The sequence below is a fragment of the Rosa chinensis genome, chromosome 2, assembly GCF_002994745.2.
Source record: "Rosa chinensis cultivar Old Blush chromosome 2, RchiOBHm-V2, whole genome shotgun sequence".
NCBI lineage: Eukaryota > Viridiplantae > Streptophyta > Magnoliopsida > Rosales > Rosaceae > Rosa > Rosa chinensis.
The window spans coordinates 29,878,701-30,016,625 of NC_037089.1; the positions used below are offsets into that span (position 1 = coordinate 29,878,701).

The 137,925-nt window shown below is 38.7% G+C and overlaps 5 protein-coding genes, 2 long non-coding RNA genes, 1 other non-coding gene and 1 pseudogene across 12 annotated transcripts; 3 read left to right on the forward strand and 6 right to left on the reverse strand.

The window, feature by feature from the left end:
- Nucleotides 1-4,400: 4,400 nt before the first annotated feature.
- On the reverse strand, nt 4,401-8,294 carry LOC112184085 (annotated as a pseudogene).
- A 103-nt stretch (nt 8,295-8,397) lies between these two features.
- Nucleotides 8,398-9,715, reverse strand: LOC121048913. The gene is made up of 4 exons (XR_005805621.1): nt 9,581-9,715; nt 9,258-9,378; nt 8,862-8,919; nt 8,398-8,462 (listed from the first exon to the last, which is right to left on the reverse strand). It is a non-coding gene; the product is annotated as an uncharacterized LOC121048913 (long non-coding RNA).
- A 2,713-nt stretch (nt 9,716-12,428) lies between these two features.
- Nucleotides 12,429-19,042, forward strand: LOC121051219 (S-adenosylmethionine carrier 1, chloroplastic/mitochondrial-like). The gene is made up of 6 exons (XM_040513357.1): nt 12,429-12,452; nt 12,745-12,835; nt 13,343-13,438; nt 14,355-14,406; nt 17,944-18,064; nt 18,865-19,042. The coding sequence occupies exons 2-6, from the start codon at nt 12,800-12,802 to the stop codon at nt 19,040-19,042; spliced, it is 483 nt and encodes a 160-aa protein (XP_040369291.1). The 5' UTR covers nt 12,429-12,452; nt 12,745-12,799.
- Nucleotides 19,043-26,749: 7,707 nt separating this feature from the next.
- Nucleotides 26,750-30,311, reverse strand: LOC112184087 (putative disease resistance protein RGA3). 3 transcript variants are annotated; one of them, XM_040513718.1, is made up of 2 exons: nt 27,477-30,311; nt 26,750-27,061 (listed from the first exon to the last, which is right to left on the reverse strand). In XM_040513718.1, exon 1 carries the CDS (start codon nt 30,183-30,185, stop codon nt 27,573-27,575), a length of 2,613 nt encoding a protein of 870 aa, XP_040369652.1. In that variant the 5' UTR covers nt 30,186-30,311; the 3' UTR covers nt 26,750-27,061; nt 27,477-27,572. The 3 variants fall into 3 exon arrangements, with proteins under 3 accessions (XP_040369652.1, XP_024178143.1, XP_040369653.1); XM_024322375.2 differs by having other exon boundaries at nt 26,750-27,064; XM_040513719.1 differs by having other exon boundaries at nt 26,750-27,073.
- A 34,100-nt stretch (nt 30,312-64,411) lies between these two features.
- On the forward strand, nt 64,412-74,055 carry LOC112184088. Its single transcript, XM_040513716.1, is given in 3 exon segments — nt 64,412-64,960; nt 65,582-69,804; nt 69,807-74,055. Coding segments are annotated over 2 exon segments (5,412 nt in total). The 5' UTR covers nt 64,412-64,960; nt 65,582-65,810; the 3' UTR covers nt 71,225-74,055.
- Nucleotides 66,365-66,472, reverse strand: LOC112191156. The gene has a single exon (XR_002932872.1). It is a non-coding gene; the product is annotated as a small nucleolar RNA R71 (small nucleolar RNA).
- Nucleotides 74,056-87,103: 13,048 nt separating the features above from the next.
- Nucleotides 87,104-99,581, forward strand: LOC121051220 (2-alkenal reductase (NADP(+)-dependent)-like). The gene is made up of 5 exons (XM_040513358.1): nt 87,104-87,302; nt 87,651-87,817; nt 97,607-97,658; nt 98,794-98,855; nt 99,429-99,581. The coding sequence occupies exons 1-5, from the start codon at nt 87,119-87,121 to the stop codon at nt 99,579-99,581; spliced, it is 618 nt and encodes a 205-aa protein (XP_040369292.1). The 5' UTR covers nt 87,104-87,118.
- A 187-nt stretch (nt 99,582-99,768) lies between these two features.
- LOC112183293 (disease resistance protein TAO1-like) lies at nt 99,769-102,689 on the reverse strand. 3 transcript variants are annotated; one of them, XR_005807151.1, is made up of 3 exons: nt 100,423-102,689; nt 100,219-100,294; nt 99,769-100,005 (listed from the first exon to the last, which is right to left on the reverse strand). XR_005807151.1 is itself a non-coding variant. In XM_040515295.1 (2 exons), the coding sequence occupies exon 1, from the start codon at nt 101,508-101,510 to the stop codon at nt 100,446-100,448; it is 1,065 nt and encodes a 354-aa protein (XP_040371229.1). In that variant the 5' UTR covers nt 101,511-102,689; the 3' UTR covers nt 99,769-100,294; nt 100,423-100,445. The 3 variants fall into 3 exon arrangements, 1 of the variants encoding a protein (XP_040371229.1); XR_005807150.1 differs by having other exon boundaries at nt 99,769-100,108; XM_040515295.1 differs by having other exon boundaries at nt 99,769-100,294.
- A 22,410-nt stretch (nt 102,690-125,099) lies between these two features.
- LOC112186008 lies at nt 125,100-128,920 on the reverse strand. Its single transcript, XR_005805673.1, has 8 exons — nt 128,660-128,920; nt 128,378-128,472; nt 128,159-128,275; nt 127,782-127,833; nt 126,208-127,550; nt 126,010-126,084; nt 125,366-125,458; nt 125,100-125,287 (listed from the first exon to the last, which is right to left on the reverse strand). It is a non-coding gene; the product is annotated as an uncharacterized LOC112186008 (long non-coding RNA).
- Nucleotides 128,921-137,925: the final 9,005 nt, after the last annotated feature.

Consider the following 137,925-nt stretch of genomic DNA (forward strand, 5'->3'; position numbering starts at 1 on the left):
CCGGATAGAAAAGATTGGTCTCAACGTTTGAATGATGATCTATGGGATTATAGGACAGCCTATAAAACTCCAATTGGCATGTCACCATATCGCTTAGTTTTTGGGAAGGCTTGTCATCTTCCGGTGGAGTTGGAGCATCGAGCTTATTGGGCAATCAAGCACTACAATTTTGACATGAATGCAGCCGGTGAACAGAGAGCATTGCAGCTGAATGAGATGGAGGAAATTCGTAATGAGTCTTATGAGAATGCAAAAATTTACAAGGAGCGTACCAAAAGATTTCATGATAAAATCATTCGTCAAAAGACATTAGAACCAAACCAAAAGGTGCTGCTATATAACTCTCGACTAAGAATCTTTCTAGGGAAGTTGAAATCTCGATGGATGGGTCCTTTTCTGGTCACAAAGGTGTTTCCCCATGGAGCAATTGAAATTAAGAACTTGAGGAACAATTCCATCTTCAAAGTGAATGGTCAACGTCTCAAACCTTACTTGGAGACATCTTTTGACACCAATGAGCAGCACGTTTCCTTCACTGATCCTCCAAATTAATGAGCTTAAACTTGGTCTGGCTGAAGACATAAAACTTAGCGCTTGTTGGGAGGCAACCCAATGATTCTTGGAAGAAGATGAGTGTGTGTTCATCGAGAATGAGGCTTCTAATCGTGCTCACGTCTCCTACCTTCATACCAGGGACGTTTCCTAACTCTTTTCTTCTATTTTAGTCGTTGTTTTTCATTCGTTAGTTGTTTTGGTCATGTTCTGTCCCCTTACTTTTATTAATGTACTGCTATTTTATATTCTGGGATTGCAGTATGCACTTCAATCCTGGTATTGCTTTGCTCTTCACATTGCGGACAATGCTCAATTTAAGTTTGGGGGTGGGGTTTCGTATTTTTTATTTTATTTTAGGTCTGTGTTCGGTGTTTTGTTTTACCTTATGTTAAAAAAATAAAGAAAAAAAAACAGATAATAATAATATAAAATTGTGTTTTTCATTGGGTTTTTAGTTTTTTCTTTGTTAGTCTAAGTCTTAGGGTTCTTCCAAACACTATGATGACATGAACTTCTTACGGATCAATATTATGGTCACAAGATGATAGCAAGCATGTATTGATTCATGATTTTAAGTAATTGTTAATAGATTTTTATGAATATCATGCTTAACTTTTCTTGCATTGATGGTTAGATTGGTGCTATGATTGAAATTTGATTGATGCATGCTAGGATGAGTTAAACTTGATTTTAACCCTGCGAGAATTTGAGCTTATATGTGCTTTTCTTTTCTGAGTGAATTAGAATAGATCATCCTATTTTCTTGACGTGGATTTTGCATGATCTCATCTTTTATTCATCTTGGTTGAGACTCGGAGTCGACTTGCATATTATATAAGGACAAATGCTAGAACTTACCCCAAAGCCTCTTGAAGCGTATGGTTGAATTGCATGATGGATGGGAAAGGATAAAGGCACTAGGATCAACCACCATAGCCAAATAAAGCATGTGTCCCTTTATGCACACAAGTTGTGCAACCCCCTAGATAAACCCCCTTGAGCCTACATTAAGCTTTTTCTTTTGTCAACCACAAATTCCTTACCCTTTAACCTAGTATAGTTATATCTTTACCCTATTCTAAGGAGTTAGTGGAGCACAAATTCTTAGAGATTCATTATAGTTCAAGGTATTTTTGTAAGCAAGTATGGGGGAGTGTTATTGTAAATGTCGATCCAAGGAAGGAAAAATATATATATTGATGGCTATCGGAAAAAAAAAAAAAAAAGCCCGAAAAAAAAAAATCAAAAGTGCGAAAAAATAGAAGAATTTCCTTGGATTTGATAAGTTGTTTTATTGTATTGTGGTGATTAGAATGAAACAAAGGCCCAAAAAGATGACATTCAGCCTTAAGAAAAAATGTCTTGCTTCATGTGTTTCGAGTTTTATTGCCTTGAAGAAATTCATTGAAGTTCTTATCTCTCTACATTATCATCATAGTGCTCTACTAAATTCCTTAGGATTTTTGTGATTTCTCGATCCTTTCTTTCTTGAAACTTACACCCATGGCCCCATTACAACCCCAAATAAAGACCTTTTTTATCTTTGAAGTTGTGCATTCGATTTGTGGAGACTTGTGCAGAGGGGTGAGCATATGGTGTCATTGGCCTTTCATCCGAGTTTTGGCATTCCAATCATGAGATCATAATTGAAAAAAAAATTCAGAAAAGGGTTTTCTTTCTTGTTGTCATATGTGAGCTATTTGTTTGCCTTTATACATCATTCCTCTCACATATAACTTGAGTGAAAATAGAAGCTTATGTCATAGTCAGAAAATCATGAGTGAAAAGAAATTGAGTGCATCCTTTTGAGAAATTGAGTTGACACTTGTTCGACACATGAGGAGGTTGGGTTTCTTTTGTTGCATTGGTTTGATTGTCCTTACACTAAATTTTGAGCATGATGGTCATCAAAATAGATTAGCTTTTAAGTGAAGTTGTGAATTTGATATTGTGATTGCGTGAATCTTGACTGACCATACTTGTGGGCAATATAAGCTCTCTGAAATGTTTGGAAGACATTAGGTCCATACTTTGAGTCATTTATTTTTCTTTTCTTGTTTTTGCTCGAGGACTAGCAAAATCTAAGTTTGGGGATATTTGATAGGTTCATAATTTCATACATTTTTACACCCTTAAATGTAGGATTCTAGGCTTAGTTCTTATCATTTTTGAGTCATTTACTTTGTGTTTGTGTTTTGTAGGTTAAATTGGAGAAAAGAAAGATTTGGAGCTTAAAGTCAGACGTAGGATTGAAAGGGTGTTGGCTATCTTGAGCGTCCAGAATTGTCTCTACTGTGCGCCAACTTCACGGTTTAAATTGTACCTTCTCACAAGGAATTAGCAAGTTAGCCTTACACCATTGGAAAGATATGGATGTTAGCTTTCTGAGGAATTTTACAAAAGTGGATTCGCATTCTTGTGGAGCAAATTATGATGATTTAAGTGAACCTAGTTTAGGAAGGCGGATTCTGACGGATTTTGCATATCTTTTCTGAATCTGACTTGTGAGGCCCAAGTCCTTTGTTCTTAGCACTTGAATGGAACAAGGCTGAACATGTCTGACATATTTGGAGTAATTTCTTGCATTGACTTTAATAACCCTGCATTTCTTTGGAGAGAAGAAATCTATTCCAAGTTGGACTAGAAGACAGAAGAAGCTCAAGTCAAGTAGGAATTGGGAGGGACATACAAGAGAGAAAACCTAGAATGTGGGGAGACACAAGAGGCAGCAGATTCCGCAGAGAACAAGGAGAAGAGAAGCTCTCATCATCGCTGGACCTAAGTTCCTCAATTCTTCCATTGTTTGTTTCATGTTTTACTAGATTTTAGTCATGTTTTTCATAGTTATGGATTGCTAAACTTCTAAGCTAGGGCTGAGATGAAGCCCCTAGTATGACTATTCTATTTGTTTAGTTGGTTTGCTATTGAATTTCTGATTTCTATGTTAAACTCTTAATCACCATTTCAATAGAACTTTTATTCAAAATCTTTGCTCGGGATCAATAAGACCTAGGTTTTGTTTATGAGTTATTTGGTTGGAGAACATGATGCTTGATCAATGAGTAGATGTTTTCTAGGGTGCCAAAAGATAATTCAATCTTGTGATTAAAGAGTTGTGAATTAAGAATACAAGTGCTTGATCATAGTCGATATTCTTGTTTGCATGATTTCCTAGTTCTTTTGTGCTTGATGGAGTTGAACATGTTTGCTTGAACCTGATCATTAAGTGGAGTAAATTATAGTTTGGCTATGTGAGTTCTATACAGGATCAATAAGTTGGAATTCATAGGTTAGAAGAACTTTGGCATATGTGTGGGATCAATAAGGCTTATGTACAGAAATCTTTAGCATGATATCTAGGGAATTCAATTGTTAACAACTAGAGAATCGGATAGAAGTATTAGGTGGTGGATTCAATGTTTTAGCATCTTCATAATCTGTTCTTAAACTCTAAAGAATCTCATTGCTCATTCTTGTTTTCAGTTTTAGTTTTTCTTTCTTTAATTTTTTGTTTAAAACTCAATCACATCTTAAAATCCAGTTTGTTTCACTTAAGTATAGCACACTTGTCATAACAAAATTGTCTCAATCAGTCCTTGAGGGAATGACCTCGTGCTTACACATCTACAATTGATTCGTGCACTTACGAGTACTAAATTAAAATTGACAACAAGTTTTTGGTACTCATAACTAAAAGCCCTACAATACACTAACAAATTCCCCTGAAACTGTGAATCTCAAGACAAAAAATAACAGCAAAAACAAGCTGCAGTAGCTTGCATCTCAGCTTGTCAAATGGGTTTTAAAAGGAACATAAAGAAAGATTGAGCCACAAGTTATACATTTCATCTATAACTCACTCCTTCACCAGTTATAACCTCACCAATACAGTAAGCTCCATTTCCATCTTTAAGTATTCTGTGGGATGTCTCCTTACTCACAACAAGAACCATCCCAATACCCATATTAAAAGTTCTTCTCATTTCAGCATCTTCTACTCTTCCAGCCTAGTGTTAGCGTTACATAAATAAAATGAGAAAACACATAAGATACTTAAATGCCAGAGAAAAGCTCAGAAATCATAAGACGAGATTAGATGAAATTCTCATTACCTCCTGGATCCATTTGAAAACAGCTGACACTTCCCATGAATCTTTATAGATGACAGCTCCTAGGCCTTTTGGAAATACTCTAGGTATATTGTCGGTGAGACCACCTCCTGTGATGTGGGCTACCCCCTTCACACCTCCCTTGCTAATTATGTCAAGCACCTGTTTCAGCAAGCAAAAGCAAAAAGCAGAAAGCATTTTCAGCAGCTAGTTAAACTCAAAACAAGAAAATGAGCACAAATGCAAAAAATTATAAAGCAGGGTTTCATGTTGACCTGCTTAACATATATCACTATGACCCAAGGTAACAGAGCTACCCAGTAGTTGGTCTGTCAGAGACAACCCACTATGAGCTAGAACCCTATAAAGATGTACCGGTGCAATGTCATGAGTTAGAACCACAGGGTCAGATAAGAAAAAAAAACACAGTTCAAGTTAATTGCATATGCGAAACAGGGAAGAGCTTTGTTTTTTCTTTCAACAACACCAACCTTCTTACAAGAGAAAAACCATTGGAATGAACCCCACTGGCTGGTAGGCCAATCAGAACATCTCGAGCCAAAATGATTTTCCCATCAATCACTAATTCCTTCTTCACAATTCCAAGCACAAAACCACTGAGGTCATACTCACCCTCTGCATAGAAACCCGGCATCTCGGCAGTCTCAAAATATATGCAATTCACTGAGTGCTACATATCAAAAATATGAATAACATGTGTTGTAACGTCCCGTATCTCAATTACCCGTTTACTAGTCATTTGGACGGTAAACGACTTTTATTTTCACTTTTACTATCGTTTCAGTACGTTTAGTGGCCCTAAAAGTCGACCTTTTGTTCGGGTCAAAATTTGAGAAAATTTCCTTCATGAAAGTTGTAGAGGACGTTAAACCGAGCGAGTGCATATGTGGTGCGTAAAAATCGGAGTTCGTATGCGAAAGTTATGAGCGAAATAAGGAAGTTACTGTTCATGGTAAATTTATATATATATTGAAATTTTACTGTGGTAGGTTTCCAAAACCGGAAACCCACCCTTTCTCTCTCTTTCCCCCGATCTCTCCCTCTTTCCCTTTCGGCCTCTATCTTCCTCCTCTCAATTCCCGGCCGTCCGGCCATCACCCGGCAGAAAGCCGGCCACCACAGGGTCGCCTCCTCCCCCTGGTCACGCTGGTGCCCTTAGTTTTCGACGATTTGGCCGAAAAAGCTCGGATCGAAGCAAGGTTTGCTCTGGTTGCAGTTTTGGGGTTTCGCCGATTTCCGGCCATTCCGGCCACCTCCGGCCACCAGGTTAGCATCGAAGGTTCGGTTTTTGGTGGTGATCATTTCCCCTAAGGTAGTTCAATCCAATTTGCAGTGTAGATATCGAATTGACAATTTTCCATTTTTAGGGTTCTTGAAGTTTCGGGCTTTTCTTCACCGGCTTGATTCGACCACTTCGAGGTAAAATTGGGTTGTGTTGTAGTTGAGTGAATCGATCAGTGTGTTGAGTAGGTGCTACTGTCAAATTTGGTGGCCATCTGAGGTGGTGGCCGTCGGCGCGTGGGCCCCACGCGCCGTCACTGTGGGTTGCGCGTGGAGGCGCGTAGGGGTGCTTTTTAATTTCAATTTTTAGCTTATTAAATTCTATAATTGTTGTAGAGGTTAATTATGTGATTTTGGTTAATTTTGGGAGAAGTTTGACATGGATTATGAATTTCCGAAGTTTGGTAAGGATTGGTGAAGTTTGGTAAGGATTGGTGAAGTTTGATTGGGTGTGGAAGAGGATTGGAGAAGTTGAGGTTATGGGTTTTGAGATTAATTATTAATTATCGTAAATAGTTATCAAATTGTTGTTTACGGATTATAATTGTGTACAGGACGTGTTACCGACCTATCACTCGATGAGGATCCTTACGCTTGGATACCACGTTAGCCGTATATCGTGAGTGGACTTTTGTTTTAAATAATGATGCATGCATTTATTTAATTGGTTCCGAGGTTATAATTTATTTATCGTATTACTTTCCCGAACGTATAGTTATTTTCAAAAATGGTTTTGGATATTGATTATTTGAAAATTTTATGGCGTGCGGGGTCACGTCATTGGATTATGCTTTCCTTACCTTATTTATTTATTTCCGATATGATTTCCGGATTTATACTATTTATATTATATTTATATTCAGTAATTGAGATTTTTATGAAATTTGATGAAGTTAATCTTTATACTTATTTATATCCTATTTATTTTGAAGATGAGATTATCTTGGCGTGTGGGACACGTCTTTGGAAATTCATTTACGAGAGTTGGGGAAGTTTTATGGATTTACTTGGTTTTCGGATTTCCTTTGCCATACCTTGGGTGACTTATCATTGCTAGCATTGATTTCCGCCTTTGTGGCGCGGTGATGGGATCACCGTAGCCCTTCCGCCTTTGTGGCGCAGGTTACTGTCTCCGTGACAGTAATTCTGTAGCCCGGTATCCTATCGCTACACTTAGTGGCGTAAGGGTATATTACAGGAGTTATGGGAGTATTTTAGCCTGGGAGGCTATCACCCGAGCCTGGGAGGCTCACTCGTATGGCTATCGCTTTCCCCTACTCACTTTACTACTTTAGCTAGCGGGGCTAGCTCGAATTTCGTTTATCCAGCGGGGCTGGTATTATTTTCCTTGAGTATCGGAGTTCCAACTTTTTCTTTTAAATCATATGTGACTAGCGGGGCTAGTCGGTTTTTATGAGTGGAACTCCTCTTGTTTTATTTTCGTAAATCCTTGCATGCATCAGGAATTTCTAAAGGAAATAAATGTGGGAAAGTATAAAATCCATTTGGTTTATATTTGTTTATTTTTGTCCACTCACGCTAACGTTTTTCTTGTACTTTCCCCTGGGCCCTTCGGTTTCAAATGCCCAGTTCGCAGTGTAGCTGTTCGGCTTTAGGAGTTGAGGCTTAGCACCACCGCTGTCATCTATCCCTCGTAGGTTACTTGCTAACCTACTTTGTGTATCGTTATTTCTTTTGGTTCTAGATTGCTCTGATAACCTTGAGTATTTTGTACTAATATCGTAACCTATGACTTGGTTGTAATTTGAGTTATTTGGATAATTTGATACTCTAAATTGTGGAGTTGTACGGTTTAGGGAGCAGGGTGGCTCCAGAAGTTTTGGGAGGGTTGTTTAGAAGTGAAATTGAAATTCTACAGGTTTTGGGTTACCCATTTTTAAGGGAGGTTATGCCGAAATTTTTGGTAAACCTTCTTTAAAGGTGGGTCCCGCAGGGCCACTTCGGGTTCCAGGGTGGAATCTGGGGCGGACCTTGTCATGTGTCTACAGAACACAAGGAAAACAAACAATATACAAACAAATTAACATAAGAATACATGCTTTAAAAATGGATTCCCCAGCCAACAAGACCAGTGAAATTGCAAAACCAAGTCATTTCGAATACCTCTCCACCTAAAAAAGCACAGTCAGATTGTTGGCATCCATCCACAATTCCCTTGATAACCTAAAACAAAGAAAGGGAATCTAAATAAGCTGCAGTCAGTTGGTAGTATGTCTTTACAAAATTTTAGAAGCTGAGGTACACAGTGACCTCTACCTTTTCAGCCAAATAAACATCAAGGCAGCTTGTAAGAAAGTAATCAAGGAAAAAATAATGGCTTGGCTCCAAAAATAATGATATATTAGATGCATGTTGTTCTTCAAGACCTCTGATATGATTGAGTACTTTTAAGTAATTCTGTGAATGTTTTAGTAATTCTGTGAATGTTTTAAGACTGCAACTTGACTCATCCTTCCTTCCCTTATATGGTGTGACCTACAAAGATCAAAATGTATCTGAGATTTCAATCTACCAAAAGCAGATGTTGGGTAAATTAGCTTCTGAGTCTATGTCAGTTCATAAAAGAAATCTTTTGTCATGCATTACAATTTTCTTCCTTTCTTAGTGATCCTTACAACATGTAAATATCATCAAAGTGATGTTCTTTAAAAAAAAAAAAGCATTTCAATTGTACTAAGATGGCATTATGTATTAATCTAAGTTTTTTTTTTTTTTTTTTGCCTTTATAATGGAACTTGAATTCAGAATACTTTCCCATGTTTTGTTAAAATGCACGAATACATATACAGAACTCAAATCAACTATTGTAGTTGTTCCCACTAAGGTCACTTAAACATTAAATAGAAATCGATAATCTAAACAACAAAAACATACCATCTTGATTCACTCAAAAGTTGATTGACAAAACAGTAAGAAATATTGGAGAGAGCATCTGCAAAACAAAAAAACTTGTCAATATAAAAAAATTAAGATCAATAATCAACAAACAATAGTAATCAAAATTTAAGAGATAAACTGAATCATAGCAAACGTGAAATTCAGCAACACCCAATAAATAGAAGTAAATAAACATGAGTAATCGGATATAGTATATGGTATTTGAAATAAGTAAAAGCTAGGAATTTCTTAAAACAACCTTAATAAGTTAGAAATTGTAACTAAAATATACTGGGTTAGAATTCACATCTGACTACCTGGATTGATTCTTCAACAGGAAAAAACACTAAAATGATGATGGGATATGATCAACTTTCACTGTAAAAATTGCACCTTTTGTCTATCCAAGAATCCAAGGCAATTATCAAAGAACTTGTACTTCTCTGTTCCCTCCCTCCAGTCATGTTCTCTGTCAGCTATATAGAAGTGAAACATTCCATATTCTGTAGGATACCTGTACATGTATCAAAAAAGTTTACCAAAATCCCGATGAACACAGTCTTAACTACAAAAGACAATAATCTACAGAAAACAGCAGAGGAAACAGAGATCCAAATCATTTGTTTTATCAAGTTATTAATCTATATCCAACCAAACTAATGAAATCCAAATCAGAAAACTACTTTGACTGACTAAAATGCACTTGTGAAAATTACATATATTTAGCTCAGTTCTTAGCTGGAACATAAAACACGGTCTCAGCAAGCACACCACATTCTCCACCTGAATCCATTCCATCATAACAGGACCCTGAATCAGGCCAATCACGTTCATGATTACATATAAAGCAATCAAAGTAAAGATTTTACTGACTAAGATTATAAAGCACTACTTCATATGTAAATTACAAATTGAAAGAAACATGTAATGGACATTTACAGAAACCTGCCAACTAAATGAAATAGTTGATGAAATTAATAATATATGAAGTGCCCAAAGGGATATGTATCAAATATCACTCCAAAATTACATGCACTCATATCAGGAACACATAACTTATATATCATTTAACCACAGGCTAAAGGCATAAGGGATTACTGAGGTCCAATCACAAAATTCACACTGTTAATTACAGCAACTATTCAAATAAAATATTCTTTGACTTTGGGAGCAAGCTTAGATAGCAGACAACTCGATCAAGAGGAACAAAGATCATGTAACAAGTCAATGAAATAAGGACTGTTATAGAAATAAAACTGACGATGAGTGAGTTAGAATTCAGAAAACAATAGAGATTCCAGAATTTAACACAACTGAAACAGATCAAGGAGAACTATTCGATGTACATACCTCAGTCAATTTGTTTTGATACTGTGCCTCTCTTTTTCTCTCTGTGCTTTCTGTAATTTCCGTTGTTAATCGTGGGCAGTTTCGGAAGTTCAAAAATTTGACCACTGATGAACAGTAAAATCCTCCTCGCTTTATATGTAGAGCTGTAGAGCAGGTCTCAGGTTCGATCTGATTGACATCACCACAGCACGGACATCTTTATTACATGATAGCCAAAAAAGCATGCACCAATTAATTCTGCAATACTATGACCACACTGCTTTTTTAATATAGACCCAAATTCTCTGCACCGCAATTTCCAATTCTAAAGCCAGATGACAACAATATCTTTTGACGTTCGTACTTGATGCCAAGGAAATTACTTAGACCGCAATATCCTTCATGGGAACAAAGCGATTACAGCTGATATCAATTTCCTTAACGCATAATTTGAAGACATCAATCTCAAGCACATTTTTAGAGAAGTTGATTTTGCAGCAGACTCAGTTAGCAAATCTGAGATACAAGATTTCCTCAAGCTACTTGTGGATACGAAATTAGTCTCATTTTGGTGTTTAATGTTATCTTATTTGATAAGTTAAACGGCGGATGCCGTATTACAAATTGAAATTACGGTGCCGCATGTGCACTATTGTTGAAGATACATATGCATTGAATGCTAGGTTGGAGTTCACTATGCATCATTGTTATTAATCTTATTCCTTGAGTTGATAATTGTGAGAAGGATGCTCAGTTCTAAAGATCTGAATTTATGTAAAGTATGGAGCATCCTTCATATCTTCAAAAGACCTCGAGTTATAACATATTAAATGGACAAAACTATTTGCTCTCCCACTTTATTCATGATTTAGCTTCTCTGGTGAATTTTGCAGAGGGTGTTATAGCAGGAGGTACAGCTGGTGTTGTTGTTGAAACAGCCTTATATCCCATTGATACTATAAAGACAAGATTGCAGGCAGGTTAACTATACAATTAAATTGAACTTAACTTAGGTGTTTATTCCTCTGTCTTTTCAATCTCTCTCTCTCTCTCTCTGTGTTTTTTTTTAGACAGAAAAAGCTACAATAGCTCAGGAAATCAGTAAACTAGATTAATGAGGTTTCTTTCCCTAGGTTTCGTGAAGATCTTTTAGTTCATTCAGTTTAGTATTCTCTTTTAGGCCCATGGTTTGCTCTCATGTGGTATGGGGGTGATGCAGAACTTTCGAAGAGCAGTTTGATCGTGCAAAAGGAGGAAAACGAAAGTTACTAGTAGCTACGCCATAGCTTGGTGTCCGATTGGAGCTTGCCATAACTTTCCGGAAAGGGAATCGCGCCAGGAACAAAACTCGTAGCTACGACGTGTGGGCTTTTTCGGGGTCGTTTAGGGCCTCAAAATTGCAATTTACTGTTTTTTTTAGAATTTTCGGTTTCCTAGTTTTTTTTTTGTTTTTTTTTTATTTTTACCCATGGGCTTTAGGGTTTCATTGTTAGTCACCCTAGCGTTTCTTTTCTCATATATAAGCAACCTTAAACGGCTGCAGAACTATCTTTTATCATAATGAGATTATTCTCTTTTATCTCTGGTGGACTCAAGAACTTTTGTTTTAGGTTTATTGCTTGTAAACCTAGGTGATCTTTTCCCTGACGTACTTGTTAACCTAGGTGATCTTTTCCGACTACGTCAGGGGGCTTCAAAATCCTCCACATTACCTAGCTAGCTATTTGCTAGAGTTTCCTGCCACCTAAAGATTGTAGGGTTTGACAATAGGCCCCATTTTGGAGCCTGGGTCAGTGAAGCAGGTTTGCAGGATTTCTGGGTATCAAAGAAGGATAAAAGTATTTATTTGATTCTCACATGTTTGATTTTCCTAGTTTTTTTATTTTTATTTTTTAAAATTAGCCTACATTGTTCTGCTTACACTGCTACATTGAACTATATATGCTGTTGTCCAGTTTGGGGTGACTTTTTTAGGTTTCTAGTTGCAATGATATTCATGTCTTGTTGTCAATCTTGGTTTTGCAATTCATTCTTTCTGTGACAGATTAGTCATTTCAAATTTAAATATGGGCGAGAAATCTAGTTGACAGGAGATAACTTTTATGTGCTCTCTGCTCTATCTCTCACTCTCCCTCCCTCTCTGTGTGTATATGTGTCTCTGTGTGTGTGTGTGTTTATATAGATATATATAATATTGTATCTATGTATATATTGGGTGTATTTGTGTTTGTAATGCACATATCCTTGCTTTCATGCATGGTCTGTGTGAGCTTGCGTGGGCTTGCTATCCATGCTTGATGTGCTTTCCAACCTTTTTAAAGGATGTTGATTTTTTTTTTTTTTGGTCGAATAAAGGATGTTGATTTTGGGTTTGTGATTTCAACTGTTTTTTGCTGGGATGTTGCTTTCATTTGGGTATAGTTATATGAGTTCATTTGTCATTCCGGTTACCCTATCAATTATACTTTTCGTTAGTAATTTGAATATGTTTACCGTGTAAAAGAATTTAATTTATGTTTGAAATGTTTGATAATTATTTGTTTATGTACAGGGCTTCTGCAATTTTTGTTGGAGTTTATGAACCTACAAAGCAGAAATTGTTAAAGATGTTTCCTGAAAATCTAAGCGCTTTAGCTCATTTTGTAAGCGAATCTTGTCTCTTCCATTCTTTATGTTTTATGTATTCTTGATAAGAACACGATGATTGAGTGGTCTGAGAAGTTTACTGAGCTTGTTGTTTTAAGTTTGAAGGTCTTTGACAGCACAGAGAGTGTTGCTGTCAGCGTCAAGATGACCATTGAAACCTCAAAAACATTTTGATGCATGGTTCCTGGGATCGGTTTTCTTCTATATTTTACATTATTTGAAGTACTGGTTTATCATCTACCTTAATTAAAACATTCTGTTTTCCTGTCTTCAATGGAAATCCCTTATGTGGTTGTTTGATTCTTAAGCTGAAAATTTGGCAATGTAAACTTCTTTTCTGAATCAAACTTTTTTTTTTTTCAAACTTTATGTAGACTGTGGGAGCTTGTGAAGGCATTGCTGCTTCACTCATTCGTGTTCCAACGGAGATAGAGTAGTTTATAGTACTCACTCCATGCCTAAATTTTCCTGACCTGAGCTTCTTTCTCTTCAATACTTTGTAGGTTGTAAGGCAAAGGATGCAAACGGGGCAATTCACATCCTTCTCTGCTGCTGTTCGCTTTATTGCTGCTAAGGAGGGCTTCAAAGGACTCTATGCGGTAGGTGTTTCCACTGTGGATAATCATACTAGTTCATACTTTGTTTTCCCTCTTTCCTATATATAAAAGAAACAAATTACTTCTATCTCTGTTGTGTTTCTTAAGTTTGTCAATATATTAACTTTCTTTATCCTTTTTGAGATGGTAGGGATATGGATCATTTTTATTGCGAGATTTGCCATTTGATGCAATTCAATTTTGTCTATATGAGCAGCTTCGGATAGATTATAAAGTGGCGATAAGCTCCTCTTTTTTGCCTATTATATGCTTGCAGATTATAGTATATAATTGGCAAGGTCCCATTTTTTTCATGTGCACGCCCCCGCACGTGTGGCGAATTTTCAAGCCATACACGTGGACAACTTTGGGTGACTTGGAGCCTGTGTGGCCGTTAGGCATGCACACATGGGTAACTTGCTCTGATACCATAATAAAGTAATCTGAGGTTCACATCCAAAACCAATTGGTAATAGATGGAGTGGCTCAAATCCTTATAAACCCACTAGCAAGGTCTCATTTTTCCCATGTGGGATGTATACACTCTCAACAGTAAAGTTATGATGCCTAGTAATGGTTGGATTTATAGCCTTGATGCACGAACTGGTTACTATGGTGTTAATGCTTTTGTAGCACCATTGTGCTTAACCATGTTCGTAATGGATGATATCTAGGATCTGTTTCCACGTGTGATAAATAAGACAAGTTCCTTTTGGTTGAATCCTTATCCAAAGAGATAGGATATGTAGGTCGGAGCTCACTTTCTCTTCTGATTTGTATTCCACTCAGATCTTATAAGAAAAATCTGTATCCAAAAAGTATTCCCTGCAGTTATTTTCATGATGTTGCTTTCTTTACATGTGTTATACCACGTCTCTTGATATCTATAATTAGCTTTCTGATTTTCTCTTTTTATCAGGCAAAGAGAGAGCTCAACGATCCTGAGAATGCTATAATTGGAGCTTTTGCAGGTACTTAGCTTTCGACTTTACCAATTGTGTGGCCGTTAGACATGCACACGTGGATAACCTGCTTTGATACCATGATAAAGTAATCTGGGGTTCACATCCAAAACCAATTGGCAATGGATGGAGTGGCCCAAACCCTTATAAACTCATAGGCAAGGTCTCATTTTTCCCATGTGGGATGTATATATTCTCAACACCGTTTCATAGGAAATCAGCGATCATATTATTCTATTTTAAGTGTTGTCAACTCTATCTTTTTTGGGGATGGTTGTGGGATCTTCTTTAACGTGCATAATGCTAATCTAGTGCATACCTTTGGTTCCTCTTGTCTGAGTGCAACTCTTAAGGAGTGTGAACTTTGGCTTCAGAGAAAAAGTTTTCACACTAGTCCATAGCTTATTACCTACAAATGGGGAACACAATAATGTTTCCAAACAATATCAGGATATTATGACATATCTATTAAGTATGAACCATGCATGCCTACCAAGTGTGCTGCGCACTAGGATTCAGTCAGTAAAATATTTATAGATCAGATACTGATGTTAATAATAGCTGGTATTATCCTTAGCAAATGAGAAACTCTCAGAGCCCACAACTTCACATATATGGAGATCTTCATGGCACATCGATGCAATACCCAAAGGTCCATGTCACGAATGGAGAATCTTGTAATAGCTTATATACATAGACCGACTTAATACAACTCTATCGACCTGGAACTCACCCAAATTCAGAGGCCCATATAGACTAAATTAGGGTGCTATTAGGGGTCGTCAACGGGCTGGGCCGGGCCCATTCATAGCGGGCTTGGGCCGGGCCGGGCTTTATTAAAAATCAAAGGATCCAAGCCCGTCTATATAAAGCGGGCTTTTTCGGGCCGGGCCGGGCTTGGCCTTGAGGGCTTTTTTGGGCCGGGCCTTGCGGGCTTTATTTATAAATAAATATTTAAAGACACAAGTATTTTTTTTTTTATTCAAGCTTTGGAAATTCAATGGATAATGATCAAATACAACCAAAGATAACAATCTATATAACTATATTGTACCAAAAAAATCTATATTTATATATAGATACTAATTTGTTGATAAATAAATTTTTAAAGACACTAATTTTTTATAAATCTATATTTATACATCATACACTCCAAAGAGCTACATATAGCAATTCAAAGAAAATGAGAAACCGACCGTTGGATGAGTTTATTACAATAAATTATGAGTGTGGTAAAAAATTTAGCCAATTTAACCATATTTTTGAATCCGATCGGATTGGTCAACCGTAGTCACTTATATGTTTTATTGGTTGACCGATGGCGTGGCAACCGCGAAACGTGCTTATTTTTTCACATCACGTTTGTATATATTCCATCGATGGATGTGCGTGGACATAAGATAAAAAAAAATTAATTTTAATTACAAACACATTGGACTATACCAATTTTATTCCTAAAGTTATATGACCTATACATTGCATTTAAATTGTTTAGATTCATTCTAAATCAACCATGAAGTGGAAAATGAATTCGGAGAAACCAACCGCTTGATGGAGAGATTGTAATGTTTTATGGTGGTTGTAGAAAATCCAGCCAATTTGGTTCACGTTTCGAATTCGATTAACTAGGTCAAACGTAGTTACTCTTATAAACCTATATTTATATATTATACACTCCAAAGAGCAACCCCTATCAATTCAAAGAAAATGGAAAAACCGACCGTTGGATGAGTTTATTACAATAAATTATGAGTGTGGTAAAAAATTTAGCCAATTTCACCATATTTTCGAATCCGATCGGATTGGTCAACCGATATGTAGAATATATATATATATATATATATATATGCACATATTTTCTATAGAAGTATAATAGTATAAGAACTTCCACACACACACACACACACACACACACACACATATATATATATATAAACACACACACACACACACACACACATATATATATATATATATATAAACACACACACACATATATGATATATTGATATATATATATATATATATATATATATACATATCTATATATACAGATCCTATCCAGAGCGGAGCTCCGCTTTGAAAATTAACGTGTGAAGTTTGAGTTTTGGGTCACTTTTCGGTCGCACATCCACATCTCGACCGTTCAGTTTTTAGGTACTAGTGTATAGATCATCTCTGTAAATTTTCAGCCAAAATGATGATTGTTAAGGCATTGTTAACTGCCTTAAAGCTAGTACGGTTCATGTTGACAGATTCAGTTCGTCTATTTGTTTAAGCGAATTAGATACCTTAACAATCATCAACTTGGCTGAAAATTTGCAGAGATGATCTATACACTAGTACCTAAAAATTGAACAGTCGAGATGTGGATATGTTACCGAAAAGTGACCAAAAACTCAAACTTCACAAGTTAATTTCAAAGCGGAGCTCCGCTCTGGATAGGATCTGTCTATATATATATATATATATCTATATATATATATATCTCTCTCTCTCTCTCTATATATATATATATATATATATAAACACACACACACACACAGATATATATATATATATATCTCTATATATATATCTATATATATATATAAACACACACACACACATGATATATTGATATATATATATATATATATCTATATATATATCTATATGACTATATATATATATATATATATATATATATATATTTATAAACACACACACACATATAGATATATCTATATATATAACACACACACACACACACACACACATATATATATATATATAATATTTTGCGGGCTTTTACGGGTCGGGCCTAACGGGCTTTTACGGGCCGGGCCTAGCGGGCTTTTAGAGGGCCGGGCCGGGTTTTTGCGGGCCTCCATCGGCCCACCAAGGTGGGCTTTTGCCGGTTTTTTGACTGGCCGGGCCGGGCCTGCGGGCCTCCATCGGCCCACTTGATCCGTGGGCTTTTTGATGAGGCCTAGGTGCTAAGGTCTCCCTAGTTGAAATTCTTCCGTCCTCATTGGGGCCTTAAAACTCAAGTCTTCCATGAGTACTCCTCAGCCTACATGTGGTGATATTGGGATGACTACTAGTATTTGAGTATTTGTCACAACATGGGACATTCTAAAATGAGTTTTTACTAATTCAGCTCCTTATATTGACTTGTGTAGCTCCAGAATGACCTGGCAGATATACAGTATTCTCTGTACGATTGAATAATTCCTACATAAATTGTAATAGAGTACTAAAGTGGTATCATACTGTCTCTGTGCACTTAACGTTGGCAACATAGGATAATCAGACAACAATAGTGTGTTGTGTTTCTTATGTATTGTGAGATAAATATGATAAGTTCTGGTGAAAAAAATTACTTTATGTCTTTGATTCTGAGTTTTCATTGGGTTAGTTTGGTTGGGACGAGTTCCTGTCTGTCTGATTGTCTTCATAGAAAAGTCCTGCTCATTGTCTTTTACTACGATTAAAGTTAACTTAATTATCCATGTGTTTCACCTAAAGCAATTATCTGATACATTTAATATGAAACTCTTCTAGGTGCATTAACTGGAGTTATAACCACTCCCCTTAATGTGATTAAAACTAGACTAATGGTACAGGTAAGGCCATCTGCTATTCCGCATGATACTTGTCTCCCCTTGATAACTAACTACGCCATGTGCCTCCAACAACTCCTTTTTCTTTCCTTTCCTTTTTATTTTATTTTTTTTATTTTTTTTGTTTTACAAAAATGGATCTGCCAACCAGACTATTGTGAGGGAAGAAGGACCTCCTGCTCTTTTGAAGGTATGCATCGACTCTTTATATCCCTTTAATATAAAAATATAAAATATGATTGCCATGTATCTTATTGCAGCTCAAAAGTTAAAGAATTATGCAAAATGTTGTGCTCTTAATATTGAATTTGTTTTTTCTTCAATTCTTGTAAGTTATGTTTCTTTTTTCTTTTTTTTGAATAGTAAGTTATGTTTTTTAGGGGAAGTGAAATTGATTGTTTAGTTTTGTGCCTTGTTCATCAAGAATCTTGTAGTTACTGTGACTCGACCTCACTAATATGTTGACTTGACTTACATTTGACTATAACATCAATATGGTGACTGGGAAGTAAAAATGTGTACTCAGATGACCCAGCTTCATGTAATGCATTGTTGGGAGAGAAATATAAGCTCTTTGCTGGCCAGAAAGAGGGGAACTGTATTGGCAAGATGTGATATGAGAGCATATGTGGGTAGTGTGGATGGAACGAGTAAATATATCTTTGAGGGAGCTAGGTGTGAGGAGGTGGGTTCATTTGGGATAGGGTTCTGAGATTGGTATTCACTTTGAACATCTGTCAGAGTTTAGAAAGTTGTTTTCAGGCATTTATATTAGGGGAATGAAATTCACTCTTTATAACTTCATATTTTTAAAATAACCCTCTTAGAGTAAGTGCACTGGTTTCACCTTGACTGGTCATAGTCAAGAAAAAGCTGATGTGGTGACCGGCCATGGGAGAAACACATTTGCAGCGGAGGATTCTTGCCCGGGCAAACATCACCCCTTCATGACTACAGCCAAAGAAATAGTCAATTCCATGACCATTTCCATGACCGATCAAGCCCACATGCCACACAAGCCCAGCCCTTCACGTGGCTGACGTGAGCACGCTGTCAGCAACCATCAACGCGCCTTGGCTTGGAAGTGGAGGACACCATGACGACGCGTGGCGCCGCAACGTGATCGAAGCTGAGTCCAGTCGCTTGTCGCGTAGCGACAGAGAGAGGGGGCCGGCATGCCACGTGGAATCCAACCGTTGGTCCTATATGAAATCTGATCCCAACGGTCATGAAATCTCAGCCCTTTATTTCAATTAAATGGGAAATCCTACGGCTGAGGATTAACATGTATATATATATATATATATGTTTGAATTCTGATCCCAACGGTCATGAAATCTCAGCCCTTCATTTCAATTAAATGGGCAATCCTACGGCTTACAATTAACATGTATATATATGTTTGTAACGTTAATAAATGGTAACTAAAAAAATTTAAAAAAATTCTAAACATTTCTCTATAAATACCTACCATTTATTTTACAACTCACACCAAAAAATTTATCTTTCATAGTAACCCAATTTTGTGCTTCCTCCTCTTCATATAGCTCTCATCTTCCAAATTTATTTATATCCAATATGGTTGAAGAAAGGGGAAACACAGGTCCAATGGCCGGACAAGAGGGAGATCAAACTGAAGATGATAATATCCAAGACAAAAGGAGATGGACGGATGAGGAAGATGTTCAATTGTGCAAGTCTTGGAAAATTGTTGGGCAAGATCCGGCTGTGGGCACAAATCAGAAAAATAACGACTTATGGATGCGTGTGAGGCGACACTTTGTCGCAAATTGGCCCCAGAGCCGATCAGCTTCCTCTTTGCAAGGAAGGTGGAAAATTTTGAAGGTTGAACTCTATGAGTGGCATTGTGCATTAAGGCAAGCGAAAAATTGGTACAAGAGTAGTTCGAATGCGGTTGATGAGGTATGTATTTTTTGATAAATCATTTAATTTGTTGATACATTAAATTAAAATATTACATGATAAATAATGTAGTTGATAAATAATGATGTAATTACAACGATGTTTATATTTGTACTAATTGATTTTTATTGTAAAACGGGATAGATACTTTTTTATTAAAATTATGACCTTTATATTTGTTGATAAATCTTATTGATACATTATAGTAAAATATGTCTTGATAAATAATGTAGTAATTATAATATCGTTTTAATTGTAGTAATTGTTTTTGTTATAATTAAAATATGTCTTCATTAAAATTATGACCTTTATATTTGTTGATAAATCTTATTGATACATTATAGTAAAATATGTCTTGATAAATAATGTAGTAATTATAATATCGTTTTAATTGTAGTAATTGTTTTTCGTTATAATTAAAATATGTCTTCATTAAAATTATGACTTTTATAATAGATGACCATTCATAATAGGGTTTATATTTGTAGTAATTGTAATTTTCCGCCACCTTTTTTTTTATTGTTTTTTTATTTATTTCGTAGCGAGATGAAGCACATAAATTGTGGCATGCCGGGATGAAGAGAAAAAAGAAGGCAAAAAAAACACAATTTTCAGAGTTTTGCTGGTTACGCTGTTGTGGAGGGCTTTGCACAATTTAAAGACATTCCTAGTCATACATCTGGAGGAACATCAAATGAAGGAAATCAACATACGCCTACACAACCAATTCCTGGAAATTCTCCCATCAACTTGGACATGGATGTAGATGAGGTAATTGCAGGTGAAACTGCAAATCCCAATGTGAGGCCTTAAGGAAGGAAGGCTGCCAAAGAAGCAATACGGAAAGGAAAGAAGGCAGCGAAAGATCAAAGTCCTTTTGTCAAGCACTCTCGAGAGTATAGCGAACAACCAAATAGAGGCAACCGCGGGCAAGAAAAAACTCGATGACGAATTTGCTCGAAGTCTCCAAGAGGAAGAGAAAAGAGCATATATCCTCTTACAAATCGAAATGCGAAAAGAGCAACTCCTATTTCAAGAAAGGCAAGATCGAATTAAAGAGAGGGAAGAGCGTATTATGGAGATTGATACAAGTAAAATGACGCCAAATAAAAAGCGTTATTGGTCAAGAAAACTAAAGAAGATAGCGGAGAAAGAAGATCTTGACGAGCAGCCGCCACCTTCTATGGGTGGATACTATCCGCAACCAAATTTTGGTGGTGCATTCCCACAACCAAATTTTGGTGGTGCATACCCACAACCTCCTTACCCCGGTGCATACCCACAACCACCTTACCCCGGTGCATACCCACAGCCACCTTGCCCCGATGGATTCCCACAACCTCCCTTAACAGGTGGATTCCCACCACCTCCCTTCACCGGTGGATTCCCATAACCCTCTGCTTCTATGGGTGGATACTATCCGCAACCACCTTACCCCGGGGATATCCTACACAACCACAATTTTCACCTTTCTCTACGGATGATTCCACCAACCCTAACCCTAATGATGACCCTTCAAACGCAAATTGGATTCCTAGAGAAGATGAGGATTATGATTATGATTTGAATAATTAGTTGATTATGCATGTTGTTAATTGTATTGTACTTATTCATAGTTTTTCATTTATGTAAGCTACTATTTAATGAAATAAAAGTTGTATTTTAAAATTCCTCTTATTAAAGCACATTCCTCTTATCAAAATCATAGCACCTAATAAACATAATACAAACCAAATTAAAATCACACTGACATAAAAAACATAGACATTAGCCAAATTAAAAGCACACAAACTTCCCAAAACATAATACAAGCCAAATTCAAAGCACACAAACATAACTTGTCCACCGAAAATATTTTTGAAAAAATAAAATTGCATAATTATGACATTAATTATCCATAAATCTCTGTTAGTAGCATCAAATATCTTTTATTAAAAAAAAAAGGGGCCGTGACCACTTACCCAATTTTAACCAAAAAATTGCCCACTTGCTCCACTAAGAGTTTTTTGACCCCATTTACCCAATCTAACTTCTACTGACATAATTACCCTCATTTTAATCTCTCTCTCTCCCCCCCCTCACCGATTTCTCTCTCTCTCTCTCTCTCTCTCTCTCTCTCTCTCTCTCTCTCTCTCTCTCTCTCTCTCTCTCTCTCACTGAACTGCACCGCGCTCGACGAATCCGGCGACCCAGACCGCAACGACTTCTCTCTCTCTCTCTCTCTCTCTCACTGATGCTCAACCCAGGCCTCCGGCGACCCAGGCTTTCGACAAATCAGATCGTCGATCTTCCAGTGCCACTGGAGCATCTCCACTGGTTGTACATGTCCAGGTCCATCGGGTTGTCAGAGACCCGAACCGTCGGGACAAACTTTTTATGGGCTGCCCTAAAGCAGCAAACCAAGGGCGGGTAGTCGTACAAGAAATCAATGCCGTCGTCGTAATCTTTGAGCTCCGAATCTGAAGATTCGGGTTCTTGGGTTCTTCAATGCTCTCATTATCTTCACCGGAAGCTCTGAGTGGGTTCAACTTGTGAGGTTTGAAAGGTTTAAGCTTGAAGAAATGCTGGTTCACGGTTATACTCTAAGGTGCTCTTAGGACGAATCTCGGTGAACGTAAAATCACCGAGCAAAGCCTTAATCAGCTTCTTGCAATTTCAGACGTTGTGATTATCTATTTGGGTTAAATGGATATGTAAACTTGACTTGTATTGGTCGGAATTATGTTTATTGGAGGGGAGTAATATAATTATTGGGGGGCAGTAGACACATTATTGGCCCCCAGTAGACTTTGATACGAGGGACAGGGATCACTATAGTATGGTGTTTTGATAAGTTACATGTTGTTTTCTGTGTATTAAAGTCAAATTATCTGTGAATCCTACAAAAATGTGCATTTTTGGTGGTCTATTGGGAGGCAGTAGAGACATTGGACTTTGTATTGGAGGGCAATAATATGATTATTGGGAGCCAATAATATGATTATAAATTGATCAATTGTGCCTGTAGTGTATTCATTTTGGTTTTGGGAGTTCATACAATTCACTGGACAGTAATAATATGATTTTTGGGAGGCAATAATATGATTATTGGGGGGCAATAATATGATTACTGGGGGCAATAATATGGTTACTGGATATTATTAGTGACCGGTCGCGGGATTCCGGTCACCGGTCGTCGGATTCCGATCACGATCACCGGATTCCGGTCACCGTTCGCCGGATTCAGATCACCGGTCGCCGGATTCCTGTCACCTATCGCCGGATTCCGGTCGCTTGTCGCCGGCGCCCTGCCACTGGTCACCAGAGGCCGGCAAGGTGGAGGATGACTTTTCCCTCTAAGTGAAAAAGAAGGAGAGGGCAAAAAAGTCTCAAAAAAAAAAAAAAAGAATTAATTGGGTAAAGGGGAAATAATCCCTTAGAGTGTTTTGGGTAAATGGGGTTAAAAAATAGTTGGTGGAGCAAGTGGGCAATTTTTAGCCTAAAATCAGGTAAATGATCATTTCCCCAAAAAAATGAACAATGAACAGTAAAAAAAAAAAATTTGAACAGTGCAGAATTCAGACTAAAAACTCAATGAACAGTGAAATTGGTGAACATTAATGGATGAACAGTGCCGCGATGAACAGTCTTGACCGGTCAAGAAAAAAAACGGCGGAAACCCATGTCCAGTGGCAGTGAACAGTAACTTGATTGGTCGAATTTTTGACTTTTCGACCTTGACATTTCTTGACTACGAGTGAACTTGCTCTTAGACCATCTCCAACGGTGGTGTCAAAATCCACCGTGGAGCTCCAACGGTAACATAAGGCCTGTGAAACCAACTCCAACAAATTTGTCAAATCCTACGTGTATTTGACATATCAACCCAACCTGTCAAATTTGACAGATCTCTCAAAACTGTCAAATGCCTCAAATAGCTCATCTTCATCCGTTCATCGTCTTCAAAGATTGCTTCTTCTTTTTTTCCAGAATCAGAAAGGAATTGGTCTGTTCCCAAAAACCCGAACCGAAAAACTTCTTCACGATCTCGATTTGAAATCCAAGATGGCCAGATTCGTTATTATCATGACAAGATCTAGAGCTTTCTCTCGATTTCGATCTGAAATTCTCTCTCTCGATGTCAATCTAAAATCCCACATGTTGATATGTATATGAAATTCTCTCTCTTCTCGACATTGATGTTGTATGTCGTCTCAAAGAAACTTTAGACTGCAGATAATTGAGATAGATGAGGAAGAGAAGATGGAAAAGAATTGTTGGAAAATAAATGAACAAGAACTCACCAGCCATGCCGATCTTTCTAATCTTGATCTGCTTCCCAAAAACTCAAACTAAAAAACTTGTTCATGATCTCAATATGAAACAGATGAAAAAGATGAAGAGGAGGAGTCATTGGAAGACAAATGAAAAAGAAGAGTTGCGGCAGGTTGCTGAAGAGAGAAGGAGCTGAAGTGAGAAGGAGAAAGATTGATTAATGAATAATTGATGATGGGTTGGGTTTTGTTTGCAAACCCAGCCAAAACGATGAACAAAGCAACAGTAAGAAGGGGAAGTTAAAAAAACAAGGGGTTGGGTTTGGCAGATGGGTTGGAGGTGAAGTCCACAAAATGCTATTTGCCAAGTCAGCTGTCAAATTTAAATTTGAAAAAAAAATTTGACATCTCTTGTTGGAGATGCTCTTAGTTTCCTTCTTCCTGGGGCCATAAAGACTTGTCCTTAATTTCAATAAAAGAAAAGGTAAAACAAAAGAGACTAGTAGTCCCTTGGTTTGTATAGATATGCCTAGACTAACATTATCTACTTTCTGGGAAGTATTCTCTATGTATGAAGTCATGATTAATCTGGAAGTTCTCTCATGTTATTACAACTTAATGTAGGGGTCATCATGGGCCGGGCTACGGCCCGCCCTACCCTAAATGTTAGGGCTTAGGGCAGGGTTGGGCAGGGCCGGGCCTAGTCAAAGGCAACAAAATTTAGGGTCGGGTAAGGTCGGGCTGGGGTTTAAATATGCTAACTTTTACACGCCCGAAAGGCCTGAGCCACTAGGGCCGGGTCGGTCAGGCCTTCCGAATAGGGCCGAAATGGGCCTTAATTTGTTTAACAAACATAAATATTTATTTTTTATTTTTTATTTTTATCTCAAAATGTGGCTCAATGGTTATATAGGTAATACAAGACTCATTGTTTTTTGTTGATCATATTTAATATATATATATATATATATATATACACACAAATCATATCCAGAGCAGAGCTCCGCTTTGAAATTATCATGTGAAGTTCGAGTTTTTGGTCACTTTTTGGTCGCATATCCACATCTCGACCGTTCAGTTTTTAGGTACTAGTGTATAGATCATCTCTGCAAATTTTCAGTCAAATTGATGATCGTTAAGACATTGATAATTGCTTTAAAGCTAGTACGGTTCAGGTTGATAGATTCAGTCCGTCCATTGGTTTAAGCGAGTTAGATACCTTAATGATCATCAATTTGGCTGAAAATTTGCAGGGATGATCTATACACTAGTACCTAAAAACTGAATGTTCGAGATGTGGATATGCGACCGAAAACTCAAACTTTACACGTTAATTTCAAAGCAGAGCTCCGCTCTGGATAGGATCTGTATATATATATATATATATATATATATATATATATATATATATATTGGAATCAACTTATAAGTTATTACATTTATAAATGTTAGTTAAGATGGTTATATTCAATTAACTATCTCTCTAAATCTCCCAAAATTAATTGTTGTTTAACAAAGGAAACAAAATTAAAGAAAATAAAGCTTAGGAAATCAATTACAAAAAGAGATAAGTTGTATGTTATGAACAAAAGAGAAACATATTTAAAAAATAGAAAAAAAATAGAAAATTATTAGGGCTTAAAGGGTTGGGCCGTAGGGTAGGGTCGGGCTTCATTTGCATGACCCTTACCCTACCCTATTTGAGAAAGGGTAGGCCCGGCCCTTCCTAATGCAAGGGTCGGGTCGGGTCGGGTTTCGGCCCTACTGGCCGAAGGGTTAAATGATGAGGCCTAACTTAATGAATTTATGGTCCCCTCAAGTCATTACAAATCAGGGTATGATGTGATTGTTGCTGGAGGTAATCTGATTGATGCAAGTTTTGTTTACATATATGTTTATTCCAGGGTATTGGACCAAGAGTGCGGTTCAATCTTTTTTGGTGTTTTCGAGAGAACAAAGCGCTAACTTGCTCAGGGATGACCAACAGTTTGTGAAGACACGAAGCAGGACTAACTTTTAGATAAACCAAGGGGATCCTTTATGTTCTCCATTTTTAGAGTGTGAAATGCCTTTGGCATTAAAATTACTTCCTGGGTAATAGTTTGAAAATCTTGCCATCAGCTTTGATAGGCTTCTATAATGTCTTGTTATTTCCTTCTTTTTTTTTTTTCTGTACAAATAACCAAAATTGTCATTAGCTTGTACCAGTAATTTTATTACTGGTCGAACACATTTTCATTTTCTTTTTTTTCCATTGCATTATGTATTTTCCTATCCATGCCTTGCATCTTTATTAAGTTGCTTCTTACAATAATTGTTCATACTGTCAAAACAATTTAGCCAATAAATGGTTAGCAACATCCATCACCTCAATACTGTTGATCACCATTTAAATACTACAACCGGTAAATTGACACAAACGCCTCAGTATTAGTGTCCTCAATCAGCTCTGCCAATAGGGGCATCCTCACAAACATGGCCTATGCCAGAGATAACCATCTTAAAAGTGGATGTGATTCATTTTAAAGCTTGGCTGCCTTCTAGAGATGATTATAATACGTTGAAAGTATGATCAGCTTCAAATTTGACTATACATTTCTCAAGTTTTTGAAACATTCTGGCTTATGCCTTATCATACGGTAAAATCACACAACTATCACAATACATTTCTCAACTTTTTAAAACATTCAAGCTTATGCCTTATCATACAGTGAAATCACACAACCATCACAAATGAAGCTATCGAACAATCTCATTGCTTTATCACACATCACTTTTGAGTTCATCGACATCTCTCTAACTCCAAGCATAAAGTAAGTAAATAATACAGCAGTGCAGGACGTCTTCATTTTGAAGCACCTCCAATGGCGGCAACAGATGCTTCTGCTGGAAAGTCTCATGTTAAAAGTTTATGAAAATCAGGTAGCTATCTTGCTTGTTATAAGAATCAAGAATCATTCTGATTATAATATGGGGTAATTAATAAAAGTTTGCAATCTTTTGGTACTAACTCCTAATCTGAATCCTCATTTTACTTACTTTATTGAATAAGCAGCTATTGGTACTTTATCTTGTGATTCAGTTGTGAAAGATTGGACAAGGTAAAGATCATAAAACTAGTAGCTAGTAGCTACCATATATACGTGTAAAATAAGAAACTGATGATCTATATTATGCTTTAATAAGAGTTTGTTAACCATTTTTTGTTGTTGTTAAAAGTTAAAACTCTTAATTTTCTGATATATGACAGCCACATATGTAAAGATGAAATCAGTAAGTAACAGATAGTTTGTTATACCTAAGTATCAGTTGATGTGGTGTTGTCATTGAAAGCTCCTTCTTGACCTTCAGCTTCATCTTCTTTATCATTGGTGTGCCTTCATCTTCTTCATCTTCAGTCAATCGTTGGTGTCCCTTCATCTTCGTCTTCTTCATCATCAGCGTCGAGTGTAATCTTCACCTGACGTGCCATCTTTGACCACTCCTCACCTTTTAATTGCCTTTTGCAGCTTTTGCTCAATTCAAGACACTCTGAAATCGTCAATCCTCTCAACTCAGTAAGGCAATGCAACTCTTGCGGCAAAGCTGACAATTTGGAGCATTCTTCAATGCGTAGTTGCTCGAGGAATGTGAAGTTTATCAACTCCGGAAGTGCCGTGAGATTATGACATTTAACAAGTGCTATGCTTTGTAGAGCGTCTGCAGAATCTTCAATGAGCCAAGGGGGCAAAGCCTCCAAACTTGAATTCTGGATAGCCAATGATCGAAGACCTTGAGGACCTTCCCCTGATCTCATCACCTGAAGCTTCTCGCAATCATCGATAACCAAAGTATGTAAAGCAGTCATGTGTTTCATATTTGGTGGCAAGGATTCCAAATTATTACACCTGTTAATCCACAAATAGCGAAGGTTGGTGAGGAATTCGATCTCTTCGCCCAAAGATTTAAGATTGACACATCCATAAAAACCTAAAAATTGAAGTAAGGTGAGGCGTCTAAATCCTTTGGGCAAATACGACTGCTGTGTTGTTATTGTCAAGCTTCGCAGGTTGATTAGGTTCCCTATGTCTTTGGGTATTTCCTCAAGTACGTTGCAACCCCCGAGGTACAAGGTCTCCAAATTCAGCAGCTTACTGATGGAATTGGGAAGCCTTTTTATCTTGCCATTAGAAGATAAGTTGAGGAATCTCAAATGAAACAAACTACCAATGGAACTTGGTAGCTTCTCAAGAGGTGACCCACAGAGATGTAGCACCCGCATATATTTGAATCTCAAGACGCATGTCTTCACAAAATGTTGATTCACCATACTATCTTCAGGAATTAGAATGGTTCGCAATTTCTTTGACTTGAGCATGAAATTGGGAACTTGTGCCTTTTGTCCAAGCAAGTCACTTTTGGATATTGACACATGTCGAACCATTTCAAAAGCACTAGAGGGACGAAAATTGACTGTGGAGTACTCTATTTTTCCCACTAAAATTGCTAAATCATGAACTAGATCATGTATTTTAAAAATTATTAATGTTTTTAAATCCATTTCCACTTGAAACAAAGATCTAGAGAAAAATTGCCTTATATAGTCTATACCCATATGTTCTAAATCTTCATTTTTCTTACATGTTTTGAGGTATCCTTGTGCTATCCACATTGGAACCAACATTGAACTCTTGAATTCATAATGCTTTGGGAAAAGTGAACAAAATGCAAAACACGGTTTCAAGTGTTGTGGCAGTGCATCATAGCTCAATTTGAGTGCAGGTAAAATATTGTCATTCCCTATACTCCACATGTCATCATCTCTGACACGCAACCAATGGTGTTGCTCTGTATTCAAATAGAGCATACTCCCTACAGTAGCTACTGCTAAAGGAACTCCTCCACACTTTTTCACAATATCCTCTCCAATTTCTATCAAATGTTGATAGCGCTGCTCCTCTCCTCTTTTAAATGCCCTTTGGATGAACAAGGACATGCAATCTTTGTGGGCAAGACCTTCTAAAGAATGCATGTATAAGGGACTCACAAGTAAAGCAACTGATTTATTTCGTGTTGTTATAATGATTTTGCTTCCATTAGCTCCCACATTTAACAAAGTTTTTAAATCAGTCCATTTTTCAATTGTTACTCCAATCGACCCGGTATCCCAGATATCGTCCAACACCAATAAAAATTTTTTACCTCTAAGAGTATCTTGCAACTTTCTTTCCATAAGATCCAAACTTTCATCCTCACATTTTGGTCCATTTGCAGCATTAGTAATACCTCGAATCAATGTTTGAATATCAAAGTTGTCTGAGATGCATATCCACATCTTTATCTCAAAATTTTCTTCTACCATGCTATCATTGTACACCAATTTAGCAAGTGTTGTTTTCCCTAACCCTCCTAACCCAATTATGGAAACAACAGAAACATTCTCCTCACTAGAGAAATCAGTGTCATTCAAGAGATGCTTGATAATCTGTTTTTTATCATCATCTCTTCCAATAACATTTGAAGCCTCAACTTTAGAGGTAGTCATCCTCCTATCATCGTGCACTTGTTGGGGCGCACGAGGATCTTCAGCTATAGCAAACTCAAGGAGAGCAAACTGTCTCTTTTCATTATCAATTTCAACTAGTCTTTCTCTAATCTCTTTCACTTTATGTCCCATTTTGAAGTTGAACACTATTGGATTCCATGGGGAAAAAAATTGGCGTACCTTTGCTTTGATCTTTCCACAATTGTCGACCTCCACTTTCAACCGCAACTTTTGGAAGTCCAGTTCGTCTAAGACATCATCAACGTCATGACAAACATCTTTGAGATTTCCTAACCAACGAGTGATTAGGGGATTTCTCACTTGCTTCTTCTCTGCATCCTCGAGCACTGGTTTGATGGCAGATAAGGTGTTGTTGAGCTTGGTGAGCTCAAGTTGGGCACTCCATGCCAAGGAGATCTCTTGGGAAGCATGTGAAGCTATCCTAACCAAGACGTTATCTGCAATGCTGCTGGCAAACTCCATGAAGAGAGAGAGAGGAATTCTGAGGTTTTGTTTTTGGTCATAAGAGGAATTCTGAGGTAGTGAAGTAGGAAATAGAGTTATGAATAATTGTATATATACACTATATAGCAACTCAATCCAGACTCCATTATAACGAGTGAATGAAGTTCAGTCAACCAAGTCTTTCCTCAATCCTTTTGATGGCAGCCACAAAAGCAGGCATCAATTATTTTGCACTTCTTTTTTAAGGGTGTGGCTGTGCCGCTGTGGCATTGCTTTAATAAAGGCTAAAGAGATTTTTACTGCTTTTGGCATTGCTTTAATAAAGGCTAGTAGTTTACTTAAGTTGATTAATATGAAGTGAACTTCCTCATCTTCTATTATTTATATAGAAATACTCAGGCGCATTAAGCAAATATCAAGGACATGAACTTTGATTTGTGGGTATGTTTGTGAAGTATAATGTGAGTGCATTCCCATGTCTGTAATTGTACTTTCTGCCATTCAACTGTTAGCAATGCATTGATGATCAATTCCACCAAGTTTGATGATACTGTTTTATTTTAGAGTATTTGCTTGTCTAGTTGTCTTTGTCTTGGTGTTGTATGCCTCTAGGGATGGTGTCTTGTTTGTCATTTTTTAATTGATATACTACCTAAAACATAAACACATGGAACACTGATAAGAATCATATATCAAATATATTTTTACATCATATAAAAATCATTCTTTGCAGCTAAGATGATTACTTTGCTAATCATTGTATTATAACACCAAAACAGAAAACTCAGAAACCAATTAAGTCTTACTATAATGAACAAAGAAAGAGAAGAAAGAGAAAGCAGCTTGGTGACAGACTAGAGGCAGTACTTGCATTCCATATGGCATCATAAGTCTTCGTCTATGCCTAAACTGACAACTAAATCAAAAGCATTGCAAGAGATCAATCCCCCTATATTCATTGCAAGAGAGAGAATAAATTGGATTGACGATACAATGGTGTGATGTTCCAGACTTAAACTCCGGTTGTATATAAGATTACTAAAAGTCCATGTAACATTGTTCAAAATAGAAAAACATGGCTTCCCTAGATCAGGCCCCATTAACAGAGAAGATTGTTGAGGACGCATTCATGCGATAAATTCATGAGGGGAAGGCATTTGTCTTGATCGTATGGGGATTGATCCTGAGCCTTCTGTGAGCAGAGCAATACAAGTCTTCATACATAGCTAGCCAGCTAGGACTATTCCATTCTGCATCTAGTTTCAATATTGATCACTCCTTCTCACACGGATGAGGTTCCATGCCCATCCGATTCAAGCAAGGGACACCGCTTCAGAGTTCAGCCGTTGACATAATTCAACGCTCATCATCTCCTTATACCTCTATCCAATGGCTCTGATGCTATTTTATAAATCTCATGCTTTTATTGTGTTTGCACAATCTCCTTGCTTGTTCAATAGGCGTTGCTTCTTCAGGTTTTTATCTGGCTCTTTGCAGATCAAGTTTGGGATTTTACCAAAAATGTATTTGCGCAGAACAAGAGGTTCTCCAAAGAAATAAATCCAGCATCCCTGTCAGGTAAATCATCCAAAGTAACCAAATAAGAAAATGCCACAAACTAAAGGCGGAAATTAGGAAGAAATTAGCTGCATAACAACAGAGGAATAGAGGGAAATGGAACCTGAAATCTGTAGATGGATCTCTTTCCTGAAATCAGGTAAATCCTAATTAAACTCCAATGATTTTGAAAACCCAGTAGTTACAATGCAGTCAGCTGCTGTAAAAAAAACTCACCCAATGCAAGCTGCATCATAAGCCAATCATAAAATAAGAACAGATATTTCAGAGTTTGAAGTTCACTGTTTTATTCACAGAGCAAATATATTTTAGGATCCGGCTCCTCTAAAGTGAGGAGGGTGTGAATTTACTTCAATTTCATAAAATCTTGACACTTCATATAATCTAAGGGTGTAAGTATTTTGGGCAATTACCATTCAATACATGATTTCCCATTGTCACAAGGAAACCGGAGCTTCAAGGGAACAAAGAGGAAGATGTGTTCAAACAGAATTGACTCACTGATCTTGAGTTTAATTCTCCAAATCATGTTGCACATTTTTAATTGATTTACATGTCTATTAAATTGATTTGGTGTATTTTTGCATTAAAGACTTCTTGCATACAAAACAAATAAGTTTTGATATCTTTCTATATCTATCTTATTTGGTGTTTAAAGAAAAAGATTTGTTTGAGGGGGAGTTTTGCCTCTTGTATAAAAGGCTTCGAAACTAATGCATTTAGTGAGGGTTTCTGAACTGCAGCATAAAAACATTTTATTCATTCTTGAACTATGTTTCTTTCGTCAAAACCATTTTACTGAAAACTCTCTTTATTTGTTTCATGCTTTATCTTATGTTGTCTAGCACTTTCATAAATCTTTCTCAAAGATCAGTGAGACATTGAAAGCAAGAAAGATCAGTGATTTGATTAGAGTTGATAGATTGAAGATCAAGTAAATGTTAGATCAGTTGTAAATCAAGTTAGCATATGTTGCTAAGTGATTGTGTATGTTATGAACAACACAACTTGTGTACTGTAAACTCTTTTGATTCATATTGGATTGATCCTTCGTGTTGGCTACGTTAAAAGCCACGCAGTGAAGTTTCCTCAGTGGAGAGGTTTACATTGCGTTAGCAAATTCTGTGTCCCTATTGTTAAAATACTTTTGTAGTTAAATTGTTCCTTGAGTTGTAACTCAATATCGTTCCATTTGGTATTTTCATTTAGCATCAGAGCGGGTTCTAGATTATTCTAGTAGATCGCAGGGACGATGGAACAACATCGAGATAGGGCTGCTGGTGGATCTGTTAATAGTCCTCCATGGTTTGATGGAGGATGTGAAAAGTACACTCAATGGAAGATATACATGAAGTCATACTTGTATGCGCAAGATGAACATGTATGGAACATTGTGGAAAATGGTTGGAAGACACCAATAATTCCACCTAAAGGCGAGGGCTCATCAATCTCTATTCCTAAGCCATGGAAGGACTGGACTGACGTAGAAGTACGTGATCTTCAAGCCGATTTCAAAGCAAAAAATAGCATCTTCACCGCTCTCTCAGAACGTGAAAAACTGAGAATTAGTCACTGCGACACTGCAAAACAAGCTTGGGATCTGCTGCATACTACATATGAAGGAAACAAAAAGGTACGTGCTCAAAAACTGCAAGGTCTGATATATGAATTTGAAACTATGACCATGGGAGAGGAGGAAACCGTGGATGACTTTCATGGTAGAATTCTAAAGATTACTGGTCAATGTCATAGTCTAGGTGCCCCTTTTGATGAAGACAAGGTAGTCAAGAAAATACTTAGAGCCTTACCAGAAAAGTTTCACTCTAAAGTCACTAGTATTGAGGACTCATTTGACATTGATGAATACCCTTTGGATGAACTCATTGGAAATCTAAAGACTTATGAACTAAGACTAAAACCTGAAAAGAAATCCAAAGGTGTAGCTTTCAAGGCTGTGAAAGGGAAAGAAGAGGAAGATGAATCACTTGATCTTGCTCTTCTGACCAAAGAGTTCAAAAAGTTTCTTAGAAATAAATCCTCCTCTCAAAGCTTAAATGTTCCCAAGAAAAATTTTGTTAACAATGATAACAACGTTAGAGGGAATTTTAGAGCAAACAAATCTGGAAAAGTAAAATGCTATGAATGTGGTGGCTATGGCCATATTTCTACTGATTGTGGTAACAGGAAGCATGGAAATAGCAACAATAAATCCCTCCTCTCGACATGGAGTGATGATGAACCTCAGGAGATCGAAAATGTTGCTTTCGTGTCATCTCTTTCACTTGAATATGAAAGTGATGAAGAATTCTCAGATGATGAGACTAATGTCCGCTGCAAACAACTCTATAAAGCGTCAAAAGCCACATTAATCAAAAATGCAGGTTTGGAGGATGAAATTGTGCGGCTAAAAGCTAAATATGAGAAGTTGGAACTTGCATGGAGGACCTCTCAGAACACGTGGGAACAAGAAAGAAACAAACTCATAGAAGAGCTACAGAACTCACAAAGCGACGAGAGTTCTCGGACCTGGAAGATACAATGCACTGAATTGAAAAACACAATCAAGATGCTTGAACTTGAGGTAAAAGGACAACATGCTCTAAACTCAAACCTACTAACTGAAAATGAATCATTGCAGAAAGAGTTGAAGTCCACTCAAGAGAAGTTCACAAAGTTTGAGATAAGCTCTGCAACAACATCTAAGTTATTCAACTCCGGAAAAACTCACCATGATACATTCGGACTTGGATATTCTAGAGAAAGCTCCAAAGGCACACACTTTGTGAGAGAGTCAAATTCAAAATTGGAGAAAGATGATCCCATCACTCAAGTCATCAAAGACTCTGTTACAAGGGCTGACAAAGAACCAAAATCTTCTCAGAATGTCACTCAGGTAAGTTTGAATCAGATGCCTTCTACTAGTCATAACAGGTATGCGACTTTTAAGTCCTTTATTCCTACATGTCATTACTGTGGCAAGTTAGGACACATTAGACCAAGATGCAATGAGAGACTAAAGTCAATTCCATCTGGTGAGGAAAAGCTATATGTAAAATCTTTACATCGTGAGCTTAAAGAGCAGAAAGAGCTTATAAACAAACTGGCTAGTCTGATTACTAAAGCAAACATGCAAAATAGAAGTAAACCTGTCTGGATTAGAAAGAACTTAAATAAACATCATTCTAATCACTCTGATTCTACTGACTCTCTTAATGATGTCTGCCTCATGGCAAGTGTAAGTACAGATAATTCTTCAACATACATTGAAGCAACTTGCCTGGTAGCACTCACGGCCTTGGCAGATAAGCGAAAAGATTTTTGGTATGTGGACAGTGGTTGCTCCAGACACATGACTGGAGATAAAGCTTGGTTTATCTCATTCGAAGATGAAAGCACTACGGGTTCAGTTACTTTTGGTGAAGGGAGAAAAGCAAAAATACTTGCTCGAGGAACATTCAATACTCCTGGAATTCCTAATCTAAAAAATGTCTTGTATGTAGAGGGTTTAACTGCCAATCTAATAAGTGTCAGTCACTTGGCTGATGATTATGAGGATGTGTGGTTCAATAAGCAGAGATGTGTAATTCTTGATAACAAGGGAGAAAATATTATGAGAGGTAAGAGATCTTCAGATAACTGTTATCACATTCAATCCAATGAATCTCTAAATTTACAGGATTGCTTGACTGTGAGATCTGCCGAAGAAACATTTGAAACATGGCACAGAAGACTGGGGCATGTAAACTATCAAGATCTACTCAAATTATCCACTAAGCAGTGTGTCAGAGGTCTACCAGCACTAAGTGGTAGGATCGACAAGATATGTGGAGAATGCAAAATCGGTAAGCAAACCAGGTCCCCTCATAAAACAATAAACGCTGCCACTACCACAAGAATCTTGGAACTGTTGCATATGGATCTCATGGGACCAGCTCAAACAGAAAGCATTGGAGGTAAGAAGTACATACTTGTGATCGTTGATGACTTCTCCAGGTACACTTGGGTTAATTTTCTAAGAGACAAGGCTGAAACCTTTGAATCATTCAAGGGATTAAGCCAAAGAATAAAAATTGAAAAACAGTCCACGAACATGTGCTTAGTAAGAGTAAGGTCAGATAATGGAACTGAGTTTAAAAATACTGCTTTTGCTAACTACTTTCATGAGTTAGGTGTTTTCCATGAGTTTTCAGCCCCGATCACTCCACAACAAAATGGAATAGTCGAGCGAAAAAATAGAGTGCTGTTAGACATGGCAAGGGTAATGCTGCATTCTGCTGATCTAAGCTCGAACTTTTGGGCTGAGGCTATTAGTACTGCATGCTACACCATCAATAGAGTTTTCTTCAGACCTGGAACTGACCAAACAGCTTATGAGTTGTGGAAAGGTAAGAAACCAAACATACACCACCTTCGTGTGTTTGGAAGTCCCTGCTACATATTAAGAGATCGAGAACAACTCGGAAAATTTGATGCTCGAAGCGATGATGGTATCTTCCTCGGATATTCTACAAATAGTCGGGCTTATAGAGTCTATAACAAAAGAACCAGGATTGTCATGGAATCTATCAATGTGTCTATTGATGATTCCTACATTAGACAGGAGGAATCCTTTGCAGAAACATCACCCACATGCAAACCAGAACCAGAAGACACATCAACTACTAATGAACAGAGAGAAAATGCTGACAACATCTTCGAGCCAGTTCCTCAAGCAAAAAGAGGGTTCAAGCAAGTCCAAAAGGATCATTCACGTCAAGACATTCTTGGACAAATCTCAGATGGTCTCAAAACCAGAAGCCAAATTGCTCCACAGGTAAGTGTAGATGAGGTAACTCGAGGTAATGCTTTACTTTGTTTCATTATAGAAAATCAAATAGCTATGAATGTCATATCTCTGTGTGGGTTTGTTTCCCTAATTGAACCAAAGAATATCAAGGAAGCCCTACTAGATGATGATTGGATTAGTGCCATGCAGGAAGAATTAAATCAATTCACTAGGAATGATGTGTGGTACTTGGTACCAAGACCTAGAGACTGTAATGTAATAGGCACTAAGTGGATTTTCAAAAATAAAAGTGATGAGAAAGGCAATGTAATCAGAAACAAAGCTAGACTAGTAGCACAAGGTTATTCACAGATTGAAGGTCTCAACTTTGATGAAACTTTTGCCCCTGTTGCAAGATTAGAATCAGTAAGATTGCTTTTGTCTGTTGCGTGTCACCTAAGAATCAAACTGTTCCAAATGGATGTCAAAACTGCCTTTCTGAATGGTGTGTTGCAGGAAGAAGTCTATGTGGAACAACCTCAAGGTTTCAAAGATCCACATAATCTCAATCATGTTTATAGACTCAAGAAAGCTCTTTATGGTTTAAAGCAGGCTCCACGAGCTTGGTATGAAAGACTCTCCACCCATCTGGTGGAAAAAGGGTACACGAGAGGATCAATTGATAAAACATTCTTTATGAAATATGTGAAAAATGATCTTATCATAGCTCAGGTGTATGTTGATGACATTATCTTTGGTTCTACATCTAAATACCTTGTCAGTGAATTTCAATCGGTCATGGAAAGTGAATTTGAAATGAGCATGTGTGGTGAGCTAACCTTTTTCCTTGGACTGCAAGTGAAGCAACTTGATGCAGGTATCTTCCTCACTCAAACCAAATATGCTGAGAATCTAGTCAAGAAGTTTGGACTTGAATCCAAGAAAGTGGTTACAAACCCCATGAGCACCACTACAAAACTGAGCGAGGATCTGAATGGAAAATCAATCGACTCCACTCTCTATAGAAGCATGATTGGCAGCTTACTGTATCTAACTGCTAGTCGACCTGATATTTCATACAGTGTGGGAGTGTGTGCTCGATTTCAAGCCAATCCCAAAGAATCACATTTGGAAGCGGTCAAAAGGATCATCCGATATATCTCAGGTACACTTAACTGCGGCATTTTCTATACTTTTGACACTAACGTAGAAATTGCAGGCTATTCTGATGCTGATTGGGGTGGAAACCTAAAAGATAGAAAAAGCACTTCTGGAGGTTGTTTCTACATTGGGAATAATCTTGTTGCTTGGCACAGCAAGAAACAAAACTGCATTTCTCTGTCTACTGCTGAAGCTGAATATGTCGCAGCTGGAAGTTGCTGCACACAAATGCTTTGGATGAAGCAAATGCTTCATGATTACGGCATCACTCAAGGTAAGTTGTCTATTTTTTGTGATAATACCAGTGCTATCAATATTACCAAAAATCCTGTTCAACACTCTCGAACAAAACACATTGATTTGCGCTATCATTTTATTCGAGATTTGGTTGAGCAAAATATACTTGAGTTAAGCTTTGTGCCCACTGAGAGTCAACTTGCTGATTTGTTCACTAAGCCTCTTGACACTGCTAGGTTTGAAATGTTAAGAAATGCTTTGGGAATATGTTCCAAGTATTAAGACAATCTAATGTGTGTCCACTGTTGAAAGAGAACATTATGATCTTAGTGTGCTTTGACCACTGTTGTTAGTGACTTGTACATTTTTCTCTGGACACTATTGTCATGCCTTATTCTGGACAAATATGGTGTACTCATGGTTTGTATCTTAGTCAGTTATGCACTTTCACTTATAGCCTGTGTGGTGGCATGCTAAGGGTTTATTGTCTAAGAGTTTCAGTGAACTAGGCGAACTACTTAAAATTCAAAGTAATCAGGTCCTAGTTGTGGTGAACTTTCTAGGATTTGTAAGAAACGAGAATGGATGATTCTATCCCATCTCTCCTAGTAATCAGGCCTTAGTTGTGGTGAACTTTCTAAGGTTTGCAAGAAACGAGTTGGTGAGTGATCTGTGCACGAAAAATCAATAAAGCAGACAACTACTCGAGACTTTCTCCATGGAGCATCCTTGTTATGTTTAGTACCCTAAGAACATCTGTTCTGGGAGTTGCTGAGAAAAGTCTTGTTACATGAGTTCTAAGTGTCACAAAATAAAAAGGGTCTATGACTCCATTTCAATACGTGCTTGGGAACAATGTTTTCCACTCCTTTTAAGGAAATTGTTTTGAGCGTAGTTCATATGTTTAGTTCACTTACTTCACTACTTCTCTTCTTCACTAAACTTGTTTCGAAGCCCCATACTGGTTACACTCACTTTAATCACAAGTTTTCTTCCTAAGGTCTGACTATGAGTACCCATTCATTTTGTTGATAGAATACATCATGCCTGCTGTTCTGACCTATGTTCTCTTCACTGAATGATTTGTGCTCTCTGTGCTTCAACTATGCTATATTTTCTCTTCTCATTATGACATTAATTACTTGGATACTATACCGACGGATATATTGTGTGCTATAATTGAAGATTGTGCGAATCCATGGTTCTCTCGATATCTATTTTGGATTGCCATCTGTTTGTCTTCCCTTTCCTTACTGGTTCAGCATAACGTGAGGGGGAGATTTTACTTGCATGCGTGTTTCTCGGAATTATACCTTGCAATAAATTTTCCTTCCCTTGGACGCTATCACTGACCGATGCGTCTCTTGATTTTCCCTAACCTATTGGTTCGCTATATATCTATATCTCTTTCAGATTTCACTCTGCCTTGTCTTAGTGTGCAGACTCTCTCACTTCTTTTTCTCTCACCATGGTTCGCACTAAGATCACTCCTCACCGCGGAGGCCATCGGCGCCTTCCTCCTCCAGAGGAGGGGCGCCAGGCCGCAGCCAGAGCCGGTATTCTTCATCCAGGCATGCCCCGTGAACGAAGCAGAAGTCCTCCTCTTCGTCCATCTCCTTCTAGTGCACCTTCTGCTGTTTCTCTTGAGAGTCTTCGCGACCTCATTCTGGTCACTGACTGGCGGGTTGCAAATCTCACCACCGACATGGATGACATGCACTCTCTCCTCGTTCGCACCAACCATGCTCTCAGGGAAGTTCTTCAGGAAATCCGAAACATGCAGCGCCACCCTCCCGGGTTTGACGTTCCTGGTCCATCCATGCCTGTGCCAGAGGACGATGATCAAGCAGACAGCAAAGGTTCCATGGACACCGAGGACTTTCAGGACACCGTGACCAAAATGCTGGAGGAGTTTGACGTGCCTTCCCATTCAAAGGGGGAGAATTAATTTCCATCTTTTCATCTTCTTCTTTTCTGTTTCTGTTTTTAAATTTTTCATGAACAATATTTATTTTTTGGTTTGAATTTGTAAGTGCATAAGCACAAACTACTTGGGATGCTTATTTTTGGATGAATATTATGATTATGTGATAATTGTTTTAGTTACTTGGATTTGGAAAAGGATGGAAACTGATTCCTTAATCCAAGTAGCCATCCTTGTTAGTGATTAGTGTTTCTCTATGAAAAACTAACATGCAGGACAAAAAGATGAAAAATCATGTGTTGAATGGGAATGCCCAAAGGGGGAGATTGTAAGTATTTTGGGCAATTACCATTCAATACATGATTTCCCATTGTCACAAGGAAACCGGAGCTTCAAGGGAACAAAGAGGAAGATGTGTTCAAACAGAATTGACTCACTGATCTTGAGTTTAATTCTCCAAATCATGTTGCACATTTTTAATTGATTTACATGTCTATTAAATTGATTTGGTGTATTTTTGCATTAAAGACTTCTTGCATACAAAACAAATAAGTTTTGATATCTTTCTATATCTATCTTATTTGGTGTTTAAAGAAAAAGATTTGTTTGAGGGGGAGTTTTGCCTCTTGTATAAAAGGCTTCGAAACTAATGCATTTAGTGAGGGTTTTTGATCTGCAGCATAAAAACATTTTATTCATTCTTGAACTATGTTTCTTTCGTCAAAACCATTTTACTGAAAACTCTCTTTATTTGTTTCATGCTTTATCTTATGTTGTCTAGCACTTTCATAAATCTTTCTCAAAGATCAGTGAGACATTGAAAGCAAGAAAGATCAGTGATTTGATTAGAGTTGATAGATTGAAGATCAAGTAAATGTTAGATCAGTTGTAAATCAAGTTAGCATATGTTGCTAAGTGATTGTGTATGTTATGAACAACACAACTTGTGTACTGTAAACTCTTTTGATTCATATTGGATTGATCCTTCGTGTTGGCTACGTTAAAAGCCACGCAGTGAAGTTTCCTCAGTGGAGAGGTTTACACTGCGTTAGCAAATTCTGTGTCCCTATTGTTAAAATACTTTTGTAGTTAAATTGTTCCTTGAGTTGTAACTCAATATCGTTCCATTTGGTATTTTCAAAGGGTTCTAACAACTGACACATCTCTCTACCACAAATTTTTGGAGTTTTAATCTACCCTGCACTAACTTGTCGTTAACTCTGGGTTAAAAAAAAAAATCATGTCTTTCTCTTGTGCTCACGCATTTGCTCTTTCTTCCATGAAAACTTGTCTATAGTTGATACTCATGTAGTTTGTGTCTCGCCAATTCACCATGCCATTAATAACTTGAAACAAACAGAAGTGTTTCAACCAATAACTAATCAGAGTGGTGTAAACATGGGGATATTGTAAATTTATTTGTGGATTTGGGTTTAGTCCTCTGAGTAATGTGTGTAAGTTGGTTATGGTTTCGATTCCGAAAGTGTGGTGGAGGTGATCGTTTTGACTGTTGACTCTGGGATTTGGAGAAGCATTGGCAGATTTGTATACCCTTGTTAATTGGATTCAATCATCTGGGATTTATCTTAATGAATTTAAATTGCAAATCGAAAAAATCACCAAAGGCTGCAAAGCAATCGAAGGGACTTATGAATTCAACTTTGCGGTGCAATTTGATTCAATCAAACATTAATAAAGAGTTAGTATTCTTCTTGATTAAGGAGAGAACTCAAAGTTATCAACACCTCAATCTTGTTTATCATTAGAATTCTATAATTGTGTATATTACTAAGATCGTGTTTATAAAGACCTCAATGATTTTCAGAGATTTATTCTTCAACTACGGATGAGTTTCTATGGAAGCCCAAAGCCAAACGCAGCAGTGAACCAGTGATGCACAGGAGAAATATCACGTCAAATCCCTAGTTTTTTTTTTTTTTTTGGAGTTAACGGCGAGTTACCGTTATTAATCTAAGATCTCGAAAATCTGTGGTAGAGAGATGTGTCAGTTGTTAGAACCCTTAGATTATATGAAGTGTCAAGATTTTATGAAATTGAAGTAAATTCACACCCTCCTCACTTTAGAGGAGCCGGATCCTATATTTTAAGCTATATGAAATCAGCAGAATACCATGTAGTCCAGCTGCAAATAAATTAAGGCTTTGTTACAATGACAATCATATAATTCAGAACATACACCACCTCTAGCAAATTCTCATGTTTATTTCTTCCAAATTCATATCAACTGCTCTTCACTTTTTCTTCATTTGTAAGCTCATTCACATTCACAGAGACACAAAGAAAAAAGAAAAAAGACAACAGAATCAAAGTTAAACACGCATGAAGCAAAAGAACTAATCAGCAGGCACTAAAGAGAAAAACTTGAAAATAACAAAATATAGAGCAAAAACACACCCTCAGATTAAGGTTGGATCTAAAGGTCCAAATTGTGTGCTCCTTCGGTTTTCTAGTAGTAAGATTGGTTTCTAGTAGTAACATTGTTGAATCATTTTCTCGGCCTTTCAGCTATGATTACACAAGCTTGTATCGTTCTGGATAAATGGGTCAATGATCCATACTATGCTAAAGCCTATATTATGTTACAAGGAGAGTAAACAAGATATCCTCAAAACCAATATATATTCATTAAAATTGATGAAACAACCATTACTGGCCATAGACCACTCTACCACAGGTCTCCTTGAGCCACCTGAAGCTCTTCCTGAGATCGAGTCCCCTTCAGCTTCCCCTCCACAGTTTACACCTAGTAGCTAGCGACCACTTCTTCCTCTGACCTGATTCCAAACCCAGCAGGGATACTAAAAATAAGAACAAGTAGCTTAATAAGACAGATAACAATCATAACATGATAACAAATTAGGCAAACTTTTGCAGATAGACATGGAGAAGTTTACACAAGATAAGAAGTGGACTTTGAAGTTATGAAAACTGATCTAATTGCATAACTAGGAGTATCAGACATCTGTACATGTGTGATTGATATTCGCTACCTATCTAGAACTTGAGAAATTCTTTACATGACAAAATCACATAATAATTCACAAATAATAACTTGCCTGGACCAACACTCAGATTCTCGTATACCTACTCTAAATGATATTAATTAGTATTTTCTGCGTTCTGCTTTATGCAGTTTCAGCAAGCCAAATCCTGTATTAATTTCTTCTGAAAGTTACAGTTGACTCAAGGAAAGAAGTGGTGATCTAAGGTTCTGCTGATATAGTGTAGTCCTAACAGTAACATACACAATAGAACAGTAGAAGCCGCAATTGTACTCCTAACACCATAAACCTCACCCAATTTTCAAATGCAGGAAAGAACTGAACAGAGCACTCAATCTCATCCAAGCAATTACATCGATCAGCACACAAATCACAGAAACAGAAGCCAAAAAGAGACCAGACAACAAAGCATCCATTTCTTCCTTTTGGGTTTGTGAACCGATTCGCTTCCGATAACTGAGTCATTTGGATTGTGGAACCGTTTGGCTGTGTAATCGAACTGTAAGTTCTTCATCTTCATCTTGCTTCATGATGTTAACAGTTTGTAATTGTGCTTTGAGTTTTTGTTTCTGCTATAAATGTGGGATGAATACAGAGAAATTTGGTTGTTATATATATATATATATATATAAACCGTTGTGATCTTACATTTCTGCACTTGCATTAAGTTGTTCTGAAACTTGCTTAATACATTTAAATGTGTGAAAATGACATTAAATAGTTCCTTAATCTCCGTGATTAGAGGGTACCTAACGTGCCTCTGACCAAGGCTTTAGGTAGCCAGACGACGTTACAAGTCGTTCCAATTAATTTGTGTTATTGTAATAAGAATGTTCTTGTTTAATATTCGTTCTAGTTGAAGACGATGGCCTCAAACGTATCTTCCATTGTTTATGAGTGTATGATTATCCCTGATTGAGATATATCAACTATTGAATACACATGATGATGGGTTAGGCGCTGGTTCGAGTAAAAACTGTTTACTACTTAACTGATATAGTTTTACGATAATTTATTAAACCTCATTTACATTAACAAATTTCTATATGTTCACACTTTTTCTCACTAAAAGTTGTAATTTGGGACCGAAAAGCCTTTAAAGAGTCTTGTACATTTTAAAGAGTCTCATATATAATGCCTTCATAGAAGAAGAGTACTATTGACTTTCACTCCAATGGAACTTAACCTAATTACATTACTAGAAAAATAAGTACTTCCACACGGATAGATTCTGTGTAAATATATTGAAATACACATGGAAATCTGTGTGTATGGGTAGTTTCACACAGTACAGTCACGGATTCAGAATTTGTACGTGTTGCGAATGTTGCTAAATTACTTTCACACAGAAAGCTCGTCTGTGTGATCAATATTAGGTGGGTTCCGTATGAATCCCAATTATATTAACTTCCAAATTTACAAACATTTGAATTTTTGTAATTTCCAGATTATTCAAATATTCAAATATTTATTTTTAGGTCCTCCATTTATTTTCATGTTGTTTTAGGGCCTTCATTGAAGTTTTGCAAATCTGGAGATCTTTCCTTCATCATTCTTCATTGAGATTTTGCAAATCTGGGAATTTTTCCTTCATCACTCTTCATTTAAAGTTTGCAAATCTGGGATCTTATTGTAGTAAATCATACACAAGTATTTGTGCAAATAAGATTCAGTTTCAATAACTCAATCTCTGACGCAATATAGATCAGTAAGTTTGAATCCAAATAAACAACAAACCAAAAGTGATTATATATACCTTTATGAATCTCTATTTGTTAGCCGCGGTCAATGGTGAGGGGTCGATCTGTATGATGTGAGAAAGAATCACAAGAAAGAGCTAAGTGAGGAAATTGAATTACGAATAACACTACAATAATCAATCTTTCTTGCTAATCAACACCACAGATTTCCGTGTGTACTATAACACTTTATACACGGATATTCATCCATGTGAAGCTCTGTGACAATACCATCTGTGTGAAAGAACCTATTTTTCTAGTAGTGTTATATGCTTCTGTTTGACCTAAACTAACCATTCAAGTACATTTAATATACTTCTAGTGGTCGTGCCTGAAACTTTTTGCAATAGTCCCATATTATCTAGTGTATCTAGATTAGGGCTGTCAATTCCAACATGACCCAATAGCACAACTTGAAACTCATATGAAATAAAACCGGTTGAACTCACACGATTTAAAAAGCGGGTTTATTTGTATGTCAACTCGCTAACATGAGATGAACCCATGTAACTCGTTTATTAAAACGATCGGGTCAGGTTGTATGTAATTTGCATACAAGACCCATTAAAAATAAGTAGAGTTTTAAAATATTTAGGGGTTTAACATCTTAAATGGGTCAAGTGGTGAAATTATGTATTATTATTTCAAGATTTTATACAATTTTTTTTTCAATTTAATATCAGAAAGGCTTAAGTGTTGACCCATTTATATGATTTAAATTAGTCATCGAATTCAACCCAACTCAACCTATTTATTAACCTGGTTAGATGAATCATCGCGGGTCACCCGTTTAATAAACAAGTTGTGGTTGAGTTTGTATTTTCGACATGATTATTAAATGGGTTGAGTTTGGGTTTGTCTACTATGACACATTTAATACCTTGACACGACACGACCCAATCCATTGACAGCACTATTCTAGATATGATATTTCAATCAAAACTGAAAAATCAGACATAAGTACGTACTCTGTAAGATTTAATTTTTTTGATAACCGATTTAATTATAAATACAATTGTGATGATCACAATATAAGCCCTTATCTATCTATCTATCTATACTATACTATACTATACTATACTATACTATACTATAAAGCCATGGCAAGAGTATTGGTGTCAAAAAAGTCACCAAAATAGGGGATTGAAATCCCACCTCCCCATTTTACAATCCACACTCCTCCTTTCATTTTTTGGTTGAAATTTTGATAAGAAGACAAAATTTAAGTCATTAAAGACAAAATTGAAGTTTACTAAGAAAGGAAACACAGAATATGAATTGTAAAATAGGGAGTGTGGATTTTCACTCCCTCCAAAATATGAGTAACTTATAATGCTCTTACGAGTAAAAAATAAAAATTCATAATAAATAATTCAAAAAGGTTATCATCATAAAATGAAAAATGAAAAAACTGTTTAAAGAACCGAAATTAGGAGAGAATTGAGTCGTGCTTACATTGATAATAGGGGCATCTTTATATAGAGGATTACAAGACATAGAATCAGAGTTGTACAAGGAAAGATAATCGTACAATTAATCGGATATCTATGAATATCTCCAAGAATATCTCTAATTCAAAACCCTATTACAACTAGGTCAAGTAACCTAGAGTTTGAACCAGACACATATTCTAGATTTACTTGAACACTCCCCCTTGTGTCGCCCAAATGTGGTGCTCCTCTCGTTGTCTCATTAAAAACCTTGCCGAGTAACAAAAACCCTGTGGGACAAAAATGACCTCAGTCAAAGGGGAAAAAGAGCACAACACACCCTTCATGTTTCGAGACCATTCATGTAGACATCTCCCCCTGATTTCTGCATCTCCCCTTGATGACTATGGCCATGGGAGTTCGGATGACTTCCGCAAACGATGCTACCAACATGTTTCTCGAAAGTGGAATGAACACTCCCCCTTGTGTCGCCCAAACGTGTTGCTCCTCTCGTTGTCTGATTAAAAACCTTGCCGAGTAACAAAAACCATATGGGACAAAAATAACCTCAATCGAAAGGGAAAAAGAGCACAACACACCCTTCAAGTTTCAAGACCATTCATGTAGACATCTCCCCCTGATGACTATGATCATGGGAGTTCGGATGACTTCCGCAAATGATGCTACCAACATGTTTCTCGAAAGTGGAATTCAATGACCTAGTTAGCAAGTCTGCCACACTGTCCTCAAATCGAACCTAGTTCACTTTGATCTTGAGGAGAGTTTGTTGTTGCTGATTATCCTTGGTGTTGTCGCTTTTGATGTAGCCTTGCTTCACTTATTGAAGATAAGCAATATTATCCTAAATGCTCGTAGGCTCATCTGTGGTAGACTTCAAACCACAATTATTCGAACATGCGCGCATAATTATGGATCCAATCCATATACATTCACAAACCACTTCGTGAAGTTCGTGAAGAGCAATAATCTCTGCATTTTTCGAAGATATAGCAACTAGGGTTTGTTCTGTAGACCTCCAAGATATCACAGTCTTTACCCATGGTGAACTCTTAACCATTTTGGGAAGACTTCGTGTGGGTCAGAGAGATACCCAACATCAGCAAAACCTTCCAAAACATTTGTTGTTTTGGGATGGGGGCAGAGGACGCAGGCCAATGTTGGCGGGGTTCCTGGTGTTTGATGGTCCAAATCCATCATCTCTCTGTAGAGATAGAACAAGCTCATATCAATCGTACACCTTAAGTACCGAAATATATCTTTTACACCAATCCAATGGCATCGCGTTGGTGCAGAGCTATACGTTAGCTAACAAGTTCACTGCAAATGAGATGTCCGGTCTTGTGCATTGAGCTAAGTACAATAATGTGCCTATTGTACTTAAATAAGGCACTTCTGCCTCTAGCACATTTTCTTCATCATCCTTTGGATGAAGAAAATCATTTTCAAGATCAAGACTACGGACGATCATGGGGGTGCTTGAAGGCTTGACCTTGTTAAAATGCCTAAGCATCTATCAACACAATACTCAAGTTCCAAACCGAGACATAATCGTGTTCTCCCAAAATCCTTCATCTCAAACTCGGATTTCAAGTGTTCAGCGATTTTCTCTAACTCTTTAAGGGCTTCTAATGAAGATCATGTCCACCATGAACCGCGACAGAACTTGTTATGGAAACGCGTGGGCATATCCCTTCCCAATCAAGTAGTCACTTTAGTGAGCGTTTCAACTTTATTGTAAACTCGCTCCGTGGTCTAGAGCCATTTGACTTGGGTAAATGAAGTTCACTATGAATCTTCATGTACATTTCGCATCTAGATCCCCATAGAGATGCGTAGTGACCACATTTGTAAGCTGCATATTCAGTTATTCGGAAACTACCAAACTGACAGGGTAGTGTAGTGCAATGACATCCGTTACAAGAGAATATGTCTCATCATAGTCGATTCCAGGATGTTTTGTGATAAGCCTTGCTCCATAAGGCGAGATTGTCATCTCTTTTTCTCATCACGCTTTCTAACGAAAACCCATTAGTCAATAGGTTTTATGTTAGGAGGTGTTGGCATCACTGGCTCAAAAACCTTCCTTTTCGTTAGAAAATCCAACTTAACCTGGATCACATCTTTCCATTTAGGCCAAATTTCTCTACGTTGGTGTTCATTCATCAACGAAGCGTGGTTCGATATCATTGGACTCAACAAATTCATGCGCAATGAAATGCGCAACGACATCATCAATTATGGTGGAGTTTCTATTCCACGTCTCATGTACACTAGTGTAATTTTCAAAGAGCTCTATATTCTCATGAATAGGTTCTGACGTTGAGGCGTCCCCCAATGATAGCCATAATCCGGAAGATTTTCATGAGATGGATTTTGAGTCTTGATGATCAAAGGATTGGAATGTGCCAAAGTATCCTTCAAACGCACAGACCTCCCATGCATCATTCATGGGCCATGGCCTATAACGCCAGAGTGCCACTCTCTTTGGTGTTGGCGTCATGCCTACCTCCTTATAGGGTGGCGCTACGTCCTCTGCGTACCTCCGTGTAGGGTGGCGCTACGTCCTCTTATAGGGACGTCCTTCCTTGCAGGCATATTTTCTGCAAATGTGTGATCTCGTCACTTTAACAAGGATCGAGATGAGACATAGTGAGGATAGACCACGACAATTCCTGTCGTTCCTGCTGAACATCTGTGTTCTTATCTCCCTCTAACGACTGGAAGATTGTCTCATCAAAATGACATCCTCAAATCTAACGGTAAGGAGATCGCCTAGCAAGGGCATTAAGTGGCAGACGATTGTTGGAGTCTCAAATCCAACTGAGTTGCCCATTCGTCTGTAAGGACCTCTCATAGTGCGTTGTGGCGACGCAATTGGCACATAATTGGCACACTCAAATATGCGTAAGTACGATACTTGTACCCAGTCACTAGCTGTAACGCAGAGGTAGATTGAGTGGCGGTGGGTCGTAGACAAATTAGCATAGCTACATGCAATATTGCATCACACCAAGCAGATATATGGATATTGGTGAGCATTACCAAATTCCAAGCTACCATCGTAGTCGTTTCCGGGAGACCATTTGGGTGTGTTCATGGGAATATGATGTCCAACATCAGTCCCAATGATATGCAATAACCATCGAAAGTCTTCGATGTAAACTCTCTAGCATTGCCAAATATTGACTGAATAGGATAATCAGGGGAGTGAGCCCGTTGTCTTATGGTATGTGCTATGAGGTAGCATAAGCAGCATTTACAGGTGGACAATGGCACACCACGTGACCAGCATGTTTGTGTGTCAACCAACATCATGAAATATTTAAACGTCCGCAAGTTGGTTGAATCAGTCCACAGAATCCTAATGGATTCTATGTAAGAACAGAATGAGTATTTTCATATCCTTTGCATAGGACTGTCTCAGTCCTAATTTCCCTAAGGGACAGGCTTTGTAAAACTAGCTAAAGGCTTTAGAAGCAACCAATGAGGATTTTGGTTGGGCCTGAGCGTCTAAAACGCTATTTGAAGAAAAGTTGGTGATTGCAGCATCACCTAGGACGCCTTCACCATGATGGATGCCATCCATGGCATCATGGATAGGGACTGTGCCAGCCCTGGGCTGGTGGTGGACCGCAGCAGCGCTAGAGGCAGCGGCAGTGGTCACACTTAGTCCAGGAATCAACCTTTGATTAGTGCTTTGTTTCGCTCAAAAGAATGGATGTCCGTGTGAAGTATTTAGTAGACAGATCATCATACGACGACTAGGATGACCTATCCTGTCATGACAAAGACAATATGTGTCCAGATCCAAGAGATCTTCTCTCATAACTTTATTGGATGTAATAGCTCGAATAGTGACATAGAGTCCACTAGAAAGACACATAAACTTCTCTAAGATGCAATCATTAGAGGTATTGCAAAGAAACTCATTTTCGTTCTCTACATGAGTTTCTTTATGGAATCTGTTAGCTATTCATAGGTGCAATTTACCCTAGGAGCGTAGAGAGTTTCTGTGACAGTAATCAAGGTGCCATTTGACAAAGGGAACTTGGGCTATTTCATGTCCTTGAATTAATACTAATGGCCTAGCCATCGTAGTCACACAGTCATATGCCCAGAATTAAAATGGAGTCATGAAAAGAACTCAAAATTTTATTCATAAGCCAATAAGCCAATAGAGTACATCATTGTCTCTTAACCATTAAGAGAATCTAATCCAAATGCTAGCTAATGCAAAACAAAGGTAGTCGTTTGACTTCTTTTGGTAACACCAAAATAAATATGACCAGGTGAGTATAACGATGTCAGTGGAGCAAGGCTCGCTTAAGTACCGCTTATCTCAAAACCTTCCTAGACATCACACTCATTTTGGATGAGCCTATGTGAAGAAAAACTAAACCAATGACATTTATTAGAAAGTATATGGCAATTGCCTATTACATCTCTTGGAAAAATAAAGGCTTAAACAGAATTGGCAATCTATTGATCCCAGCCAGATTTGAAGTCTTCAACCGTTCACTCTAGATTATTTTCTTGATCTTCTTGTTCCACATAGTGAGCTTCTCTTGCTTCACAATATGCTTTGTAGGCGGTAACAATATTTCCATGAGCTCTACAAATGTGTGCCCAATGACCGGACAATCTACATCGAGAACATACATCTCTGTGCTCAGACTCCATTGATTGAGGCACTTTGAAAGCGTCATTTGGATGGCTCTTAGTGTTGGTGGCGCCACCAACATGGCCAGAGGCATTGCCTCTCTCTCTGTCTCTCTCTCTCTCTCTGTCTCTCTCTCTCTCTCCCTATTGACCTCTTCGGTTCCTTGTTCGCCTATTTTGGCGGTTACCTTCCTCATTAGAGCAAGAATATGGACAAGAACGTCCAGAATTGTCCCTAGACTTAGGGTTTCACTCTTGGCACCTTGTGATGCCCTGGAAATTTGTATTTATTTTTTGAGGATTTTTCCGGAATTTAATTAGTGGTTATTGGATGATTTCGTGGCTCGTGAATGGAGCGGAAGCGTTTCGGACTAATTCTTGTTTGAAAAGTGTGGAATTGGGGGGGGTTTCCAAGGTTGAATTTTGATACGTTGAGATTCTTCGAAAACTTCCTTCACTAAAATCGTGGAGCGCGTCGATACGAGTTCGTGGATATGTGGAACGCCGGAATCGGAGTTCGTATGAAAAAGTTATGGCCATTGGAAGAAGTTACCAGTTTAGTATAAATAGGGAATTTCCGAAAATACATTCATAATTCCATATTTCCATTTCCGGAAATATCTTTCTCTCTCTCTTCTCTCTCGGCTGCACCTTCAGAATCAAAAATATCAAACTGACCCGACCCGGATCTGGACGATTCGACCCGGCCGGAACTAGCAGCTCCGGCGATCTCTGGCCGTGAAACTTGGTCAGCTGGTTCGTCTCCTTCGTCTAGTTGTCTCTGTGGCATCCTCTAGCGGCGATATCCACCGTGTGCGGCGCAGTTTGGTGTTTTCTGACCCGGTCGGAAAACGTAGCTCCGGCGACTGCAAGGCTTCAAGTTTCCTTCTTTGGCTTCGTGGGAGCCTTCTGGATCGATCTATGGTGTTTGTTTGGATCGATTTACGTGGAAATCGGTCCAACTCGGATTGAGCAAAAATTCAAAGCTTGTGAGGTAGTTTTCGATCCTTTATGCTTGTTTTCTGACTTCGAGCTAGTTATGAAAATTCACAAGCATGCTTAGATGAATAGCTTTGATGTTGGGAGTTTTGTGAAATATTGAGTTTTGCCCGGCAGAGGTGCGCCACCGCCTGTGGCGGCATTCTGGTGGCGTTCCGGCCACATAGGGAACTGTTTTTGGTATTATATATGTTCTACTCGTTGATACGAGCTTTTCGATATATAATACTCAAGTTTTGGAGTTCGTATGAAATTGTTATGATTTTTACGGTTTCATACCGGTCGATTTATTCGATCCGTGAGGATTCGAGCTTCTGATCGTTGGACATATCGATCGTGGAAGTATTCCAGAGACTTTGGGAAGTCTCGGATGTGGTTTTGCCTCGATTGACATCACTTTGTGGATTTTAGTTCAAAACAGAGATTTCGGACTTAAATCGTTTGTGAATTGTTGCTAAGTCGAGACCTTATGTGTTTAGGTACTTGACAGGCTTGTGTTGAGCGGATTGCGATGATTTGTGCTTGTCTTGGTTAGCTTATGAAGACGCAACGGGATTCAGAGGTGAGTAAATCTCACGATATTTGTTATGAACCTAATTACCATATTGTCTTGAAGTTATGGGATTAACTATGACTATAGTGGTATTAGTGGCATTCCTGAGTGGATGATTTCGTATATATGTATATTTGCGTGATATATATATATATATATATATATATATATATATGAATTGGTGGTTTCGTTGTGAGGCGAATAATATTTGAAATGAGTTCATTATTGCTCGAGAATGGTGAAATTTTGTATTGAGTTGTGATTGTAGAATATCATGTGTTGAGATACCATGGGTCTAATGTGACCGTCTTAAGTGAGATTTAAGATATGGTAAAGCTTGTGTAGGAATATCTGTGTGATGAATCGATGACGTGCATCAATGTGATGAATCTTTGTGATGATTGTCATGTAAAGCTTGTGTAGGAATATCTGTGCGATGAATTGGTGACATCAGTGTGAGGAATCTTTGTGATGATTGCTATCTGTGTGATGACCAGCAATGAGTCTTTGTGATGATTGCTATCTGTGTGATGACCAGCAATGAGTCTTTGTGATGATTGCTATCTGTGTGATGATCAGTTGGATGATTGTTATCTGTGTGATGTCTGTGTGACGAATTTTTGTGATGATCGTTATCTGTGTGATGACTGGTGATATCTGTGTGATGACCGGCGATATCTGTGTGATGATTAGTTGGGTGATCGTTATCTGTGTGATGATCAGTAGGATGATGGCTATCTGTGTGATAATCGGTGAAAACTGTGTGATGACAGCTCAGTAGCGGAGTTGAATTGTTATTAAGTTAACAAAGATCAAGAGGACTGCTGTGATAGTCAGAGCTACCCATAGATGTCAGAGTGTGGGATTATGATGATCACTATGACTTGGTTTTGCTTGTTTTGAATTGTGATTGCCTTGATTTCTTCTTGATTTTATTGATTGATGGTTTGTTTTATCTTGAAGACCATAGTGGTGACTATTGTGCTCTGTGTGAGGATAGGAAGGTGATTTATTGTTTTCACCTTGGTGTCATGTTGATGACAAAGGCTTCCGGGGGGAAGGAAAAGAGTGTGATCCTTGTGACTCGCCGTTGTGCGTCAAGGGATTTCCAAGCTTTATCTGAGGAGGTTTTGTTTGACGGAAAATTTGTGTAATGGGATGCTAGGTTGAGAATCTGAGCATGTGGTTATAGTCACGAGTTGACCTACGTAAGCATATTATGGAAGATTATGAAACAGATGGTTGTAGTTATGAGTTAAGTGCTTATCGTGGTTAGGTTGAGGTGACTTAAGAATGTGTTTCTGTTTTGTGGTTTTGAGTTTACTTATACGGGCTTGCAAAAGCTTACCAGGTTTGTTGTGTGGCAACCCGGTGCACCATTCAAAAGGTGTAGGGGTTAATCCTGCAGGTCAGGGTAATCGTGGCTGAACCTGAGGTGGCGTGCTTGCAGCATTACGGTAGGAAGCCAATTTTGTGACTTTACCGTTATAAAGACTTCCGCTTGTAGTGAGCTCTGAGGGGCATTTACGTTTTATTTTGTTGTTGACAATTTAATTCATAAGCTTATGTAATATATGACTCTGTGGAGCGGGTCAATATTGACATAGTAGGTTTAGGGCATCAATATGTGTGTAGTTTAAAGGGAAAAAGTTTCCAAGTATTTGATATTGATGATTGAACGTTCACGCATGTATAATTATGAGATTATATATCGATTTTTATTGTGTTAAAAATCAGGGGCGTGACACACCTTCCCTCAGGGGCACAACTATAATTGGACTCCGAAATATGCTTTGTTCCCACGGGTCTCAAATTATAGTTCTTCACAAGGATGTTGTCATGTTTTTCAGCAACATTCACAGCTCCAATGAGTTCATGAAACCTTGTGATCCGTCTTGCAGTAACATCAATTCGATAGTTCTTTGCAACCATCAAAGCAGAGACAGGGAAGGTAGAGAGAGAGTCCTCTCAATCAACATCGCATCTGTGATATCTTTTCCACATAATTCCATTAAGGATTTAATGTGAAGTGCTTCCAAGTTATAGTCAATAACTGGCTTGAAATCATAGAAACGGAGGCTATGCCATCTCACTTCTAGTTCAGGAAGTAGGGAGTCACGGACTTTGCCAAATCTTTCTTCGAGTGAGATCCACAACCTTCTGGGGTCTTCTTCATTCACATACACGTACTGGAGCGAATCATCCATATGTCGAGTCATTAGGATGATGGCTTTCACCTTATTTGCCTCTAGGGCTAATCTATTTGATTCCAAAGCTTGAGCTTGCTCAACAGTTAGCACGTCCTGGCTAGGCTAGAGAATCTTATCCAGGATTCCATCGGCCTTGAGATGCTGACGAATATCACGAACCCACTTGTGATATCCAAAGTCAGTTGTTCCCAATAGAGCAAAGTCCAGTTTGTTCAGGTTACTCATCCTGAAAGAGAACAAGAAATTAGGGTTAGTTTTAGAGCGTAAAAGGCTGCCACAAAAACATATAAAATTTCTGAGCGTAGTTGCTCCCAAGAAATTATGAATTTCTGAGCGTAATCGCTTCCAAGAAACTAGGAATTTCTTAGCGTAATCGCTTCCAAGAGGTATTGGATTAGATCGAAACAATGACATAAGTGGTTGCTCATAAATTCTCTACAAACTCTAAGTTTGGAGATCTCAACAAGCTCCAACCTTGGAGTGAGCACGAACCCCCACAGTTCCGCTTAATTAGGTCTCCTCTATGATGAAGAAAAGGGGGGTAGAAGAAGGGAGTTTCCAAGTCCCCGAGAAAAAGAAGAGAAAAAGAATTAAAACTTCAAAACCGGAAACTTTTAGTAAAAATTACCTCGAAATAGGTCGCCAGAAATCTGGCCGGAAAAGTCGCCAGTCGCCGAAAATCTGGCCAGAAAAGTCACCGGTTGCCGGAGCTGATGTGGCAGTGGGATCCGGTGCTAACGCAGCTGTGGGGCTGGTGCTGACTTGGTAGTGGATCCATGTGCTTGCGTGGCAGTAGGTCCCTGTGCTGGCGTGTCGGTGCTGATGTGGCTGTGGGCCACGATGCTGACGGGCTGATGCGGCTGTCTGACGTGGCGTAATGACGTGGTAGTGGGTCAGGTGCGTCAGTGGGCAGGGTTAGGTTTGTAGGCTTCTGGGGTTTTTCTTCTTTGGGCTGGGCTAGTTCTTCTTTCTTTCTGGGCCAAACTTCTTCTCCCTTTATTTTTTTTTTTTTTTCCTTTTCTTCTCTTTGCCGGCTCAAGGTACAACTAATATTGGAGGCCGGTTCAAACGCTTTTAAGCCTGTTCAGGGAAATTTTTTTCCGGTTCCTGGATCTCGGGATTGAGATGCTACTGCTGGCAAATTTTGGTAGCAATTGGAGGTCTGGAAGGTGGTGAACCGATGGAATATTTGCTGCAGGTGTTTTGGAGATTTTGGTGGCCGCTTCGATAGGTTTCAGGCCGGTTCTGGTGGTTCTGCCATCAGTTATGGATTCCTGGGGTCAAGGGCTTCAAGTTGTGTGGCGGAGGTAGAAAAGGTTTCAAGGTTTTGTATTCAGATTTAGGGTTTTAGCAATTTGTTTCAGAATTAGGGCTTCGTGCTGGTAACGTATTTAAGGAAAACTGAAATTGAGAGAGAATTAAGTCGTGCTTTTATTGATAATATGGGCCTCTTTATATAAAGGATTACAAGACATAGAATCAGAGTTGTACAAGGAAAAATAATCGTGCAATTAATCGGATATCTATGAATATCTCCGAGAATATCTCTAATTCAAAACCCTATTACAACTAGGTCAAGTAACCTAGAGTTTGGGCCAGACACATATTCTGGATTTATCTGAACAAAAACATAAATATAAGAAAATTAAAAAATTGGTGCAAAAAAAAAAAAAAAAAACAAAAAATAATAGCATGTGCATCGCACGGGTATGAGGACTAGTTAAAATATCATTTTACCAATGCACTGAAAGTGTAAAGAGTTCCACTGTAATATACACGAGGACTTTAAAATGGTGCTTCTGGTTGCTCTTCTTTCATTTTCTTTTTTCAAAAGGGGATCTACCAACCAGTACAAAAGAATTGTTTGCTATTTTCAAACTGTTGGGTGCATGGAAGAATGACCTCGTGCTCTTTTGAAGGTATTAACATAATTTGTAATGAGCTTCATTCAGGGTGTCTCCAATATAGTAGTTATTTTATTAAGGAAAAATCGTCCATGCCATATTTGATGTTTCAGCCATTCTAAACTTTCGTACCTTAAGTTTGAAAAACTTTAGAACGATACCTGACAATCTAAAGAATACCGAAGATTGGTACCTAGAGAAGCTAGCTCCATTATGGAGGCTTCCAGGTGGCATATTTTGAAAGGTATTTTCGTCGCTTCAGTTATTCCTGCCATTTAGTCCGTATACTTTGGCGCCAAATTTTATTCTCTGATCTTGTTTTTGTCGGTCCCGGGGATGCCGTCACCTAGAGAATCACCAAGTTGAGCACCTTTGGTCCCGATACCTGTCGAGATAGAGATATAAGTCTGGGGTAGACCGGAAGTGCTGGCTGATAACCTTATAATGCCTAAGTCAGTATCGATGTGAGATAAAGACAAATAACGGTACGAAGAAGATAAAATTTTGACTTACTTGATTTGAAGGTATCTACCTGTATGTCTGGGAAGTGTTGGGAATCACGCCTATGAGGCTTCCATGTGGGAGAGTGTGCCCTCTCCACATATGGTGCAGAGGTCTTGTAGCCGGCCTGAGAACTGTTCTTACGTCCATGTGTTGCAGCCCACCGGAGGTGGTTCTAGTCAATGTGGATGTCGGTGACTTGTCTTGCTCCACTGTGGGGGATCCAATGTGCAGCTAATAGGCTAGAGGCGGTTTTCGGTGGCTGTTTAGCTGCATTATTCCAGCGTTTGTAGTCAACATGTATATAATATAAACAAGTCCTCCAAGTCCCCAGTCAAGAGTTCTCTTGGGCAGAGAGTTTGTCGAAATGGAAACATCTGGAGTACATGGCGAGAGGCCTGTTGGGAAATACCCAATGGGAAGCATCCCACCGGGACACCCAATCACACAAGTCGCCAGTCAAGAAGGGTCGAAGGTCGGGTCCCGGTGAGAGTTCTTGAGGTCCTAGTGAGACCAAGGGGCTAGTGCGCCGGGAGAAGCTGTTGGTCCCGAGAAGTCTGGGATACATATGCTTTGAAGCAGTTTGATTACCATTTCATGGTGACACGTGGTGTGGCACATGGCGCACTGGGGTTCACAGTTCGTGCGTGATAAAAGGTCATTTCAGTTTCCGTAACGAGCCATAAATGCAGTGCGTAACGGAGGTAATGACTCGCTTGCACTAATAATTAGGGGTTGTCCAGACACGTGTCATAATTGTAAGGGTCGTGTCCTTTTGAATTTGAACGATCGCGATGGATCATCACTTTTCGCATTTATATAAGTGAGTAGAGAGGGGAAGAGGCAGTCACTTTTAGAAAGATTTCAGATTTCTTCAGTCTGGAGAGCTTAAAAGGCTGGGAATTCCAGTTTGTTTGTGTAAGGTTTGCACTTCTTCCTGAGTTTAAAGGAGATTGAGGGGTTTGCAACCATCATCATTGTTACAGCCCATATCTAAAGTTACCTATTTACTTATCATTTGGATGGTAAATGATTAAATTTTTTTTAGGGCATGATAAATCGAGTCCGTAGAAATGCGGCACGTTAAAATCAGAGTTTGTATGAGTAAAATACAGTCTACAGAAGTTTAATTATTTCGTTAGAGTTTTTCCGATAATGTTATAGGGGAGATGAAGAAAATTCTGATCGTGGGTATATAAAAGAAGGAATCTACGTTTTTGGGAAGGGGGAACCCTTGGTTTCTCGGGTTGTATAGTTCTTGACTTTCTCTCATTCTCTTTTGATTGTTCTTACCTAATTACATGGTTGAGAATCAACTCTGAGAGCTTTACCGGAGCTTCTTCATCAGGTAAACCATTCTCTCTGGATTGCTGAAGTTGTGTGTTTTGTCTGGTGACTCCAATTAAAGAAATGCCCCGCTTCTGAGTTTGATGTGTTCTAGGCCTTGTTGAAAGTTTAAGCTTTTGTTAAAACCCATCATGCATTGTGGAAGATTTGGACTTTATTTGGTAATTTAGAGAGATTCAGAGCCTTTTATCTTCGAATTTGGGACATCCACTTTCTTCTCCTTCGTGTTAAATGTTAATTGAGGAAATTATATACAGTAGTTGGTATAGTCTATTTCAGCGTTATCCTCGGTTAAAGTTCTTTGCCTTTCGGATATTGGAATGATGTACAGATAGAGTTGGTATGCTATTGGCCTATTGCTTTCTTATTGAACAGGTGATATGGTGTTGCAGATGCATTAGCAAGAAATTTCATAATGTTCATATGGCAAAGCGGAAGTCTTTTGCATCTGTCAGCAACTCAGCATGCAAGATGATAATCCATTTGATTTCTTACTTACTTTAATTGGTACGTGTACTATTGCAATTGAAATTCTTGTTTTTTTCTTTCCATTTCACACAACCAGAAGCACAATTCTACTGTTCTTTGGTTACGCACAGCAAATTCACGTCATTATTAAATCAAAAATAAGAATTTCTTGTGGTGGTACGTGTAAAAAACAGGAATCCACGTCATTCTATTGTAAAAAACAAAGAATTTCAATTGCAATAGTACACGTACCACCACAAGAAATCTTAATTGTAAAAAACAAGAATTTCAATTGCAAAAAACAAGAATCCACGTCATTCTATTGTAACAAAGAATTTCAATTGCAAAAGAAATCTTATTATGACCTAAATCGAAGCCTATTCATTATATTTGCAAAAAAGAACAAAAAGAACACTCTCTGCTCCATTGGCTAATAACTAGAACCACCACATTCGACAACCTCCCATGCGACCACACTCGACACACACTGACGAGGCTAGAGCTGTCACGCCCTGAATTTTGAATAAAAGAAATTTAAATCCGAAACGCGATTACTCAATAAAACGCCCAGATGCTTAGAAATTTTTTCATTTAAACCAAAAATCAAAATAAATTGGGTCCGCACATATCAATAAAGACTCAATCACTAGAGTCAAATATTACATCAACAAGTGTTTAAATAAACTCGAAAGCATCAACGTAAAATGTAAACGCTCACTAAGAGCATACTACGAATAGTAGTACAATAACAAAATAGGTTCTAAACCTAACACTGTTGCAATCACAAACTGCTAGCTCAACCCTAGTGGTCCTGACTTGCAGGAATAACCTTTACACCATGGAATAGTACACTAGGTTGCAACAACAAACTCAGTAAGTTTTTTAAGCTTGTCTGAGTAAACTCAATTAAAATGACACAAACACCACATGCTTAACAATTCCTCAACTCATGAATAAATTAAGCAACCAAAAGAACTCCACAAATCAATAAGAAGCCAAGTTCCTCACGGACAATAAAAGAAAGAAACACCCGAAACTCTCTTTTATAAACATGTACTCATGAGAACGATAACACAAAGTTATTCCCCAAGCAGTACATGGTAGAAAAACAAGAGCTCTAGCTAACTGATCGCAACCACTCACCTGACCAAAGGCGTGGTTTCCAATTTCTTTGCCTCAATCACCAATGTGACAATAGGTCCTCAGACTGAAACATTTAAAAAGTCCACATGACTCAAAATGTTACACTCAACTCAAGATACTCTTTAACACAATAAAAATCAACAATTGCATGATATATATTGCATTCTTGAAAAGAATAAATGTTCAACACAATAATCCGAATAAAATCACAATTAAAATACTTCTCACAATGACGCACCATCAATATATATTTCACATAAATATATATATGTGTGTGTGTATATATATATAAACACACGTAGTCATCCACTCAAGAATGCCACTAATATCAACTATAGTTCATAATCACAAAACTCGAGAAAATCATTTTTATAATTAAAATTTCATTTTACTTACCTATGAACCGTACCCGATCAAGTTCATATGATTTAAAATAAAGTATTTATTTTCAGAAAATAATTTCACAATTAGCAATTAAACCGAATAATAATGTAACTCGGTTCATAAATGAACCACGTGAGATTTACTCACCTCTAAATCCTGTTGTGTCTTCTCTTACAGCCAAGATAAGGTACAGAACACACTCTATTAATCACCTAAGTAAAATAAGGTCTCAACTTAATTAGCACACGATTTCAAACGAAAGTGGTTGCGGTTCGAACCGAGCATTTGAACCAAAAACCGAAGATTTCGTCAATCGAGATAAAACTTCCTCCGAGACTTTCCAAGGTCTTTGGAACACTTTTAGGATCAATTTCTCAAAATTATAAGACGATCCAACGGTCGGATTCTCACGGATCGCAAACCGAGAAAACTAAAATTAAATAAATCTAGCATGCTTCGAATAATCACAACATGACCCCATGATATATCAACAAGCTCGTATCGATGAGTAGGTGACAACCATGAAAATATAACCCAAAAACCTGGCAAGATGCTCCGCCACGCGCTGCTGGAAACCCCCCAATTGGGTCACGAAACCGATGCCAAAATGTTCCCAACAACATGTACAACAACTTTCTTAACTATACTGAAATTAGATTGTAAGCCATTTGGCTGGAATTTTCCTTAAAAAAAAAAAAAAGCCGATTGAAACCCTAGAATTTCAAATCCTCAAATCGACCTCCACACTTCAAATTGTTACAAGCCGCTTGGAGGGAAGCATGTATGTCTTTTGGGCTTCAAAAGCCCTCAAGAATCATCACCAGAGGTAGCTGGAATCGAGAGTTCCAACGATGCCCCGAAGCAGCGCCGCCACCAAGCTTCTCCGTCTTGCTGCGCCTTCTACAGCCCAAATCATGCAACATATAAACCACCGACTTGGAGAGGGAGGAGAGACGAAGCGATTGGGACTAGTGGAGCGGCCAATGGTGGCCGGACCGCAGAGTTAAGGCCAAAAGAAGATTTGCGGTGATTTCCATTGTGAAGAGAGAGAAGAGAGGTCGAGTTTTTGAAAAAGGAAAGCAAGGGTTTTTTTTTTTTGTTGCAATTTTCTGAAAATTTTCCCTTTATACAAAAAATGGAAACTTTTATCACTGACCATAACTTCTTCATACGAACTCCGATTTTCGCATATTCGCAAACTCGTATCGACACGCTCTACGATTTCGGTGAATGAAGTTTTCACAGAATCCCAATGTATAAAAAGTCAACCCTTGAATCGAAGCATTCCGATCAAATAATTGTCCGAAATAATTTCTATTTCTTGATTAATCATAAGAACAAGGCATCGAAACTATAATTTGTACCACCTAGGACTTTTATTAATTTCACCAAAATACAAGAAATTAATACAAAAATCCAGGTCATTACAAGAGCCCCCCCCATTGGAGTTAGTTGTCTGATTAAGGAATGAAGATGTAATTAAGATCTATAGAATAATTAAATCATTGAAATGACCAAATTTTTAAAAATAATAGTTTGTTTGCAAATTATATATATGAGTGAGGTTTAGTGACTAAATTTAGAATTTGAAAATTTAATAGGAGGTGTATGAAGCATTAGGAGGTCAAGTGAGTATCTAATAAAAAAAAACTCTTAAAAAAAAAATATATGCCAACTGTGTATATACTTTCGCCCACCGGTAACTTTCATGCTTGGAGGTTTTCTTCCATTATATGCTTGACTCTTAGATTTCTGGTTTCTGGGTACCAGAATCTTGAATCCTTTTGAATGAACTAGGAATATACTCTTCTGGGTCCTTGAAATTGAGAGCTTTTGATTGCTAATTGGGATGAAAATTCATATCTTTGTCCATTTAAGATGCATAAGAATCAGCTTAGGTGTGGAGTTGTATCATTATGCTTATAGCCAGACTTATTTTTCCAGTAACCCATAATTCTTCTGATGAATTTCATCATGTATCAGTAGTATGTGAAAAAGACAGAAAATATGGGTGGAGATGCTTTGCGGTTGTAATATTACATGAGCTAGCCCCAAGGAAATCAATTTGAACAGTTCCATGCACAAATATATAGAAATATATTCATAGAAACTAACCTCATTTTCTGCTTCTCTGAGTGAATCATTGATTTATGCTTTTTTGTTGTTCGCTTGAACCTTCTAGAGCCAAACCAAATTCTTGGCCGGATTACCGCCACAGTTTTCTTCTAAAAACTGGTCGTGAAACCAATCCTTGCTTAATTTATAACCAACAGTATAATGGGTTGGAGTTGATGGCTTTTCTTTGTGCTGGATTGTTTTTGTAGCTTCTGTACCATAAGATTGCCACCTTGCTGACATGATTATGTGCCAAAGTGGGGAGGACAAGAAAGCTAAATTGAAAATAAGGGTTGCAGAAGAAATGCAGACAAAGAAAAAGGGGAAAATTATTGCTGCCATTCTTCTTTTAGAGGCTTTAGGGTTTATCCTACCTTCTATATCTTTGAGAAGTTCCTTGATTTCTGTTTTGTATATTTGTACTCATTGTTTTAGTATGTACTGTTTTGAATAAAATTTTGATAGACATCAGAAAGAGAGAGGAAATTAAAGCTTTCTGATGGTCATTGGTTGCTCCTCGTTGTTTTGAATTCTATCTTCTTTAATTATGATTGGTTTAAATTCTAGGTGAAATCATTGAGGTAAATGAAAAAGTGTGTTGGTATGTAGAAAAGTAAAAAATGGATTGATTCTAATGAAAAAAGTATCAGTCTTTGTGAATGAAGAGTCAAATAAGACGAGATATAGAGAATGAATTTTCTGATATATAATTACACCCATTCTGTGGTGTATATAAACAGATTACAATCGTACTACAATGTCTACAACTATTGTGTACTACTATACTACACAACATATACAAGGTAAGTAGTTACAACAATATATTCCCTTGTTAGTCTATTCCTAATAGGGAACTATGACTCACACTAACACTCCCCCTCAAGTTGGCGCATATACATCAACCATGCCCAACTTGCTTAGTGAGACATAAAACGCATTCCTGGAAACCCCTTTGGTAAGTACATCTGCAAGTTGCTCTTCAGTTAGAACAAAAGGAAAACTAATAATTTTAGTATCTAGCTTCTCCTTTATAAAGTGACGATCAACCTCCACATGCTTAGTACGATCATGCTGTACTAGATTCTGTGATATGTCAATGGCTGCCTTGTTGTCACAATATAACTGCATGGTACTCTTGGGTTTGAAACCCAAATCACGTAACAAATTTCTCAGCCACAGCAATTCACAAACTCCGTGAGCCATACCCCTATACTCAGCCTCAGCACTAGATCGTGCCACAACTTTCTGTTTCTTACTCTTCCATGTAACCAAATTACCTCCCACAAAGGTAAAGTAACCCGATGTTGACCTCCTATCTGTAATGTTTTCAGCCCAATCTGCATCTGTGAAGCCACAAACCTCAAGAATGTTGTTGTGTTTAGAAAACAGTACTCCCCTTCCTGGAGCTGACTTTAAGTACTTCAAAATTCGCATAACAGCATCCATGTGACTCTCACTCGGGTTATGCATGAACTGACTCACCACACTCACTGCATATGCAACATCTGGTCTAGTATGAGCCAAATAAATCAAGCGCCCAACCAACCTCTGATAGCGAGCTTGATCAGTAGGTACCTGATCTGGATACGCAGCTAAACAATGGTTCTACTCAATAGGAGTATCAACAGGTCTGCAATCCAACAAACCCTCTGTCAGCAAGTCAAGAACGTACTTCCTCTGACACAGATAGATTCCTTCTCTCCCCCTGGCTACCTCAATTCCTAAGAAGTACTTAAGTTCACCCAAGTCCTTCATCTCAAACTCAGAGGCTAGCTGTCTCTGCAATCTATCTATCTCAATAGTATCATTGCCAGTGATTACCATATCATCCAGATAAATAATTAGAGTTGTTACCTTCCCTTGTTGATGCTTAAGGAACAAGGTATGGTCTGAGTTGCTCTCTCTGTATCCAACCTTCCACATGAACTGTGAAAATCTTCCAAACCAAGCACGAGGTGACTGTTTAAGACCATACAGAGATTTTCTCAATCTGTATACAAAATCACCAAGAGAAGCAACTACATACCCAGGTGGAAGGCTCATGTACACTTCCTCGACTAACTCTCCATGAAGAAATGTGATAAGTGGTTAAAAATGCAGTCATATCTTCATAATTGCTTGGCTATTGAGTCTTTTGTTGGCCTAAATTATTCTAATTATATCATTTTTCTGATTTGCTAGGTCTGATACTTGGATGAAGGAATTGGACAATTAAAGGCCCATTGCTGCACTTGGACTTGGAGGTGGATACGTTGACTTGTGTGGTCAATTACTAATATGTATAATTAATTTTTGGAGAAGAGATAAGCCTCTCACGTGACCAGCTTCCTATCCTCTTCTCTACTCATTTGAAGACACTCCTTTGCTTTGCAAAACGCAGCTCAAGCTTTTCTGACATTCAGATTCAATTGCCTTCTAATTAAGGGGATTGAAGGGGTACCTAGCAATTAAGAAGAGCCCAGTTTTTACAAGCTCCTTGAAGTCAGTAGAAAGAAGAGTTCAATTACAATTGAATGTCTTCATGAATTGGGGGATTTTGGCCTACATGAAATCAGGAAGTTCAATCAAAAGAAGACGTCTTCAGGCATTAGATGTCAACGAATGGCTGGGCAATGAACAACATAAAAGAAAGGTTCGGGCAGATTGGTTTTCTCTTCCTTTCCTTCAACCTCAGTTCATCTTCTGCGTTGTACTCTTCCAAACTTATGGATCTTTTTGCTTTCATTTTTCTTATGGAGAACTAATTTCCTAGCTAAGGCTAGGGGAGAAACTTTGGATTTCCTATGTAGTTTTTATTAATTCGATTCAACAAGAACTTCAATGCAAATTCAGTTTTTGGATGTTCAAGTTTAATTTATGCATTTACTTTTTGATTGATTGATGGGTATTTGATAATCTATTTCATAGGATCAGCCATGTTTTTCCTATTGTGTAGTAAAAATATCCATGCTTTTGAGACTAAGTAGAGTTGCAGATTGATAAACAGTTTCGTTGGAATTGTTTCTTGATAGGTTGTCGCCATAGGTACAGTTTATACTTGAACTATTCCTACAGAAATTGATTGGGCCTTGTGTATTTGAACTACCTTAAATTAAATTCATCCTTAGTGTCAGTTTTCTTGAATAAGTTTCAAGGGAGAGAGTCGTATTAATATGATTGCGTAGGTGATTTAAGGTGGAACCCCGAAACCTTAGTGTATGTCCTTATTGAATTTTCTCCTCAACTAAACTCATTCAAATTGTCTTCTTTTCAGTTTATTTATCATTCTGTGTTTTTCTCACTGCTCTCGGCGGAAACGACACTCGTACTTCTGAGTCTATACTACTACACGATTCCTGCACTTGGGATTAGCAAGCAATTTTTGGCGCCGGTCGCCGGGGAGCGTTTGACGAAGCACACAGAATATTTCGACATTTGGTACATTCGTTCCATTTTCTTTTTAATTTTGTTAGTGTTAGTTAGTTTAGTTTGTTTTCATTCTTATGCGTTATAGAGATCAGTTAGGTAGATTTTCTAAAAAGCCTGAGTGTGAAACTTTGTTTGGCAATTTGTTTGAGTCTTCGAGTTCGTCTGCATCATCTGTAAACATGGTAGACGACGACAATAATAATGTAAACAATGACCAAAACAATGTTTTGAATAATGTGCTCAACAATAATCTTCTTCCCCCACCTCCTCCACCTAGGACTTTGCAGACTTACTTGCATCCTGCACGTAATGCTCAGCCTTCTTGCATCATGTTACCACCTAACATGCCCAACATTGATTTTAGACCTGGCATTGTTCAACTCCTTCCTGCATTTCATGGTTTGGAAAATGAAAATCCATATGTGCATGTTAGGGCATTCGAGGAAGCAGTTACTGCATTTTATGATCAAGTTGCAGCCATTGATTTTGTCAAACTAAAATTCTTTCCATTTTCTTTGCGGGACAAGGCAAAAGCTTGGCTGTATTCTTTGGGGGCTAGATCTATAGGTTCTTGGGCTGAAATGACTGAAGCATTTTTCAATGAGTATTTTCCTAATCATAAGACAATGGCTTTAAAGAGAAAGATCGCTAATTTTGCTCAAAATGAAAATGAGTCATTGTATCAAACTTGGAAAAGATTTAAGGAACTCTTGAGCTTATGCCCACATCATGGTTTTGAAACTTGGCGGTTGGCCAGTTGCTTTTATGAGGGACTTCTCCCTCGTGACCGTCAGTTTATTGAGTCTATGTGCAATGGAAATTTCCTGAAAAAAGATCCTGATGAAGACATAGAATTTTTAGATGAGATTGCTAAGAAGGCTCACCAATGGAGTGACTCTTCTATTTTTGAGAGCACAGATCGCTCTAAGCCCTCCACACCTTCTGTGAGTAAGGGAATTTTTCAATTAAAAGAAGAAGACCACTGGAAGATGAAGTATGAGACCTTACTTGCTGGTTTGAATAAATCTCACGCGCCTCAAACGGTTAATTGTAATCAAGTTTGTGATTATTGTTATGAGATTGGTCATTTTGGTCAAAATTGTCCTTCTTTGCAGGTGATGAATGAGCCACAAGTCGCTGCATTAGGAAATTTTCAGCGACAATATTCGCCTTATTCGGAGACTTACAACCCAGCTACAAAGAATCATCCCAACTTTCGTTGGAGGAATGAGTCTCACCCCCAGGTAAGTGTCCCTAACCCTCAATTTTCAGCACCTAATACATTTAATTCTAAGCCATCTCTGGGAGACACTCTTCAGACATTCATGCAAGAGCAGCAAAAACAAAGTCAAAGGTATGATGCAATGTTCACTAAATATGATTCTATGTTTGGTCAGTTAGTTGAAGAGAATAAGGAAATTAAGAATCAGATTTCTAAATTAACCAATTCTCTTGCTTTTAATGAAAAAGGGAGGTTTCCTTCTAATACTGAGCCAAATCCCAAACGTGTCAATTTAGTTGAAATAGTTGAGCATGCTGATTCTATTACTCTTAGGAATGGAAGAACAATTGAAAATGCTGCGCCTATGAAAGAGGTAGAGGAACCCAAGAGTAAAAATGAATTTGATGAGTCTAAAGAGAATGAAATTGTTGAAAATCATTCTATGCCTGCACCGTTTCCCAAAGCTTTACTTCCTCTAAAGAAAGTGAATCAAAATTCTGAAATTTTTGATCTTTTTAGGCAAGTAAAAATAAACATTCCCTTGTTAGATGCAATTAAGCAAGTGCCTTCCTATGCAAAATTTTTGAAAGACTTGTGCACTGTGAAAAGGAAGCATAATGTGAAGAAAACTGCATTTTTAGCTGCTCATGTTAGTTCAGTACTTCAAAGTAAAATTCCTCCAAAATACAAAGATCCCGGTAGTCCTACTCTTTCTTGTGTCATTGGAGAACATTTTATTGATCGTGCTTTACTTGATTTGGGTGCTAGTGTAAACTTACTTCCTTATTCAGTGTACCTGCAGCTAGGTCTTGGTGAGCTTAAGCCTACAAAGCTTAAATTGCAGCTGGCTGATCGTTCTGTAAAAATTCCAAGGGGAATGATTGAGGATGTGTTGGTCCAAGTGGACAAATTTTATTATCCTGTTGATTTCTTTGTTTTGGATACGGAACCTGTTTTACACTCTGAGAATCAGATTCCTGTTATTTTAGGACGTCCATTCTTAGCTACATGTGATGCTAACATTAGTTGCAGGAGTGGAGTGATGAAATTGAGTTTTGGGAATATGACAATGGAAGTTAATATTTTTAATGTGTTTAGGCAGCCATATGGAGATGAGGAATGTGAATTTGTTGATTTTATTGGAACTCTAATGCATGAACAATTTGTGAAGAGCAGCGTTGTAGATGTGTTAGAAAATTTCCTCATGAACTCACATGATTCTAATGCTGCTGAAATTGCTGAAATTGCTGAAATAAGTTCATATTTTGATTCTTTTCAGGTCCAAGGAGTGAATGGATGGACACCTAAATTTGAGAAGCTTCCACCGCGAGTTGAGAGCAAACCATCAAGTGTACAGGTGCCAAAACTGGAGCTGAAACCTTTGCCAACAGGCTTAAAACATGCATTCTTGGGTCCAAACGACACTTTTCCTGTGGTAATATCCTCTTTACTTACTATTGAACAAGAAGGTATGTTGTTAAATGTCTTGAAGGCCCATAAAGCTGCTATGGGTTGGTCTATTGCTGATATTAAGGGAATTAGCCCTCTTGTTTGCACACATAAGATTTTTTTAGAAGAGGATGCTAAACCATCTAGGGAGCCACAACGTAGACTAAACCCAAACATGAAAGAAGTTGTTAAAACTGAGGTCTTGAAATTGTGGGATGCGGGTATTATTTATCCAATTTCTGACAGTAAATGGGTTAGTCCTACACAGGTTGTACCTAAGAAATCTGGAATAACAGTGATCAAGAATGATAAAAATGAATTGGTTCCTACTAGGGTTGTTTCTAGTTGGCGCATGTGCATAGACTATAGGAAACTTAATTCCGCAACTAGGAAAGATCATTTTCCCTTACCTTTCATTGATCAAATTTTAGAAAGGGTTGCAGGCCATGAGTTTTATTGTTTTCTAGATGGTTACTCAGGTTATTATCAAATTGAAATTGCCATTGAAGATCAAGAAAAAACTACTTTTACATGTCCATTTGGTACGTTTGCTTTTCGTAGAATGCCATTTGGTTTGTGTAATGCCCCTGCCACATTTCAAAGATGCATGATTAGTATTTTCAGCGATATGGTAGAGCAATTTCTTGAAGTTTTCATGGATGACATATCTGTTTTTGGTGATTCATTTGATGAATGTTTGTCTAATCTAGAACGAGTGTTGATAAGATGTGAAGAGAAAAATCTTGTTCTGAACTGGGAAAAGTGTAATTTCATGGTCCCTTCCGGAATTGTTCTTGGTCACATTGTTTCTTCTAAAGGAATTGAAGTAGACAAGTCTAAGATTGAACTGATTGCTAAATTACCTGTTCCAAAGAGCATAAAAGATGTTAGATCCTTTTTAGGACATGCTGGTTTTTATAGGAGATTTATAAAGGATTTCAGTGCCATATCTAGACCTTTGTGTAATCTCTTGTCTAAAGACACTCCATTTGTTTGGACTGATGCTTGTCAGGTTGCTTTTGAAAGATTAATTGCATTGCTCACTTCTGCTCCTATTATGCAATCACCTGATTGGAATTTGCCTTTTGAAATTATGTGTGATGCTAGTGACTTTGCAATAGGGGCTGTTTTGGGGCAAAGAAAAGATAAGAAACCATATGTCATTTACTATGCAAGTAGAACTTTGAATAGTGCTCAAATGAATTACTCGACAACTGAAAAAGAGCTCCTTGCAGTAGTATTTGCATTAGATAAATTTCGTGCTTACCTTGTTGGATCGCCTATTGTTGTTTTTACTGACCACGCAGCTCTAAAATACCTTCTCACCAAGAAGGATGCTAAGGCTCGACTTATTAGGTGGATCCTCCTACTCCAAGAGTTTGATATCACTATCAAAGACAAAAGGGAGTAGAGAATGTGGTGGCAGACCATTTATCCAGATTGGTTTTTGATGAAAATCCTGACTTGCAGCCTATTAATGATTCTTTTCCTGATGAGCAACTTTTTGTTGTTTCGGAATTACCTTGGTTTGCTAACATTGTTAATTATCTTGTCACAGGTAAAATCCCTCCAGATTGGAATGCACAAGATAGGAAAAAGTTCCTGGTGGAGGTACGCAGTTTCTTTTGGGATGACCCTTATTTATTTAAATATTGTGCAGACCAAATTTATAGGAGATGTGTACCTGAGAATGAAATGCATGATGTGATTTCCTTTTGCCATAATGAAGCATGTGGTGGCCACTTTTCTGTTAAAAAAACAGCTGCTAAAATTTTGCAATGTGGATTTTATTGGCCAACTCTGTTTAAGGACACCAATGCATATTGTCGAACATGTGAGCGTTGTCAAAAGTTAGGAGCCATAACTCGTAGAAATATGATGCCTTTGAATCCCATTTTAGTCATTGAAATATTTGATTGTTGGGGCATTGATTTTATGGGTCCGTTTCCCTCATCTTTTGGATATATGTATATCTTGGTAGGCATTGATTATGTATCTAAATGGATTGAGGCTGTTCCTTGTAGGAAAAATGACCATAAAACTGTTTTGAAATTTTTGAAAGAAAATATTTTCTCTCGACATGGAACACCTAGGGCTATTATTAGTGATGGGGGTAAGCATTTTTGCAATAAGCCTCTCGAGGCCTTGATGAAGAAATATGGAGTTACTCATAAAGTGGCCACCCCTTATCACCCACAAACAAGTGGCCAGGTTGAACTTGCCAATAGGGAAATAAAACAGATTTTGGAAAAAACAGTGAACCCAAACCGCAAGGATTGGTCTTTACGACTAATTGATGCACTTTGGGCTTACCGTACAGCTTATAAAACCCCAATTGGTATGTCCCCCTATAGATTAATCTATGGAAAAGCTTGTCACTTACCTGTAGAATTGGAACACAGAGCCTATTGGGCGATCAAGACATTTAATTTTGGTCTAAATGATGCCAGTTCTCTTAGGAAACTTCAGTTGAATGAATTGGAAGAAATTCGGAATGAAGCATATGAAAATTCTAGGATTTACAAGGAACGAATGAAAGTTTTCCATGATAAGAAAATTTTGAGAAAAACCTTTGAACCTAGTCAAAAAGTTCTTTTGTATAATTCTAGATTGCATTTGTTTCCTGGTAAGCTTCGCTCTAGATGGACAGGTCCATTCGTGGTTAAACGAGTTTTTCCATTTGGTGCTATTGAAATTGAGGACCCAAAGAATGGTAATGTGTTTAAAGTCAATGGGCAGCGTTTGAAACCATTTTTGGAGAATATTGTTCTAGAGGATGAAACCATCTCTCTAGAGAATCCTATTTATGCAGATTGACTTGTTGGACTCTCAGTCCGTCTGTTGTAAAGTGTAGCATTGTTTTCAGTTTTGTTTATTTTTCTTTTCTTGTCCGGTCACTAACAAGTTGCAGAGTCTTGCTTGGGAACATCTCTTCTTTCAGGTGCACTCTTTCCTACTCACTCTTTACTTTTATTAACTTGTCTGTTATCTCTTGCTATTGATTATCACATTGAGGACAATGTTTATTTGAAGTTGGGGGGAGCAGCAACTTGTCAGTTGTGTCTTGGTTTATTTTGATTACTATTTATTTCAATTTTGGTACTGTTCACCGTCGTCACTGTTCACATAGTGTCCAAAAAAAAAAAAAAAAAAAAAAATTGTGTCATAATTCCTTTGAGGTTGCTTGCTTCCCAATACGATGATGAGACATTAGTGATACTTCCTGTATGGCATGGAGAAATACTTGAGATTTTGGTGGTTAATTTGAGATATGAGCGTTAGCTTTGCATGTTGTCCTTTTGCGAGATAATCTTCATGACATTTGGGGTTGTTTCAGCCACGTTAGTATTGTTCAAGGTTTTGGAATTTACATGGACTGGAAAGTCATAAAAATAAGTGGAGACTTATAACCTAAAGTGAGATTTGAGCTATTCTTTTATTGTTGAGGGTTATATATGAAATCTTATTTTATTTCTGTGCTAAATACATTTTCAATGATCTCATTATTCTTCTATTTTGATCAATCACCGAGAATTCATTGCCTTGGATTATTGCACTAGAACTTCCTTTAATGTCTCTCGAAGCGTAAAAGTTGACCACATGATGACTGGGAAGGGATTAAGGCACTTAGGATTACCTCCATTGCCATATATGCCTGTGTCCTATACAATCATCCCCTAGATAACCATTTTGAGCCTTAAAATAAGCCTTTTTCATTCTTAACCATACTCCCCTACCATGCTCCAATATTGGAGTTAAGCCTCATATATATACCCATCCCCATATTTTCTGAGAAATTATTAGAGATGGTTTGTATTCACAGAAATGTTCTCCTTTGATTATTGCTGTACTATTGTTGGAGAAATGGTTAGGAGAGTTAAAAAAAATGAATGAAGGGAGTGAAAAAAAAAAAAAAAGAGGTGCAGCAGAAAAAAAAGAAAAAAAAAGCTGCTAGTATAAAATATATATATATTCGAAACAGAAAGAGAAGATGAGTAAGCACGGTTCGTTGCAGATTATTTAGATGCAGACTCATAGAAAGCAAGATTGTCTAGTGTATAATTTGAAGGCCTCTAATAGTTTCTCAGGAATTCTTTGAATATCCTATCCGTTCTTTGTTTAGCCATGTCCCTAGCCCCATTACAACCCTATATAAGACCTCTATGATCTTGGGCGTTGTGTGGTACAATTGTGGAGAATAGATAGAGAGGGAACTATGGGGTGTAGTCCGATATTCTCAATGGTGATTGGTATCTTTTCATGAGATCTATTTTATTTTACCAGAAAAAGCTATTTTTCATGACTATATGTGAGACTCTTTGCATCCATGTACATCAATTCTTCTCACATATGCATTGAGAGAAACACCTAACCAACTTCTGAGCGATTTTATTCTGAGTGATATATCCTATGTGAGAGTTGAAGTTGAGGCTTGCTTATGATGATTTGGTTTGTGTCGAAATTGAGATCTGGAATGGTACTAATTGTGGCTGGGCAATTTTGGGTGTTTATGAGTTGAGTCTGGCACTTGGACAACGTGTGGAGCTCTTGCTCAGTCTTCTTTTAGTTCTCTGAAATTATAATATTGGATGATTCGATTCGGTGTTGACATATTTTTGTTTGGTATCTCTGAGTTTAATGATGGGAAGTAGTAATCTCTTGGAATTGATGTTTGTGGGTATCATCCCTGGAAAACCCTCACGAGACTATAACTCGTCTGCTAAGGAATTCTTAGTGGAGTTAAAGGCTTGTTGCATATGCTAAATGCAATCGTGATCCCTACGAAAGTGGCTTAGATAGTTTGGTTTTTAGTATTCTTTGAGTTGGAGAGTCGTCTTGAGTCGCTGTCAATTGCTAGAGACTAGCAATAAGCTAGTTGGGGGGTGTGATAAGTGGTTAAAAATGCAGTCATATCTTCATAATTGCTTGGCTATTGAGTCTTTTGTTGGCCTAAATTATTCTAATTATATCATTTTTCTGATTTGCTAGGTCTGATACTTGGATGAAGGAATTGGACAATTAAAGGCCCATTGCTGCACTTGGACTTGGAGGTGGATACGTTGACTTGTGTGGTCAATTACTAATATGTATAATTAATTTTTGGAGAAGAGATAAGCCTCTCACGTGACCAGCTTCCTATCCTCTTCTCTACTCATTTGAAGACACTCCTTTGCTTTGCAAAACGCAGCTCAAGCTTTTCTGACATTCAGATTCAATTGCCTTCTAATTAAGGGGATTGAAGGGGTACCTAGCAATTAAGAAGAGCCCAGTTTTTACAAGCTCCTTGAAGTCAGTAGAAAGAAGAGTTCAATTACAATTGAATGTCTTCATGAATTGGGGGATTTTGGCCTACATGAAATCAGGAAGTTCAATCAAAAGAAGACGTCTTCAGGCATTAGATGTCAACGAATGGCTGGGCAATGAACAACATAAAAGAAAGGTTCGGGCAGATTGGTTTTCTCTTCCTTTCCTTCAACCTCAGTTCATCTTCTGCGTTGTACTCTTCCAAACTTATGGATCTTTTTGCTTTCATTTTTCTTATGGAGAACTAATTTCCTAGCTAAGGCTAGGGGAGAAACTTTGGATTTCCTATGTAGTTTTTATTAATTCGATTCAACAAGAACTTCAATGCAAATTCAGTTTTTGGATGTTCAAGTTTAATTTATGCATTTACTTTTTGATTGATTGATGGGTATTTGATAATCTAATGCATTCTTGACATCAAACTGTCGGAGTGGCCAGTTTAAACTAGCAGCGAATGAGAGCAGAACTCGAATAGTCTTCATCTTGGCGACATGAGCAAACGTTTCATAGTAGTCTATACCATACATCTGAGTAAACCCTTTTGCTACAAGGCGTGCTTTGTACCGATTCACTGATCCATCTACATTATGCTTCACGGTAAACACCTAACGACAACCTACAGCCTTCTTGCCTTGTGGTGGAGGCACAAGTTGCCAAGTATTGCTCTTCTGCAATGCCTCCATCTCTTTCTCCATCGTCTTCCTCCACTTTGGATCCCCCAATGCATCCTGCACTTTGTTAGGTACTGATACAGCAAATATTTGATTCACAAAAGATTCATATGACTTAGACAACCTCCTAGTGGACATAATTGGCTACTGGGTATTTTGATTTGGCAGTAAGAGTAGGTTCATATCTTTTGGTTGATTGACCCCGAGTGGTCCTATTTGGTAACACATATTGCCCAACATTAGACTCATTACTACTAGTACTAGTGGGTGGACATACCTCAAATGAGTGATCTTCAGTACCAGGAAGCTGTGGGTCAGGGGTAGAAGCAATGGCAGGAGGGACAGTTGTGTCTTCAACATCATTTTCGGCCATAGAAACTGGTGCTTGGATGTTTGGAGCTTCTGCTTCTAGAGGCGGCGAGCTAATGGTCTCAACTGGATCCATCAAAATACCACTTGCTTCTTCTCCTCCTTCTAATTCCTCCCCCTCTCCATGATACAGCTCTTCAAAAAATGAATTCTCCCCCTGAAGAGCTGTATCTGAAGAGGAAAAATAACTCATGTCCTCAAAGAAAGTAACATCCATAGTGACATAGTACTTCCTGGTAGGTGGATGAAAGCACTTGTACCCTTTTGGATACCCTCCGTAGCCAACAAACACACACTTAAGTGCCCGGGCATCCAATTTAGACCTCTGGTTTTTAGGAACATGGACAAAAGCAACACAACCAAAGACACGAGCTGAAAGATTATGAAATGAAGGTAAGGAGACATGAGATGCAAGAACCTCAAATGAAATTTTTCCCTGAAGGGCCCTAGAGGGAAGATGATTGATAAGATGGGAGGAAGCATATACAGCATCGCCCCAAAGATACTTAGGCATATGGGCACTAAAGAGAAGGGCACGAGCCATATCAAGTAAATGACAGTTTTTCCTTTCAGACACTCCATTTTGTTCAGGTGTTTGTGGACATGTGGTTTGGTGAACAATCCCATGGGTGTTAAAAAACTCTTGGAAAACATGATTAACATATCCCCCCCCCCCCCCCCCATTGTCAGAACGAAGGACTTTAATGGTGCTATGGTACCGTGTTTGAACAAGAGTACGAAAAGTTTGGAAAGCTAGAAAGACTTCATCTTTGGTTTTAAGAAGACAAGACAAACTCATACAATCATCAATAAACAACACAAAATATCTCATACCTGATACAGTGGGCTCTCTAGAAGGTCCCCAAACATCAGAATGAATCAACTCAAAAGGAATAACACTTTTATGAGACACTCTAGGAGAATAAGTAGCACGATGACTCTTGGCCAAAACACATGTTTCACAACGTAAAGAAGACTCATTCACACCAATAAACAGAGTAGTCATGGTTGTTTTCATAAGACTAAAAGAAGGATGCCCTAAACGGCGATGCCACAACCAAATTTCACTTATCTTATCAGAATTCGAAGTCAAAGCGACTCGGGACTGTGCTCCTGGTTTCTCTCCTGCGTATGTCTGATCCAGATGGAACAACCTGCCCCTCAGATACCCCCGACCGAATATCTCCCTGCTGAAAAGATCCTGAAAAATCACATACATAGGATAAAAGGTTACGGAGCATTTAGACTCAGTATTCAACTGTGGAACATATATCAAGTGATGAGACAAGTCAGGTACATATAACATTATGAAGCTCTAAAGTGGGAGTAATACGCACTGACCCTAACCCTAACACAAGAAAAGTCTCACCATCGGCATTGGTGACATAGGACACTGGTGGGGAAGACAAGTCAGTAAAATACGATTTATCATAAGTCATATGATCGGAGGCACCAGAATCAATAATCCATATATCAGAACCAACAAAGTTAGAAACCTTTAAAGCCATACCAATCTTACCACAACCAGCTATAGAGGTCATAGGAGCAGCCCTACCTGCAGTATGATGATCATGTCCTGCTACGCCATAGAAGTCGGGTTCTTGAATTAACTGAACTGCAGCTGCCTTTGCCTTAGGACGATAACATTTCTTTTTGGGGTACCCATTCAGCTTCCAACAAGTCTCCCGAACATGTCCAAGGTCATTGCAATAAGAGCATTGAGGACGAGGGCGGTTGGGGAAGCCTTGTGGGACAGAAACCTCAACCTTCTGGACCTCATGGATCTTGGAACTCTGACCTTCACTGTCATCACCACCCATTGCCATAGTACAATAGCAAACAACACACAAATCCCAAAGTATGTAATGGAAATAAGAAGAACAGAAGGCTCCAAAAATAATAACAGATATTTTTTTTTTTTTTGGAGTTGTTGCACGGGTTGAGTTGAAACTGAGTACTCACTGGGTTCTAGAGGAAAGAAAATACCCAATCAGATCTGGTCTGAGTTCTCCCTGATGTTGAATAGGAGAAACTGATGGCCAGAACTGAGCGAACTGAAGTAGAAGCTCAACGGAGGGATTGAGCGATGGCCGGCGAAGCAGAGAGAGGGCTGACGGGTCTGGGCGACAGAGGGCATGTGACACCTTGGGAACGTGATGTACAGGAAACTGACGGGTCTGAGCTTGATCGGTCAAAGCTGTTCTGAGCAAGAGATGAAGATGATCGACAGTTCTAAATCTGATCGGTTCTGATGCCGGTTCTAATGTGAACCCAAACTGCTGATGATGTCACCGGACAGAATAAACGGCCGGACGGCGCGGTGGAGGAAACTGATCTGGAGAAGACGAAGCCAACCTGGCGTTGACTTTTTCATGCTAGTACCCAAGCAGAACGTTGGGTCTGAACGAGGAAGACGAAGCCGACCTGGACAGGTGGTGAAGGCGGCTGGTCTGATGACGTCAAAGTCCAAGAAGAAGACGATCTAGTCATTCTTGGACGGATGTCAACGCAAGAGGAATAACGACGGGAGAGTAACGCCGTGAAGGAAACAATAACCCTAATAATGGAGTTTTTGAATTAATTCCTCGAACTAGGAAAATTAAAAGTAGAAAATAAGAGACAAAGTCCTCTCAGATCTTTTCTCTTATACCAAGTCAAATAAGATGAGATATAGAGAATGAATTTTCTGATATATAATTACACCCATTCTGTGGTGTATATAAACAGATTACAATCATACTACAACATACTACAACTATTGTGTACTACTATACTACACAACATATACAAGGTAAGTAGTTATAACAATATATACCCTTGTTAGTCTATTCCTAATAGGGAACTATGACTCACACTAACATGAAGATAAAGGTTTTCCAGTTGGACAGATAATGATAATAATATTGCTTCGTAATGAACAATGAAGAATTGTATATGGACTTCAATCTTATTGTGGAGAAGAAACTGGGGTAAACTGCATTAATGAAAACTCAAAACAATTTTAGAGAGAGGAAACTATGTCTCTCATTTTATCATTTTGATCAAGAATCAAGTGTTTTTCATTCACATATGCTATTATTGTAAATTGTTAGCAACGTCAAATCCCATGGCAAAGCGCGGGTACCATTGCTAGTTGGTACTATAAAGACAAGATTGCAGGCAGGTTAACTATGCAAATAAATTAAACTTAACTTATGCATTTGGTTAGACACAGTTATCTCTTAGTCCTCTGTCTCTTCAATCTCTCTCTCTCTCTGTTTTTTTTTTTTTTTTTTTTAATAGAGAAAGCTACAATGGCTCAGAAATCAGTAAACTAGATTATTGAGGTTTCTTCCCTAGGTCTATTTTTTTATTTTTTTAGTCATGAAGTGGTTTTATTTTTTTCTCCTTAGGAACATGATCTGAAGTACTGGTTTATCATCTACGTTAATTGCAACATTATGTTTTCTTGTCTTCAATGGAAATCCCTTATGTGGTTGTTTGACTGAAAATTTACCAATGTAAACTTTTTTGAATCAATGTTGTTTTTCAAACTTTATGTAGACTGCGGGGGCTTGTGGAGGCATTGCTGCTTCACTGATTCGTGTTCCAACAGAGGTAGAGTAGCTTGCAGTACTCACTCCATGGCTAAATTTGCTTGACCTGACCTTCTTTCTCTTTAATACTTTTTAGGTTGTAAAGCAAAGGATGCAAACGGGGCAAATAACATCTGCCTCTGCTGCTGTTCGCCTTATTGCTGCTAAGGAGGGCTTGAAAGGACTCTATGCGGTAAGTTTTCCCACTGTGGATACAAATCATACTAGTTCATTCTTTGTTTCCCTCTTTCCTATATATTAAAGAAAAAAATTACTTCTCTGTTGTGTTTCTTAAGTTATTGTCAATATATTAATTTTCTTTATACTTTTTGAGATGGTAGGGATATGGATCATTTTTATTGCGAGATTTGCCATTTGATGCAATTCAATTTTTTCTATATGAGCAGCTTCGGATAGGTCATAAAGTGGCGGTAAGCTCCTCCTTTTTGCCTATTATATGCTTGCAGATTATAGTAAACAATTGGTAATATATGATGCCTTGTTGTAAAACAGAAAAATTTCTGAGAGAGAGAGAGAGAGAGAGTTTGGACACAGAGAATCAGATTGTGTGTCTATTCATCTCACCATGAGGGGGTTTATATAGGAGTACATGATGTATACAAATAGGCAACGTTTAATAGCAACGTCAATTACTCCTATTCACAATCCTATCAATCACTAATCTATAGTGAAAGACATATATGACTCTCCATCTATTTACATGATATTAGCCATAATTATTTACAACACTCCCCCTTGGATATTTCATGTCAATAGTGTTGCCTAGGCTGAGCGCTTCTACGTTGCCTCGTCAAAAACCTTGCCAAGTAATAAAAACCATGTGGGAGAAAAACAACCTTGGTCGAAGGAGAAAAAGAGCACAACGCGAGTAAATGTGGAGTAGTCGTATCACAATAGAGATAGGTGAAGTCTTCTTATCAGCATCATAAGTAGATAGTATGTCTACGAGAGGGATGCATTAGAGTTGCTACACCAAAACCTTGCCCGGTAAACCCAGTGGGAGAAACCCGTGGTCGAAGGGAAAAGATGAGCAAATGCATATATGTCAAATCAAAGCATCTTCAGGATGTACTATAATTGGGGTGACCATGCTAAAGATGTGGCTTGTTAAAACCTTGCCAGGTAACAAAACCCAGTGGGACAAAATAACCCTGGACGAAGGACAAAAAGAGTATGTGATGGTCAAGTGGGTATGCTTCAGGATACTCCCCCTGATTTCGACTCCCCCTGAAAATTACATGTTAGGTAATTCAGATAGTTAACGTAGACCAATATCTTGAACATGCTTCTAGAATGTATACTTTGGTAGTGACTTGGTGAAGAGGTCTGCATGATTGTCTTCAGATCAAATCTGCTTAACTTCAATCTTCTGATGCTCCTGTTGTTGCTAATTGAAGGAGAACTTCGATGCAATATGTTTGGTGTTGTCCCCTTTGATGAAACTCGTCTTTATCTGCTCTATGTAAGCAACATTATCCTCGTAGATAATGGTTGGTTCATCAGTGGTGGAATGCAGTCCACATGTGCTTCGAACATGGTTTGTAACGGCTTTTAGCTATGTACATTCACATACTGATTCGTGAAGAGCTAGTATCTCATCATGATTCGAAGAGGTAGCAACAAGTGTCTATTTTGTAGACCTCTAAGAAATTACAGTATTCCCAAAGGTAAAGACATAACCAATTTGGGAACGTGCCTTGTGCGGGTCTGATAGATAGTCTATATCAGCATATCCAACAAGGCAAGCATCATTCTGAGGATCAAGGGGGTTTGATCCATTCCTTGATGCGTAGGGATAGAATAATCCCATATCCACCTTACCTCTAAGATAGCAAAAAATGTCTTTTATGCCATTCCAGTGGCGGCGTGTTGGCGCAGAGTTATATCCAGCTAACAAGTTCACATCAAATGAGATGTCCTATCTAGGGCATTAAGCCAAGTACAATAATGCGCCTATTTCACTTAGATATGAGACTTCTGGCACCAATATCTCTTCGTTATCATCTGTAGGACGATACGGTTCTCTCTAGACTTCAGACGACCATGGGTGTGCTTGCTTTTATCCTCATTAAAGCATCTTAACATCTTCTGGATGTAATTTGGTTGATGGACCAAAATTTCATCTGCACTGTGCTCAGGCTCCAGGTCGAGACAATAATTTATTCTCCCAAGGCCTTTCATCTTAAATTCCAACTTCAGGTGCTTTGCGGTTTCCTTAATAAACACGCATGGGCATAGTTTATTATTCACATATCTCATCCCGATTAAATATTCACTTAGACGGTTATACCACCTCCGTCTGGATTGTTTCAATCCATAAAGTGAACGCCTCAAAACTAATGAAGAGTGTGTTCCGTGGTCTAGAACTATTTGCATCGGGTATATTAAGTCCTTCAGGAACTTTTATGTATATCTCTGTGACCACATACATAAGCTGCATATTTAGTTTTTCGGAAACTACCAAACTGATAAGGTAGCAGAACGTTATGACGTCCATTACGGGAGAATACGCCTCCTCGTAATCAATCACAAGGCGTTCAGAAAATTCTTGTGCCACTAGACGAGCCTTGTGTATCACAATCTCGTTTTTCTCATTACGCTTCCTTACAAATACCCATTTAAATCCTACAGGTTTAACATGGGGAGGTGTGGGAACGACAGGCCCAAACACCTTTCTCTTTGTCAAGGCATCTAATTCAACCTGGATTGCTTCTTTCCATTTTGGACAGTCGTCTCTACGTTGACATTCATCAACGGAGTAAGGTTCGATGTCATCGCTATTTATAATTTCGGTAGCTACTGCGAATACAAATATATCACCGATGATAATCTCATTCCGATTCCAGATCTCACTTAAGCATGCATAATTTACAGAGATTTCTCTATTCTCGGGAGTGGGTTCAAACGTTGGAGCGTCCCCCAACGTCGTCTCTTCTAGGATAGACCCATAATCCGGAATTGTCTCGTGAGATGGATCAGTTGAGATCGCGATGTCTAGTGGATTCGTTGGTGCTAGTTTTACCCTCTTCCGAGGATAAGAATCCTTCGAACCTAGTGGTCTACCTCTCTTCTAGGCAGGGACATGTGACTGGTTAGCCGCCATGGTCATACCTCGTCCATCTAGGGCGACGTGTCCTACAGGGACATCTATCCTTGCAGGCACATTTGCAGTAGGTATATGTGATCTCGTCACTTTAGCTAGATCAGAGAAAGCGTCTGGCATATTGTATTCTATACTCTATAGATCTAGAATTGTCCGCACTTCAGTACTTTCATGCGGTTCGTGGATCATGATGAAACATAGTGGGGACATTTCATGTTAGTTCACGTCGTTCATCAAGAACGGTGACGTTCTTATCTCCCCCTAACGGCGGGAAGACTGTCTCATCAAAGTGACAATCCGCAAATCCAGCGGTAAAGAGATCGCCTGTCAAGGGCTCTAAAGAGAACATAATGGATGGGATTCATAATCGACATACACGCCCATCCTTTGTTGAGGACCCAATTTTGTACGTTGTGATGGCACAATTGGCACGCGGACTACATACCCAAATGCGCGTAAGTGCGAAACATCAGGTTCGTACCCAGTCACCAACTGTAACGCGGAGTAAGGTTGGGTAGCAGTGGGCCTCAACGGGACCAACATAGCTGCATGCAAGATTGCATAGCCCCACACAAAAACTAGGAGCTTGGTGCGCATTACCAAGATTCTATTTGCGAGACCATCTTAGGTGTGAACATAGGGAACTATATGTTCAGCATCAATCCCAAGGGATATGCAATAATCATCGAAAGACTTCTATGTAAACTCTCCGGTATTATCAAGTCTTATAGACTTTATGGGATAATCCGAGTGGTGAACCCTCAATTTCATGATCTGGGTGAGAGTTTAGCAAAAGCAGTGTTTTCTTGTGGACAATAGTGTTACATGTGATCACTTTGTCAATACATCAACCAAAACCATTAATATTTAACTGGTCCACATGGTGGTTGGATATGTCCACAAATTTCCCTTGCATTCTGTGTAGAAAAATGGTGGTGTATGTACTAGTCTTTGCATATGATGGTCTAGTATGGCATAGCGTGTCATTATATACAAGACCCTTATTCAGAAGGGGGTGCACCTGCGATGAATTGAGGATACGGTGCATCATACTTTGACCTGGGTGTCCCAAACGATCATGCCATAGCAAGTAGTTGCTTGAATTAGTTAGCTTCTAGCTAACAGATTCCAATTTCTCCAATGTACGCTTCTGGCCACACACTTTGGAGGTTATGCAAAGATATTACACTCATTTTTCTCAGTGGTTTCAGCGTGATAACCGTTGGTTCGAATATTCTTAATACTCAATAACGTTCTTCTGGAACGTAGAGATTATAAGGCCTCATTAATGGTAGGTTCAGTACCATTGGACAACATATAGTGGGTTTTGCCATAACCCTCTATCAGGTTGGATTGGCCTAATACGGTTGTCACAGAGGTATGAATAGACAATAAGTTTGAAAAATATCTCCAATCTGGGAGTATGGTGTGCGTAATAGCACTTTCAACTAGACAACAAACTTCCCCATAGAATATGCCTATTCATTTATTTAATTCAATGGATCACATGTATGAATAAGTTTATTGAATTAAATATATTCGAACATAACCACATTTCTATAATCCAAAATAATTGAAAACATAAATCACCAAAATCTGAAGATGTTTCATTCATTAAGATGAAATAGATATGGCACAAGGGGCCAATTATACCCATGTCTTCGAGTTCTAATCCTCCGTATATTCAGTAACTGCCTGAAAATCCGTGATCTCTAGTGTGGAATCAATAGAAAATGACCCTTTAATAAAGTTGGTATTTCGAGTTCCGCGGCCGGCGTAATACTCATCTACTGCTTAGGCGATACCACAATAGGTGCGGGACCAGTAGTCAATTCCTCCACATTGATAACAAAGATCATGCTGATTCTGGTGGCAGCGGGCTGGACCAGTGTTCCTTTCAACTCGGGCTTGCTGAGTTATGGCATCACGGTTCCTACCACGTAGGCCTTGGCCACGTGGAGCCTGATTTCATGGCCTCTTGGGCTTTGGCCAAGTGGCAAACGGTCATATGGGCTAATTTCGTTCTGCCAATCATGTCTTGCTCTAAGCAAGAAAATGGTCATTTGATGGTGAAAGTGCTCTTCTAGAGTGACCCAAAGAGTCTGTGTATCCTCTTCATCGGATACTTAACTTGGAGTGTTTTCTCCATATGTTTCCTTTGAAAATTATGGCACTCATATTAAAAGCCTCAATGACGACATTGTTAGCATTAATTGTTGATCTCATCTTCTTTGCAGTCAGATGAATTTTCACATCTTGAGTTCACTTTAGATAGTTTCTTCTGGAGACCTCTAAAGCAACAAAGTCAAACATGTTGAGATTTGACATTTCTTACAGGAAAGGAACAAATAATATTAGTGCTTTGGATAATATCATCCATAAGCAAGTAATGAGAACTTCAGGTTCTATAACATGGTATGAACAATCGGATTAGACATGTAAAATCTTCTGGTTTTATCGTGTGTGGTGAATTTATGAAGGAAACTTCTAGTTTCTTAAACGGCATTATCGAAACTTATCGAAACTACAAGTTCGATATATGTATGAACTACTGGTTCATTTAGAACTTCTAGTTCATTAGGTACCTGCATTTTCTACACATATATTCTAGTGCGAAAATGTAGACAAGTAACACAATAATATTGAATCGAGCAAATTGAAATAATCTCACAACACTACTACAGAAAATGAATCAGACAACACCTCTCATACGACGCTACACTGTTTTCCGTGGTGTGAATCATTTCTCATTATTGAGACGACGGTTGTAAAATTTCCGTCTTCTAATATGAATTCAACCAACGGGTGTTTTTCATATTGGAATTATGTATTGCTTCAGAAGACGTTTATAAATGGAAGCGTGGTGTGAGGTTAAAATAGTTATAGGGCGGCAAGTTTCCCACCATTTGGCACCACTTAAATTTCCCCAGCATATAGAGGTGATACCACGGTTAGCTTAAAACTGTGGTCTGAATCCATAGGTTTGCAAGAGAGAAACATGCCCACCAACATTTCCCCCCAATTATTTCCTCCCATCCTCTCCCCCAACCCATTTCCCTCCACCCAGGCAACAACATGAGGCAAACTGAAAATTTTAAAAGTAGCATTCACACAACAGTTATGTGAAAACCATTGTCTGATGGCTTGCACATGAATCAAATAATAGCTTATCCATATATGTGTGCCAATGAGCCACCATTCAGACCAAATTAGTACACTTGAAAAAAAAAAAAAAAAGGTTGTAGACCCACTACACAATAGCATTTACTCCACAACAACTCCGACAGCATAGCATTCACTCTCTTCGACACAGCATCTCTCGCTCTCTCGACAACTCTCCTAAAACAAACTCTTTCAATATGTTCTTTTCCCGACCTCCCCTCTTGCCAGTCTCCAAATCTCCTTATCTCTAGTGCACCTAAGATTTCTCTCTGTTAGTTTCAATATCTAAATCTCCTCATCTCTATTACACCTGAGATCTACCTCTCTCCATTCCTCTCTCAATTTCTACATCTCACTCACTCCAGATCTCATCAGAAGAGAGATGTCGGGTATGGGAGACAGGTATGTGGGCACAAGACGGCGTGAGGATCCGAAGGCTGGAGAAGCAAAGAGAAGCTGAGATAGGTTTCCGAACCTAACCTCAGATCTTCGGCCATTGCCTCACTCGTGGAAGCCCCTTGGCTAATTAAGGTTTTGGGATTTAGGGAAACTAGACCCTGAGGAATTGGGGATTGTAGGGTTTGGGAGGAGGGGTCAAGGGTGTAGAAGATAAGGTCACCGAAGGTGATACCGAGGGAGTCGTCGGGAGAGGAGGTGTGGAGGTCATCGTGGTGGTTGAGGGAGAGGCGGAGAGAAGAGGGAGCATCGGAGATGGATTCGGAGAGGGATTGTTTGAGGTGGTGGAGAGAGCAGAGATTCAGGACCTCGATTCAGAGAGTCTGTTTGGACTCAATAGCAGGTCAATTATCATATATCAGATTCTGTGTAATTTGAATTGGGTTTCTGGTTTTCTTGGTTGGGTTGCATCCTTATTTTGATTGGTTTTTGATTGATTTAAAGCGAGTTACTAGATCAAGAGGAGGAATTAACAAATGGCTTCCACTTTCTCTGCATAAAAAAGTAGACTGTCATCTTAGGGATTAAAGGGAACAACAAAGACATGCCTTTTTCTGCAGAAAAGATAGGTACTTTGTGTTATCAATTTTTCATCCAAATTTGATTCTGAACTCTTTGCACTGGTACGTAGTATTGCAATTTGTCGGTGGGTCACACATGGATTTTGTAGACTGATGGCTCTATTTTTTCTTGCTGAAAATGGTGCTAGCTTAGGTATCTCATCTGGTATTGTGGAAGCTGTATATATCACCGGCTTCCCCAAAGAATCCGACCTCAAATTGACCACTGCCACTACCAAACTCAAGCTTCCAGAAGGTTTGACTGGCCTCCTCGTCAAGAACCTCTACTTGTCCTGCGATCCTTACATGCGAAGCCGTATGACCAAGCAGAAGGAAGGGGGTGAGGAGGGGGGTAGGTCCATCTGGAACACACCGACTCTCTTGAACTCTCTACATCTCTCTCTAAGTCTCTTAACTAGAAAAGAAACTTGGGGGATTCAGGGGGGCCATTCAAAGGGAGAAGAAAACCAATCCATGTTGTTCCAAATGGCTGCCCAACTCCGTACCAGCTATCTATAGAGGATAGATGGAGCAAGAGAGAGACAAGGCTTCGGGGTCAGGGTGTTACAAATGGTATCAGAGCTTAGGTTCATACCTCGGACCGGGGGTGAGATTTTTACTTTATAATTGTTTATGTCCGTTCTTGATCTCTGAAATTATATATCCATTTCACCTTGACTTGCTTGTATTTCATAAGTTACTTAGTCACTTCATTGATACGTGCTTGAATGGCTGAATGTTTGAGAGTTATTTTAAGCAACTTTTAACTTTTTCTTGGAGTGGTTTCTCTTGAACTTGTCAAGTGCTATTGCTACTAATACTATATTTTCAGGTGAATTTGATGCTTCACAGTTGTAATGTGTGTTTCGTTTACAGTTATAAGTGATCTCTTGTAATTCTGGAAGAAAACTACATATTTGCTAATACAAGTTGTCATTTAGCTGCTTACGAATTGTTTGGAAATTTATATGATTCTTTTGATTGTTTTGAATTTGGTTAGGCTATATATTGCTGTTATTTGTTTATAATATTGCTCAAGGATTGTTGCATTGTGTCTTGAATATTTTTACTTGGGCACCCAAGATGTGCTAGCTAGTACTTTTTGCATCTGTGATGCACTGCAATTGCTTCTGTGCTTACATCTTAAAGTTTCCAGCTGCCCATTAGACCATTTGTGTGAGAACCAGCACGACAGGCCCACTTATGTCCAATCCTTCACACCCAGCTCGGTCAGTACTGCTCCCACCACCCTTCACCGTTTTTATAAAGATATATATCCCTTTTGTTTATTAATTCTGTGTAAAGTTTCCTTCTTTGGTGATATGGATCTAATCTGATGAGAAATTTTTAATTCGAGGGGTTGCACAGGATAATGATATAAAATCCTAATGCACCAGTGGATTTGGATTAAAAAAAAAAAGTGTGCTTTTTTCAGAGATTTACATGTCTGTGTAAAGCTAATTAATTAGAGAAGATGTGGTTTGATTTGAATGTTGCAGCCTGTAATTGGTTTGGGAGTGGCTAAAGTCTTGGAATCTGGGGATCCAAAGTTTAAGCCAGGGGACTTGGTTTGGGGTCACACTGGTTGGGAAGAATATAGTGTCATCACCACAGAGTCTCTGATTAAGATTCACCACACTGATGTGCCTCTCTCTTACTATACTGGACTTCTCGGTATGCCTACTTCTCCTAATTTCTATTTTTAATTCCCTTAACTAACTGGTTCTGTTACTTACAGACCCCCCAAGTCTATTATGTTGATTCAATTAACCATAACCCCTTGACTTAAGTTGGGGCATTACTTTTTTGTGTTACTGTCACTGATTGTATCAGCTCCTTGTTATATATGAGCATATGTCGGAAAAGTTTCATGCTAAAGTCACAAGTCAACAGACTATGTCAATATTATATTTGTTTAATGATTATATATGCTTCCCTCATGAAATTATTCTCTATGTATTGATCTCTTGTTGGAGTCTACTAGTTGTTTGGGCTCATCTAGCCTATTCATATGTTATGTAGGTATGCCTGGAGTGACTGCTTATGCTGGATTTTATGAGATCTGGTCTCCTAAGAAAGGAGAGACAGTCTACATTTCAGCCGCATCTGGAGCGGTAGGTCAGCTTGTTGGCCAATTTGCAAAGTTAACAGGTTGTTATGTTGTTGGGAGTGCTGGAAGCAAGGAAAAGGTGAGTCACTGGTACTCCACAAGACGTGCATATATACAGACTAAAACTTTATTCTTTGGATAGCTGCTAAGCTTATTTTCTTGTCTGGTTAGCAGCAGTGAGGCAGCAGCGGATTCTGAGAATGTTGTAGCTGCCGTAAATGTAAGTACTTGGAGCACCAAATGAGAGTATTTGGCTGCTGTATAATTAGCACAACAACTTCCTGTATTTGGAGCACTGCAACATCCTAGAACTCTTTCAATGAGGAAGCCCCATTACTGTTCTTTAGGCCATGGAGAGTGCCAATGTTATGAAGTGAAGCCTAATTTTGAAGACAAAAACTAAGAAGAGCAGGAGATCAGTGAATTAGAACTTGACTTGGATTTTTTTTCTGTTCTCCTATTTTGTAGATACAATTAGCATTATCAGACCCATTTAGATTGTTATGGGATTATAACAACTATCTATTATGATTAAATTTTCTGTTCTTTTGGTCATTTTTCATTCCAGAATCTAAATCTTGCCATTAACAACAATACATAGAAAAATATGTCGTATGATGAGGATTATAGGGTGGAATCAAACAAAATTTCTACAATTCACACGACGGTTCTTACTGATATCATTGTTGGATACACACATAGACAACAAGCAAAAACCATCATCTCAAATGTCACAATACAACGGTTAGAGTTATATATGTCATGTGAAAGCGCGCACACTGAATTTTTAAGTCATCACACCACATTTTATGCTGGAAGAACTGTCGTGTGTATACAATTTACACAATGTCTTAAAAATAAAAACTGACTTCTGAACAACAAAGAGACAAGGTTGGAATCCTAAAAACCGTGGTATGAGTAGAAGTCACACCACACTGGAATCCTACAAACCGTGGTATGAGTAGAAGTCACACCACGCTGGAATCCTAAAAACCGTGGTATGAGTAGAAGTCACACCACGACATATTTCTGTCGACAGCATGTCGGCAGATCTGCAGGTCCATCAGACGACGGAGTCAGCTGCAAACCGTTGACTCAATGATCGGTATACGATGGTTGAAAACCGTTGTCTGACAACGTTTCATCAGACGACGCCTCGATAGACCACGGAAATGCAAAACGTGAAACGACAGTTTTAAACCGTCGTGTGAAGCCTTTTGTGTAGTAGTGCAAATTGGATAAATAAAAATCACAAATCAATTGAGATATTAATTGCATGCTAGTAAAATAACATATTAATTATCACACAATTATGTGAATAAATGCTTCTGGCAATTAATTACACATATTAGATATGGTGAATTTATTTACAATATGATTTACAATATGAAATCATTTTTCCTTTTATTTTGATTCTACTGGACCAAAGAAGGAGTGAGCTTGATAGTGAAGCCTATCGGGCTTAGTCTGCAAGCTTGTGACCCGGGCTTTCATGCGTAAGTCAAATGGTGTGTGAGGCATGCTGGGCTGCTTGGTCCTACGGAGGGAGAGTGGGCCTGCTGGGCTCAGGCTGGTCTGCCAAGGAATGAAAAATTATTACTCAACCCTTTTGATAACTCCAATTAAATATGACCAGGTAAGAGTATGAGGTTTGGGTGGAGCGAGGCTCTCTTAAGTACACAGCCTCATTGTATCTTGCCTAGACATCGCATCGAATTGGGTGCGCCTACTTGGAAAGATTCATAACCTTCCAATGTTATCGAAACTACGGGTTCGATACGTGTGAACTTCTGGTTCAATATTTATGTATCTAAGGAATTGGGTTCAAATACCATTAATGCTTCTGGCATTTCATATAAATAAATTGGGCAAATGCTTCTGGCATAATGTTTATGTAATAATCGGGTAAAAATTTAGCCCATAATGCTTCTAGCATAAGGAATTATAATGGCATAATTCAAATTTGTGAAACCAAAAATTAAGCCCATAATTCTTCTATCATAATTCACGTAATAATTCAGAATTGTCTCAATGTGATAATGAAGTGATTGTGGTAATGAGTATAAATTACAATGGTAATTGCTTTGGATAAAATCAATCAAAATCAAATCACGGGTTGATCAATCACCAATTAATTGGCTTCAAATCTGCTTCTGGCAGAATATTAGTTAACACATACTAACTTGCCATAGTGGTACAACGGACAACATGTTGAGTTGGTACCTATTTTAGCTGGGTTTGAACCCCAGCAACTGCATAATCTGTTTTTTTTTCTTTCTTGTTGAATTGATGTTACTGATATTGATTTGGTACTACTGGACCAAGTACTACAGATATATAGTTGCAGTCCATAAATTTTTCTCTTTTCTTTTCCAATCAAACAATCCCAAACACATGAACAAATATATACAAATACGTATACCAAGTAAATAAATCATGTAGGATTTGCTAGGGTTCATGCATTATGGTGATTTTTCATATTCAATCAATAGGCTCAATAAGCAAGAAGCATGAATATAAAATTAGATTTTGGAAAACATTACTTGATGAAGGATGGATGAATCTTCAGCTTATGTGTGCAGAACTGAGAATGTTGTCTTCTCAGCCAATCCAAGAGCTATTCGCCTCTTCTGGACAGCTCCCACTTCAAATGTTGTACAGGTCTCAAAACGACTCCAATATGGCTGAAATTTGGAAGTCAGATAGAAGAGGCAGAGACGAACAACTTTGATGAAGGAAAGATTTTGATCTGAGGTCCCAATCAAGAGGTTTCGGGGCGTGCAAATAGGCTGCAGCAGGGGGATTTTTTTTTTCTCTGGTTAGGGCTTGGGTTAGAGTATCGTGCTGATAACGTGTTGTAAAACAGAAAAATTTCTGAGAGAGAGAGAGAGAGAGAGAGAGTTTGGACACGGAGAATCAGATTGTGTGTCTATTCATCTCACCATGAGGGGGTTTATATAGGAGTACATGATGTATACAAATAGGCAACGTTTAATAGCAACGTCAATTACTCCTATTCACAATCCTATCAATCACTAATCTATAGTGAAAGACATATATGACTCTCCATCTATTTACATGATATTAGCCATAATTATTTACAACATGCCTAATAATGTTTTGATTTATAGCCTTGATGCACTAACTGGTGACTATGTTGTTGATGCTTCTGTAGCATCAGTGTGATTAATCATGTTCGTGATGGATGATATCTAGGATCTGTTTCCACGTGTAATAAATAAGACAAGTTTGTTGATGGATGTTGACACTTAGTATGCCTAGTCAAACTAGGATAAGTTCTATAGTTGTAATAGGAGAGGTTTCCTACTCCGAGTTAGAATAGGAATCCTTGTACTCTTAGATTATGTACTTTGTAATCCCTATATATAGGGCTCCTATTCTCTATAATGAAATACAATTCTCTCATCAATTCTCTCTTGAATCACTTTTACTTAAACATGTTATCAGCACGAGCCCTAACCTTGAGATCAAAAATCCAAAACCAGAAAATTCTTCAACATCACCTTTTCACCGTTGCACCTAGCCCATGCTAGACTACCCACCCTGTGCTGCACGCTGCCCCTGCAGCCCTTATGCACCCGTATGCCACCTACTGCCCCTGCAGCAGCGCCGCACGCTTGCTGCCCCTGCAGCACAACAGGACGCTCATTCCTGTGCACATCAGTCTGTTTGCAAGCCCCGAAAAGTCTTGATAGGGACCTCAGATCAAAATACTTCCTTCATCAAAGTTGTTCGTCTCTGTCTCTTCTATCTGACCTCCTAATTTCAGCCTTATCAGAGTTGTTTTGAGACTTGTAGACCAATCGAAGTGAAAGATGTTCAGAGGCAAATCTGCTGCGATTTTCAACGAAAAAATCCTTGAAAACCGTCGCTGCCACCTTCAAGCATCACTGCAAGCAGCTCCTAGCCCAAGCTAGCCTCATATGCGTGCCTGCCCCTGCAGCGCCTACGCGCCCCTGCGCACGCATCCGTCGGCCAGCTCCTCGGCTTACCTCGGCCAGACCTGTATCGGCCACACAACAGGGATTGAAAGATAGGTTGCAATCCTCGACCCATGATAGATAGCACATCTGCAATCCTACACGCCTGCATCAACACGCGCGTGTATTGAGAATTTCAAATTCCGAAATTCATGAAACGTGGGTTCGATTTGCTAAAAGCGGAATCGTGGGGATTCACGCTATATACGAACTAAGAGCGTTCGTGATCTTTGGACTAAGAGCGTCTGTAAGCATCGATTTTTACGAACTAAGAGTGTTCGTAGGCTACGGACTAAGAGCATTCGTAAGCATAAAAATTTGACCATATAAACGTCATTGGTTTCAATCAATATCCAAAAATTTGGAAACTATCAGCAAAGACAGTGGTTATAACTCTTTCTCACTAGGCGTACTCAAGAGTAATTGTGATGCCTAGGAAAGGTTTGAACTGAGAGAACGGTTTTAAAAGTGAGCAACGCTCCACCAAAATCTCGCCTTACCTTACCTGGTCACAACCAAATTGGAATTACCAAACGGATTGAGTAACTACTACTTGTCTAAAGCTTGATTATCCTTTTTGGATTAAATTTAGAAACTTTGACGTAATCATTGGCTTTCATTGAAATAAAGTGTCGTTTTTGATTCGAACTTTATTCATTCAAGTATGTTTCTCGGAGAGCTAGAATGCCTCGTGGATAGTGCTACTACGCACACCATACTTCAAAATAGGCAGTTATTTCTTGAGATGATGCCTACTCGATCTTCAGTGACTACGATGGTAGGGTCATCTAAATTGATTCATGGTCAAGGACCAGCTCAATTCTTGTTACCACATGGCATAATCATTAATGTCACTGAAGCTCTCTACGCTCCTAGGGCTGAAAGAACCCTTTTGAGCTTCAAAGATATAAGAGCCAATGGTTTTCATGCGGAAACGCATTGTGAGAATGGACAAGAGTTTCTTTGCATCACCTCGAATGACTACGGAAATAAACAAGTATTAGAGAAACTTATGTGTCGATCTAGTGGGTTGTATGCAACCACTATTCGAGTCATTGAATCTAACCATGTCATGAGAGATGATTTATGGGATTCTGACACATATCGGCTTTGGCATGACCGTTTGGGACACCCAGGTCGTGATATGATGATCCGTATATTAAAGACTTCACACGGACATCCCTTTTTCAGAACGAAAAGAAGTCAAACTCAGTTTTTGGACACCAAAGGAGCCCCTGCGTCTCACTGCGCCGTTCACCCCAAAATCCGGCCATCCTTGGCCGATGCCGCCATCCCCCTGCGGCCTCAGGGTGGCATTGACGCCACCAAGGCTTCTTTGTCTCCAATTTCTACTTCTAAAGTCCAATGTGACTTCATGGCTAAACCAAAATCCTCATTGGTTGTTTCTAAAGCCCATCATTCATTCTGCAAAGCCTGCTCTTTGGCAAAATTAGGATCGAGACCATCCAACGCAAAGGACACGAAAGAAAATATACCATTCTTGCAAAGAATCTAAGGTGATATTTGTGGACCTATTCAACCACCATGCGGACCATTTAGATATTTTATGGTGTTGGTTGATGCATCGACACGCTGGTCACATGTCATGCTGTTGTCCACAAGGAACGTTGCATTTGCTAAACTCCTAGCACAAATAATTAAGTTAAGGGCTCACCACCCTGATCATCCTATTAAGTCTATAAGATTAGACAATGCTGGGGAGTTTACATCAAAGACTTTCAATGATTATTGCATGTCCATTGGGATAGAAGTTGAACATCCAGTTCCTCATGTTCACACCCAAAATGATCTCACAGAAGTCGCCATTAAATGACTATAAATGGTCGCTCGGGCATTGGTAATGCGCACCAATCTCCCTATTTCTGCTTAGGGCTATGCAATATTGCATGCAGCTATGCTTATTCGTCTGAGGCTCACTGCCACTCAACCCTTTTCTGCGTCCCAGATGGTGACTGGGTATGAGCCTAATGTCTCACACTTACGCATATTTGGGTGTGCAGTTTATGTGCCAATTGCGCCGCCACAGCGCACCAAAATGGGTCCTCAACGACGATTAGGCATTTATGTTGGATATGATTCTCCAACGATTATCCGCTACATAGAACCCTTGACAGGCGATCTCTTTACCGCTAGATTTGCGGATTGTCACTTCGATGAGACAGTTTTCGCGTCGTTAGGGGGAGATAAGAACATCAATGTTCAACAGGAAAGACAGGAATTGTCGTGGTCTGTCCCCACTCTGTCTCATCTTGATCCCCGAACAGCACAGTCTGAAATTGAAGTGCGGAGAATTCTCGATCTTCAGAACGTAGCAGAATCGATGCCTGATGCGTTTTCTGATATCGCAAAAGTGACGAGATCACACAACCTGCTGCAAACATGCCTGCAAGGATTGATGTCCCTAAAATTAGAGGACATGACGCCAACTAAGAGTACATGAGCATGGCACCAACGTCCCCTCTCACAGTGATGGTGATGTTGTGGCTAGGCCCATGGCTCCCGCCAGGAAGCGCGGGAGGCCCATAGGTTCGATGGATTCTCGCCCAAGAAAGAAAGCGAGTTTGGCACAAAATAATCCATTAATCATCGATATAAATAATCCATCTCATGAGAATATTCCGGATTATGGTTATGTCCAAGAGACATCATTGGGGGACGCCCCAATGAAAGAACCAATTCCAGAGAATAGAGAGATCTCCATAAATTACACTAGTGTACATGAGATGATGGATAGAAATTCTATGACAATTGATGATGCATTCGCATATCATGTTGCAAAAGGAATCATAGAATATGATGATATCGAACCTCGCTCTGTCGAAGAATGTCAATGAAGAGCGGATTGGCCTAAATGGAAAGATGCGATCCAGGTTGAATTGGATTCACTAACAAAGAGACAGGTATTTGGGCCTGTAACGCAGACACCCCCAAATGTAAAGCCTGTTGGCCATAAATGGGTCTTTGTTAGAAAGCGTAATGAGAAAAATGAGGTGGTAAGATATAAAGCCCGCCTCGTGGCGCAAGGTTTCTCACAACACTCTGGAATCGACTACGAGGAAACATATTCTCCCATAATGGACGTTATTACGTTCCGCTACCTTGTCAGTTTGGTAGTTTCTGAAAAACTTGACATGCAGCTTATAGATGTGGTTACAGCATATCTCTATGGGGATCTAGATTCAGAGATATACATGAAGGTTCCAGATGGACTTCAATTACCCAAATCAAGTGGCTCTAAACCACGGAGCGCGTTTTCAATAAGATTAAAACGCTCACTATATGGATTAAAACAATCCGGACGGATGTGGTATAATCGTCTAAGTGACTACTTGATTGGGAAGGGATATATTAACAATGAAATATACCCATGCGTGTTCATTAAAAGAATAAGTTCCGGATTTGCAATCGTAGCAGTTTATGTCGATGACATGAACCTAATTGGAACTCTAGATGAGTTCAAGGAAACTGCTAAATACTTGAAATCCAAATTTGAGATGAAAGATCTTGGGAAAACACGGTTTTGTCTCGGTTTAGAACTCGAGCACCGTAGTGATGGAATCTTGATCCATTAGTCTACATATACTCAGAAAATCCTAAGGCGCTTTAATGAAGATAAAGCAAAGCCTGCAAGTACTCCCATGATCGGCCGTAGTCTTGAGCCCGGAAAAGATCCGTTTCGTCCAAGGGATGAGGACGAAGAACCATTAGAGGCCGAAGTGCCCTATTTGAGTGCAATAGGCGCATTATTGTACTTAGCTCAATGCACAAGACCGGATATCTCATTCACAGTGAACTTGTTAGCTCGACATAGCTCTGCACCAACACGCCGCCATTGGATTGGTGTAAAGACAATCTTTCGATACCTAAGAGGTACGATTGATATGGGCCTATTCTATCCCTACAGAGAGAAAAGGAATGACGGAAAATTGGGATTGGACCCCAAAAGGTAAAACGCCCCCGTCCATGGAATGGCCGCCGGCCATGTTGCCGCCGCTCATGGTTACCGGCGTCCCCCTATCTCCCTCCATCAAAACAACAATGATGTCTTGATGGGTTTTGCTGATGCAGGGTACCTCTCTGACCCTCACAAAGGTCGCTCCCAAACAGGTTATGTCTTTACCATGGGAAGCACTGCGATATCTTGGAGGTCTACAAAACAGACCCTTGTTGCTACTTCCTCAAATCATGCAGAGATTATTGCTCTACATGAAGCTGTACGTGAATGTGTATGGCTAAGGTTTGTAATTCGACACATTCAAGGAAGTTGTGGTTTGAAGTCTACCACGGATGAACCTACATGCATTTATGAGGATAATGCAGCTTGTATTGAGCAAATGAAGTTAGGTTTCATCAAGGGCGACAACACCAAGCACATATCGCCTAAGTTCTTTTATAATCAGCAACAACAATCACTTCTAAAGATTGAAGTGAATCAAATCCGATCAGAGGATAATGTAGCGGACTTATTCACTAAGTCGTTACCTAAATCCACCTTAGAGAAACATGTGAAGAGCATCGGATTAAGAAAATTATCCAAACTCCCACTATTGTAGCAATCAAGGGGAGATATCGACATCAGGGGGAGTTATGATGTCTACATGTTCGATCTCGAGGAGTGAAGGACGTGTTGTGCTCTTTTTGTCCTTCAACCAGGCTTATTTTTATCCCACAGGGTTTTTGTTACCTGGCAAGGTTTTTAACGAGGCAACGGATGAAGCGTCACCACCAAGTTTGAGCGGCACAAGGGGGAGTGTTGAAGGATGTTGACACTTAGTGTGCCTAGTCAAACTAGGATAAGTTCTATAGTTGTAATAGGAAAGGTTTCCTACTCCGAGTTAGAATAGGAATCCTTGTACTCTTAGGTTATGTACTTTGTAATCCCTATATATAGGGCTCCTATTCTCTATAATGAAATACAATTCTCTCATCAATTCTCTCTCGAATCACTTTTACTTAAACAAAGTTCCTTTTGTTGAATCCATTTCAAAAAGTTAGGATATGTCGGTTAGAGGTAACTTTCTCGTCTGATTTGTCTTCCACTCAGATCTTATAAGAAAAATCCATATCCAAAAAGTATTCCCAGCAGTTATTCTCATGATGTTGCTTTCTTTACATGTATTATACCACGTCTAGAATTCTATTCTTCAGCTTGAGTCTCTGGCCTCTGTCTGTTCGATTCTGTTGCCAATGTGTTTTGCAGTTGTTTTGGTTCTCTATTTTTTTAGTTCACCTTTAAGTTGTATATTTTAGATGGAAGCTTTTATTAAAATGGGTTAAACATGGAACATTTCTTCTTAGGATGATATGTCAAGATGTCCACTAGAAAGCTATACTACCAGCTACCACACATGAGAAATTACACTTAGACACCCCCTCCTCCTCCTCCTCCTCCAACTACATCAGTTCCCCAATCTGCATAAACAACCAAAGTTGAAGCCTTAAATTCTGAAGATACTGAATATCAAAAAGAATTCTTGCTTGTTTACTTCTCAAAGTGGAATTCCCTAAAGTCTGAACAAGTAGCCATTGAACGAATTCTACCCTTTTAACTTCCCCTTTAATATTTCAATGGGAAGAATCCCAAACATTAGATTTTCTCTTCTAAACCAAATTCACAAGTGGTGCCCTAACAGGAACAAAATCTATGGTTATATAACATGAGATCATGACTTATATATAACAAAAAGTGTGCATGTGAGTGAGACAACATGCCTCCTCTTGAGTGATTATATAACATATGACTGAATGTCTGTATATTACATATATGTAAGAATGATGTGTACTGTATATTCATTTTCTTTGTCTTGATATCTATAATTGGATTTCTGGTCTTCTCTTTTTAGCAGGCAAAGATAGAGCTCAACAATCCTGAGAATGCTATAATTGGAGCTTTTGCAGGTACTTAGCTTTCGACTCTTCCGTTTCATAGGAAATCAGTGATCATATTATTCTATTTCAACATCTTTTTTGGGGATGGTTTTGGGGTCTTCTTTAACATGCATAAATGCTAATCCAGTCCACGCCTTCGGTTTCTCCTATCTAAGTGCAACTGTTAAGGAGTGTGAACTTTGGCTCCAGAGAAAAAGTTTTCACTCTAGTCCATAACTCCATACCTTATTACCTTACAGAAAGGGAACAGATTAATCTTTCCAAACAAGATTAGGATATTTTGCTATATCCATTAACTATGATCCATGCATGCCTATCAAGTATGCATCTGCGCACTAAGATTCAGTCAGTACAATATTTCTACATCAGATACTGATGTTAGTAGTAGTTGGTATTATCCTTATTAAATGAGAAACTCAGAGTCCACAACTTCACATATATGGAGATGTTCATGGCACATCGATGTCCATGTTACAAATGGAGTTTCTTGTAATAGCTTAAACATAGACCAACTTGATACAACTCTCGACGTGGAACTCACCCAAATTCAGAGTTCCATATAGATGAAATTAGGGTGCTAAGGTTTCCCTTGTTGAAATTCTTCGGTCCTCATTGGGGCCTGACAACCTAAGCTGCTTCTTACGTGAGTACTCCCCAGCCTACGTGGGGTGATATTGGGATGACCGCTACTATTTGTCACAACATCAGATATTCCAAAATGAGTTTTTACCAATTCAGCTCCTCATATGGACTTGTGTAGCTCCAGAATGACTTGGCAGATATACGGTATTCTGTGTATGATAAAATAATTCCTACTTAAATTGTAATAGAGTACTAAAGTGGTATCATACTATCTCTGTGCACTTAATGTTGGAAACATAGTATAATCAGATAACAATAGTGCGTTTTCTTTCTTATGTATTGTGAGATAAATATGATAAGTTCTGGTGAAAAAAAAATTGCTTTATGTCTTTGGTTCTTAGTTTTAATTGGGTTGGTTTGGTTGGGACGAATTCCTGTTTGTCTGATTGTCTTCATAGAAGAGTACTGTTCATAATGTTGTACTACGAATAGAATTAACTTAATTATCCATCTGTTTGACCTAAAGCAATTATCTGATACATTTAATATCGAACTCTTGTAGGTGCATTAACTGGAGTTATAACCACTCCCCTTGATGTGATTAAAACTAGACTAACGGTACAGGTAAAGCCATCTGCTATTCCGCATGATACTTGTTTCCCCTTGATAACTAACTACGCTATGTGCCTCCAACTGTTTGCTCTCCTTTTTCTTTCTTTCTTCTTCTTCTTTTTTTTTCTTTTTTTTTTTTCTTTGTCTCCCTCAAAAATGGATCCGCCAACCAGTACAAAGGAATTGTTGACTGTGTTCAGATTATTGTGAGGGAATAAGGACCTCCCGCTCTTTTGAAGATATGCATTGAGCCTTATATCCCCTTGTAATATAAAAATATAAAATATGATTGCCATGTTTCTTATTGCGACTCTTGAAAAGTTAAACAATTATGCAAAATGTTGTGCTTTGTGCTCTTAATATTGAATTTGTTTTTTCTTCAATTCTTGTAAGTTATGTTTCTTAGGGGAAGTGAAATTGATTGTTTAGTCTTATGCCTTGTTCATTGAGAATTTTGTAGTTACTTTGACTCGACCTCACTAATATGCTGACTTGACTTACATTTGACTATAACATCAATATGGTGACTGGGAAGTAAACATGTGTACTCAGATAACCCAGATTCATGTAATGCATTGTTGGCAGAGAAATATAAGCTCTTTGCTGGCCAGAAAGAGGGGAACTGTATTGGGAAGATGTGATATGATAGCATATGTGGGTAGTGTGGATGGAACGAATAAATATACCTCTGAGGGAGCTAGGTGTGAGGTGGTGGGTTCATTTGGGATAGGGTTCTGAGATTTTTTTTTTTTTTGGTCTGAATAGGGTTCTGAGATTGGTATCAGGCATTTATATTTGGGGAATGAAATTCAATCTTTATCGATACCTTCATATTTTTAAAATAACCCTCTTAGTTTCCTTCTTCCTGGGGCCATAAAGACTTGTCCTTATTTTCAATAGAAGAAAAGGTAAAACAAAAGAGACTAGTAGTCCCTTGGTTTGTATAGACTATAGATATGCCTAGACTAACATTATCTTCTTCCTGGGAAGTATTCTCTATGTATGATGTCAATATTAATCAGGAAGTTATCTCATGTTATTACAACTTAATGAATTTATGTTCCAAGCTCGAATATGATCCAAGCATAAAATAAGTAAACAATACAGCAGTGCAGGACTACTTCATTTTGCAGCACCTCCAGTGGCGGCACGCATGCTTTCGCTGTTAAAAGTTGATGAAAATCAGGCAGCTATCTTGCTTGTTATAAGAATCATTTCTGATTATAATATGGGGTAAATCATCCAAAGAAATAAATCCAACATCTCTGTCAGGTAAATCATCCAAAGTAACCAAATAAGAAAATGCCACAAACTGAAAGAGGAAACTAGTAAGAAATTAGCTGCAGAACAACAGAGGAATAGAGAGAAATTGAACCTGAAATCAGGTAAATCCTAGTTCAACTCCAAAACCCAGTAGTTTCCTGTACCCCAAAAAAATCACCCAATGCAAGCTGCATCATAAGCCAATCATAAAATAAGATTGAAGCCAATCAGCATACAAATCACAATCAGCAATATCCAAATTATCTCAAGTTTCAACAATTCAATACTCCAGATCACTCTAATTCTGATTCGTTACCTGGAGACGAGGAATTGAGATGACTAACGGCGTCGTCTCAAAGTGAGGTACGCGATCTTTCCGTCGGCCAAGCGATTGTCAGCTTCATCTTCTTCATCATCAGCGTCGAGTGTAATCTTCACCTGACACGCCATCTTTAACCACTCCTCACCTTTTAATTGCCTTTTGTAACTTTTGCTCAATTCAGGACACCCAATAATCTTCAATCCTCTCAACTCAGTAAGGCAATGCAATGCTTGCGGCAAAGCCGACAATTTGGAGCATTCTTCAATGTGTAGTTGCTCGAGGAATCTGAAGTTTATCAACTCCGGAAGTGCCGTGAGATTATGACATCCACCAAGCCATATGCTCTGTAGAGTGTCTGCAGAATCTTCAGTGAGCCAAGGGGGCAAAGCCTCCAAACTTGAATTCTTGATAAGCAATGATCGAAGACCTTGAGGACCTTCCCCTGATCTCATCATCAACTGAAGCTTCTCACAATGCATTACACCCAAAGTATCTAAAGCGGTCATGTGTTTCATATTTGGTGGCAAGGATTCCAACTTATTACAACTTTCAATCGCCAGTTTACGAAGGTTGTTAAGGAATTGGATCTCTTCGCCCAAAGATTTAAGATTGACACATCCATGAAAACATAAAAATCGAAGTGAGGTGAGGCGTCTAATTTGTTTTGGCAAATACGTCTGTTGTGTAGTTATCACCAAGCTTCGGAGGTTGATCAAGTTCCCTATGTCTTTGGGTATCTCCTCAAGTGCATCACAATCCCCAAGCCACAAGGTCTCCAAATTCAGCAGCTTATTGATGGAATTGGGAAGCCTTTTTATCTTTCTATTATGAGACAAGTTGAGAAATCTCAAATGAAACAAACTAGCAATGGAACTTGGTAGCTCCTCAAGACGCGACTCAGTGAGATCTAGCACTCGTATACATTTGAATCTCGAGATGCATATCTTCACAAAACGTTGATTGATCCGGCCATCTTCAAGAATTAGAATGGTTCGCAATTTCTTTGAGTTGAGCATGAAATCGGGAACTTGTGCCTCTTCTCTAAGCAAGTCTTGTTTGGATATTGACACATGTCGAACCATTTCCAATGCACTAGAGGGACGAAAATCGACTGTGGAGTACTCTACTTGTGCCACAGAAATTGCTAAATCATGAACTAGATCATGTATTTTAAAAACTATGGCTGTTTTGACATCGATCTGTCTCTAATTGAAACAAAGATCTAGAGCAAAACTGTCTTATATAGTCTATACCCATCTGTTCAAAATCTTCATTTTTCTTAGATGTCTTGAGGTAGCCTTGTGCTATCCACAATGGAACCAATATTGCACTCTTGAATGCATAATCCTTTGGGAAAAGTGAACAAATTGCAAAACATGATTTCAAGTGTTGTGGCAATGCATCATAGCTCAATTTGAGTGCAGGTAAAATATCGTCATTCCCTATACTCCACATGTCATCATCTCTGACATGCAACCAATGGTGTTTCTCTGTATTCAAATAGAGCATATATGCTCCCTACAGTAGTTACCACTAAAGGAACTCCTCCACACTTCTTCACAATATCCTCTCCAATTTCTATCAAATGTTGATAGCGCTGCTCCTCTCCTCTTTTAAATGCCCTTTGGATGAACAAGGACATGCAATCTTTGTGGGAAGACCTTCTAAAGAATGCGTGTATAAGGGACTCACAAGTAAAGCAACTGATTCATTTCGTGTTGTTGTGATAATTTTACTTCCATTAGCTCCCACATTTAACAATTTTTTTAAACCAATCCATTTTTCAGGTGTTACTCCAATCGAATTCGTATCCCAAATATCATCCAACACTAACAAAAACTTTCTACCTCTCAAAGTATCTTGCAACCTTTTTTCATAAGGTCCAAACTTTCATCCTCACATTTTTGTTTGATTGCAGTATTGATAATACTGCGAATTAATGTTCGGATATCAAAGTTTTCTGAGACGCATATCCACATTTTCATCTCAAAATTCTCCTCTACCATGCTATCATTATACACCAATTTAGCAAGAGTTGTCTTCCCCAACCCTCCTAACCCAAGGATGGAAATGACACAAACATTCTCCTCACTGTTTAAGTAAAACAGATTTCGAGAGAGAATTGATGAGAGAACTGTGTATCTATTATTGAGAATAGGAGCCCTATATATAGGGATTACAAAGTACTAGTTCTAATGTTACAAGGAATACCAATCCGTGTAGGATTGGGAAATCTAGAACCTTCTCTCCTATTGCTACTCCTAGTTTGATAAGGCACACTAAATCGATATTCCTTCAACACTCCCCCTTGTGCCGTTCAAACTTGGTGGTGACGCTTCATCCGTTGCCTCGTTAAAAACCTTGCCAGGTAACAAAAACCATGTGGGACAAAAATAATCCTGGTCGAAAGACAAAAAGAGCACAACACATCCTTCACTCTTCGAGATCAAACATATAGACATCATAACTCCCCCTGATTGCTACAATAGTGGGAGTTCGGATAACTTTCTTAATCCGATGCTCTTCACATGTTTCTCAAAGGTGGATTTAGGTAACGACTTGGTGAATAAGTCCACTACATTATCCTCTGATCGGATTTGATTCACTTCAATCTTTAGAAGTGATTGTTGTTGCTGATTATAAAAGAACTTAGGCAATATATGCTTGGTGTTGTCGCCCTTGATCAAACCTAACTTCATTAGTTCAATACAAACTGCATTATCCTCATAAATGCATGTAGGTTCATCTGTGGCAGACTTCAAACCACAACTTCCTTGAATATGTCTAGTTACAGACCTTAGCCATATACATTCACAAACGGCTTCATGTAGAGCAATAATCTCTACATGATTCGAGGAAGTAGCAACAAGGGTCTGTTTTGTAGACCTCCAAGATATCGCAGTGCTTCCCATGGTAAAGACATAACCCGTTTGGGAGCAACCTTTGTGAGGGTCAGAGAGGTACCCTGCATCAGCAAAACCCATCAAAAATCATTGTCGTTTTGATGGAAGGGGATAGGGTGAGGCCGGCCACCCTTGGTGGTGGTGGCGGCGTTGGCGGCAATATGGCCGACCAAAATGTCATGGTGGACGGTGGCTCCATGCCTAATGGGGTCCGATCCCATTCTTCCGTCATTCCTCTTCTCCCTGTAGGGATAAAATAGGCCCATATCAATTGTACCTCTTAGGTATCGAAAGATTGTCTTTATACCAATCCAATGGCGGCGTGTTGGCGCAGAGCTATGTCGAGCTAACAAGTTCACTGCGAATGAGATGTTTGGTCTTGTCCATTGAGCTAAGTACAATAATGCACCTATTGCACTCAAATAGGGCACTTCAGCCTCTAATGGTTCTTCGTCCTCATCCTTTGGACGAAACGGATCTTTTCCTGGCTCAAGACTACGACCGATCATGGGAGTACTCACAGGCTTTGCTTTATCTTCATGAAAGCGCCTTAGAATTTTCTGAGTATATGCAGACTGATGGATCAAAATCCCATCACTACGGTGCTCGAGTTCTAAACTGAGACAAAATAGTGTTTTCCCAAGATCTTTCATCTCAAATTCGGATTTCAAGTATTTAGCAGTTTCCTTCAACTCATCTAGGGTTCCAATTAGGTTCATGTCATCGACATAGACTGCTACGATTGCAAATCCGGAACTTGTTCTCTTAATGAACACGCATGGGCATATTTCATTGTTAATATATCCCTTCCCAATCAAGTAGTCACTTAGATGGTTATACCACATCCGTCCGGATTGTTTTAATCCATACAGTGAGCGTTTTAATCTTATTGAAAACGCGCTCCGTGGTTTAGAGCCACTTGATTTGGGTAATTGAAGTCCATCTGGAACCTTCATATATATCTCTGAATCTAGATCTCCATAGAGATATGTTGTAACCACATCCATAAGCTGCATGTCAAGTTTTTCGGAAACTACCAAACTGATAAGGTAGCGGAACGTTATAACGTCCATTACGGGAGAATATGTCTCCTCGTAGTCAATTCCAGGGCGTTGTGAGAAACCTTGCGCCACAAGGCGAGCTTTATATCTTACCACCTCATTTTTCTCATTACGCTTTCTAACAAAGACCCATTTATGGCCAACAGGTTTTACATTTGGGGGTGTCTGCGTTACAGGCCCAAATACCTGTCTCTTTGTTAGTGAATCCAGTTCAACCTGGATCTCATCTTTCCATTTAGGCCAATCTGCTCTTCGTTGACATTCTTCAACAGAGCGAGGTTCGATATCATCATATTCTATAATTCCTTTTGCAATATGATATGCAAATGCATCATCAATCGCCATAGAATTTCTATCCATAATCTCATGTACACTAGTGTAATTTATGGAGATCTCTCTATTCTCTAGAGTTGGTTCTGACATTGGAGCGTCCCCCAATGATGTCTCTTGGACATAACCATAATCCGGAATATTCTTATGAGATAGATTATTCACATCGATGATTAATGGTTATTCTGTGCCAAACTCGCTTTCTTTCTTAGGCGAGAATCCATCGAACCTATGGGCCTCCCGCGCTTCCTGGTAGGGGCCATGGGCCTAGCCACAACGTCATCATCATTGTGAGAGGGGACGTTGGCGCCATGCTAAATTGCCCTTGAGATGGCGTCATGTCCTCTATTTTTAGGGACATTAATCCTTGCAGGCACATTTGCAGCAAATATGTGTGATCTCGTCACTTTAGCGATATCAGAAAACGCATCAGGCATCGATTCTGCTACGTTCTGAAGATCGAGAATTCTCCGCACTTCAATTTCGGACTGTGCGGTTCGGGGATCAAGATGAGACAGAGTGGGGACAGACCACGACAATTCCTGTCGTTCCTGTTGAACATTGATGTTCTTATCTCCCCCTAACGACGGGAAGACTGTCTCATCGAAGTAACAATCTGAAAATCTAGCAGTAAAGAGATCACCTGTCAAGGGTTCTATGTAGCGGATAATTGTTGGAGAATCATATCCAACATAAATGCCTAATGGTCGTTGAGGACCCATTTTGGTGCTCTGTGGCGGCGCAATGGGCACATAAACCGCACACCCAAATATGCATAAGTGTGAGACATTAGGCTCATACCCAGTCACCATCTGGGACACAGAAAAGGGTTGAGTGGCAGTGAGCCTCAGACGAATAAGCATAGCTGCATGCAATATTGCATAGCCCCAAGCAGAAATAGGGAGATTGGTGCGCATTACCAATGCCCTAGCGACCATTTGTAGTCGTTTAATGGCTGCTTCTGCGAGACCATTTTGGGTGTGAACATGAGGAACTGGATGTTCAACTTCTATCCCAATAGACATGCAATAATCATCAAAAGTCTTTGATGTAAACTCCCCAGCATTGTCTAATCTTATAGACTTAATAGGATGATCAGGATGGTGAGCCCTTAACTTAATTATTTGTACTAGGAGTTTAGCAAATGCAGCGTTTCTTGTGGACAATAGCATGACATGTGACCAGCGTGTCGATGCATCAACCAACACCATAAAATATCTAAATAGTCCGCATGGTGGTTGAATAGGTCCACAAATATCACCTTGGATTCTTTGCAAGAATGGTATATTTTCTTTAGTGTCATTTGCATAGGATGGTCTCGATCTTAATTTTGCTAAAGAGCAGGCTTTGCAGAACGAATGATGGGCTTTAGAAACAACCAATGAGGATTTTGGTTGAGCCATGAAGTCACAATTGACCTGAGAAGTTGAAATTTGAGTCAGGGGAGCAGAGGTGGCGTCAAAGCCACCCTTGGGCCGCAAGGGGATGGCGGCGCCGGCTTGTGATGGCCGGACTTGAAGGGGGAAGGCGCCGTGAGGCGCAGGTGCTCCCCCTTGATCCAAATGTCGAGTTTTACTTCCTTTCGTTCTGAAAAAGGGATGTCCGTGTGAAGTCTTTAATATACGGATCATTATGTCACGACCTGAGTGTCCCAAACGGTCGTGCCAAAGCCTATATGTGTCGGAATCCCATAAATCATCTCTCATGACATGGTTGGATTCAATGACTCGAATAGTGGTTGCATACAACCCACTAGAGCGACACATAAGTTTCTCTAAGACTCGTTTATGTCCGTAGTCATTAGAGGTGATGCAAAGGAACTCTTGTCCATTCTCACAATGTGTTTCCACATGAAAACCATTGGCTCTTATATCTTTGAAGCTCAAAAGGGTTCTTTCAGCCCTAGGAGCGTAGAGAGCTTCAGTGACATTAATGATTGTGCCATGTGGCAACAAGAATTGAGCTGGTCCTCGACCATAAATCAATTTAGATGACCCTGCCATCGTAGTCACTGAAGATTGAGTAGGCATCATCTCAAGAAATAACTGCCTATTTCGAAGTATGGTGTGCGTAGTAGCACTATCCACGAGGCATTCTAGCTCTCCGGGAAACATACTTGAATGAATAAAGTTCGAATCAAAATCGACACTTTATTTCAATGAAAGCCAATGACTACGTCAAAGTTTCTAAATTTAATCCAAAAAGGATAATCAAGCATAGACAAGTAGTAGTGACTCAATCTGTTTGGTAATTCCAATTTGGTTGTGACCAGGTAAGGTAAGGCGAGATTTTGGTGGAGCGTTGCTCACTTTTAAACCATTCTCTCAGTTCAAACCTTTCCTAGACATCACAATTACTCTTGAGTACGCCTAGTGAGAAAGAGTTATAACCACTGTCTTTGTTGATAGTTTCCAAATTTTTGGATTTGGATTGAAACCAATGACGTTTATATGGTCAAATTTTTATGCTTACGAACGCTCTTAGTTCGTAAAAATCGATGCTCACGGATGCTCTTAGTTCGAAGATCACGAACGCTCTTAGTTCGTATATATATAGCGTGAAAGGTGGGATGTAGAAGAAAGGATTTTGTAAGTCCCCGGAAAAATAAAAATAAATTTAAATTTCAAAAATGGGAACAACTTACTAGTGAAAACTTACTCATGAATTTCAGAATTTGAAATTCTCAATAAACGCGCGTGTTGATGCAGGCGTGTAGGATTGCAGGTGTGCTATCGATCCTGGGTCGGGATTGCATATGCTGCTTCAATCCTAAGCTAGGATTGAAGTGGATGTTCGATCCTAACCTGGGATTGTAACTTGTTTACAATCCTGGTTGTGGCTAATGGCTCGGCGGTGCTAGGCTTGTGCACTAATGGGATGGGGCCGAGAGTGTGGCCGATAGATTGCGTTGCTGGCCGACGGAGCTGCAAAGGTAGCTGGGATGCAGGCCGAAAGCTGCTTCAATCCGGAGCTAGGATTGGAGTAGCTGTTCAACCCTAAGTTGGGATTGCAACTGGTTTGCAATCCTGGTTATGTCAGATGGCTGGAACACGGAACTGCAAGGGCAGTATGCTTGCGGCAAGGCTGCAGGGGCAGTGCGCAAGGCAGCAGGGGCTGCTGTGAGGCTGCAGGGGCAGCGATACGGCGCTGCAAGCGCACAGGCGCGCAGGCTGCAGTAAAGGAGTGCAGGGGCGCGTAGCGCGGGGCGTGATAGGAGCATTTTAATGCGACGTTTTAACTGCTATTTCCCTACATTTCCTGCGTTATTTCCTTAAAGAAACCCTGTTTAGGAAAGTTTCCATTCTTCGATTGGGAAAGTTCCTATTTGTAGAAAGTTTCCGTTTTGCAGTTTCTATTTTTCATTTTTATAAAGTTTCCCATTTTAGTTTAGGAAAGTTGCCATTTCTTGTTTTTAGAAAGTTTCTATTTTTGGTAACAGTTTCTATTTTCAGGTCCTTGGAATAAATGAGCTGAAATGAGCTCATAAATGGAAATAGGAGGTAGCCAACGTTGGAGGGAGACAAGATGAGATACAAAGGGCTGCATAAATAAGCAGAAATGAAGCTTTCCTGTTTCAACCAGGAAACCCTATCCAAAAAAGGAAACCCTACCAAAACAAGACTCTTGAGCCAACCAAGAATGGAAATCGAAAAGATGAAGTGTCATGGCATGAGAGAAGCTTCTTGAAAACTTTAGAAGATGACATGGCAAGAGGGTGACCCAAGAAGGCCCAAGAACTCTCTAGAATAAATTGGATTTTCGGCAAAAATGGATGAAGGCCCAAAGGAGCTAGGGTTTTGTGATATTTTCGGATGCCTATTGTATTTTGCCGTCCAAAGCAAAGAGAGAAAGAAGGAGTTGGCGTGATAATGCCAAGAGGAAATCAAGGGAGAGATTTAAGGAAGAGTTTTTAAAAGGAATATTTTCCTTGGGGATTAAATTTGCCGTCAAGAGGAAAAGAAGGAAAGCTACGTGAAAATTGAGAGAAAAATAAAAGATTACACAAGAGATTTTCTTGGGAGATTTTTATGGAAGGAAATATTGTTGGAGGAGTAATTTTGTGTGATTGCCGTGAAAAGCCAAGAGAGAAAGGAGGAAGCAACGTGAAATTCAAGCAATATTTCGGTGGAGATTTCTTAGGGAGATTTTTAAGGAAGGGAAAAGTGTGGACACCAAGAAAAGCTCTCAAAGGCGTCTAGATTCATCCCTAAAATCTCTAAATTCATTTTGGCCGAAATTGGTGAAGCAAATCAGCATTTATTCATGATATTTCAGTAACTTCTCTCTCCTAAGATATTCTTGGCCGAAATTGGTGAAGGAAATATGGATAAATCTTATTTATTTCGGCACAAATATTAGGGAATTGTTTTACAAGGCTTACTTGGCATTCTATGATTGGTTGGACCACATCACAAAGCTTACTTGGCGAATTCTCATTGGTGGAAGCTATGTGGAAAATTCTGATTTCTTGGAGAGCCTTGGCCATTCCCTATATATACCTCCTATTCTTGACGTTAAATTGATTCCACACCTTAGAGGTTCCACACACTTTAGACAATTCAGAAAATACACATTGTTGCCGTGAGCTTCTCTCATCTTCTCCCCATCCTCTAGAGCAAGCCACGGAATTCAAGCAAGGCCGAAGGGAGAAGAAGGAGCCGTGACCTATTCCTCCACCATCCACCATTGAAGACTTGCTTTCAAGCTTCAAGGATCCCAACGAAAATCATCCATTCTCATCTTCCATCCACGGTGTAATTCGACCTCTACTTTGTAACCTTTGTTTGAATTTCGTTGGTTTTGCTTTAGTTGACATTTATGTTTGAACAAGGTTTTTAATTCTGAAATTTATAAAATTGAATGAGAATTTCTACTCCTATATTGCAAGGTTCGAAAAATCACTAGGCGCTAGTCGGGCGGTGGCCAAGGGACTAGCGCCCAGACGCCTAGGCGGGTGCCTAGGCGGCGCCTAGGCGGTTTTAGTTTTTTAAATCTTTAATTTATTTTTATAGCATAATAAAATATAAAAAAAGAATATATAACTATATATATAAACTTAATTTAAGATGGGTCACTTTCTTTTGGAAGATATATAAAGACTTAACTATAATTTAAGATAAGAACAATAAGAATTTTATAAGGATGTATGTTATTCCTATTTCCAATGCCGGTCAAACACAGGACTTGATGGGTTTCCTATTCAAGTTGAACACAAACTCAAATACTCAACAAACTACTGTGGACACCCAGAAAAAGAAAATCTGGAGAACCCACGGGAGCTACAGCATCGTCAATTAAACTCGACAGCTTAATCTAGTTCCCTATCCACTTCTCTCTTATTCTCTTGTCTTCTGCAATCGATCATCGTGCACAAACAAACACCGAGTAATTTATTCAAGGTAAGCTCCAATCCTCTCTCTCTTCCCCTTTCACACTTTTTGTCAATCTTGAAAAGCCATAGTTTTGTCCATCGCTCCCTCAGTTTTACGATTAGAATGGGTTTGGTCTGTAAAGTTGGATTTCTCAAGTTTTGCGACAATGAATCTAGTTTACAGTGGGAATTTGGATCCGCGAGTAAGTTTCAGACTTTTGTTGTTCTTCATAAACGGCCTAAACAGCCCGCCTAGCACCTAACTACTCGGCCACCTCGGCGCCTAATCGCCCGCCTAGGCCGCCCAGGCGGCCGCCCAACTCTAGCCCGCCCAACCCTGCCGATTTCCCATTCCTCGAGTCGGAGAGCCACCGCCCAGCGCCTAGGCACGGCCTGGGCGGCCGAGTTTTAGAACACTGCTATATTGTAATTCTTAGTTGCTTTTGTGAGAATTGTTTGATTAAATTTGCTTAATTGATATCTTTTGTATTTTAATCTTATGTGGTTCGAAACACTTAGGGTTTTTATATGAATGATGCTAGATTTGAGAACATGAATCAACTTTTTGTTTTGTGTAACTTGAATCGAAAGGTAGTAAAGGTTTTGGGCAAAAAACCGAATTTAATTGAAGAGGATTGCAATTAGGTGGATTTTTTCATACTAAGTTGCACACTTGAGTTGATAGCCTTTCTATGTGTTTCATGCGTTAAACATGTTATGATTGTCTAGCTTTCTAGAGCTTGAATGCATGTTTGATAGGATTAGTCTTTGTGCTTTCACTTAGGTTAATTAGCATTGAAAAGTAAAATATGGGAAATTATTTGCTTTGAATATTTCACATGATCAACTCCCTTCTCATGACTTAGATGAACAATATTAGGGTTGAATCGAATTTGATTATAATTTTGGTTTTGATCTTTGTTTCTCTCATTTCATCCTTGTATTTGTGTTTGTATAGTTTTCTTTGTTTTCTTTATTACTTAGTTTATTTCCGAAAACCAAAACCTAAATCCCCCTTTAATTTCGTAATTATGTATATACTTTATTTTATTTTTGTAAATAATATACTTTGTGTCTTTATTAATTGTTTAATTGTCCTACATTGACAGGTGTACCCTCAATCCCCGGATTAGATCGATCCCTACTTGCTTATGCTAATAATGATATTTTTAGGGTTAAATTATGCGCTTGTTCAGAGCGTATCAGAGCGCGCGAAGGCAATCTGCAGCGAAGGACTCGGCTAGCTCGGGCTAGGGGCTGCGGTGGTGAAAGAAGATTTTCGGGTTTTGGTTTTTGGTTTTCTGTTTTGTGGTTAGGGCTCATGCTGATAACGTGTTTAAGTAAAATAGATTTCGAGAGAGAATTGATGAGAGAACTGTGTATCTATTATTGAGAATAGGAGCCCTATATATAGGGATTACAAAGTACTAGTTCTAATGTTATAAGGAATACCAATCCGTGTAGGATTGGGAAATCTAGAACCTTCTCTCCTATTGCTACTCCTAGTTTGATAAGGCACACTAAATCGATATTCCTTCAACACTCACTAGATATATCAGTGTTATTTAAGACATGGCTGATAATCTGTTTTTTATCACCGTCTCTCCCAATAACATCTGAAGCCTCCACAAAAGAGTCGGTCTCTCTTTTATTATCGTGCTTCCCTTGGGGCACACGATGATCTTCAGCTATCTTAGCAACCTCAACTAGAGCAAACTCTCTCTTTTCATTATCAATTTCAACTAGTCTTTCTCTAATCTCTTTCACTTTATGTCCCATTTTGAAGTTAAACACTACTGGATTCCAACGGGATAAAAATTGGCGTACCTTTCTCTTGATTTTCCCACAGTTGTTGACCTCCACTTTCAACCGCAACCTCTGGAAGTCCAGTTCATCCAAGATATCATCAACGTCATGACAAATATCTTTGAGATTTCCCAACCAACGAGTGATTAGGGGATTTCTCGCTTGCTTCTTCTCTGCATCCTCGAGCACTAGTGTGATGGTAGATAAGGTCTTGTTGAGCTTGGTGAGCTCAAGTTGGGCACTCCATGCCAAGGAGATCTCTTGGGAAGCAAGTGAAGCTAGCCTACACGAGACGTTATCTGCAATGCTGCTGGCAAACTCAATGAAGAGAGAGAGAGAGAGAGGAATTCTGAGGTTAGTGAAGTAGGAAATAGAGTTATGTATAATTGTTTGCGTGCGTATGTATGTATATATTATATAGCAACTCAATCCAGACTCCATTATAACGAGTAAATCAAGTCCAGTCGATCAAGTCTTTCCTCAATGACTCAATCCTTATGCAGTCCAGTCAACCAAGTCTTTCCTCAATGACTCTTTTTTTTTTTTTGGTCAAATTCCTCAATGACTCAATCCTTATTAACTGGATGGCAGCCACAAAAGCAGGCATCAATTATTTATTATTTTGCACTTCTTTAAGGCGGGTCCGTCCGGTGTAGCGATGTTACTGTAGATCACGTGTATTGCACGTGATTATGACGTGAAGGGGTTATCGATTCCACAACCTGTAGTTGCCGGTTTACTCACACGTGAGAACATCTGTTTTGTTTTTACTTTTGTTTTCTAAAGAATAAAAGAACATCTGCTTGCTTGTTTTAGAGACTTGAGAAAAACCCAACATCTCAAAAAAAAAAAAAAAAAAAAAAAAAAAAAAAAAAAAACATTGCTGAGTAGGACGAACGATGTGGTTAATGGCCTTAAAAGGAGCTAGATGCCCATGTATGTTCTGATAAGAAACGGGTGATCAGGAACAGCAAAACATACCTAATCGAAAAAAAAACAGCAAAACATAGCATCACTAGTTGACCCCCAAGGCTCATTTGAGGATTTAAAAAGGTAATAATTACCATAAGCCACAGAGATTTTACTGCTTTTGGCATTGCTTTAATAGAGGCTAGCAGCTTGCTTAAGTTGATTAATATGAACTTCCTCATCTTCTATTATTTATATACAAATACTCAGGCGCATTAAACAAATATCAAGGACATGACTTTGATTTGTGGGTATGTTTGTGAACTGTAATGTGAGTGCATTCCCATGTCTGTAATTGTACTTTCTGCCATTCAACTGTCAGCAATGCGTTGATGATCAATTCCACCAAGTTTAATGATACTGTTTTATTTTAGATTATTTGCTTGTCTTTTGTCTTGGTATTGTATGGCTCTAGGGATGCTGTCTTGTTTGTCACTTTTTAATTGATATACGACCTGAAACATAAACACATGGAACACTGATAAGAATCATATATCAAATATATATATTTTACATCATATAAAAATCATTCTTTGCAGCTAAGATGATTACTGTGCTAATCATTGTATTATAACACCAAAACAGAAATCAGAAACCAATTAAGTCTTACTATAATGAACAAAGAAAGAGAAGAAAGAGAAAGCAGCTCGGTGACAGACTAGAGGCAGTACTTGCATTCCTCGATCGAGGGCATCATAAGTCTTCGTCTATGCCTAAACTGACACCTATATCAAAAGCATCGCAAGAGATTAATCCCCCATACTGTCATTGGAAGAGAGAAAATAAATTGGATTGACGATACAATGGTGTGATGTTCTAGACCTAAACTCCGGTTGCACATAAGATTACTAAAAGTAAATTTAACATTGTTCAAAATTAACAGAGTGTAATGGAAAAGCACCTACCTTAAAGAGCCATAATCCAGGTTAGGTAGGAAATTATTCAAGCCATGAAGCCATTTAATCAGTTTCAGTCCCTAAACAAATTGGTATTTACCAGAACAGTAATAGGCATATATCTTATTAACTTGATGAACCTAAATCAAGGTTCAAACTTCCAAGAAAAATAAGCATATAAAGCTGGCCTTGAGAAAATTTCAATCTGGGTTTCAGCCTTATGCTTTTTGCAATCAACCACTCAAAAATATATATAATCCAAACTCATAACCCAAGCACATATCCAATTCTGAGTCACTAGTTAGATGACATTACTAGGTTTCTCAGAGAAACAAATCAAGCCACTAATTCACAGAGAACTAAAATACGAAATAGAAGATTGTTGCGGACTCATTTGCACAATAAATTTATGAGGCGAAGGCATTTGTCTTGATCGTATGGAGATTGATCTAGAACCTTCTGTGAGCAGAGCAATACAAGTCTTCACACATAGCTTGCCAGCTAGGGCTATTCCATTCTGCATCCGATTCAAGCAAATGGGGCACCGCTTCTCACACGGATGAGGTTCCATGCCCATCCGATTCAAGCAAAGGGGCACCGCTTCAGCCGGTGACATAATTCAACGCTCATCATCGCTATCCAATGGCTCTGATGCTATTTTATAAATCTTGTGCTTTTAAGAGAGGAACATATTTCTTCAGGTTTATCCTGCTATTTGCAGATCAAGTTTGGGATTTCGGTAAAATTTGTGAAGAACAAGAGGTTCTCCAAAGAAATAAATCCAGCATCTCTGTCAGGAAATCATCCAAAGTAACCAAATAAGAAAATGCCACAAACTGAAAGAAGAAACTAAGAAGAAATTAGCTGCAGAATAACACAGGAATAGAGGGAAATGGAACATGAAATCAGTAGTGGATCTCTTTCCTGAAATCAGGTAACTCCTAACTCAACTCCAATGCTTCTGAAAACCCAGTAGTTACAATGCAGTCAGCTGCTGTACCGAAAAATCTCACCCAATGCAACTGCATCATAAGCCAATCATAAAATAAGTTTGGGATTGCAATGGCTTAATTATTGGTGAAACTGCAAGCATCAGTTCCTGAATATTATCAATCCAAAGAGAGCTCCCACTTAGGTTTCTAAGACTACCAAGACAATTTCACATAAACCAAGTCAAATATCAAACCCGGGCAAAACCCACTGATGTTTCTAAGACTCATAAGACGTACATTTGAAAAACATTCCAAGTTGCCAACTGCACCTTATAAAACTCTTTGTTACCACTTACCACCACCATACAAACTCAAAAAATTAGAAGTAAACTTTTCATGAAAAATCTTAAAACCATGTGTTGTGATAAGAAATTTTGATATAAAATGGGTCAAATGGGTTTGCAGGACTCATAGCAAAGCATGGCAACATTGTTGAATCATTTTCTCGGCCTTTTGGCTATGATTACACAAGTTTGTAGCGTTCTCATATATGATGGATAAATGGGTCAATCATCCATACTATGCCAGAGCCTATATTGTGTTACAAGTAGAGTCAACGAGATATCTCACTCAAAACCAATATATATTCATTAAAAGTGATGAAACAACCATTGCCGGCCATAAACCACAGGTCTCCTTGAGCCGTGAAGCTTTTCCTGAGAGTCCCTTTCAGCTTCCCCTCCACATGTTGGAATTAATGTACTTTCTCCTTCACTCTCTTGATTCAATTTTATGAAGTAGTTGGTTGTTGTAACAGCCAAAGTTAATGTTGTATTAGAGTCCCAATGAGTCTCTTCTGTCTTCTAGATAGAAATGTCTAGAGTCCTAAGCTGCTATAAATTAAGCCTTGTTGGTGTAATGCTTTTCATAAAAAAATCTATAGCAGTTCAAGAGCTCTGCAGTAGCAACTCATAAATCAAAATTCCTTTGTCTCAAAAAACACTCTGCATTTCTAGATTTCCTATTCCCATCTTTTTCAATCCAACAAATTGGTATCAGAGCGGGTTCGTTCATATTGGGCGTCCCCTATATCAACCTGCCAAGATGATGATAAACCAAAGGAATGTTTGCCTTCTTCACGTATGCATGCATGCAAGGCAACTCTATCTCTCAAGTCTCCTAACCTTATCCCACCTTCTTCTAATAGCCATCAACAACATGGGAGCAATCTGTTGCAATATTTATCTGTATGATTATCATGCTTATCAATTGTATATGTAAATCTAATAGAGTTATACTCTATCATTTGTAACGACTTGTAGTGATCACTAGTATTCTGTTGAATATAAATACATGGTATTGGCCATCAATTAAGGTGTGCTTAATACTACATTTCCATCCCTTGTTTCTAAACCTTTTATGGTATCAAGAGCTTATAGTGTCTAACGACAAACTCCAATTTTTTTTTCCCAATGACCACTACCAGTTCAACCTCCTCCTCTACTATCTCCTCCACCACCTCCTCCCAAACCCTCACCCTCAACAATCATCATTCTATCAATGCCTCACAATCCTCTCCTGCTGGAAATGATTTTTCTTCTGGCCATGTATCTCATTTTCTATCCATTCGGTTAGATAGGACCAACTATCCTCTTTGGTTGGCTCAGATCACTCCTATTCTCAAGGGTCGCAAACTCATGGGCATTGTGGATGGCACTAATCCCTGCCCTCCATGTTTCCTTGCTGATAGTGATGGCAATCTTTCTGACACTGTCAATCCCAACTATGAAAATTGGATTGCTCAAGAACAGACTGTACTCAGTTGGATCAATGGGTCTCTCACTCCCTCTGTACTTGCAACGGTTGCTCGTTCCACATCTGCCTTTTACACCTGGAGGTCCTTGGCTAGGAGATATGCCTCTCAATCCCAGAATCGGGTTCTACAGCTCCGCAGTGATCTCCTTCGTACTTTCCGTGGCAATCTCAGCATCTCTGACTATCTTGACAAGATTAATTCCATTGCAGATAATCTTGCCCTTGCAAGCCACCCTATGGGTGATGCAGATCTGGTATCTATTATTATGAACAACGTTGGTCCGGTCTATGAGACCACAGTGAGTTCTGCTCAAGCACGTGATACCCCTATCACGTATGATTCTCTTGAAGCCTTACTTTTATCTGCGGAACGAAGAATGGCTGATCAACATCAAGGTGCTCTTGACCTCAGCTCTCAACTGACAGCCCTCCATATCTCTAACTCTGGCCGTGCGAGAGGCCGAGGTCGTCATCAGACTTCATTTTCTGGAGGACGTACTCCTTATCCTCCTTCTAGCTTTGGCAGATCGAGTACACCAACGCCATTTGGTACTCGAGGACGTGGTATCTCCACTGGTGGAACATCTATTCTTGGTCCTCACCCTTCCACAACCACCTCATCATCTGGCAGAATTTCTTGCCAAATTTGTCACCGTAGCGGTCATTCAGCTTTAGATTGCTACAACAGGTTGAACCTTTCCTTTGAAGGTCGAGTTCCCACTAAGCAACTCAGTGCTTTGGCTGCCTCTGTCTCTACACCGTCATCATCTACATGGTTGCTTGATAGTGGAGCCAACACCCATGTTACCTCTGATCTCAATACTCTGCAGTTCCCAAGAGAATACAATGGCACTGACCAAATTGGTGGTATAGGTACAAACTCTGATTTACCTATTTCTCATGTTGGTTCCTCTCTCTTCACTACCGGTAACCAATCCTTTAAGCTAAACAATATTCTCCATTGTCCTACCGCTTCTACCAACCTCCTTTCTCTCTACCAATTTTCTTCTGATAATGATTGTTATTTTCTAATCTCTCCTACCATTTTTCTTGTTAAGGACTTAAAAACAGGGAGGACGCTATTTCGGGGGAGGAGTAGAAATGGTCTCTATCCGTTGCGCCTTCAATCACAACATGATCTTGATCCCGGTCCTCATTTTGCTTTTGTTGGTGTACGGGTCCCCGCTCATGTCTGGCATTCTCGGCTAGGACATTCTTCATTCAAAATTTTATCTAGGATTCTGTCAAATAAAAGTGTGCCTGTCTCAGGCCCTTCGTCAATGTCATTTTGTCAGTCTTGTCAATTAGGAAAGAGTACTAAGCTTCCTTTTCAATTATCTGAGTCTGTATCAAATTATCCTTTGGAATTAATTCATTCGGATGTTTGGTCTTGTTCAACTATGTCAATTCAAGGATTTAAGTATTATGTTCTTTTTGTTGATGATTACTCTAGATACTCTTGGATCTTCCCAATGAAAAACAAGAATGAAGTATACTCAATTTTTGTCCACTTTCATAAACGAGTTGAAAATCTCCTTTCCACTAAAATCAAAATGCTTCAAACTGATGAAGGTGGTGAATATACCTCCCTTGCTCTTAGCCAATACCTAGCTAATCATGGCATTTGTCACCGATTTTCCTGTCCTAAACACCCTGAGCAGAATGGTCTTGCCGAGCGCAAGCATCGTCATATAGTTGATACTGGTCTTACTCTCTTGGCTCATGCTCATGTTCCTTCAACTTATTGGGTTGAAGCCTTTAACACTGCTATTTATATTATAAATAGACTTCCTTCTCCTGTTATTCAATATAGTACACTGTATACTAAGTTGTTTCACCGTGAACCACAATACCAATTTTTAAGGGTGTTTGGTTGTGCTTGTTTTCCGTATTTACGACCTTACAACACCTCAAAACTTCAAGTTCGGTCAAAGAAATGTGTCTTCTTGGGATATTCTTTAAATCATCTAGGGTATAGGTGCTTGGATTTATCTACAGGTCGTGTCTATCTCTCAAGGCATGTTGTGTTTGATGAAGGCTGCTTTCCTTTTCGTGAGACAAATTCTCCCTCTCCTGGTAATTCTTCAACTTTACATTCTTTAGAATTCTTTCCTCTTACTTTTCCTCCTGTTTCTTCTCATCCATATCCTTTAATTACTAATACCAATCCACCTACTCCACCGTCTGCCTCCCAAGATAATTCTAGATCTTTATCATTATCCATTCCACCACAATTTCAACCTAATCCATCTACTCCACAACAACCCGGTTCAACTTTGACCTCCTCTACAATTAATTCTCCTATTTTGTCGTCACCTTCACAACCAATATCACCACCTCCAATTAATCCTTCCTCCAGTCTCTCACATCTTCCTTCCCAACCTCAACCCAACCCCGTGCCTGTACAACCAAGTGCCAGTGCCATACCTAATCCACATTCCATGATCACCCGTGGAAAGGATGGGATTCGGAAACCCAATCCTAAGTATGCGCTGCATGCTTCTCTTCTTAATGATGTCGTTGAGCCTACAGGTTTTAAACAAGCTGCTAAACATGCACACTGGAGGCAAGCAATGTTTGAAGAATACACTGCGCTCCATAACAGTGGTACATGGGATTTGGTGTCATACAAACCCTCTATGAATGTCCTCCCCAATAAATGGATCTTCAAAATCAAAAAGCGTGCTGATGGCTCAATAGAACGGTACAAGGCACGCCTCGTTGCCAACGGCTTTCATCAACAAGAAGGTATTGATTTCTCAGAAACATTTAGTCCGGTCGTCAAACATTCCACAATTCGTCTTGTCTTGGCTTTGGCAGTTAGTCACAGTTGGCATGTTCGGCAACTTGATGTTCATAATGCCTTTTTGCATGGATATATCACTGAGGACGTCTACATGAGACAACCATCTGGCTTTGTTGATCCAACCTATCCCAACCATGTTTGTAAATTGAAGCGTTCCTTATATGGTCTTAAGCAAGCTCCTAGGGCCTGGTTTCAATGCTTTGCTGACTACATTGAAGACTTGGGGTTCAAAGAATCAAGGGCAGACTATTCCATGTTCACTTATCGTCATGATGGTGTCTTTCTCATCCTTCTCATCTATGTGGATGATATTCTTATTACTGGCAACAACTCTTCTTCAATTAATAACCTTATTCACCGGTTGAGCTCCTTGTTTTCTATGAAAGACCTTGGTCCTATGCATTATTTTCTTGGAATTGAAGCAACCTATCATGGCTCTCATCTTTCTCTCACACAAACAAAGTACGTCGTTGATTTGCTTAAACGTACTAACATGCATGAAGTACAACCAATTTCTTCACCAGCCCCTAGTGGTCAAAAGTTGAGTAAACATGCAGGCAATTGTCTGTCTGATCCCTCAGAGTATAGAAGTGTTGTTGGAGCCCTCCAATATCTCACGCTTACTAGACCTGACATTTCGTACTCTGTCAATCAAGCGTGTAAGTTTATGCAAGCACCAACTACAACTCACTGGACAGCTGTGAAACGGATTCTTCGCTATCTTAAAGCCACTATCACTCATGGGTTACTTTACAAACCAGGTTCTCTTCAACTTCAAGCTTACTCAGATGCCGACTATGTTGGAGATCCTGATACTCGTCATTCATCTAGTGGATATTGTGTATACCTGGGTCCTAATCTGATCTCCTGGAGCTCTAAGACTCACAAAACCGTTTCCCGTTCTAGTGCAGAAGCTGAGTATAGGCAACTTGCTTATACTGCAGCAGAGATCTCATGCTCCGCTCTATTTTCTGTGATCTTGGCCTATTCCTTCACTCTCCCCGTATTTGGTGTGATAATATCTCTGCCATTGCAATTGCCTCTAATCCCGTCTTTCATGGACGCACCAAGCATGTTGAAGTCGACTATCACTATGTGCGGGACAAGGTTGTCAACCGAGAGCTTCAAGTTTCCTTTGTCTCTACCACAGATCAACTAGCTGATATCTTCACTAAGGGACTCCCTGCTCCACGGTTTCACTTTCTTGTTTCCAAGCTGCCAGTTCTTTCTCGCCCTGCCAGCTTGCGGGGGCATGATAAACCAAAGGAATGTTTGCCTTCTTCACGTATGCATGCATGCAAGGCAACTCTATCTCTCAAGTCTCCTAACCTTATCCCACCTTCTTCTAATAGCCATCAACAACATGGGAGCAATCTGTTGCAATATTTATCTGTATGATTATCATGCTTATCAATTGTATATGTAAATCTAATAGAGTTATACTCTATCATTTGTAACGACTTGTAGTGATCACTAGTATTCTGTTGAATATAAATACATGGTATTGGCCATCAATTAAGGTGTGCTTAATACTACATTTCCATCCCTTGTTTCTAAACCTTTTAGATGACTCCTAAAGAAACCACTCCAGTTTCATGTTCTTTTCTTCCCATCTTTGGTGGAGAAAACTATGATTTCTGGAAAGTGAAAATGACAGCTTTGCTTCGGTCAGAAGGGCTTTGGAAGATCGTTGAGAAGGGCTTCACCGAACCAAAAGATGAGAGTCGACTTTCAGCTGCACAGAGAGAAAAATCTGAAGCAGACGCAATGACAGATACCAAGGCTCTCTCAAAAATTCAAAATGCAGTCACCAACGAAATTTTTCCAAGAATAACAAGAGCCATCACAGCAAAGGAAGCTTGGGAGATTTTGGAAAGGGAGTTTCAAGGTGATAACAAGGCAAGGACCATCAAGCTTCAGTCTTTACGCAAGGAGTTTCATAATCTGAAGATGAGAGAATCTGAATGCATCCAAGATTACTGTTCTAGAGTAACTGAGGTTGTCAACCAAATGAGAACCCTTGGTGAAGACTTGTCAGATCAAAAGGTCGGGGAGAAGATCTTAATCAGCTTTCCAGAGAAATATGATCCTATTGTTGTTCCAATTGAAGAGTCCAAGAACATCACCACCTTATCCATTGAGCAGTTGATGGGTTCCTTGAAGTCTCATGAACAAAGAAGGCTAGGATGCAATGAGGAAGCTGTTGAAAGTGCTTTCCAGTCAAAATTCACCTTCAAATCACCGAAGTTTATCAAGAAAGGCAGAGTTAATCCAAGGGATGATCATCGGATGGGAGACAAAAAAATGGAAGAAAGTGGAGCCCAACAGCAGAAACAATGACAAAGGTATGATTTATGTTGAAACTAAGCCTTCTTGCAAGATTTGCAATAAAGCTAATCATGCTTCAGCAAAGTGTTGGTTTCGTGGGGAGCCTAAATGCACGTATTGTAGTTTATTTGGGCATACTAAAAAGAACTGCAGATTTAAAGAAACCAATCAAGCAAATTTCCCTGAGAGAAAGTATGAAGATGAAGAAGTTGGGAATTTATTCTATGCATATCAAGCAGCCCTTGAAGAAAAAGAAAGAGTAGAAAAGAATACTTCAATTCAGGGTTAATTTTTTATATTTTATTCATCCCACAATGAGGGTATATATACAAATACAAAGGAGTAGTCTAACTCTAATAAGAAACAAACTTTCCATAATTACAGGATATCTTAATTAAATAAAATCCTAATTACATACAGATTTACAATGATTCTACACTCCCCCTCAAGTTGGTGCATAGATGTCTATCATGCCCATCTTGTCAACTAAGCTGTCAAATACCTTCCTAGACACTCCTTTAGTAAGAACATCAGCTAATTGCTCCCTTGAGTTTACAAATGGAAAGTGAATAACCTTTCTGTCAAGATTTTCTTTAATAAAATGACGGTCAACCTCCACTTACTTTGTTTTATCATGCTGAACTGGATTATGTTCAACCTCAATGGCAGCTGTATTATCACATTGCAAATCCATAGGCTTTTTAAGTCTGTAACCCAGGTCTTTCAAGACATTACGAATCCACAACATTTCACAGACTCCGTGTGTCATACCTCGGAACTCAGCTTCTGCACTTGATCTGGCAACAACTTTCTCCTTGTTGCTACGCCAAGTGACAAGGTTCCCTCTAACAAAAGTGAAGTACCCAGATGTAGAACCTCTGTCAGTTTTATCACTAGCCCAATCTGCATCTGTGTACCCAACAACTTCCAATTCATCTTTTTTCTGAAACAATAACCCTTTACCTGACGCCATCTTCAAGTACCTCAAAATACGAAAGACTACATCCATATGCTCTTCACTAGAACAATGCATAAATTGACAAACAACACTCACAGCATAAGCAATATCAGGTCTAGTATGTGAAAGATAAATCAACCTTCCTACAAGACGTTGATACCTCCTTTTATCAGTTGGAACTTGATCAGGATAAATAGCAAGTCTGTGATTCATCTCAATGGGTGTCTCCATTGGTCTACAGTCCAGCATCCCCGTTTCAACAAGTAAATCAAGGACATACTTCCTTTGCGAAAGCAAAATCCCCTTCTTAGACCTTGCAACTTCAATACCCATAAAATACTTCAATTGTCCCAAATCCTTCATTTCAAACTCCTTTGACAGATACTTTTGCAATTCATTCATCTCTTTCGAATCATCCCCTGTAACAATCATGTCATCAACATACACAATAAGAGCTGTAATCTTACCATTCTTGCGTTTGATAAACAAGGTATGGTCAGAATTGCTCTGTCTGTATCCAAAGGTTTTCATGGACTTTGAAAATCTTACAAACCAAGCTCTTGGAGACTGCTCAGGCCATACAAAGACTTCTTCAATTTACACACCTTGTCAACGTCACTTGGGTAGTTCTTAACACCTGGGGGCACATCCATGTACACTTCTTCCTCCAAATTCCTATTAAGAAATACATTCTTCACATCAAACTGGTGCAAGGGCCAATCTTTGTTTGCTGCAAGTGAGACTAGAATCCGGATAGAATTAATCTTTGCCACAGGTGCAAAAGTCTCCTCGTAATCAATCTCATAGCGTTGTGTATATCCTTTGGCAACCAACCTCGCTTTGTATCTATTAATAGTTCCATCTGCATTAAGCTTCATAGTAAATACCCAACGACATCCTACAGTCTTCTTTCCAACCGGCATAGGTACTAGCTCCCATGTTGCATTCACTACACCAAAAATGGTCTTTTAGCCTATTTACAGCACGCAAAAATGCGTCATAGAACAATTAACGTGCCGTAAAAGTGGTTCCACAAATGTTATTGAGGTCATTTACGGCCCACGTTGCACGTCGTAAAAGACCTCCTATTTAAGGCATACCCTTGCACGCCGTAAAAAAGTGACTGAATTCCTATTTAAGGCGCACTCTGCGCGCCGTAAATGAGGTCTTTTCAAACAAACAAAAAAATTATATTGCTCAAATGTCATATTCATATTACCCTCATATCATATATATAAGAAGCTGAATGTAAAAGAAACTCTTCATAAAATTTTCATCCCTAACAGATGCCACTACATATATCTCTTACACTTAACTCAATAAGATGAGTACAAAATCAAATCTGTAAGACTTAGTATCACACCACTGCAGCAAAGAAAAAATGGTGAACAAGTATTTCAGCTATATCAGATTCAAAGATCTTATGAGTACAAGTTCACATTCAATAAACTGAAGTTCATGTTCCATTTTTATAAATTTTAACTACCAGTATCCAATGAAGAAAGACACTCAGACAAATCTAGGACGAATATGACAATAATCTCTTTATGGCTAAAGAATCCATCTTTCCCAATCCTATCGTAGTATATCTCTGCATATGCCAAATATAATGAAAACCTAGTCATGAATTAAACCTGCAAAATCAAACTGACTTGCAACTACTTAACCATCGCAATAATTTAAGGGAAAAGCTATACCTTAAGAAAACGATTCCAGTTCTTGCAGTTCTGCAGATCAAGTTTCACAACATCCTTTCCATATCTACAAAGATAACATCATTCAATATAATATCAAGTAGTATTGTCTTTGCCACTAAATAATAGATAGCAAGCAGCACAAACCTTATTGCAGTTTGAATTAAGGAGCTATCATCAGTAGTATTGTCTTTGCCACTAAATAATAGATAGCAAGCAGCACAAACCTTATTGCAGTTTGAATTAAAGAGCTATCATCAACTGATAGATCACCACCATCAGTGGAATTCCATGGACCACCAATTGTCATGAATGAGCAGTGTTTTTAAGAACTTTCAGATGACAGCTCCTCTAAAGCATTCTTGCTTATCCCACTCATCAAGATAATCTGGAAGAGGGATAGAAAAGTAGGATAGTCATGATTCTCTGTATTAACAGAAAGAAAACAGACAATGTCAGGATCCTATATATGTATTAACAGAAGTAAAACCGACAATGATCATGCTTAGAATCTTCAATTATGTTGAACGTAAACTCTAATTTGAAGAAGGTTCCAAATATTTCTCTATTCCAGGAATTAACACCGGTTAGTTACCTAAATTTTGGGCAATTTAAAGAATAGGAAACGCAAGGAGGAAGGTCAAAGAAGTAACCTACCTTCACATTCCACACAATATTCCCACCTCCTGATATTGCAGGTTCTTCAGCCAATATTTTAGTTGTTGGCTCTTTCATTACAGCTGCACCCTCTTCTTCCACCTAATCATGCTCAAAACTGTGACAACACACTAGGTTTACACTTCTTTGAGAAAAATAAAAAATAATAATAATATGCAAAGCACTAATATGTGTTTTTCAAAGAAGCTAAAGGATTCCATATCCTGAAGCAAGATATGATCTTTTGAAAATAACTTGGCCAAGACAACGTCAGAATCATGATACCTGACAGGAGTCTGGATAGAAAGTTGAAGATTCTCCCTTGGCCACAGCCTAAGACACCAAAATGTCACACTTAAATATTAAGTACTTAACCATTTAAGAAGTGAGAAAAGAAAAATAGAGACAAACCTTGCAGAATTCTGAGGGTATAAAGAGCCTGGGATATCGTTTATCCATTGAAAGATAATCCTTTTCTACATCTATCAGGCTGGATGAGTAAGCCTGCAAAAAGATGTTGTTATTTGTCGAGAAACTCAGCAATTTACATTGCCTAGCAGCCCACCACATACATAAATACTATAACAGTATAACTGCAGACACATATTATCTCATTTACTGAGCATTCTCATTCTCTTCTGAGGTGAATTGATCCCATCATCCTATGAATACTAAAGCTTAAAGCCAAACAAGGCCAGAGGGCAATAAATATTGATCAAGCCAAAAGCAGGAAAAAAGTCACAGAAAAGCAGAAAAAAGACACAGAAAAGCAGAAAAAAGACTTATAAGGATTATATTATATGTAATGAGAAGTGACATATGCATATGGGCTTATAGAACTAGCAGAAGGGATTTCTGAATTAGACATTTACGAAGCCCCACAACTTCAACCAACCAAGTAAATGTTTTTTACATAGTTACAAAGGATCAAGTTTCCAGAACTTCTTCCCATGCTAAAAATGATTGAAAAACTTTCAGTCTGCTCTTTGTACTGTGGTCTTAGACAAGAGGATGTACAACTTTTGATCCATTGAGAAATACATAAAGCCACTTACTGAGTGTGTGACAAAAGACCCAAAATTTGTTCCTACAATGCAGTGCCATGCTGGTCCATATACCCCATCAGATTCCTACACAAGAAAAAGTAGCACAACCCCACAAAACCACACTAATCAATCATAATCTCACATACCCAATTCAAATCCGAATTCAAACAATTAAACTGGCCATAATCAACAACCAATCAATTTTACCTTTACACTACAAGAAAAATGGCCTTTTGCAAGGAATTTTTTCTTTGATGATCTTTGAGTCACATATTCAAGCTTTTCTACCTCATATGGACATAAAGTTCAGAGAGTTTCTGAAATGCTATAATTGAAATACATAAGATACTTAACTTGCCAGAAGACAACAAAAAGAAAAACAAGCAAAGAGAAAGCTTTACGTGATGTGCCAGGAACTATATGAAGTGAATCACACTCATGATGGTGCTAACTATGAAGCTTAAAGGAAATAGATAGTGAGCATAACAGAAGCAAAAGTTGCCACATTAATTTAAGAACACAAGAAAAAGTTACCACATCATTCTCAACCTATTATTTACTATAGTTCCCCAGTATGTCTTAGGACATTCTCCTACAGAGCTGCTGCACACTAAGTTCTTGTGTTCATATTTTAGTCTGTTACAGAAAGACCCTTGATCAGATCCATGACCTCTAGGAAAATAGGATCTGCCCTGCTCCACCCCGTGGAAGCAAACATGTTATTATTGATCCCATTAGTCATTCATAGTTACGACTGACGAATATACAAGCTAGAGTTTGAAATCTAATTGAATATTGAGTTACTAAAGAAGAGTATTTTCACTGTTTGTTAAAACATATGGCCACATTATTATACATACAGAGCTGCTGCACACTAATGCTTCACATTTGTCAAGTGTGGCTTCTCTTACATTGCTACAACAACAAGTTTCGAAACCAAACCATTCACCCCCTCCACCTTCTAATAAAAATATGAAGTTTCAAACTATTAGGTACATTCTTTTGAAAAGATAATACCCACCAAAGACAAACTTTGGTTGTTAGTGCTACCCAGTACGTGTCAAAAAAATGTAGGAAACATAAGGGGTTGAAAAATATCACTACATGATTGTTGTAGAAATACAAAAACATAAATCTCAACCTGGAGAGCAAAGAGCATATGGAGGATCCCATTGCCTGCCCCTTTAGTTTATGTCTTCCTGAACATGGATGACTAAACAACACATATCAAAATAATTGAAAAGCTTTTTATCATCTTCCAAAGCAACCAGCAAGGAAATTAGAAGAGTACTTATCTAGCTAATAAACCAAACATTGGACCCATGCAGATGGTAACAAAGAAAAACTCCAATTGCAAGATAATACTTAACCTATCATATTCTACTGAGGCACAGAGAAAATTTGAAGTGGAATAGATTGTAATGATGATGGAGATGGGAACCGAATATATTACCTCAATTTTAACTTTATATATGGATTGAGTGTATCAAGCTTAATAACATACCTAGAGAATATGTTCTTAGCTTTTAAACCCCTGTTTTTGCAGCAAACTATAGAAGAGAACAAAGAACAATTAGTAAAGAATATATTTAATAAGTGTACAACTACACACTTTAAGCTAGAATATTTTGAGTTAGAACTCAGAACTAACATGGTAACTGATTAGAACAATAGATAACTTAAATCACTCGACAAAACTCGAGGCTCTAATTCTTTTAATCAAATTTGGTTTTGAGTAACATTAACTTTTAAGAAGTCTAAATCTAAGAGTGTTACTATACCTCAAGAAAATACTTATGGTACTTCCAATCGGCACCGCTTGAACAACTCTACCTACAACAAAGCCAAAAAGAACAATTTCAAACAGATGTCATGCGAATGAAACACAAGCTTGGCACCCAAAAGATTGAAGCTTTCATAAAGAAGCTTGCAAGGCTGAGAAAGAGTAGATAGTGTGGTACTGCAATAAAGAAAAATCAAAATCTTGAAATTCACTTGAAATTCAAATGCAATCTAACAAACTCTAAGCAAATTGCATTCACAACAAAACAAAATTAAACCAAATGATACTACCCAAAATTCATTCGAGTCAAACCTAAACCATTAATTAAAAGCCATCGCAATTAAACCCATGAGAGACAGAAGGAAAGAGAGATACCAATTTCACCAGCGCGAGACAATAAAGAGGGGTGGAGATGACGACGCTTGTTGGGGTTTCTCGCTAAAGTTTGAGGGAATGGTGGCTGGGCATCGCATCGATTTGAGTCTAGAGCTACTGCCAATCATAAATACAAATTTGCACTGAGAACTTGAGAAGACATAAGGCATAGCTAGCTAGATTTGGGTGTCTGGGATTTTAGCTAGAAGGTATAGCTACCTTGTCATAGTTCTTCAGAAACTCATCCAAATCGTGCATAAGAGTTTGATATGCTTGAACCGAGTCATCTACCAAGTTCAGAAACTCCATCGCATCTATCAAACCAATTCAATACATTCAATCAAACCAAAAGTTTCAGATACTACATATCAAGCAGACACCCCTCTTAGATAACCAAATACCCAGCTATAAATCCTAAATTTTGGACAGATTCACTTTTGAGATAAAAACCCAATCAAATTTTCCAAAATCCATATGAACCACAATATCATATGGCCATACCTGAATTTATGATTAGAAATCACAATCTGAGATGTTCTCTTCGTCCTCGATTGAACACATGCACAACCCCTGTCGCGAAATCCGATAGCCCAAGAGAAGAACTTGGGTGGGGAAGAGTTGAGATTTTTGCAAGCGAACTGGGTGATTAGACGAGAAGAAGAACTTGCGGAGGAGAACTCATAGGAAGGTCTGGGATTTTGGCTATTAGGTTTGGGGCATTGCGAAGTTGCGAATTGGTGAGGAGTTTGCAAAGGGCATGACTTTCTTAGACTAGAAAACTAACAAAAGTTAGTAAATTTCGGGAAAGTTGAGAAAAGAGGAAAGAGAGAACTTGAGAGGGAAACCAAATCTTTCAGTGAAAATTTCGCGCCTTACAAATCATTATTTACAGCATGCTTCTTTGCGAGCCGTAATTAAGCTTTTTTAGACATGTTTTTACGGCATGCTTTTTTGCAAGCCGTAAATAAGCTTTTTTTTTGTATGTTTTTACGGCGTGCATAAAATGTGCGCCATAAAATATATGACACAATTATGGCGTGCTATTTCTGCGCGCCGTAAAAGACTAGCTGACAAGTTTATTAACGGCATGCTATATATGCACGCCGTAAAAGAGTTAATGACAAAGGTTATTTACGGCGTGCGTAAAATGCACGTCGTAAAAGAGTAACATTTACGGCACGAAAAATTGCACGTCGTAAATTTTGCACAGTAAAAGCCTTGAATTGTTGTAGTGATTCTTTTGAAGAGCTTCCAATTCTTTATTCATCGCCTTTGTCCATTTTGGATCAGTCAATGCATCGTGCACCTTACTAGGAATAAATACAGTAGATAATTGATCAACAACAAGTGCATGTGACCTAGAAATCCTATGGTTAGACATAAAATTAGCTATAGGGTATTTAGTTTTGGCTTTGATATCTGGTTAGACATAAACCTTTTGTGATTTCCTAGGTTCGACACTTTCTAACCCAGAAGACTCATTAAAGTTTAGGGGTACCTGATGTGGATCATTCTGACAGGGATCTTCAGTTGGTGATGCAGAAGGGGGAATATCTTGTGTGTGAGCTTCAGATACGACTTGATTTTAATTCAAACTATCCAAAAAAGTTGTCTCTTCTGTCTCGGAACTCACAACGCTCTGTTCAACAGTTGCATTTTTTGTTTTAGAATTCACAACACTTTGTTTAGCAGTCGCATTTTCTGTTTCGGAATTCACAATGCTATGTTCGGCAACTGCACTCTGTTAAGCAATCGCATTTTCTTTTTCGGAATTCACAATGCTCTGTTCAGCAACTGCATTTTCTGTTTTTGAATTTCTACCTTCAAATCGTTCCTCCAAATTTTCCAAATCTTCAAAGACATCAAAATCAATAATAGAACGAGGATTCCCTTCAAAACCTCTCTCCCCCTGAAGGGATGACTGAGAAGCTCCCCCTGAGTAATAAGGCTCGAATTCAAGAAAAGCAACATCATGTATAGTGCCAGTAAGAGGATCATAACATCGATAATCCTTCTGGAAGTCAGCATAACCAACAAATATACACTTACGGGCACGGGGATCAAGCTTGCTGCGTTGAGGCTTGGGAATATGAACATAAGCTGTGCACCCAAACACCCAGGGCTCCAAATTAGGCATAGAAGGGATGGTCAAAAGTGTTTGAAGCTTCTTATGAGGATTTTGAAACTCAATCACCCTTGAAGGAGTACGGTTGATAAGATATGTTGCTAATTTCACTGCTTCTCCCCAATAGGACCGAGGTACATTCATGCCAAACAAGGAAGCACGAACAACTTCCATCAACTGCTTGTTCTTCCATTTTGCTAAACCATTCTGTTGTGGAGTATAAGAATTGGAGGTTTGATGACGTATTCCATGTGACCGGCAAAACTCAATCATAGGGCCATTCACAAACTCTCCACCATTGTCAGACTGAAAGACTCTGATGGGTTGTTGATACTGAGTTGCCACCATTTTGTGAAATTCAGTAAACATTCCAAATACATCACTTTTATTCTTCAGTAATGACACCCATGTCATGCGAGTGCAATCATCAATAAACGTTACAAAATACCGAGCTCCAGAAAGAGAAGGAATTTTCGCAGGACCCTAGACATCAGAGTGAATCTTCATAAAAGGAACAGGACTTTTATTAAGACTTGGTGAATATGAAATACGATGACTCTTGGCCAGTTCACAAATGTCACAATGGAAATCCAAATCACTAACAACTGAAAACAAATGAGGTTGCAGCTTCTTAAGATAACTAAAGGATAGATGACCTAAACGGCGATGCCATAACCATACAGCTTCCTTCGCATTCTCTACCCCGTTGATCTGATTAGCTTGTCCCAAAAGATGCTTCTATTTCTTTCCAGTCTCTGTCAGATCCAGATAGTATAATTTCCCCATTCTAACACCATAACCAAGAATCCGTCGAGTCAGAATGTCCTGAAACACACAGAAAGACGGATAGAAGGTCACAATACATGCAAGAGCTAAAATAATTTGACCAACAGACAAGAGATTATAAGCTAGTGATGGAACAACTAAGATAGATTCAAGGGTTAAGGTATCAGATAAAGCAATAGAACCTTCTCCGGTGACCCGAGTTAGAGTACCATCAACAGTAGAGACAACGTCTTGAGGGGAACATCTAAGGTTTTTCACAAGACTTGGGTCATTGGTCATATGGTCAGATGCACCTGTATTAATTATCCATGTACTATTAAAAGTAACCTTACCCTTCATACCTAACTGCGCTATATTAGCGGAGACATTGTCTAGGTAAACTTCCTTTGTAGTAGTAACAGCGGCCTTGCCCAGATTCTTTCGCAGTTTCTTAGTGAAGTCCCATCAATCAGGGTAACCAATCACTTCATAGCACCGCTCCTTGCTATGACCTAATTCCCCACAGATAATGCACCTTTTGTTTGCATATGGATTTGGTTTACCCAGAGGATGGCGTGGAGAAGGTTCTGAGAAGCCTGGAGGAGGATCCTGTTTGCGTTGAGCCATAACAAAAAATCCGGTAGTCACCGAATGCCCCATAGCTTGTTTCTCTGATTGCACCATTGAGGAATTCATGATTTTCGCAGGATTGGATTTTCCGAAAAAAAAAAAATATATATATATATATATATATATATATATGAATGTTTTGGAAAAAAAAATTTTCTTTTTCCGAAAAAAAAGTAGGGTGATGGTGGTTTGAAATTCAGGATGGTTTGATTTCAATGGTGGTGGTATGCAGCGGTTTGTGGTGTTCTTCGGGATTCAGGATTCAAAGGATGCAGCGCAAGTTCAAAGGATTGAACCTACTCTGATACCAAGTAAAAAAGAATACTTCAATTCGGGGTTAATTTTTTATATTTTATTCATCCCACAATGAGGGTATATATACAAGTACAAAGGAGTAGTCTAACTCTAATAGGAAACAAACTTTCCATAATTATAGGATATCCTAATTAAATAGAATCCTAATTACATATAGATTAATTTACAGCGATTCTACATAAAGGACCTGGTATCTTGACAGTGGTTGTAGTAATCACATGTCAGGGTATGAAAAAATATTTGTTGATCTGGATACCTCAGTCACTCCGAAGATAAAGCTCGGCAATGAGGGGAAATGAAGCATTGCAGTCAAAACTAAGAAGGTAGTAAAGCAGATTCATGATGTCTTGTTTGTTCCAGACCTAAGCCAAAACTTACTTAGTGTTGGACAGCTGCAGGAGAATGGCTATCGTCTTATTTTTCAATGTGTAGTTGCTCGAAGAATGTGAAGTTTATCAACTCCGGAAGTGCTGTGAGATTATGACATCCATCAAGTGATATGCTCTATAGAGTGTCTGCAGAATCTTCAATGAGCCAAGGGGGCAAAGCCTCCAAACTTGAATTTTCGATAATCAATGATCGAAGGCCTCGAGGACCTTCCCCTGATCTCATCAACTGAAGCTTCTCGCAATCACCGATCACCAAAGTATCTAAAGCGGTCATGTGTTCCATATTTGGTGGCAAGGATTCCAAATTATTACAACTGCTAATCCACAATTTGCAAAGGTTGTTGAGGAATTTGATCTCTTCACCCAAAGATTTAAGATTGACACATCCATCAAACCATAAAAAATTGAAGTGACGTGAAGCATCTAATTCCTTTTGGCAAATACGTCTGTTGTTGATATTGTCAGGGTTCGTAGGTTGATCAGGTTCCCAATGTCTTTGGGTATCTCCTCAAGTGCGTCACAACCCCCAAGGTGCAAGGTCTCTGAATTCAGCAGCTTATTGATGGAATAGGGAAGCCTTTTTATCTTACTATTAAAAGACAAATCGAGAAATCTCAAATGAAACAAACTACCAATTGAACTTGGTAGCTCCTCAAGAGGCGACCCGTTGAGAGCTAGCACCTGTTTATATTTGAATCTCGAGATGCATGTCTTCAGAAAATGTTGATTCATCTAGCCATCTTCAAGAATTAGAAAGGTTCGCAATTTGTTTGACTTGAGCATGAAATCGGGTACTTGTGCCTCCTCTCCAAGTAAGTCTTTTTCGGATATTGACACATGTTGAACCATTTCCAAAGAACTAGAGGGACAGAAATTGACTGTGGAGTCTCTATTTGTGCCACCAAAATTCTAATTCATGAACTAGATCATGTATTTTAAACTTAATTAAGGTTTTTAGATCTATCTCAACTTGAAACAAAGACCTAGAGCAAAATCCCTTATATAGACTACACCCATCTATTCAAAATCTTCATTTTTCTTGCATGTTTTGAGGTAGCCTTGTGCTATCCACAATGGAACCAACATTGCACTGTAGAACTCAAAATCCTTTTGGAAAAGTGAACAAAATGCAAAACACGGTTTCAAGTGTTGTGGCAATGCATCATAGCTCAATCTGAGTGCAGCTAGAATATTGTAATTCCCTATACTCCACATGTCATCATCTCTAACAGTCAACCATCAATGTTCATCTGTATTCAAATAGAGCATGCTCCCTACAGTAGCAACTGCTAAAGGAACTCCTCCACACTTCTTCATAATATCCTTTCCAATTTATATCAAATGTTGATAGCACTATTGCTCTCCTCTTTTAAATGCCCTTGTGATGAACAAGGACGTGCAGTCCTCGTCGGAAAGACCTTTCAAAAGATGTATGTGTACGAGACTGCAAGTGAAGTAACTGATCTATTTTGTGTTGTGATGATGATTTTACTTTCATTAGCTCCCACATTTAATAAAATTTTTAAACTAATCCATTTTTCAATCATTACCCCAATTAACTCTGTATCCCAAAAATCATCCACACTAACAAAAACTTTCTACCTCGCAAAGTATATTGCCATCTTCTTTTCATAAGGTCCAAACTTTCATCCTCATCACATTTTTGTTCAATTGCAGCATTGATAATGCCACAAATTAATGTTCGGATATCAAAGTTTTCTGAGATGCATATCCACATTTTCATCTCAAACTTCTTCTCTACCATGCTATCATTATACATCAATTTGTAAACCATATATTCATGCTCACAATATATGCACAAAACTTGACAACAATCACAACAAGACCAAAAACTTACCTTCTGCAATCACAGGTGTGAATTCCATCTACTGCAGCTGCAACCTCGATCACTAGAATATGGTCTTCTGTTGCTTACCAACTTGCTTCTCAATGGACAGAACTAATGCAATTAATCGTGGTGGCAACAGAGACCAATTCATCCATATATATAGGAGACTTAAACCTCAAGAAGCTTCCCATTAAAGCATTCCTTGTAGGATTAGGTTTCCTAGTTAGATTCTTAATGTAACACATCATTATAGTCTTTCTTGCAGACTAAGAATATGATTATTAACCTTAATGAATTGATACACTCTTTCATTAAGCTACAATTATTGGTTTATAGTTTGTGTCCATGTTGAACTAGTTTTGACATTAAGATAATTATCAATTTACTTTATGTTAATGTGTGACAAGTCCATAATGATTCTAACACAATTTAGCAAGAGTTGTCTTTCCCAACCCTCCTAACCCAAGGATGGAAATAAAATAAATATCCTCGTCACTAGAGATATCAGTGTAATTTAAGAGATAGCTGATAATCTGTTTATCATCATCTCTTCCAATAACATATGAAGCCTTCACTAAAGAGTCAGTCTCTCTTATATTATTGTACATCCCTTGGGGCGCATGATGATCTTTAACTATCTTAGCAACCTCAAGGAGAGCAAACTCTCTCTTTTCATTACCAATTTCATTGAGTCGTTCTCTAATCTCTTTCACTTTATGTCCCATTTTGAAGTTAAACACTACTAGATTCCTACGGGAAAAAAATTGGCATGCCTTTCCTTTGATCTTCCCACAGTTCTCGACCTCCACTTTCAATCGCAACTTTTGGAACTCCAATTCGTCCAAGACATCATCAACGTCATGGCAAACATCTTTGAGATTTCCCAACCAATGAGTGATTATGGGATTCCTCACTTGCTTCTTCTATGCATCCTCGAGCACTAGTTTGATGACAGATAAGGTCTCATTGAGCTTGATGAGCTCAAGTCGAGCACCCCATGCCAAGGAGACTTCTTGGGAAGCATAGGAGGTTAGCCTACCCAAGACTGTCTCTGCTATGCTGTAGATGAACTCCATGATGATTTGGATGAAAGAAAGAGACAGAGTTTATTCAAAGAAGTAGTAATTGATGTATGTTGATAAATAGAAAACATGGGCAACTTATATAGCAACTCAACGTGGCCAGATTCAATTCTTAATTTGATATATTGATTAGGTATCTTCTTCTATCCAAGTGAATGAAGCAACATATAGATGAAGTCCATTCATCCAAGTCACCTAAACAAGCATAAAGCATAAAGCATTTTGTTCGAGTAGATGACAAGCATAAAGCATTTTCTTCGATTTGCATAGAGGGAAGAGGAAGAAAACTTAATGAAGGTCCTGATATTGAATGACAGTAATTCTAGAGGTTAAGGTCCTAGTATTTTTATTTTAGCGCGCTATCTAATTCAATAGATATGTATAGTGACTTAAGTCTGGTACGTTATTCAAGTCTTCCATTAATTATTTTGTTCGACAAGTTAATTAGATGAACCATCTCTTGTGTCCAACTGTTTTTTTTTTTTTTTTCAGAAGCAAATAAATGATTAAACGATATTAGATCTTCGTTAGCAGTCTTTGCGACTAGTGCCTACCCTCTCCAAAGAGACATGACCACAACACCTAGAAACCCACCACCCTTTCCCTTATTTGAATTTATTAAAAAATAAGAAGAAAAATAGCAACTTAGGAGGAGGACCAAACCAAACCTCCCTACAAAGCCAACAAAAAGAAACAACCTATCATAACCGAAATTGAGGAATACCGTATTATTCACTATTACAATGTGATAAAATAAAAGATGGAGGAGCATCCTACCATACCATATTAGGAGAAGTCATACCATAATTTGACAAAGCTTTAGCTACCTAATTACCTTAGCGAAAAATATGTGATACACAGAAAGTCATTTGAGAAATCTGGTACAAACAATTGAGCCAGCTAATATGAAGTTGCTAGGGGACCAACAAAGGAGACATGATAAGATCCATAATAAGAGAATGGTGAACTTCAATCACGAACCCACGCCAGCTCAGTTGCCTTATGTACATATCTCCACTGGTATGGAGAATTTGCTATGTCACCGAGCATAGTTAACACTCTCTTAGTCAGCCCATGAGCCATGGAGGGTCAGACCACAATATACATCTCATAGCCCAACATCCAACTAGCCCAAGGTAGTCAGAAGCGGCCAAGACCTTGCCAGGAAGACACCTTCTCTCGGCCTTGCCAAGATGCTTCACAATAAGCCTTTGTAGAGTAGAAAGGGGACTTGGAGTCCCATGTTTGAAAACAAGTGTAAGAGGGGAGGCTCTCTTAAAGGGGACCTCCTCTGTAACGTCCCATATCTCAATTACTCGTTTACTAGCCATTTGGACGGTAAACGACTTTTATTTTCACTTTTACTATCGTTTCAGTACGTTTAGTGGCCCTAAAAGTCGACTTTTTGTTCGGGTCAAAGTTTGAGAAAATGTTCTTCATGAAAGTTGTAGGGGACGTTAAACCGAGCGCGTGCATATGTAGTACGTAAAAATTGGACTTAGTATGTGAGAGTTATGGCTAAAAATGTAGAATTTACTGTTCATGGTAAGTTATATATATATATGGAAATTACTGTTGGTAGATTTCTATTTTTGGAAACCTACCCAACCGGGTAACTCTCCTTTCTCTCTCTCCCCGACTCTTTCTCCCCTCTCGGCCCGATCTCTTTCCCCTCCTGTTTCTTCCTCCTCCGGCCGACCCAGGACGTAATCCAGCCACCCTCAAGCTCGGTTTCTTCCCCTTGTCACGTCTGTGGAGGTATATTACGGTGATTTGGCCGGAGAAGCTCGATTTGGAGCGGAGGAAGCTACGGTGGCAGTTAGCCATTTTTGCCGATTTCCGGCGATTCAGGCCACCTCCAGTCACCATTTTGCCGTCGAAGGCTCGGTTTTCGACGGAGATCATTTCCCCTAAGGCCTTGCATTCCAATTTTCCGTGTAGAGGCAGAATCGACAACCTAGGGTTTGGAATTTCTGGGTTTTCTTCACCGGTTGATTTCGATTGTTTCAAGGTAAAATTAGATTGTGTTGTAGTTGAGAAAAAGATTGGGCGTGTTGAGTAGTTGTTGCTGCCGAAATTTGGTGGCCATCGGAGGTGGTGGCCGTCGGCGCGTGGGGCCCACGCGCCGTCACTGTAGGTTGCGCGTGGAGGCGCGTAGGGGTGCTTTTCAATTTCAATTTTTAGCTTATTAAATTCTATAATTGTTGTAGAGGTTAAATATGTGATTTTGGTTAATTTTGGGAGAAGTTTGACATGGATTATGAATTTCCGAAGTTTGGGAGTTTCGGTTGTTGAATAGTAGGAATCCGACCTTCGGATTTCCCTTGTTCCGATATGGAATACATTAACCGACGGATGGATTTTAATGGTGAAGTTTGATTGGGTGTGGAAGAGGATTGGAGAAGTTGAGGTTGTGGGTTTTGAGATTAATTATTGATTATCGTAAATATTTATCAAATTGTTGTTTACGGATTATAATTGTGTACAGGACGTGATACCGACCTATCGCTCGACAAGGATCCTTACGCTTGGATACCACGTTAGCCGTATATCGTGAGTGGACTTTTGTTTTTAAGTAATTGATGCATGCATTATTTTAAAAAATATGCTCT

Excerpts from the sequence above, each read along its gene's own strand:
- LOC121051219 (XM_040513357.1), top strand. The coding sequence starts at position 12,800 with ATGTTTCCTGAAAATCTAAGCGCTTTAGCTCATTTT. Across the intron at positions 14,407-17,943 it reads TATAATTGGAGCTTTTGCAG|GTGCATTAACTGGAGTTATA; the intron begins GTACTTAGCTTT and ends AAACTCTTCTAG. Across the intron at positions 18,065-18,864 it reads TTGATAACTAACTACGCCAT|TCAAGAAAAAGCTGATGTGG; the intron begins GTGCCTCCAACA and ends GACTGGTCATAG.
- LOC112184087 (XM_040513718.1), bottom strand. The coding sequence starts at position 30,185 with ATGGAGTTTGCCAGCAGCATTGCAGATAACGTCTTGGTTAGGATAGCT.
- LOC121051220 (XM_040513358.1), top strand. The coding sequence starts at position 87,119 with ATGTTGCAGCCTGTAATTGGTTTGGGAGTGGCTAAAGTCTTGGAATCT. Across the intron at positions 87,818-97,606 it reads GTGCTGGAAGCAAGGAAAAG|GCAAAGATAGAGCTCAACAA; the intron begins GTGAGTCACTGG and ends TCTTTTTAGCAG. Across the intron at positions 98,856-99,428 it reads AAACTAGACTAACGGTACAG|AGAAATATAAGCTCTTTGCT; the intron begins GTAAAGCCATCT and ends CATTGTTGGCAG.
- LOC112183293 (XM_040515295.1), bottom strand. The coding sequence starts at position 101,510 with ATGGTTCGACATGTGTCAATATCCAAACAAGACTTGCTTAGAGAAGAG.